At 32.4% G+C, this 144179-nt stretch overlaps 1 long non-coding RNA gene across 1 annotated transcript; it reads left to right on the forward strand.

Moving 5' to 3' along the window:
• Window positions 1-4575: 4575 nt before the first annotated feature.
• Window positions 4576-110118, forward strand: LOC145297077 (uncharacterized). The gene is made up of 2 exons (XR_013870102.1): window positions 4576-4635; window positions 109472-110118. It is a non-coding gene; the product is annotated as an uncharacterized LOC145297077 (long non-coding RNA).
• The last annotated feature ends 34061 nt before the right edge of the window (window positions 110119-144179 follow it).

Genomic DNA, 144179 nt, shown 5'->3' on the forward strand with positions numbered 1-144179 from the left:
TTGTACCCGTCTTCCAATAAATCAGGATTGTCACAAGGAATTTTACTTGTAAGTTTGCAATATTTCGATTGTGTAATGTGTAGTATACTTTATTCTCTCTATTTTATAGTGTAAAAAACAGACTTAAAATTATCATATGCTTATGTGGATGATCATTTCTTCTATTTAGAGACAGTGTTTAGCATAGACGACACGCGGATAGCATTCAGGACAAGCTTTTTGAACGTTAGTATTATGTCTTGTTATGTTATTATTTTATTTTGGAAACAAATCTATATACTGTAGAATGATGACAAACATTACAAGTAAACACTATATTGGATAACAATTGATATTCAATATTAATTGGAGTATTCGTTCGTCTTGTTCTAAAGATATGGTATGGAATATTATATTAAATATATTTGCCTGTCTCAACTATTAACGCAGACTTCTGATAATTACATTTCTGTGTTGGTGATTCTTCTATATAAATAGCCGTGGTTTTCATATTGTACGCAGTCAACTCGTTGTTTACGCTTGTATGAGGATAACAGAGTTGGTTGGTCTAGCCGAGACAAATGTAAAGTATTAGTTACTTGTTGAGAAGTTCATGATCGATCCTGTCATCAATTTTATCAATTTGAAAGTTATCCTTTTATTTCTATCTGACATGATGCCATTTTCAATGTCTGCTTATGATTGCAAGAATCTCAGGAATCTCGAGAATGTACACTTTATCTTTGCAATTGTCAGTTTTGATGAATATATTATAAGAACGAATAGAATGCAGACAATTAAAGTGAAAAGTATATTTATTATTATTATTATTATTATTATTATTATTTTTATTATTATTATTATTATTACTATTGTTATTATTATTATTATTATTATAAATAATTATAATAATATTATTAATAATATTAATAGTAATACACAGGAATACACTAAAACACATACACATACACAAATACGGACACAGAGACACAAACACCCATATGTGGGTATGTGGGTGTGCATGTGTGTGTGACAAACGTAAAGAACATTTACAAGTAAAATGCTTAAATTCAACGGTATTTCTCACAGTTAATGTTAGCCGATTGGACATGGTATTTGCTAATCGAGCAAACGATGGCTCATGTGGCGGGTTCGAATCTGTCGACCGTGGTTAAATTTGAGACTGCCCTACGGATTCCCGAAAGGATGAAACCCTAGAATATATATGTATTTAATTAATTATTTAATTATAAGAGTAAAAATAGTAATTATATATATATATATGTATATATATATATTTATATATATATATATATATATATATATATATATATATATGTAGGAATATATTTGCTTTATTACATACCAATCCTTATAAAAGAAGCGCAATGTAATTACAGAACAATATATGACATAACAAAAAATTATGTTGACCATCTTATAATTTATCCCTTTAAATAAAGAATTGTATAAATCAACAGATTTAAAGGAATACATTATAAGATGGTCAACATCATGAATTTTGGAATATAAATTTTTGTCATTATATATATAAACTACATAAAATATTTGTATTTTTCACAAAAAAAACCTTTGCTCATAAAACTCAGTGTCACGTTTGATTGTCAGGATTAGTTTAAATTTAGTATAATTCGATTATTTTCGAGGAACAAAACAACAAAAATATGTTTACTCTTGACTTAGAAATGAGCATAATATATGTAGCGGAATTGTGTTAATAAACATAACTGAGCCTTCGCACAGTTCAGAAAATCTACCTTTTTTACTCTCTATCTTTTTCAGTACATACAATTTAAATAGTATTACAACGTGTTGTTTAATAGGATATAAATCGTATGAGACATTTGAAGTATTAAATTAGTAATTTCTTCACCCAATTCATCCAATATCCAACAATATTTTATACTATTGAAGTATTATTTTCCCATACTTCAACAAGCCTATTTTTTCGATTCGATCAATCCTTCCAACACTTATATATAAATATATATATATATATATATATATATATATATATATATATATATATATATATATATACATATAGTAATTTATAAAATATATATGGCGATTAAGCTACACTGAAGATTCTGCGTTTCATCCACTATAGGATTCGTCAGGCTTATGCGCGAATTCTGTGGTTGTTTCTTGTTTTATATATGTTGAGGATTTTAGTTAGCCAATCAGATTTCTAGTATCCACCGCACCCCTTCCTATCAGCCAATGGGCATGCATTTTATCGGACAAAGGATCTGTTTTAGAACTATGTTAGTGGTTTAAGGTAGACGTTTTCCTTTATATATATATATATATATATATATATATATATATATATATATATATATATATATAGTAATGTATAAAATATATATGGCGATTAAGCTACACTGAATATTCTGCGTTTCATCCACTATAGGATTTGTCAGGCTTATGCGCGAATTCTGTGGTGGTTTCTTGTTTTATATATGTTGAGGATTTTAGTTAGCCAATCAGATTTCTAGTATCCACCGCGCCCCTTCCTATCAGCCAATGGACATGCATTTTATCGGACAAAGGATCTGTTTTAGAACTAGTTTAGTGGTTTAAGGTAGACGTTTTTATATATATATATATATATATATATATATATATATATATATATATACCTATGTGCACACACATACATGCACATATATATACATATATACATATACGTGTGATCATTTATGTATATTCATGTTTATTTAATTTATTTATTTGTTTGTTTTCTATTGTTATTGTTAGTTTTAAAGCTATTTTGTATCGCTATCCTAGAGTAAGTTTTATTTTGTAAACACAGTGTTTTGCTATTTCTCGTCTACAGTTTAATAGATTTTGGGGTTCTTTAAAGTACAGGATAGAAAATTTTTCATGGACGCATAATTTACATGAGTCGTCTAAATGTCTGCACGTGGTAGCTTGTCTCATTATTTTCCATTCGACTACCGGCGAATGTCCGCTTTCTTTGAGTCCCCAGTATTTATTCGTTAGTGTTGCTTTTATACGGTGTTTTTTATTTTTGAATGTACTTTTGTGGTCATAGTATTGGGTTTTGAAATCTAAGGAAGTCATGCCTATGTAATATTTCTTGTTATTCGGGTTTTCTTTCGCAAATATTGTTGCTTGATAAACTACGCTTTTTGTTAGACATTTATTTTGTAGCTTAATCGCCATATATATTTTATAAATCACTAACTAGCTCTACCTACGTATTGAGCACTTTTGAAGTAAATACTTAAAGTTTACACATAAATCTATACTTTCGTATATTAAATTTATGTGAGTAAATGAAGTAGTTATATATATATATATGTATGTATATATACGCATATATTTTCGTATATTAAATTTATGTGAGTAAATGAAGTAGTTATATATATATATATGTATGTATATATATATATATACACACATATATATGTGTGTATATATGTGTGGCAAAATAGAATACAGCAGGAGTGCAAACAGAAAGAGTAACACACCTAACTGTGCAATATCGTACAACATGGCAACGAGAGCAAGAAAGAAATCGGAAATTAATAAAGGTTACATTAATAAGGATCAAGGGAATGGAGACGGGGAGAATAATAATAGCAGTGAAACATATCATGACGAGGTGGCTACTATAAGTAAGAGACACATACGCAAGAAACATGTTTTGTTAAATCCGCCGTTCAGTGAGCATATCAAACACAATATACATAGGGAATTTTACGGAATAATTGATAAAAAATTTCCACCGGAGAATATATTAAGCAAAATAATTTATAGAAACTCGGTAACACTATTTTTTCTCCACCTCAGGCAACTTAGATACCACTATAATAATGTCTAATAACAGGAAAATAAGCAAAAAAAAGGAATAATTATAGGGCAGCATCGGATGAACGTGTTTCAGAGAGAAAATGTAACTGCAATTACCTGGCAATTATCCTTTGCGTGGTAAATACTTAACCTCAGAAATAGTGTACAAATGTGGGGTTAAGGCCGATAATGTAAAGAAGGTATACCTTGGGGCAACATATTGCGCTTTTTAGGAAAGATACAGAAATGAGGTAGAGTAGATGAATGATCCAATAGCAAGCACCTCTGATTCTAATATTCTACACTAGAAACAATTTTTTGGAAATAAGACCATGTATTACTGAATAAGAAAATTAGATTTATAATAAAGATTAAAAAGATTTTCAATATTGTTCTAAAACGGGGACACTGTCTTAGTCGAATAGATGGTTAAATAGTTATTACCGTTTCCAGATAAAAAATAGCTAAATAATGAATTATCAATTTAGAAAATAATAATTAGTAATTAAAGAATGGGGATTAATTGATACTGTTTTCAGACAAGTAAAACTTGAACAATCATAGCTTTTTACACATTGCTCTGTTTCTAAACGATTAAATAAAAAGAAACAAGGTGACCCCCAACTTTTATTGTAGTAAAACGTACATAAGGCTAAAGCCTACTTTTATTATTAGAATACTAATTAATGAGATACATTCTTATTTGTTAATTATGTAAGAAGATAATTCATGAATCGTTATTTTGGTGTTGCAGCCATGAATAATCCCAGCAAATTATGGATGGATGGATGGCTGACGCAGGCTCACTCCATGGTAAGACAATTAGCTTCAGGGTCAAGATATGCTTTAAAAACTTATATTTTGAATAAGTTAGCCTTGTTTTAATTGGATCTGTTTTATTGATAAATAAATTATAAATGCATATTAGGGATGCACCAAACTAGAAACATCGAACGGCCCTGGGTACCACCCTTTCACCGTTAAGAGTACTTACTCTGATTTTACTATCTTATAATTTCATCTAAACCTTTTAAATTCCTAACTAATGCAGGTATACCCCTTCAACACCAAAAATATCCGATAATCGTTAATCCTTAGAGGAGAGTACAAAAGAAAATACGGAAATAAAAAATAAAAATAAAAAATAGACTTGGATTCTTAATTCTAAATGAAGAATAAGTACGAAATAAGTATAAAGAAATGCAAAACTTTAGTTCATTATTAAATAAGTTATAAACAGACACTTTTCTTGAATCACAGAAATATAGCCGATAATTTTGTGTATAAACAAAACATATTGCTTGATACTAAACTAACATAGAATCGAAACGATTTAACTTTGTTGATATGGCCAGATTATTAAAAAAAATAAAACAGAAAAATAAGTTAACTGAAAAAAAGATATATAGACATCTATTTTAAGAAATCAGCGAATGTTATTAATAAAACATGTTAAATGGTTATAGGTAATTAGTTGTGAAATCGTATGATATTTTTTAAATACTGATACGAACATAGGTGGATATATGAATATATAAAAAAATACTTTGCAAGGATGCGACAGAGGTAAAATAGTTTCGCTTTTTTCTTTTCATTTTAAGGTAAATGTTTTCCGTAATGTTCTATTGTTAAAGTGTTTTTTATTCAATAAGCCTGAAGAACGGCTGTTCATTTTAAAATTTGGAAACGCCATAATAGTAGAATTTGTGCAAATGGTCTTGAAACAATTGTAACTAACAATGAAAACACTTTTTCTTAATACCAATCTATTCTTTAAAGTATTGTTTTTTTGTTAAAACAGTGTATATATATACATTTATGATATGCGTACTGAAAGTGTAGAGCCAGCTTCGTTCATTTGTCCTGGTAAGGTGCTTGTGTAGCTTCCATTATGTTGTAGAGATAACTTTGTTTCATGCATCTTATGTTGTTTTTTTTTTAGAAATGATAATATCGTATATGTGTTGTTGTCATGTGGCCATGCACACATATATCAATAGCAGATTTTTGGGAATGGCTGAATAGCCTTATTCGTTTGTATGCAAAAAAAACATACTCCTTTATTTCTCAAGTGTTTATCTGTTACGTCTTGTATATAATATGTTGACATGAGACGATGCATTTAAGGATATTCTCCTCTCGGGTAGGTTTCATGTTTTAACAAGCCTTTGGTTCTGACATTTTCTCATGATTTGAAATGCAACATGCACACCACATCCGTTGAAAAACTCGCTAGAAAAATAGCTATGTTATTTTACAACTCCAATAGATATCCAACTGACAGTGCAATAATCATCAAACAAAAGAGCCAAGTACGTCCTAGGGCAGAGTACTGCTGCAACATCTTAGTAGAAGCTGGTAAAAACATCTTACATTTTGACAGAGTTCAAAATAGGCGTCATAGCTTAGTACGAGATTATCTTCTTCTCTTCCCTGCAACCACAGTCACACAAAAGAGACGGTGCAAGTCCATAGTTTTTTTCATGGCATGTGATTGCATTATCTCAAATCTTCGCACTCCCGTCTCTCGTGTCAAACCTTTAAGGGAAAACTTGTCTAGCTGAAAGCATTATCAATGACTCTACCCCGTTAGTTGTGTGTGCACCTAAACGTAGATTCTATTAATAACTTTTTTTTTTTTTAGAACTGTACGCCTGCCCAAATCTCTGCTTTTATCCTGTTTTCCAGTTGACAACAATATTGTCGTCTTCAAGTTCAACATACACGTGTTTTTGATGAGCACTCTCCTCAATAATTCACATCACCAAATGTCCATTACTTACGATTTTTACGTTATTATATCCATTGACCACAGTATATTCATAAAGTCTTATCCTCTAGTGGTGACTCCTTTGTAAACAAAAAATCACTTGCAACTGTTTTAAAAGAGAATGGCATAGACTAATTTTTAATTTGTTAGCTGACCATTGTATTAATCATAATCGATTCTTTGTTGGCAATACATGTAACGCAGAATCAGTTCCGTTGCTATGACAACATCTTTCTGTTAGTTACCAACACTTACTATTTCGAGAAGTGAATTATGTAGATTCAGATTTGGTTCATTGAGATTTTCCTCCTAGGCATTATCTCTATCTTTACCTTTTAGTAATAATAGTGCAGTATTTGTTCCGTGTTCATGAACCCATAGCAGATTATTTCTAGGGATAGAATGCAGTGTTCGTTTTGTTGTAATTAGCCCATCCTCCAACTCATCTCCTAGTTTTTAGTAGAAATAATGTTGTATATGTTGATAGAAATGAAACTAGTCTACCAGGGATTGCGGTCACATTTTTGTAGTAGTGATAATGCAATCTCTGTTTTGATGTAAGTATACTTTACTCCCTCGGATTAGTAAAAATATATTATGTTTGGACTGGTGTGTTGCTAGATCTCTTTCTTTTATCTTGATCCACATTCGAGAAATAATCATCACCTTTATTTTTGATATTATTGATTATGTAGTATCGTTTTCTGATTATGAGCTCATCATTCCAAGAACGATATCTTTATTTTATAATTGGGGCGTAGTGTCCGTTCTATTTTATTGACGTCTGGTATTAGGGCATTTATTATCCTTTTATGTGGCAATGGTGTTATTCATAGTTCATTTTTAGGAGACTTTTCTACAAGACATCATTTACTTCGTTATTTTTAAAACAAGTGATAATACAGAATTTTGTCTGTGCTTAATCGATTACAATCCTAGTGATTAGTATCACCTATATTTTGGGAAAGTATTATTGTGATGTATGTTTTGGTGTGAACTAATTGTCCTTCCAGGTTTAAGGTTATTATTTATGTCCTTAAAAATTATATAAATAATATAAACACTAAAATGTAATAAAATTACCATATATTTAACATTATATACAGTATAGCCCAGGTGTCCGACGTTGCCCGGGTGTTTGGAGGTGTCTATTAAGCAAAGAAAGAGTGGTAGTAGGCAGGCAGGCTCGAACCCATACCGCGAAGGAGGAAAAGGATGTGAAACAAACGTGGCGTATTTGCCGTTGCGTCCATCGCAAACCGGAAGTAGCGAAGGTTGAAATTAAGGATTGCCAATCGAAAAGAGGGGATGATTTTTAAACTATCGGAAAAAAAGAGGCCCCCATTGTACAAAACTGGACAGTTGAAGGTGAGAAATGTAATGTTTTTAGCCAAATTTTCGATATTTGCCCTCCAACGAGTTGCACTTCAAAACGATAACGATCTCGTAAAAACCTGTCCCATTCGTCAAAAGTTACATTCATACATTTAAACAGAAAAGTATGATTTATATTATGGAAAACTATTTAAACGCGTCGATTTATTGCTCAGATATTTTTATGATATACATCGGCTAAAACTTTCCTGTCATCGAAGCGTTTCCATTCTCTGTTTCTCGTAAACTTTGCATTTATAACAAACATCTATTTATTTTCCATTACTTTTTCTTACTTATAAAAGTTAAACTTAACTGGTTTATATTTTAAACATTAGTCTTTATTCATAAAAAAAATTGCCTGCGAGCTAAACGCTTCTGTTCACCATAAGTTGACGTTTTCGATCATCACGAGTATATTTCGAATTGTTTTTAAAGTAGACTTGACTATTAAAAATCCAACTCAAATAATTATTATGATTTCTTTATATTTTTATAATAAATGCCCTAAGGCGGCGTTTTATATTATAGTTGGTGTTAAGAAACCCGTTTACTGGCTAATATCGGAATTAAAGTAATTATTATTTTAGATCCATGGATTCATTTCAAATGTTATCAAATGTATTAAATATTTAAAAAAAAATGTGGGAAGTATGCATTTATGTTACAGTGTTGAAATAATAACAACATTATTAAGAAACTTATTTTTATCATCTAAAGGAGAGTGGGTGCTGTAAATATTCTGTACTTCCATCTTACAATCTAATAAAATGTATTTTACACCTTGAATTTAATTTGAAAATACTACTAAAATACCATTGTAATCTAAGTGCATAAACAGCAAAAATAGTTGTGTTATTTATATCTGGAAAGTAATTTTGTTGTCTTTTATTAAATATATTAACAAAAAACAAGAAAAAAACTCTCAGAATTTAATGTCTACCTGAAAGAACGCCTGCAATTTCAACTTGCAGCATAAATATAATTACATTTTCAGGTCGATATTCACTATTAAATAAGGCATTGCACTTAGGTTAAAAAGCTATGGTCCTTCTTATACGAGTGATATTATTATTGATAACTGTAAATGTGGCAGGACAAGTAAAAATAACTTCCCGATAAAAAAACATGATGAAATTGTGGAAATCTTAGATGTACTGGAGTTAATAAAAGAATTGATAACTACACATTGCTTCATAAGGAAATTATGGAGGATAATGAACAGGAAACTATGAAAAAATAAGGGACCTGAACACTATTAAACTTTTACAAAAGAAAAACCGCATGATATAATGTCCTGGGACACAGAGTTCTTGTTGCGGTGCTGTTCATATAGACGACTTTGTGGATGTTTTGTATTAACTTTACAGTGAGTACACTGCCAGGGGTATCCTTGTTGCCAAAACTAATGCAAACACAGGTTGGGAAAGTTTAAGGTTTGCAATATAAGAAAAAATATTTAAAACACTACACACATTTGATGGGATATTTGCACTGCAATAAACTACCTTTCGAAACCCTCCAAAAAAGGATGGTTGCGCAAAAGCTTGTGCAACATCCAATGCCTCCAGGGGAAATTATACTCAAACGATTGCTATGATAAACCTCAAATATAATTTTCAACTATTAGCAGTCCTCTTGAATCAATACAAAATGGATATTTCTAAAGGCAAGGTTATACATCCTGAGGAATCATCCTTTCAACTAAGCAATGCTGTAAAATTTGCATATCAGCTTCATGCGTTTGTGGACTCATGGTGCATACTCACAAAGGGTTACAACAAAACATAATTTAATAACTTTTCTTATAATTGTGTATGCTATTTTTTTATTTGAAATTTAAAGAACTAATTAATTTCACACTCAACAATTGCAGTTTTTTAATATGCTCCAGAAGATTAAGGAGCAGTACATGAAATTGAATAGATCATATTAAGAATTATACAAGTTTATAAGGGAAAAAGACTTAAAAGGAGTATTAGCAATTATGTAATTAAATATATATTGATAACCCAATTTTTAATTTCAATTTATAGATTTTTTTTTTACAGATTTTTACAAAATGTCACTATAATTATTATAACAGATTGATTTTTTTTTAATAATTCATGTAATTAATTTTTATATATATATTCTTGAGTAGGGAGTATACCATGAAAATATGTAAAAATAATACTACCTATTAATTTTGGTTCTACGCATTGGACACAATATATGTAACATTATGCGCCATTTTTGAACCATTAATGTCAGAAGATTTTTTCTTAATCTGAACTTAGAAAGTCATTGACAAATCGAACCAAGCGTGACTGAAAAGATTTTTCCTCAATTTTTCAGTCCGTGGAAATGGTAGCGAAGTTAATGGCGGAAGCTTCCAAAATTGTGTATGATTTACGAGCAAGGCATCATTATATTAGAGCCAAAATTTGGAATCAGAAATTGAAACGTTCATACGTAGAACAATCTGACTCTCTAGACTACATACTCATAACATTAATTACTTATACAAACGCAAATTTGACAGCAATTGGTTAATTTTATGCGTACGAAATTCACCAGAAATTATATAAGTCATACTTTCGAGTAAAACAAACTTTTGTATTCATACTGTACTTCTCTGCTCAGGCTTCAGTCCCATGTTGATCTATATCGTTTGCATGTTTTCGGGCATTAAAATGTAACAATACCAATCGAGGCGTTAATATCGAATCAGATGATTCTGGTAAATAATAAAGGCCTCTGTCGGTGATTTTAGGATTTTTTTCGGACGCCAGTAAATAAATACTCTCAAACGTTGCAAAATATCTTAAACATGATGTTTCTCCCTTTTGCAAATAATTGGCATCATGCATGCTGGAAGTTCTGTTTATATTGACATGTATAATCAATCAATGTCTTTTTTCTCTTTTTTTTATATCCAAAACGCTATTACACACACGCACACACACACACACACACACACACACACATATATATATATATATGTGTGTGTGTGTGTATCTACGTATGTATGTATGTATGTATGTATCAATCTATCAATCTGTTTTCTTTTTTTATTTACATTTTCCCCCCAAACAAGTCACATTGCCACATTGATGTAGAGGCTACTATTATTAGGGTCACAGACTACAGGAGTATTAGGTGGGGAGTTAGGCCGCAAGATGTCAGTTAACGTTACATTTGAAGACTGCATATCAGTACAGTTGGGGAAGCAGGCACCTGGAAGGGAATTCCAAAGTCTAGCTGTTCTGGTGAAGTAACTATTGGAGTAGAAGGCTCTCTTACATCTAGGGATATGTACTGTGACGAGGTGGAATTTTACTGCTTGTCGGGTTTGTCGGGGGTATTTACGTAGAGGGGGTACACGTAGAGCATTTCGTCGGAACATTAACCCTTTAAGTACTTGCTTGTAGAACAGGTAGAGGGATGCTACACATCGTCGAGGGGACAGAGGCTGAAGCTTGGATGACAGTTCAGGACCTATTAGGTTAGCGACTCTCTTTTGAACCTTGTCTAAGAGTGAAAGACTAGTAGCAGATCCACCGGCCCAAATAGGACAACAATACTCCATACATGAGCGACTAGTGGCCTTATAGATGTACAGGATACTTTTGGGCGATAGTAGCTTTCTAGCACGGTAGAGAGAACCAACCTTTTTCGCAGCGGTCGTGGCAATACTCTTAATGTAATTGCTCCAACTCATGTTTCCTGTGAACTTTAGGCCGAGGAGTTTAAAATATGTGTTTTCAGATAAAGAGTCTTTGCCATTACTATTGGTGGTAGAGAAGGTTTATTGTAGTCATTGGAGGAAACTAGTTTAGTCTTCTCCGATTTATAGTGAAAAAAGAAAAAACAATTTCGTTCAGTAAAATATGTGATGAATTTATTGGTGTTCAAATCATAAAACTTGGTGAGGAGGTAAGAAAAGTTTTTCATGACTGGTTTCCATGGCAACAACATCGCTTCAGAAAGTAGTGTTGCTACTAATTCACTGTTAATCTGGAAAAGTGAAGTTACAGGTTAAACAGAGGTAATGAAAGCAGACGAGTACCATATATATTTCACAGATGTGTATGTTATGTTTTCGAGGAGCAAAAAATAAAACTGGAATTAAACAAAGTACAAGTGAATTTACTAGAAGCTTGAACAAATCATCGAGTACAATAGAAATATGCGAACATTAAAAGTAATACGGTAAAGCTCAATCATGGAAAATTAAGGGACAAGGTGTTCTAGTAAAAATACAATGAATTTGTAACTTAAAATCTTGAAGCATTAAGATTGTTTTCAAGGCAATTTAACATTATTTTTTGTCAAGGTAATTTAACATTATATAATCAATTCTTAATGCTGCAATATTTTACGTTATAAATTTATGATATATTTTACAAGAATGTCTTCTCATTTTCTGTTCCTTGGTTAAGCTTAACCATATTTCCTTTCAAGCTAACATTTTTCGATTGTAATATATATATATATATATATATATATATATATATATATATATATATATATGTATATATATATAATATATATAGATAGATATAGATAAATGACCAAAATTTATATTCCAAAATTCATGATGCCTCGCATCTTATAATTTATTACTTTAAATCTGTTGATTTATACAATTATTGACAGTATCTGTTTGGTAGCGCAAAATCAATCATTTAATTATTGAATTCAATATGGCGTAATGGCGAAATGAAAAAAATATAAAGGTAGCTGCAGCTTCACTTCAAATTTTCGGATTTCCCCATGTCAAAAACATTTCAATTCATTTTGACGGATTGATTATTGCTATTTCTTGTGATGAGTTAAGGGCATAATATATTCACTAATTGGTATAATAATTAAGTGATTGATTTTGTGCTACGAAACAGATACTGTCATGACTAGTATAAATCAACTGATTTAAAGGAATACATTCTAAGATGGTGAACATCATGAATTTTGGAATATAAATTTTTGTCATTTATTCTATATATTGCTCTATAATTACATTGAGCTTCTTATATGAGGAGTGATATATAATAAGAAACTATATTTCTACCGAAATATATATATACATATATATATATATATTCATATATATACACGTATATATATATATATATATATATATATATATATATATATATATATATATATATATATACGTATTATTATTCTCTGGGCGAAGCGTGCATATAAAATGTGACATTATTTTGTTGGAGTACCATAAATATCGGTTTGAACATATTGCCTAATATGTTCAATGTAATAATGATATTGATTGTATCAACAATGCAACTGCTCTTTTTCCATAAAGTATGAGTTGACTCTTGAGGTAATCATATTAATGTATATTCAAGACATTTGCTGTAATAAATTTTTCCTATAGTTTTAAAACATTCGTGTATTAATAAAACATGATTAGCGTTTGTTCTGTTATGAGAGAAATATTAAAAATTATACAATAAAATATAAACTAGATTTTATACATCAGAAAATAACAAGTATTTAATTAAAATGGTAGAATTGGCCAAGGTTACTTGTAAACAGATTTTAATTTATTTCCAAATGTAATTTATGCAAGAATTATTATTGAAGAGATGATACATAGAAGTGATACACTTTATATTCATATTAATGAACAATAGTTGAAAGAGAAAATATATAAATTCTTAATGTATGCCTTTACTATTCATGCGTACACTGAGCATAATACACTGCTTTGAGTTAGAATACAACTTACGTAATCGTTGGAACAATGATCAATTCTACTGATGAATTTTATTGGATCACAACATTCTATTCACACAATCTTCTTTTTTCTCACTGGATTGTTTTTATTTATGTATTTTTTGCATACTACCTCTTTTCGTGGTGTTCCATTTCGAGTGCAGCACTTCTGAATATGTGATATGCAAGTAGTTTAACTTTCCAATAGTTACTCATTTTGGAGCCTTGCAAAGGTTATAATTTTATTATTTGCTGCAATTCGAGTCAGAAAACTTGTGGGACAGTGTAGCAGGGAGAAAGCAATAGGAAAAAGGAGTAAGGAAAGGGTGATAAGGTGGTTTTAGTATTTGTTCTTAAGCTTTGCAGAACATGGTTGAGTTGTCCAAAAGAGAAGGTGAACAGGATAGCATTTATATGCGGTGCATTTACGTCATGAATCACATTTTTTCATACAGCCTGATTTGGTAGCAGTATATTATTGGTTTCATCCGTGTCTGTGTTTCTTACGAGTTCCTAGTAAACAAAATACGTGGCATTGTAAGATTTTTATATTTTGGTTGGGGAGCTTTTTGTTCGCTTATGATTAGAGTCACCATTTTATTTATTAGGCACACTGGTTTACAATTATATATTTATAGAATTCTGTCTATCTACGCCTCATCCTGTTGTTGTGCAGATTGATTTATTTCACATCACTTCAAGGAGAATTCTGTCTTTTACGATCGTAATATGGATATAACTTTTGTGTTGAATTCACGCAGAAAAATATGAAAGCTGATTATTCTCTTCACACTCATAGCATTAAACCTCTTTTTTAGTATCCAATCGAGTGTAGACTTTTTCTCGGTAGTAATCTGCCTAGTGTGCCTTGTGTTATGTATTTATTAAAACATTATTTTATTTCTTATGCGCATTCTCAATAACACAGTCTTTTCTCCCGTATTTCCATTTATATATGAATTTGTTTAGTATCCCATTGGATATTCTGTCCCATAAATATTTACCAGGGATATTGACCGGAATTTGTATAATCTGTATGGGTGAAATAAAATCCTCATTCGAGTTTCTTATATATCTAAGTTCCTGGCATAGTATAAAGTAATTATACATTATACGCCCTGCTGGTTTTCGTTCAATAGCTATTTGTACAATTATCAATATTACTATTATTTTGAAATAAATTAGAACTGTGGTAATTCAAATATTTTAAGCATTCACTTATTCATCTTTTGTGAATTGAGTCGTGTGTATCTTGTTATAGTCCAGCATCTGTTATCTTCGTATAATCTAAACAGAAAAAGAGATTGAAACACTCCCTTGTTCGGTGTTACCATCATTTTTATTAATTCCGACGTCAATGTAAAACAGTCAGCTCTTTCTTCTATATAATTCATCTATTTGATCACGGCCATTCCTCTGATATGCACAGTATATTTTAAAACACTCGGTCCCATGAGCTTTAAATACAATTTCATATAATGTAGATGCCATATCTTATATAGACGTAAAGTAATTTCCCTTAGTAAATGGCCAGACTAGGTAAGCCTTTACTGCTCTGCCAGTCTAGACTAGCTATTGCTACTCAGCCAGATTAAACTAACCTAACAGACACGACTAGACTAAACTATCCTAACATACACAACCATACAAAACTAACCGAACATACACGACCAGACTAAACTAGCCTTTGATATACGGCAAAACTGTACTAGCCGTATATACAGGGTCGGACTTTACGGCTAGCGATAGACATAAAACTTAATGATCCTCGACACAGGTTCAGAAAAATCTAGCTTTCCATTCACAACTAGTGAGAACTTGCCTTCTATTACGTGTTGTCTTTCAAATAGACACAAACCATAAAGTAAATAAAGTGAAAATGTGTAACTGTCGAATTTCTATTCAAATCCCTCCATAACATTACGCCATTGCTCCAAACGTCTCATTCGTAATTCTAACTTACACATTGTGATAACTTGACGGCACAATTTTTCAAATTTTACCTGTACCATTTGACTAGTGTATTGCACATGAAAGCATTAGCTGTTGTGTATTCTAAAGTTACATCCGTTGTCTCTCGTTACATAATATTAATTTAGCTTATAACCGAATGTAACGTAAACTTTACTTTAGCTGATAAGATTGAGGAAATCAAAACCTTTACTCTAATGGAAGTGTCTTATTTTGCCGTCATCGTCTGTTTTACTTTAATTTCAGCAAATGTATTCAATATAGTATGATGCAAATTATGTTACGATTTAAATATCTTAGTGAGGTCGTGGGAGTGTATTTTGGATGTTCCATTACAAGAGTGGAGTGTATCATGCTTTTTTTTACTTATGTGTATATATGTGATTTTTTTTAATATCAGATATTAGGGGATACAATATTTGAAAGAAGCCGACCGAGTCTTACATATACTTAATCACAGTAGAACGTGTCGATAAAATATATATTTCTGTTTACTGTGCAGTTTGTAATTTAAATTCATCGGATTTTACGACCTAATCGTATTTCAATAAATTCTTGCCACAAAGACAATACGCAACATTTTAGAAGCGAGAGATTAAACCGGTAAAGCGATTTAAACTTTATTTACATAAATCATTAAAAAATATTAAGGTTAATCTCAAAAGCAACATTGTATTTCATCTCAGATACCATTGATTCATGAGATTAGAAATTAAAAAATCTAATCGAGGCAAAAAACATCAAAAAATAATAATATTGTTTTCAATAAAAACATAATTTAACTGTAGCTATATATTTGATGACTTTTGTAACACTTAGAAGAATCTTGTAAATCAATAACTTTTATTTGTGATAGTTTGTATTAAATGTTACCATAGTTATTTATATTAGACCGTAAATTTACAGTTAATTTTAATTTAGCTATTTACATTTGGTTTGGCGCTGTTTCATCTTTTGGGGCGCGAATACATTCCGCTAATAAATATTTTCTATTGTGTTGTACAGTTGTTTTATTCAGGCTATAATTTTTATTTATATTAACAGAAAAAAATTGAATAACTTTTTTTTTAAATAAAAAGAAACTAATAACTAATTAGAACGCAGTGTATTTTCCCCAATTTTCTCTAGGCTTTAATTTTGTTCCATAGGCATTTGTTTTGCTTTTCCTATCTTGTGTTTTTTCAAAGTAATGCATGCTTCGAGGTGTGAATCTATTTAACAGAACAACTAAGCACGCCATGTCAAAGAAAGATTTTTTTTAATTAGGTTTAGATAATTAATTAAAACTTTGATTAATTTGATTTTCATGTTATAGTTTCCAATAAAATAGTTGTTAATTTTTGTAAAAGAATAATTATATGTCAGCGTATAGCTAAAGGCTGAGTTACAAGGACTAAATTGATTTTTTTATATCCTACTAATTTTGTATTACGTTAAATTTTCATTAGGTCTGCTGCTGCTGTTATTTCCTTGTCAGTAGCTAGCCATTCTAAACGGAATGCCATTTTACCGATTCAGTACACATTTCAATTAGAACCATTTCGACGAAATATAAATTTAATTTCAAATATATATATATATGTATGAAAATATATATATATATATTTTCACATATTTTATATATATATATTTTATACATATATATATATATATATATATATATATATATATATATATATATATATATATATATATATATATATATATATATATATAATTCAGTAAAGAGTACCGCAACCGGTATTTATTTAATATTCGGAGCGAACATTTTCATAGAGTCAGTTAAACTAAATTTATTTTTCACAAACAAATTATTATATTTCAAGATTTGAGAAATTACATTTTTATGTAATATAAAGAAATCTAATCGATTTTAGATACTTACTTCAAAAAAGAAGTATTATTTATTCTGTAGCGTAAATGTCGTTAGACTTATTACATTCTATAGTCTTTAAAAGCAGAATAATTGCCGTTTCCCAGTCATGATTTTCTTGCAAAAACACAGCAAGGCAATCTTGGAATTATTGCAATGGCATGAGAATTAAACAGGGAATGTTGTTTGTTTAATTGTAAAACAATCACATCGTAATTCGTAAAAAAAACAAAAAAACTTCGTGCCTACGTTTTCCTAATAAGACATTGGAATTATTTGTGCGATACTTCCAATAAACAAATATATTCATTGATTTGTTCATTTTTTATCTAAGAACGTATATGAATCGCAGAGGGGTATTTAGCTTCCTCCCGCCCTCAGGATGTAACAAATATATTTTTACACTTAAATTAAAATCAGCGTAACCTGGGCAGTAATAGTAATGATTTTAAACATATGCGAACATAATTCTTTAATTAATTTGGCCTTTTAATCGAAGTATTCCAGTTACCTCAATGTTAAAAGTAAAAATATTATTGTCATTCGAAATGGGTGTACGTGAGTGACACTCTCTCTACACACACCTAGGTGTAGCGATACTGGCCTAGTAAGGAAAACAAGTAAAAACAATATATATATATATATATATATATATATATATATATATATATATATATATATGTGTGTGTGGGGGGGGGTGTTTTGAAAAAAGAAAAACCGAATGAATTTATAAAATGGTGATCAAAGTTTCGTCCCCATTACAGAGAACATTTTCAGGATATGAAAAGGAAAAATTCTTGAAAAGGAAACAGTGTAAAAATCCTAACCATAGCGGGAAGGAACTTATAAATGCGTGTATGGGAAGGTTTGGTTATCCAATATATATATATATATATATATATATATATATATATATATATATATATATATATATATATATATATATATATATATATATATATACTTTTAAAAACACGTTAATAAAAAAACACTATGTACAAGATTTTTTTCCTATTCTTCTTTTTTTTTGTTAAATTCCATGGCAGGTGCTCATCTGCACTCCAATCTCTGGTCCCCCCTCGCCAATCTTTCACGAAAAACATCCGTCTAGCTGAATCCACTGTGAAAAATTTCCCCCACTCTCTATCTGTGCCTAAATCAAAACGCGGATTCCATGAACAAAGCTTCTTTCTTAGAACTGCACGCCTGTGGAACTCATTTCCGTCTGTCTGCTTCCCTCCGGACTACAACTTGGATGTCTTCAAGTCCAATGTTAACAAATTCCTAATGAAGCGCCCCCTTCAGTAAACACTTCATCAAATCTCCACACTCACGTAATGTACTTGCAATAACCCTTATCCCTGAGTGGCTTCCGGGTCTTGATAAGTGGTGATCACTGTGTAAAAAAATATATATATATTTAAGGAAAAACTTTTTGGGGCAATAGTATGAATTAACCCGGATCTCTCTTTATATTTTGTTCTTTGATTATTATGTTCCCTATACTAGGGACTAAATAGTAGAAACCCTTTCTTTGCGTAATAGCATGAGTGTTTAATATCAGTGCTGACTCTAATATTCTCTTTTGGCTCGATCCATCACGAATTTTATCATTTTCGCATGAACTTAGTCAAAGGAATGATCGTGTTCAGCACAATGGCAAAGGAGTGCATTTAGGGCGTTACCATTGTTATATCTCCTCTTTGTTCGTAAAGTCTTAGTTTCAATTTACGCTGTCTCACCTATGTATGCTTGTAAGCAATCGGTACATGGGATTGAATATACACAGGCGTTGGATGAAAGCGGTTTGGGGGAGTGCTTGGTATTTTATAATATCTGTTTTATTGTTGTGGAAGTTGTTTGTATCAAATGAAATATGTATATATATATATATATATATATATATACATATATATGTATGCATATATATACATATATATATATATATGTATGTATGTATATATATATTTAAAACTCTGAAAACCCTACAATTTTGGATGGCTACATTCTGTTAAATATACATTTTTTCTGACGTTGAAACTACACAACAATCATTATATATATATATATATATATATATATATATATATATATATATATATATATATATATATATATATCCTTTGATTTGCTGTTCATTAATATGCCACTATTGCTACACCATCTTGATAATCTTTCAGTACCCTGGTTATAGATATTTATCGACTTAATCAGATGTTACTTTTTTTCGAAAAGTTACGCCCTTTATAGCATATGCCAGAACATTAACAGAAGTTCTGTTCCGAAGAGAAGGCACCTGATATTAAAATGAAAATAAAATAAAATAAAGATAGCGACGTTTAATGAGTTAACATTAAAAAGAATATATATACAATACAACGAGAGGAAAAAATTTAAATATAAATCACTTAAAAAACGAAACAATCTACAGTATGTGACATAAACAGAAGTTTGGTGCAGAATAAAAAGAAACTAGAGAGAGAGAAACTGAATGTTAAATGCAAAAAAGAGAGATAAAAGCTTCAGAAAAATGTATCCAAGCAGAAGTTTAAATGGGAATTATCATGTGCATTAAATATATCCAGCAGACCGAAGAAACTCCAACAGTTAAGAGTCAGTAGAAGTAATTTATTCATTTCCTTATTCATTTATAATTTTATTGAATTGTTTAGCGTGCTGGACTTTTATTTCTGCACCGGAAGTGCATTCATATGAAGTTGCATATTTTGGGGGAATGGAAATATAATAATTTAAAAATTGAAATGTCATGTAGGAATTCTTTATGCATCGTATAATTAAAAAAATATCAAGTGGATAGCATTCGATTCACTTACTTTTATAATATCTTACTATTTTTCTTATTTGAAAGCTTGTTTGCGTATTTATATATTATTATTCGAGACATTCAATAGAAGAGTACGAATATATACGGATATATATTATGATACTGATGTTAGCCTATGTAAAGATGATGCATTGAGGATCATAATTGAACCTGATGGATTTAAGTACATAAATTTAATAAAATTTTGCATATTTTAAAATAAAAATGTTACTGTTGAGGAGTCAATATTTATCTAAAGTAAACTTACAATCTTTAAAGAATTGATCATCCATATACATAAAAATAAATAACGCATATTTAAGAGTTAAAGTAAACCTTATATAAAATAATCATATAACACCATCATATATTTATCTTTTAAACGAATATAGGCTAACTGAGAAGTGTAATAACTAGAAAGTATCCAAAATGCAACTAATATTCGGAACCCTGCGATATAATAATAGTTTGTATGAGAATACTAAGATACAATGACACTTTGATGTAATGGGCTACTGTTTTGGACACAATATTCAGTGATACTATGAAGAGAGTATAGTAGCACAATGCCCGTTCAAATTATACTCTACGTTCTGCATGTAAAAACAGTCAGGAAAAAAAACGACTCCGAACACACTCTGAGGACATAAACTATTTCATTATAATCCTTTCCGGTATGTGTATGTTTCTACAGTAAGGGTAAGATTATGTTGCTTATCATAAGGGCTATAATAACAACATATTCTTTTTATTGTCTTTTCTGTCGAGTATATATTCGACACAATTAGACACAGTTAATCAAACGAGGACCACATCACTACATAAAAATATGATACCAATGGATATATATCTGAGAATCAAAATTATTACAGATTTAAGGTTTTACTCGGAGATTTCTATCCATTGCCTTGGATATATGCTCGTTCATTTTTCTCTTGTGTCTATTATATTTTGTGTTGTTATCAGACATTTTATGAGGGAAGAAATCTCTAAGTATCAGGAATATGTAAAGCCGAAGGATCCACTTTTATGGCACAACGACATTTTGACTATGTTGATTTGACGTATGACAATCAAAAACAACCTGAATTTCCCCTCTTGTCTAATAAGAATTTGATTAAGTAATGTTACTCGTTAATTTTTTTAGATATATTTGAATTCTCATGAAAAATCCCGCAAAGTCATATCCCGTTAAAAGACTTAGATGTATGTATGGGTACTCCTCTAACGTACCATCTCTTATCATGTGCACTGTATATGCGTTCAATGTTCACAGTAACCATATTTCTAGTAGAACGGGCTTGCCTTAATCTACACTCTCGGTCTAGAAGCAGAATAATACTTCTGAGGTAGTTGATTTATTTAGCCCACGAAGATTTTGGAGAAGACCGTGAAGAAAGCTAATGGGTGCTAATTTTGGGGGAAGTACTTTTGCAAAAATACGTGCAAAATTTTACCACAGTAGCAATTTTCCAGTCGTCAATAAAGCAACATTCTTTCAGAAATCTGCTGATGTGTTTGAGAATTGGAACAACTTTAGCTGCGCATTTTTAATAGTATAGCAGTTATAAGGTCAAGCAACATTATTTCCAGGTGTCTAGGTTTTATATATCACCTACTGGGAAAGGGTTTGTTCGGATCATCGTGTGTGGCTTCTGTCAACAAAGAGCAATTTAAGAGCGAGTAGTTTCCTGAACAAAAGAAGAGTTAGGGAAAACTGTCGGACATTCAGGTAACTTTCCCGGTCTCCATACACATAACCTTGGATTTAGAGGATCGGTGAGTGCCCTTTATTTGCTAAAATGTTATTAATTTTTCAGAAATTTTGAGTTTCTTTTTTCTGTGATAACATGTCCTGTTGTGATTACTTAGCGACGACCTCTTTCCTCTTCCAGTGAGTCTAACTTTTATATACTTTTATCCATTTGCACTCAACCTATGATTATATGTCTACGGAAGGCATGTTACCAGTGATCAATGACAGATGCACATGTAAAAGTAAACTATTGAAAAGAGTGGCGTTTGCTATAAAATACCGTGTGTACACACACGGTTCAGTTTCTTTTTAGACCGTTTATTTCCACCATAGTTACTCTTAACCATTTGTATAAGCAGAGTTTCAAAAGAAAAAAGAAAATGTACTCCTTGACTGATTCCTGATGGATTGCCACTCAATTTTATTGAAGTAAATTATTTTAAGAAATAGCTTTTCAAGTTCATGAGGTGCCTTAAGGACTGCAACATGATTAGCATTCAAGGATAGGCTCTCGATAATCCTGTGAACATGTAATCAGAATACGATTATAATTGAGTCTTTCTGATCTAATTGTGAAGGTGACATTATATGTCAGGAAATTTGATAGAAACACTCTCGTGCGATACGTGAGGTTGTGCCAGTCTAGCTGAAGAAACCAAGATAATCACTAGACTTAACATTAAAGTCACCAATTGCACAAACTCGGGCGTAAATATACAAACAAGACTGTTGCATTGACTTTGTAAAAACATAGTTGATTGATCTACAGTCATGGGTTGAGGAACAATGGTTGAAAAAATGTAACTTATATTTCACGTTTAGTCAAAGGAATACTAGGGTTTGGTTGTCTAATTTTATTTTTGCGTTGTCTCGTCAAGCAGAGTGTGTTTCGAATATAGAATACCCTTTAAATTGAGTCTTGCTAATCAAATCGTAAAATTGACATTATGGCTTTAAATTGAAATATTCCAGTGTCCGCGTCAATTTAAAAAATAAATTAAGAATTGAGGAGACAAAAAGAAAATCTGAAGCAACAAATTCGCTTAAAACCAGCTTTAATTATCGCCCCTTAATCAGTTAAAAATATCTAACAAGTCTACACAGAATCTTTAATCGTAATTGTTGTTGTTCCAAGTTATACAACGTGGCATTTAGTCAATATGCAACGACTTCCGCTTGGTTATCATCAGGAGCCCATTAATCTCCACCTTTCTGGATTATCCAATCAAAATATTGGCGGCAGATTGACATATGATAAGAAAACGGTACGAAAGACTGTGGAAAAACACCAAAACATCGGCAGTGTTCGTGATACCCCTACATCTCTTCGTACTAGAGTTATTTCTAACAGGGAAGACAATGCTATTGAACTGCCCAGCCTAAGACACAGATTTGACACGGCTTTTCAAATCCAACAACAGTGCAATCTTGTTAAAAAGTGCGCTATTTTTTCTGTCAAGAACAGAGTAAAGGACTTTAATTTGCGAGGATATGTTGCAAGACGCAAGTCATGGATATCCGTAAAGAACAGACAGCGCTGTCTGGACTTCGTCAGATGCAATAAAGATCATTACTCTTCATATTGGTCAAAAGTGTTTTATAGCGACGACAAAAAGTTCAATAGGCTAGGCAGTGATGGTAAACAGTACGCCCGTCGAAGGAAAGCCGACGAATTTAATCCTAGGTGTTCAGTTTCAACGCTGCCAGATAGTGGAGGTTCAGGTGTTGTTGTGGGACATTATTAGAAACAATGGTCCAGGGAATATAGTTCGCTTGCAAGGTCGCATTAATTCGAATAAGTATATTAATGTGTTGACTGAGCATTTTCTACCCTATTTTGGTCAGAATTTAGATGATAATCCCTTCCTCATGATGGATAAGTCGCCCATTATTACAGCTGGCAATGTCAAGAGGTTCCTGGAAGAGCATGACATTCCATGTTTGGATTAGCCTACAAACTCTTCAGTCCTCAATCGTGTCAAAAACGTATGACATTACATCAAGCATCAGCTACGCAATCATAAAATGTTTAATTTGAAAGAACTTTGGACATCAATTAAAGAAAAATACGATGTCCGCGACCCGGAGTATTGCTGCAATCTCATTCAAGGAATTCCCAAAAGATTACTGGCTGTCAAATGGCAGAAGAGCTATGTTAATAAATATTAATTAGTTCATTGTGTTCCTGTTGTATTTGTGTTGGATTAATGTCCTACGGTTACATTTAAATAACAATTTTCCATGCTGCGTACCTTTTTTTTGCCTCCTCAATGTGAAGATATATATTTTTTTTAAATTAACGTGAAAACTAGGCTATTTTAATAAAAAATCAAATATGAAAAGGTAAAACTATAGAATAATAACAGGCCAATAAATGAGGTATAGTTTGTTTAAACATTTACCTGGAATTTAGCTTAAATGTTCAGTATTTGAAAATATTACAAGTGCGGACTTTCTATTTGCCGCCTGTACATATATATATATATATATATATATATATATGTGTGTGTGTGTGTGTGGGTGTGTGTGTGCGGGTGTGTGTGTGAGTGGGTGTGTGTGGAGGTGTGTGTACGCTTGTGTATGTGAATGTAATTTTTTATCGTAGATACTTTATAACACAACTATAAAAACAACTTTATGTATATATATATATATATATATATATATATATATATATATATATATACATGCATAGTAGGTAAATATAGGTACAAGTTGACTGATGCATTCCTCTGTCTGTTTGGCATAAGACTTGCTTTTTGACAACTGCAACTATTACGTATAAAAAAAGTAAACCTGTACCATTAAAATGTCATGGAATTCGATATCTTTTAATATTGGATTCGACACACTTAACCTCGAATTATTTATTCGGTTTTGTTTTTCTTTCATTCTGTTTTCACAACCGACTGAACAGTTCAATTGACAGGCAGGTTCAGCTGAGGTGTAGGAGAAGTGTAGCATATATTAGAACAGTGATACCCCCTTTCCTCTTTACAACAATCAGACACTGGTAGCAGCAATAGTTCTTGTTATATGTTTGTTACAACATGCATTTTAAGTTTATTGTTTAATTAACCGTGCGTGTAAAATCTAGGTCATATTACCTGCTAGACACACTGACTTAATGTGTGCAAAAACTCAGACTTCTGTTCGACTTGATATTTCCTTTTCTTCACGTCATTTTTAATTAGATATTTAAAAGGGATCTGAACATATATAGTATTTTTAAGTAAGAGGTGTGTAAATCTGAAGTGATCCTTATATTGATATAGATTTTTGTGCTTTACTGATTACAAAAGTATAATAAGTGATCAGCCCATAATGTTTGTTCAATTGTTTGCCAAAATGTTATAAATAACAAGAAGGACCCCGTAGCCGGCGTTGCCTGATAGAAGCCTGACAGCCTAAGAACAGAATTCTTAAAGGATCCTCTTGAAAACAAATTAAACTGCAGTTGTTATTGGTGGCCAGTTCTTTCACCAAAATATAGCAGGCACTAGGCGCCGTGGTCTTAATTAAATAATATAGCTTTCACTGTCGAGCAATGTTACCTAGTAGCAGTTTGTGAAAGTCAATGCCTATTATTGTCAGCACCGTTGGTTTCTGGTTATTAGTGTTTGTTGGGGCGATAGCCTGCAGGTACTGACTAATTCTAAAAAAATTACATTGATTAACTCTTTAGATTTAGTGCTAACAGAGGTAAACCACTTCCTTCTACAGATTACAGTATCTTTCAAGTCGGTATTCGTTTTTCCCGTCGATATACTGCACGATTTTTTAAAAGTAGCTCATGCTCTTCTTCTAAATTATAAAATACTCCACAGAAAGTAAAATGACCACAATACAAATATATAACCAAGTATTTCTGTAGCAAAAAAATACACGTGGTAACTTACCTACATAATAGTTTTTGTTTTAACTCATAAGATGCGTTTACTCAATTCTTAAAAGAAAGTGTCGATATGATAAGTCATAGCTTTGAAGCTTAGTTAATCGGTCAAGAATATAAAATAGCATTTAATCGTCAACAGGAATAAAATATGAAAGTAAAAAAAAGAACAATATATCATCATTAAAGCCATCATAGCCAATAACAGAAACGTATATCTTTTTACCGGTAAAATAATTTTGAAGTTCGTTTTCTTGCCGGGATTCGTGGCGTGTCAGTATGTTGGGCATATTAACAATCCCAATTAAATGATGTGTTTATATTTTGAGAGTGTTTCGTCCAAGCAAACAAAGAGCATTATGTGTTTGATTACATCTCGTGTTAGTTTCGTGTGCGAATAATGCTCAGACCACTTTTATTCGCGTACAAGCGATCAATAAATCACGCCGTCGGTCTGTCAGTCCGTCAGTCGGTCTGCCGGTCTGTCCGTAACACTTTTGTGCTTGGCATTTTTGGTTAAGATCAAAGGTATGTTGTTAATAGACACTGTTCTTAACTTTTTAAGCTTTTCTTGGCCTTTTATCCAAGATCAATGTGCAGTATCTGTTCCGGCAGATACTGCAAGCAAATATCATATGTAGGGGCGACTCTTCATACCAATTCTCATTATCAAGCTCCCCTACTCCCCGGGGAGCTGGCCATCATTTCCCTTCACTCCTCACATTAAAAATCGCGAACTGAATGTGTTGTAAAGCAACTTCTAAATGGTAAGGTTCCGGGTGATGACAGCAGTATACACAGGTGGGAGCCAACTGCTAATCAGAAAACTATGTGCCCTGTTTTCATTTATATGGAAACTTTGAATCGTGCCACAAGACTTCAACGACGTGTCAATTATTCACGTCTTTAAGCACAACGAAAATAAGTGTGAATGTTATAACAATATGGAATTGCTCATGTATCTGTTCCTGTAAGATTCTAACTCGTGTAATCCTACACACACCGAATGGCTCAACCTGTAAAACTGTGTTCCCAGAAGTCCAGTGCCATTTTAGGACAGCGAAAGTAAAAAGCGAGTGAGCAGCGTAAGGATTTGTTTATTACATTCGCTGACCTCAAAAGGCATTTGACACCGTCTCTATTGATGCCCTGTGGACTGTTTTGAGGAGTTTCTGTATTTCAGACAGGATGTTGAATGCGAGTGTCTTCTTTCTCTCGTAGATGCTGGTGACAGTACAATCTGATAAAAATAAAAAAAATAGTCGCCCTAAAGAAAACAACACTACAGCTGTATTTTGAAACTTCTATTGAAAAAAAATAATTCAGGTAACTTAATTATGTAGTAGAACTGACACCTGATTAATGGAGCCGCCTTCAGCCTCAATCGCCGCTTCGATACGGGCCAGGAACTGAGAGCATGCCTATTTTCACAAGCGCCGGCGAATAATCAGCGAATACTCGGCGGATGAATGCGATCAGGCTGGCTTTGGTGCCGTAGGAGGTCATGTCGGTGATGTTCTCAACGGATGACCAATCCAAGTAGTGTGGCGGGTTCAGGTTGGGGAAAGGATGCCAGTGAAAAAAAGGTACAAAGTCGTAACATTTCTTTTGAAGCCCGGGTCTCAAATAGAACTAAGCAAGAGTGTGTGCTTGCACATATCTTATTTGCTCTTTTTTCGGTGATGCTTGACACAGCTTTCAAGAAACCTCACGAAATGTAGGTGATGAGTACTCATCAAGTGGGGGATTATTCATACATGCGGAAGATTAAGGCCAAAACAAAGACTTATATGCAGATTTTTCCTGATCTCTGTGGAGAACATTGTGGGAGTGCAGGCTTACCTTTTGAACGAACTCGGCGTGCGCTTTGCCGACGTACTGCCATGATGCTGAAAAGGGCCAAGATGGCGCCTTCGACCTTATATAACAATGCAATCTCGCAGAATCTCGTGTGCTCTCGCGCACATATGCAAATATGCAAATTTGGAGGACTGTGTCTTTTATAAAAAAAATAGGTCACTGGAGCAGATGGGACATACGTGAAAACGAATCTACGGAAAGTACCGACGGACGGCGCTGCTGGAGTGAGCTGCGGTTTGGTGTACTTGTTTTCCCTTTGCAACATCAAGTAATCTCGGCGTACATTTTTTTACCTAGAACTCAATGAACACGTTGACGCACACACACGGCGGGGGCTGACGTCTGAGCAGATAAACTGAGGGAGTGGCGGCAGCAGGGGGGGCGTACCCAGCAATCCTGGACCTGCGGAGATGTGCAGATACGCGTCGGGAGATCACTGTGGCCGTTACAGACCGTCGAGATCAAAGGGGCTCGCTATTGTTTTAGAAGGCTAAGGTTCGGCCTGGACGTGGGCCTGAACATTTTGACAGCGATTATGCAGACAATCCGGCGTAAGAATGAAGCCGTGCAACAGGCGAGGTCGTGGTATATTGACGACATTTTTGTGAACGAGAGCCTCTTGTCTGCCCAGGCGGTGAAATAACAGAGTTTCGGGCTGTCGGTCAAGGAGACAGATCGCCTGCAAGATAGAGCGAAAGTTCTTGGCTTGCATGTAAGCGACAGCTCACACGGACTCCGCTGGGGAAGAGGCGGTGATATCCCGGAAGTTCGATCCAGCATCACGCGACGAAGCGTTTTTTTCCGTCTGCGGAAAACTGGCGGAAAACTGGGGGGCCACTTTCCCGTGTGTAGGTTGCTCCGAGTGGCGGTTTTTCCATAAAGCGACCTGCAACTGCCATGTCAACGGGATGGGACGATTAGGGGCGCGATCCCGCCCTGCTAAGCATGCTGATGGAAGCTGTGGCCAGATTGAATGAGAACGACCCCGTGTGAGGGAGCTGGTGCTTTGACTGGATCGAGTTTACAGTTTGGGTGGACGCCAGCTAACTCGCCCATGTCGTTACTCTGGCGGTCGACGGATTTACCGTAGAACATGCCTGTTGGCTTCGGCTAGAAAATGACGCCGGGTAAATAAACCTAGCTGAGCTTCATGCTACACTCAAAGGGGTAAATCTGGCGCATCACTGAAAGGTCAGAGTGTTTCACATTGTCACAGACTCTACGTGCGTGCATCGGTGGATAACCGATGACTTGAGTGGGAAAGCACGGTTTACAGTGAAGGAATCAGCCGAAAAGCTAATACGTAGCCGACTTCCTCCCTTGACCAAGATCATCAAGGAATTCGAACTGGCCGTAGATGTGACAGTGGTGCAGTCCTATCAGAATCGCGCGGTTCGCCTGACCAGAGTGCCACGCCGTTGCCTGGACCTGCACGAAAGTGGGCGAACCGGCACCTGTGAATATATATATATATATATATATATATATATATATATATATATATATATATATATATATATATATATATATATATATATGTATATGAAATAAAATGGAGGTGGAAGGACCTGAATACTCAACGTTTCGCCCGATTTATGCGGGCTTCTTCAAGTGGGAGTGTCATTGACGAGAGAGTCGGAGGATTGGGGCTATATATAATGATGGGTGAGAGCAGCGTATTTTCCTTATATAAATTAGATATCATATACACATGTATATACAATTGATGACAGAAAATAAATTATAATAAACTAGGGTGGTGGATTACGTCTAAAAGTTAAAATATCGTAAAGATTTTAAAAAATTGTGTCTGGAAATATAGCGGTGATAGATTATGTAAATAAAATGACACGAGATTACGAAAGAAGTTTTTTTTTAATTAGAGATAATTGAATTGGGATAAAATAGCATAGTAACTTAAAGGATGGTGTCTAAAAATAAGAATAGGAGGTGATAAAGTGGAGTCTAAAAATAGATAATGATAAAATTAAAATAATAAAATTAAGTTAAATTACGAATAATTTTTGTGTATGTATATATATATATATCTATAAATATATATATATATATATATATATATATATATATATATATATATATATATATGTGTGTGTTTTGAGAAAAATATAAACACCGAATGAAATTATTAAAATAATCAACGTTTCGTCCTTATTTAAGAGGACATCTTCAGGATATTGAAGTAAAAATGCAAGAAAAGAAAAAGGCATCGATCGTACGAAAAAGAGAACAGTTGTTGAATCCTACCCATGTCGGGAAGGAACAAACATGTGTGCGTATATATATATATATATATATATATATATATATATATATATATATATATATATATATAAATATATATATATATATATATGTCGCGTTTATCTGGTGTCTAAGTTGTTCTCTTTAATAAACAAAAAAAAACGTAATTTCACTTAATTTTATTATTTTTATTTTACTTATTACAAATTAATTCACTAATTTTTCCAATTAAATATATTTATATTACGGATGATTTCATTCGATAATCATGAGTTAGAAAGTTATACTTCATATTCGCTAATGTTTAATTGCAAATTAATAAGTTACTTCTATTTACTTTAATTTTAAATTTATTTATTAATATATTTATTCATATTATTGCCAATATCAGTATCATCGTTATCATTTATATTGAAAATAATATGTTTGTATTTTTACATTTTACTAACAACTCAATTCTACTTTCGACACTCTAGTTCTAATATACATTTATGAACTTGTTCCTAATTTAAGCATACTGTTTGTTATCATTGTATATATCCTATTTCTATTAAAATTATGTTTCAGAATTTCAACCTCCGATAACATGTTATTGCAATCATAATTAAATTAATGTATATTAAATTTTAAAGTAATTCTAATATCAATACAAGTAAATAAGATTTGTAAATAGTGTTTAGACTGAAACATGATAGACCATATCCAACCCAGGTTTCCTTATACTTTAACCCCATTTCCTTAATTTCTTAATTAAATCGTTTGTTTTAAATTTTTTTATTTCTTTTTTTAAAGTTGTAAATTTATTTTTGTATTTAATTTTTAAATTAAATGTAACTAAGAAATCCAAAATGAATTTAAAGACGTTAATTTCATGAGTATATATATTAAAAAGATATAGTTAATCATAGGAGATTTATAATATATATATATATATATATATATATATATATATATATATATATATAAGTTATTATAACTATAACTTTGATTCATACATTCGTTCTAACAATTTACCATTTTGCTAATATATTTGAAACCACTTATCAATCAATTAATGATCACTTGTTGCATCATATAAATTTTATATTTGGATAAATATTTGGAGGCTGATTACGATAAATACATATTTACTATTATGATTATTACAATTTCTTTATTTGCTGTATTTAGTAATAAAATTTAGTCTGTGTTGTTTTGGGAGATTTCTTTTAAAACAAGTTTTAGACCATGTCTTGTTAATGTTGTTCTCAATACGAGCAGCAGTGATATTATGCAAATTACCTACCTTTTATCACCTTATTAAAACCCACAAAAATAGCACACACACACAGATCAGACCCATTGTTTCAAGCGTTAACGGTCCCCTTTATAAAATCTCTTGGTTAATATCCCGCCTACTTAAACCTCTACTCTCTACCTTCCCAGCCCATGTTAGTAGTTCCAACCAAGTAATTAACAGACTCAACGATCTACCACACCATCTACTCAAACTATACAGATACCCATTTAGCCTAGACGTCGTTTCTTTATACACCTCCATTCCTGCACATCCAGCCATTAATCTCATGGCAGACATTATAGCATCTAAAAACCCACAATGCTTCGGAATTACTCCAGGAGATCTCTTACAACTCCTCCGTATTATAGTAGACAACACTTACTTTACTTTCCTACAAAACACGTTCAAACAAGTATCTGGACTACCCATGGGCTCCAGTCTATCCGGTATTCTTGCCATTGCTTATATGGACAAACTCGAAAGACACACCCTTAGTACCTGCTATTCTTATCTCCTTTTTACTAGATATATCGATGACATTTTAATTATCACATACTCCCGCGAAGAAGCTATTAACATTTTCCACAAATTCAATAACGCCGACCCAAACTTAAAATTTACTATAGAACACCCAGACTCTTCGGAATCTCTTTCTCTACTTGATTTTAAAATACAAATAAAAAAAATATGGTGCCATATGCACTGAATTCTACAGAAAACCCGCCAGCAAACGCCTCTTCGTACATTTCAAATCTGCGCTACCTCTCAAGGACAAACTAAACTACGCACATGCCGAAATCTCACGCATACAAAACAAATGCACTAACATCTCCGACAAACATACACACACTAACAATTTCCTACATACCCTCTTACTAAACGGCTACCCTAATACGATCCTATCCTCACTTAAAAAGAAAAAACGCAACACCCGACCCTTCTCTAACAATTGTTTTCTAAAACTACCCTTCCTCAGTGACAACATCTCATCTTCAATCCGAAAAGCCATCCGCAGCGAGGGGCTCAACATTCAACTCATCCACACTGGATCTACTTTAAGACAACAGCTCAACCGAAAACATCCATCGCATACACCTTCCCCTTGTTCACTCTCTAATTGCCCAATATCACACACAGGTTTATGCTTTAAGAACCACGTTGTTTACGACCTACAATGCGCTAAATGCAGTGCATCTTACATCGGAAGCACTACCAGATTGCTTCATCACCGCATTAAAGAGCACTTAACCACTACTGCTTCGTCGTTCTATAAACATATTCGCACTTGCATTAATTCAGAACCAGATTTTCACATCAACATTCTTGCTTCTTCAAGAAACGTAGGTCAAATTCGTATCCTCGAATCTTTAATTATTTCAAAAAATACTCCCACACTAAACAATAGACTGGAGTTGAGCTCCGCTTTTATAATATAAGTTTAAAACATAAGAAAAACAATAATTAAAAAAAAATAAAAAAACCTTGCTTGAATAGTCATCTCCCTTGATTCACAAACGCAACAAGTATTTCAAACATCAACTGATTTATTTTAACGTTCTCCTAACGTCATTTTTTGTTCTATATTTCGCGGTATCACGTGGCAAACTCTGCGGCTACTTTTCCAATTTTGAACACTCTTCCGCTGTCTTCTCTTGAAAATGGACTAATAAGTCTGAAATATATTGAGATTTATATCACCATAGAATACAACAGAAAAAAAAATACTGTTGTTTAGAGTTAAAATTTGTGTGAAAAAGAAAAAACAAACAACAAAAAAAGAACTTTATTTCTTTTGTTTGCATTTAATTTTACTCTGTATAAAAAAAACATCTCGCATTGTTCTTGGCTTTTAATTTTACCTTATATATATATATATATATATATATATATATATATATATATATATATATATATATTTACAAATCTATTTTTCAAATAATTTTTTATTTAAGTACATAGCTTACTTATTACACCAAATCAAACCACTTATAAATTACTTTTACAGAATTTTATACTATTTATATTATATCCTAACATGATAATTGAATATGATACTAAATAGTAGAACCTAAACATACATACTCCTCCTCTCTTTTTTTATTTAATTATCCTTAACATAATTGCTATATTTTATTTATATTTAATTGTTTACCTTACCTTTATAATTACGTTAAATTTATTATTCTCTTTTTTTCTCAACTTTATTTATTTACATTTTGTCTCAATAAATAAAAATGTGCTAAGTACGTTAATTCAATTTAAATTTTATAATTTTACTAATCAGGTTTTTATCGTGATCATGCATATTTTGATTTATGTAAACAATTCTGATGTTGGTTCAGAAAGTTTTTTTTAGATATTATATGATACGATTCGAGATTACGAAGGTTATATCTGCCCGACTTATTTGGTGGAAATTGACTTGACCGACCCAATAATGATCATTTCAATTTGTATTCAATTGTGTTTTTCCTTAATTCCCTAATCCAACATGCTAATTATGTTATTTTCTTCTCATTGCGTACATGTAGTATTTTGAAAGATGTTAAACAATGCTTAAATCTACCTATAAAGCTACAACCTGTTACTCCAATATATTTTCTAATTCTGTAATTATCTGGTACACCACATTGTTATACTACATTAGCAATGAGACAAGTGCATATTGACTTCACTTAAATGATTTGATTATTTAATTATCGTCGTTTGTCTCTTTGTTTATTTTTGCATTGTGAGAAATTTTAACTAAATTAGTCGACATCGAAAATATAATTTAACATTATTCCAGTTTATAATTTTACTAAGACTATATCCAGTAGGGGCATTTTTATCGATAATGTTGAAAAAATATTTTGGTGAATTATTTTGTGTACACTGAAAGGAGGCCTCAACCAAACTTAATTTCTACGTCTATTTTTCTTTTTACTGGTATTAGTGTTGCTTATTTTGGTCTTAGTGATATTGTCTATAACATTATTTTTATTACCATTAATATTTTTTCTACTATCATTTTTATATCATTGGATTTACCCATTGCCATATTGTATGAAATAACATGTGACGGTGTAGGTGTTGATATTTGATGTTTTATTTAAATTGTTAATATATTCTATATCGCCTTTATATCCAGATCTCTGGCTAGTGCCTCGTTATAATATTCTTTCTTGCAGTTAAAATATCCTTATATTTGCATAATTGTGAAAATATTTTTGATATACTAGGTATAATTGCTTTTTCATTGATATTGGGTGGTTTGATTTTTAATCAATATAGTATAAAGTGTGATTAGATTTATGATAAGGTTCATACGTGTTGTTGATAAGATGCAGGGTAACAGAAAAACTACCTACTTTATGATTGTATCTATTGTTATCGTTAAGTCAATATCTTTAAAGACAGTATATATCCTTTGACTCACCCTTCCTAAATTTCTACTTCCAGAATTAATGAAAAATAATGTATCAGCTGTATACAAACCTCCCTTTATATTTGGTTCCTTTTTCTACAACTCCTTCAAAGTATAAAAGCCAACCAGATTAGTGACCCGTGCAGAGTCCCGGGTGGACGCATCGTTACATCAAGATAGATTCTCTATTTTTCTTGTCCAATATTAATTATTATATTAAATTAAAGATTTTCTGGCAAATATTCCTATGTCAATTTGCAATTTAGTAATGCTTGTTTCAGGAAGTAACTAATTGATTTAAATTTAAACATTAGCAGATACGAAGTATAACATTAATAACTTAATTACTAATGGTTATCGATTGAAATAATCTAAATTACTAACATTTGTATTGGAAAAATTATTGAATTAATGTATAATATAAATCGATTCAATTTTTTGCAAAATAATATTGAGTGAAAGATATTAAAACTATATTAGATTAAAAATTAATTATTAGTAAAATTTGGAAGTCAATACATAAAAATAAATGTATATAATCAAACTTATTTTTGTTAGATTTGTTCTAAGGGGAGTAACTCTGTCCAACTTATTAAGTTAATTTAATTATTTTCAATTGCAATATAAAAAAAGTTCAGCTTATTTTTAAACTTAACAAAACGTAAGTATAGTTTTTGAATTGTATGATTTAAAAATTACAATTGTAACGATTGATGTGTTTGATTGTAATAGTCAATAGATTTGAATTATATATATATATTTTTTTTCAGAATGTGAGTGATTGTATATATAATAAATTCCACAGCCAAACAACGTCGCAGCCCACAAGAGCCATGACAGTCAAAGAACCGGAAGTCCAATACTATATACTCCAAGTCTTGGACTTCCGGTTCTTTGACTGTCATGGCTCTTGTGGGCTGCGACGTTGTTTGGCTGTGGAATTTATTATATATATATATATATATATATATATATATATATATATATATAGTGTTTAGTCATGATAACTGATTGTAATGATCAATCGTTGTTTTAGCTTAGTTTAGTTTCGAATATACAAACATGTACAATAGTTTATAAGTTATTGATATTATTTTCATAAGTATGCATACATAACTTAGAAGTAATAAATTCACTAATTATTAAATAGAACATTTTGGTAGAAGATTCATGATATAATATTTTTTTTTAGGACGAATAGTTGGGTTTAATGATTTTACTTGATAAAAATTCAATATGGCGAAATCGAAAAATGAAGAGGTATTTAAAGTTTCCCTTCCAATTTTTGGATTTTTAAATCACATTTCAATTCATTTTTACAAATTGATCGTTGCTATTTTTTATGATGATTTAAGGACATATTAAATTAACTGATTTTCCAATAACCCTTATCCCTGAGTGGCTTCCGGGCCTTGAAAAGTGGTGATCACTGTGTAAAAAAAAAAACTGATTGATATACTAATTAAGTGGTGTATTTTGCGCTACGAACAGATACTATTAAGAATTACATAAGTAAACTGAATTAAAGGAATACATAATAAGATGGACAACATCATGAATTTTGGAATATAACCTTTTGCCATTTATTCTCTATATGTCTCTGTAATTACATTGAGCTTCTCATATAAGTATTTATATATATAATAATTACATATATTTTTACCGAAATATACATATATATATATAAATCTCTCTCTCTATCTCTATCTCTCTCTCTCTCTCTCTCTATATATATATATATATATATATATATATATATATATATATATATATATATATATATACTTCGGAATAGTTTTTATTTAACAATCAGTGGTTATGTAAACGTGAGATTGTTGGTTTACAAAATATTACTGGCAGTAATATTCTATAAGTTATCCCATCTAAACAAGAATTGTTCGATATGCAAGATAGAGCAAATAAATTAAATTGTAAATCGATGAATTTCAAAAAAACTCTCATTGAAATTAAATGAAGTGGTTGAGTTTCATATCAAAGAATTTTTATTATTCTAAGCAAGACAAAGAATGTTTTAGAAAGTTTATCTCCTTAACCTATAGGGTTTCGATGTCTACCATCTCATCAGAGGAGTGAAAATATTAGCAAATAGTTATAAAGGTATACACCCTATTTGCTAAAGTATGTGAGACATGGAAAGTCAAAGTGAAAATAATAATACATTTATCAGAAGTCCTGTAGCAGGAGTATTTGTAGAAAAAGGATATGAATGTTTTTGTTGATCCAACTTGTTTGGTAAAATCCATATTATACGTTCTTTACATCCGTTTGGTAATAGTTTCCAAGTTATATCCTGGGTAATCCGCATAGCTGTGTACATATCCCAATCGGGCAAGTGCTTGTTTAAATTTGTTTTGGGTCCAGCCGATAATAATTTCAAAGTCTGGTGGAAGCCTTTTCATTAGAAGCTTATATTATTTTTAATGGGGCGAAGTGTTAGGGAGAGTAGGTAACGGTAAGTGGTAGGAGGTGGGGTGAGACATTTGTGCATATTCATCCTAATATACACATGAACACACATATACAAACTCAACACTTACACACAATATACATATGTTATATACATACAGACACACATACACACATACATATATATACATATATACACACATATATATATATAAACATACATATACATATACATATATACACACGCTTAAACATGCAGACATCTCTATAAAAATAAAGGTAGATATCTCTTCAAGTAGAATCTAAGAATCATAAAGTTTGACCGGTCGCTTAATTGAGGTTAGGTCCTGTACAAGATATAGGGGCTTGGTTCGGGGGGGGGAAGGAAAGAAAGGAGGAGGAATAAGAATAATATGGATATAACAACAAACACCAAAATAAACTAAAATAAAGAGAAGGGCCAAATACGTAAATTGAATAATTATTTTTTCCTGATTTTTCCTAGTTTAACCTCAAACCTCATTTTCAATTTAAATCGTATTTGTTCTGTCAACTCAAGTTATATGTACTGCCCATGAGGTGCTTATTATTATTAATTTTATACGTATCTATATTACCCTTAGGAAGAGGATTGACATAAAGTTTAGAATATACTAATGTTTATTAGCTAATTGTGAAAGTAATTCTAATATTATTGATGGAACGTTTTATCTTTATGTTATGGTCCTTACGGTAATAGTTCAATGCTAAGTAAGTTAAAACAATGGTAATAAAGTAATTATAATACCTTACTGAGTAAATACTAGTAGACGGAAATATGCTCATGACTGTGTAGCAATAAACTACTGCTTATGTAAAGACAAATTTAATATATATATATATATATATGTATATACATTTTTGGTACAGCAGAATGGAAGGAGAAATTTCAGAGGAAACATAATTTAATTTAAATACCAAAAAAAAACAAAACAAGAAATGGGCAGGTGAAATTAAAATTTTTCCCTAAGGCCTTAAATTTAATAATAATAAATAATTTAATTTCACCTGCCCATTTCTTGTTTTTTTTGGTATTTAAATTAAATTATGTTTCCTCTGATATATGTATATATATATTGACTCTTTATGCGTGTATATATATATATATGAGTATATATATATATTGACTCTTTATGTGTATATATACATATATATATATATATATATATATATATATATATATATATATATGAGTATATATCACTTGATAATATAATTTACATCTCCATGCACTTTTTATTATTAAATAATTGTTTAAATATCTACCTGAATCCAGTATAAGATTACTTGAATACACTACAATATTGTATATATAATCTTAGTATATTCGACTGTCAATCAATTTTCAACAGTGACATCGAATTTATATTAATTATAATAGCGGCGATTAAATTGGGATTACGGCTCATTAAACATTTTTTTCATTAAATTGCTAACAATTTCAGATGCTACAATTATACATTCATATATTATTCAGACATTAGATTGAGAATTTCTATCTGCGATGATTAATAATTTATTACGATAAGAGTAATTCCATCGTTAAATGTTGATACATATTTTTATTGTAATAATAAAAGCTTGGATGATTATCACTATTAGAAAAAAAATGAATATTTATACGAACTGGTAAATTGTGGTTTAAGTAAATAATGCAGATGTTAGATTTTGGCTATAACTTCCAGAAAGAAAATTTATAAGTTGAATACATCAAGTCCAGAATTGAATATATCTGTAAGTCTAAAAGTTAAACCCCAGTTAAAAAGTCAGTTTTTGTGACCATCTCGACTAGCATTGATTATCACGAGAATTAAGGGAAAGGTAACACATATAAATGTCACATGTTATCGTAAGTGTGTATTAGATAGAGAATTATGTAACTCTAGGATGTCGCGAATATTGCATATTGCTTTTATATTAATTTCCCAGATAGCGTTCAATCTTTATATTCTTAATAATGGTCTCAAATAATATTTTATTAATTATTTCCATACATATATTACTGCTGCTCCATGATTTCGCAACCATTTATGCAACACATGATAGTCGCTACTGATTAAGTGTTTCGAACTCAATTTAAACCAATATTTGACACTTTTAACTATGCCTATACGAGGTGCCTTAAATAAGTCTCCATACTTTTTCCAGGCATTTAACATTTATGTACCCCATTATAAGACTACTGACTATTTTTTATTATATCAAACTCAAAGATACAGGTATATCAGAAAATGAAATACCTCATACAAAAGCCTTATTGTCACAGATAGTGAATTTACAACAATGCGATCAATCCGTGAGGATATTTTAGGAGAACGATATGCAATATTATTCTGCTTAAAACTTTTAAAATGCATCGGAACTATGGAATGTTTCAGACTGAGTTTGGACGCTTTACTCTTAATCAGGCATGCCCATTGCTTGGCTAAAGAGAGTCAACGAAGTTCTGGAGTAGTAAGGAAATCAAAACACCAGATTTGATTATGCGAATAGAGGGTTGCATGGGCAAAGACGGTTGCGTATCTATATACACAAAAAATAGGCAGGTTGTTGTCATTCTGGAAACTATAAACACAATTGATTTCGATGCGGAACATAGCTGCGAAGTTTGTTCCAAGGCGTTCTAGTGAGGATCAGAAAGAAAGGTGTTGTTATCTCAGCAGAGATCACCGAACTGACAAATTTAGATCCCACAGTCCTTTATGCCATATGAAATTGCTACGAACGTTGTTTATACTGCCATGTTTATGTATACTGTTTATGCCATATGGAATTGCTACGAACGTTGTTTATACTGCTATGACTAAAGAGTTCCCAGAGGAGGAAGTCTGGCTCTCCCAGACCGAAAATTGTAAGATAGGGCAAATCCACTAAGAGATTCTGATGATCCTCGATTTGGATTCAGTGGTAGTATGTGTATGTCCTGGGTCCTCACTAGACAATTAGCCAACAAGGATGACTATGTTCAGGCTTTACTGATATTCAAGAAGGGTTTCCGTCGGAAGAGGCAACCACTCTTCAATCTTGCCAGTAGCATCTTCAGCTGAGCAAAGTGCTCGTCCACAATTACATCCTTGTCGCAGACTATTTGTGTAAGATGGGCATTAAGATTGTTTCTCACCCTCATAATTGTCAAAACAATGTTCAAGGTGACTTTCTACTATTTCCTAAGCTCAAGGGAAGTATTAGAAGTTGTTGTTATGGAGCAATTAAAGAGATAGAATACACTGTGACGAGGGCCCTGGAAACACTCACACAAAAGTACTTTCATGGGACCTTCCAGAAGTTGTTGCAATGTTACAACAGGTGCCTGCAGCTAGCGGTCATCCATTTGAAGGGAACACGAGATTCATGCGTCCACTATCAAGCAAATTCTGGAAAATAATAGAATGCAGCCTGTATGATGAGTTTAATGTGTATTCTTACACCATTTTTTTCCGTTTCCGGATACTTACCGTATGTTTTTAAGTGCATTTGTATTAGAGTACACCTCCTTTTTATGCATCCTATTAATATTTATTACGTTTAAACTCTAAACATAGTCTAAAACTTTTCAGCAACTGATATAGGATGCAGATCTTTCTCCACATTATGGCAAAAGGCATGAAACTTGAAATTATAAAATTTCAAAAATTAGCATATACCGCATCGCCTTATATTTATGTATTTCTACTGTTATCATAATACAAAATGTTAGTTCAAACATCTTGACTTATAACAAGATTTTAAATGTTGTCGAACATAGTATGACCTGCACAATTATTATTATTATTATTATTATTATTATTATTATTATTATTATAAAACATCAATGCACAAGCTTTAAACACGAATAAGAAATATGTCAACTTCGTTGAATTTAATATAATCTAGACAATACCAATCCCTTTTCAGTATTTGTTGATCAGTAAAATAATATCCCTAAGTTATGTTACTATAGAAACTAAGAAAATGTTAAAAGATACCATTGAAAGCAAATCTTAAATCAGCTTTGATGAACGCAAATTATCTGAAATCACTATTAGAAGTACATTTTTTATTGAAAAAAAACATTTATTGAGTAATTCTTTTTGAGAAATAACATCAGAACCTTATTGCAAACTACTCGTAGATAATGCTACTTTAACATGGTTATTGCAAATACTCGAATAAACACCAATAATAGAAATGCATTCATTTGATGTGTTTCTGTTATATAAAACTCAAGTCATGAATATTTTATATAAGCCGATCAAACATTGCATAATGAAATAAAGGAAAACGGATTTGTAATATCATGCCGGAAGAACAAAATTCCAATAGCAATAAGAATATCCAGAATAACCGCGTGACAATTCTTCTTGGTGCAAACCTCCTTTCAAGGCCTGATTTAAAATTCCTTACATCAATGTATATAAATATTTTGGTGACAATATATATATATATATATATATATATATATATATATATATATATATATATATATATATATATATAGTTTTGGAAGATATTTTTACCTTTAAAACTATATATAAAACAGTTTTAAACGTTTATATTTGTTATCATTCGTTAGAAAACAATTTAGATATGTCATTTAATCACCTGCAATCAATGTATCTAATGTTCCCCCAAGTTAACTATATGTTTATTAAAGAGAGCATCAGTTGTTTACATGAACCAGTAGTTCAAGGATTTAGAAACAAAACAGTATATTAAACCATGACCCTCTAGTAGTGTTTATAACCCCGTCCTTAATATCAAAAACAAAAAATGTTACATATATCAGATATAGTCTCCTATTCTGGATTTATTTGGCTAGCCTATTCATGTTATAAATGTTTTCCTTAACTGTGAGATTCGTCTGTTTCCAAATTCAAAATGGATGTAGTTTGTAATTAAGCCGTGTTGTATTTATACGAGTAATATTAATCCGTTTACCCTTTGCTTACCACCTAATACGATTAATACTTTGTATATTTACATTCGTAAATTCGATTTAAAATTAATATATAGGTATATATATATATATATATATATATATATATATATATATATATATATATATATATATATATATATATATATATATACCCTAAAAATATTTATATAGATATACACTTTTTTGGATAATACATTTCATATATTGCTAATATAAATTTGCATTTCCTTTCTTAATATTTCTTGGTTAAATATACGATTCAAAAGCACCAAAATAATAAACACATGTTTTAAAACAGTTAAATAACTGTTTACATTCATAGTTTATTCGCCAGCTTGTTTTATCATCTTTATTACTAAACGAGGAATTATTGGTATAAACTCTATTAATTGTAAGGTAGCGGGTGCTATGCTAAAAAAAAACTTGGAGATAATGATTCCATAAAACATAAAAACAGGGCAGATACAACATTTATGTGGCATACGAACTATTAGAAAAGGGGAAATCATTTCTTTTATCAAATATTTTATTATAAAAATTCACTCCTCCATTTTTATATCTAAATCCATATATGTAGACTGTTCACAATTAAATTATCACTCCTTTGGATGCATAACCTGTTTATTTTTCTTCAAATTAATCATTATCACTTATACATATAAGACCTACCCTAATCTCTGTTTTAGATGTATCATTTTTTATTTTGATGGCATATCTCTATACTCGAATCTATGTTACTACAGATTTGCCCAAAATGGTGCAGGACCTTATCCCATTAGGATACTTATAGTTTGAAGTAATATTTTATTTCCTATTTGAAAATAACATTCTAAAATATGATGAATTATAAGTACTTTTAAAATACCTTTGGAAACACTAGTTGTACTGTTTTTATTTTTACACCAGAAATATTCAGAGTTTGAAAGGTATATATATTTACGTTTACCACCAGTAAAGGTATATACGCTATTGTTTTATTCTTTTATAAGTTTTTCATGTACAAGTGTTAGTTTATAGCGTACTAAAATCATTAATCTAATGTTATCTAATTTTTTTTCGCTTTTATTCTAATGTTATCTTATCTATTTTCACTTTTATTATTTTACTGGTATTGAATTATTTATAACTCAAAATAGAGTTATATAACTATGGGATTTTCATTTCTGGTGGAAATTATTTATTTGACTTATAATCACTTTAAACACTTCAGATATAGATTTACTTAAAGGTTTTGTAATACCCGTCTTTGGGGCTACGATAAATTTAGCGCTAACTGGGGTCTTGTGCATTTTAGACATCCAATACATGCACAGAATGTTTTTTATTCTTACGTTAAGCCTACTTTTTCAGTAATAATGCTATTATTCCGAAAATACTATCTAAATTTTCTACTTACTTTTTATGTATCTGAAGCTTTAGCTAAAATTCCTACTTTTAACAATGAACTTTATATACAATATTTTTTACATATAAAAGCTATATTGTTTGCCGCTTATCAATAGGAACTATTACAAACTAATCTTGAATTATTTTAAATTCGTTAAGTATTTCTGAATTTTAAAGTAGAGGATTAGTTTTTTAGCGTGTTTAACTTTTTATGCCTCCAACTTTTTTATTTATGCATTCCGGTATATTATTTTTCCAGTCATGAAACCTAGACTGTAATAATTTATATTTGTTTACAATAAACATAATAACACAATCAAGTGATTTACTTACTTCTTTAACGAATTTATTGTAAATAACGCGTTTAGGTTCTCTATAGTTTGAATTTGCTAAGGAGTTTTATTAATTAATAATTTTTACTATCTTCAGATTACCTGTAATTACATTTTTTATCTCATTATTACAGGAAAAAAAGGGATTACATAATGGAAGATTTATAATATGTTTATTTATATAAATATGTTCTATCTTTTTACAATAATTGAAAACCTTACAACGTATGGTTGGCCCCTAGTTTATAGGTAATTATTCGTTTTTGATATTTTGTCAGTAGCTTATTTGGTAGTAATCGCATTGACCCATGATTATTTTATATATTACGTAAATTTATATTATCAAAAGCTCTTTTTCATTAAAAACTACACAGGTATTTCTAGGCTTATTTTTTAATCTTCCACATGAGGCTTAGATAATTTAGTGTCGATAATATCCACATTATATTCGCACCATTGAATGAAATAGTCATACATCGTATCCGGTTGTAATAATATTTTCGATGTTATTTTCTTCAAAACCGTTTTTTTTTCCTTGATTAAGCAGTTTTCTAATATACTTGAAAGACTCAGAAATGTGGGTAAATAAAAATATATTTAGTTTTATTAAAGAAGTCATCGCAATAATAGCCGATTCTCTATTGTTTCTATTAACAACAGTTCTATCTTTAATACCTTACCGAGGCAAAGCTGGATATAATAGACCTCCATTTTCGTCATTTTCTAGGTTATTTTTTAAAACTTTATTATTTAAACCATGTGGAGCAATTACTCGAATTTTCTTAATTATGTCGTCTTTCTCATTTTGACGCACCTTTCTGATACCCATTACTTAATTTTTTAAAATTATTTGTACAAAAGGACGATTGACTACATGTTTCTTTAAAATGTTTAACAACATGGATACATCCCTTAGAATAAGTACTATGCAAATTGATACGTTTATTCAGAGGCATTACAGTTTGCTTTACGTATTGTAGATTATAATTTTGACAGGACAAAAATCGATTCAATTTTGTGACATATGTAACAACTTTATTTTAAGAATGCTAAAGTACAGGATAGTTATCATTGATTTATATACTTTAGACGGTTAAGAATATCACAGGGTTTGAATAATGAAGCTCTACAAGAGCAACATTAAAATTATGTTCGGGCGAACAAGTCCAATTTTACACTTCGCAAGAAAGAGTTCCTTCTGTATTACTAATGACAACGGCTTGATATGTGTATATATGTATATATATATGTATATATATATATATATATATATATATATATATATATATAAAATGTGTGTGTGTCTAGTCAGGAATAGGTTCCTATATGGGTGACTATTATAGAAAACTAATAACGTATAATGATAGCACATGAATCTAGACACAGGAATGGGTATGTTTGATCTGGCATAATGATGATTCATTAAAATTGTGAGGTCTGCGTAAGTTTAACAAGTTTTTATTTTTAAATATAGATCCACAGAATATTGTGATGAGTGTTTCAGTGTAAACAGGTATGGTATAATAAATTAAGGGGGTTATCTATTTTATTTTTACTTTCATCATATTTTGCTTTAGTTTTGATACCCCCAAATTCAACCCAAAGTTGCAACCCTTCCTTTTCATAACCTATCATACTTTCATAAATCAGAGCCCATTTTCTGTAGACTGTTTTTTTTAACATAGTAAACGATGGGTGCAAAAATAGATAAACCCCATAGTTTATTATACCATACCTGTTAACACTGAAACACTTATCACAATATTCTGTTGATCTATATTAAAAAAACCTTGTTAAACTTTGTGACATATTTCCATTCTATGGAGGTCAGGTGCGAACGAACACCCCATAATTCTATTATACCATATATCTTCAAACTGAAACATAATTATCAAAATATACTTAAGCAGATAGATATGAAAAGTCTTTATTAAAGTTGTGCCTATTTCCATTCTATGGAGTACAGGCGCGAACGCAGACCGTACAATTTTATTATACCATCCCTATTTCAGTTAAAACATACTAATCAAAGTATTCTTTTGGACATTTATATCAAAAACACTTGGAAACGTTGTTTTTTTTTAATTTTGAAATTGTTTTTCCATATTTTGTAGACAAGGCGCGAACGCACACCCCACAATTTTAATGAACCACCGTTCTGCCAGAGTAAACATACCCATTTCACTGTCTTGATATACCTTCTACTATTATATGGAATCTATTTTTTAAAATAGTCATCCATATAGAAGCCTATTCGTGACCAGACGCGCACATTCAGTTTATATATATATATATATATATATATATATATATATATATATATATATATATATATATATATATATACACATATATAAATATATATATATATATATATATATATATATATATATATATATATATATATATATATATATATGATTACATTTTCACCCCAAACAAGACATATTGCCACTTTGATGTAGGGGGTAATATCGGGGGCATTAGTTCCAAGGGTACTCTGTAGGTAGTTTAGCAGCAAGATGTATGTTCACATGGCACGTTAAATTCTGCATGTAAGTACAGTTGGGGAAGCAGGAAGCCAGAAGAGAATTTCAAAGTCCTGCCATTCGGTGGAAGAAGCTATTAGGGTAAAAGGCTTTCTTACATCTAGGGATCTCAACCGTGTAGAGATGGGGCTTCGCTACTTGTCGGGTTTGTCGGAGGTATTTTCGTTGAGGGTTGCAAGTGCTTGTAGTTCGTCAGATACTCCACAATTAAAATACTTGTAAAACAGGCAGAGGGATACACTATTAACTAGGTGGGACAGGGACTGAAGTTTTAATTACAATTCAGTACCTATTAGGTGGGCGACTCTCATTTGGACTATGTCAAGGAGTGAAAAAGTAGATGCACAAGCCTAAATGTGAAAGCAGTACTCCATACATGGGCGAATGGTTGCTTTGTGGTGGTACAGGATACATTCAGGCGTAAGTAACTGTCTAGCACGATAGAAATAGCCTATCTTCTTTGCAGCATCCTTAGCTATCATCTCAATATATCAATTCCAACTCACTTTCCTACGAACGTTAAGCCAAGGAGCTTGAACGAAGTGTTCTTAGGAAAAATATCTCTAGACATGGCTATTTATGGTTGGTAAGGTTTTATGTAATTATTAATGACAACTAGTTTGGCATGGCAGCATTGAACGTTACGATACGCATGTATGATCCCATTCCACAACAGACTGAAGGTCTTTCTCTAGGGTCTCGGCCATTAACTTAAATATGTGCTCATTATATTTCTCCACTTGCCCGCTATAGAGTGTTGTTGTTTCGGCAAATATACCCATATCAGAGACAATTTTATCAGGTAAATCTTTTATGAATATCATAAATAACAAATGTCCAAGAATCGATCCCTGTGGCACATCCGCATTTATGTAAAACTTTATGGACATGCGCCCATCGAGGACAATCTGGATGTTTCTCTCATAAAGGACGATCTAATGGTGCTAAGCACTCGTCCGGTAATATTATAGGATTTTATTTTCATCAGAAGACTATCGTGACATACCCCGTCAAAATCCCAAGATATATCTAGCGCTATTGCCCTCCCCCCTGCCTTATCTAGAGCGTGGTATAAACATTCAGAGATTACAGTTAGAATATATGTTGTAGAACGGGCTGGCCTAAATCAATATTGGTGGTCTGACAGAATTGTAGATGCTGTAACTTGGAGGACTAAGGCTGCATTATTTAAGGACTAACATAGTTTGGCGAAAAGAGGGAGGAGGCTAATTGAGCGATAATTTAATGGGTCAGTTCTTTCGCGTGAATTTTTGTAAATTTGTACCACGGACACAGATTACCAGCAGCCAGGAAAGCAAGATTCGTTAAAGCATTTGTTAAAGAGTTTAGAAAGAACACAAGCGACCTCAGCGGAGAATTTGTTAATAGCACAGCTGGGATGAGGTAAGGTCCAAATGTTCTTGAGGTGTCTAGATATTTTATAATATCATGTACTGGGGAGGGCGTGATCTTTCTGCAGAGGAAAATCAGGGAGGGAATTGCTTGCTGGTTGCAATGTAGAGTTTGAGGCAAACTGGTGGGCAAGCATGTTAGCTTCCTCCGTTTATTTGCATATATGATTGTTTGATAGTGGGGGGGATTGTTGTGTGCCTATTATTTAATCCACTGTTGTAGATTTTCCAGAAATCACGAGTTACTAATTGTTGCGGCTCAATGCGTTTCCTGGTGGTTTCAGTGTGTTTACTCTTAGTTGTTGCTTCTTCTTTCTTGCAAATATTTTTAGCTACTATATAATTTTATCTGTTTGTACGGTATGCAGGTTTCCTCTGACAATGCCAGCTGCGCATGTAGAAGTAAACCATTGGGGAGAGTGGGGTTTACTATAGTACTTTCGTGTAGGAACATATACTTCAATTGCTGTTTTGAACCATTCAATAGTCTCATTTGCCAACTGGTCTGGTAGAAGAGAACAGACATTTCCCCATGGGGTGGCCTTAATGTGACCTCTAATGGATTCCCAGTAAGACTTATTGTCGTATCTTGTTGTTTGGAGCAATGGTTCCTCTCTTTGCAGGTGACAGTTTAAAGTAATGTATATCATTATTAGAGAGTGATCAGGTTCCTGAGTTGGCAGAAAAAGATGCAGAAATGAGGCTTGCAGGCCCTGGCGATCTGGGAGACGGGTCTCGAATGTTACTGTGTGTGTCAAGGAATGGGATATAGCAACGCTATGGATGACGCTACCAGCTGTGTCACTGTAGTACGAGAAGTCAAGACAATTTCTGTGGTTAGCATTAAAGTCACCAAATACATGTATTAGGGGGCTAGTGTCAAGGGAGAGTGCTACATCTATGCTATCAAAGGCATTGTTGATTATAGTACAGTCCTAGGTTGATGGAGAGCGATAAAGAAAATAAAAGTAGCTACTGCTATGTTGTAAAATGAGTTTAAAGTACATGAAGGTCTGGCCACCTGATTCTAGTTGAGATTCCCTGACATGGGGAGGGTGTTACGAATATAGATTCCAATTCCGTACATGCGTCTGTCAGAGTCCGTACGGCAAAGTGGAAGATAACCAGACATGTTAAAGATGTTAGATATGATGAAGGAGTGCAAATGAGTTTCACTTAGTCCTAATATATCCGGGGAGTTTGCGTGGAGTAATGGTCCTACATCATCTAAGTTAGTTCTAAGGCATGGAATATTTATAAATAAATTTATAAATGCAAGCTTCAAGGAGGACAGCAAATTGTTTTAGTGTTTCTGGTGTTAACATTTTCTTGGAAGTGAGCTGCCATTTCATTTTATTTAATAGTTTGTCAGATCTCGGGTGAGGTGTAAGACAATACGGATGTGTATAGCCATCATCACGTGACACGAGTAGACCATCACCCGTTTGTGGCCCCGGGAACGCCCACTAGAGGTGAGTCCAGGGTACCTTTCCATGTGTGACAGGGCACTACAACCATCCTAATATTAGACAACTGATGATAGAGCAGCTGCTCTAAGCTCTACCAAAGAGTTAGGAGGTCTGTACTGTCAGTCGGAAATAGCAACCAGAAGCTTTCAAACCGGTACCCTGAAACCTGTCAGACAGGAGTGGCCCAGTTCAATCATGTAAGCAGGTATGGTAAACAAGCACCCCAAGATGCCGAGGTTTAGGGGAAGGGAATGATTCAAATTTGGGGGACGGCATTCATTGTCATATCTAGGCAAATGTGGGGGGCCGCATTCGTTGCCCTCTCTAGGAAACAAGGCTAAGAATTGGGCGTCTCTAATGAGTCTCTCCAACCGCACTTCTGTTTCTGGCTAATAGACAAATAAGGAGCATGAAAACCGGGTGATAGGCAGATAAGCAGTTTAGTTTTGCAAACTGGTGATTTGATTAAGTCACCAGCTCCAGTGAGGTTGTCGTCTAGAACTAAGGAGGAATATCTCCACCGTTTTGTGCCAAGTATGAGGTCCGTGACATAGGTTTACAAATCGGAGTTGTCTTTCTCATAGATGGATGACATGATCTGATCTACGGGTTCATAAGTACCGAGAGGGATTTCCCCGCGCCTAGTTTCAAGGTCAGATATTTCTTTGCCCCCGTATGGATAGGTAGTATTAATAGAGTTATTATCAAAGAATTAGTATCTGCTTTTAAGTTACACTCCTCCGAATTGTGATATATATATATATATATATATATATATATATATATATATATATATATATAAGCAAAAGAACCCGTCATTGACTGGGTTCAAAAAATCCGACAGAAAATGGACTCTGATTTATCGGTTCGACTTTGGGGGTATCAAAATCCTACAGAAAATGGACTTTGATGATATCGGTTCGACTTTGGGGGTATCAAAACCAAAGCAAAATATGATGAAAGTAAAAATAGAATAGATAAACCCCATAATTTATTATGCCATACCTGTTCACACTGAACCACTTATCACAATATTCTGTGGATCTATATTAAAATACCTTGTTAAACTGTGTTACATATTTTCATTCTATGTAGTTTAGGCGTGAACAAACACCCCATAATTTTATTATACAATATTGGTTCAAACTGAAACATAATTCTCAAAGTATACTTACGAAGATTGATATAAAGTCTTTATTAAAGTCCGTGCCTATTTCCATTCAATGGAGGTCACCCACGAACGCAGCCCATACAATTTTATTATACCATCCCTATTTAATTTAAAACATACTTATAAAAATATTATTATATACATCTATATCAAAAACACTTGTAAACGCTTTTTTTTTAATTTTTTTATTTTTATTTCCATACTTTGTGGACCAGGAACGTTCGCAGACCCAGCAATTTTAATGAATCAGCATTATGTCAGATAATACATACCCATTCCTGTGTCTCAATACATCTTTTATCATTATATGTGATCAGTTTTCTATAATAGTCAACCATATAGGAGCCTGTTCGGGATCAAACAACCCACACAGACGTTCAGCTTAATATTATAGATATAGTGTAAAATTTTGTGTGAAAATTCAAAAACTCCCATTTTCTTTTTTATAACCTTCGTTTATTTCATGGATTCTTTCGATTACAGATGTTTCCTTAGTTGGTAGGCAATTTTATGATTTATGTTTCCATAAAAAAATATCCTATCCCCACCAACATCTTCAGATGTTTATTAGATTTTTACAACAAAAGGTATATTTTTACACGCTAAACATCCTATTCGGGTAAAAAGATTTCCAAAGCCATATGCCTCCTCTCTTCCTCCATTATTTTGTGTTATGTGAATATAGTTTTCCGTTTTAACCCGTAGTTTCGTATGTTTATTTTTATTTATTGATTATTTATTTTTGTTTTAATTTCCCTTTTTTCTATTTGTTTTTTTTCCAATTATCATATAATTGTATATAAACTTATTTCTACATTTATGCGTGTTTATTTTAATATTTCTGTTTTTCATGGTGTATAAATTCGTATTATTACTCGATCCTTCTGTTTAAAGGGGGTCCCTGTAATTGAATCATTCTTTATATCTAGGATTACACCCCTTGCATCTTTTATCTTTCCTTATATTATACGTTTCATTTTGACTTTTTTTCCTAATCTTCTCTAGTGCGTGATATCAAATATCTGTTTCTGTGCACACATCCATGGATTACATCTAGTCGTGTGTTACTTTTTTCTTTTGATAGTAGTATATGGTATGATTCTAACATACATAGGTTACATTTGTTCGATATGCGAGGTTTATATTTTTCCCCTTTATCAATTTTGACCATCTTAATTTATATTCAGTTTTATTTTTCTTTATTTCCTTACTTCATACTGCTAAGGTGGATGAGTTTTTCATTGTTTTCCGGTTGTTTTGTTAATACTATTGATTCTGTTTCAATTTCCGTTATAGTAGGTGTAGTTCTCTCTATTGTTGGTTGCATTTTATCCACATTATTACTGTTTTCGTTATTCGTGGTGTTATTTTCTTTCTCAGTTTAATATTTAAACGATGCTAGGTGATAACGATATCTGCCCATAAAGCAATTTCTGATGCTCTCCAGATATACTTTAGTTTAATTATTTGCCAATTAGTCTATATTTTACGTTAACAAACGTTGAAGGACAATTTTAAAGTGTGCTTGTTTATTATCTTACTTAGTTTAGTAATTTGTGGGAAATTTTTGTCTATAATTTAATAAAATTCCCTTGGGATGTTATTTTTCATGCGGTGGCTGAACGGTGGATTACGCTATCTGGCTCTTCCTTCTATTTTTCTTTTTAACTTCACATTCAGATTCATTATGGTCTATCTTTTCATTCTTATTTTTTGTATGTATTGTATGTTTTATTTTTTCATTTGTTTTTGTTCTTTTTTTGACTTTTTTATATTTTCTCATCGACATGTTGTACGTCATTACATTTGCATTGTTTATTGTTCTGAGTTTCCTTAACAAATTTAATTTGTTCTTTATATCCTGATCTACATAAGTCTTGGTCATAATATTCCTTGTTTTTAATGAATAACTCTTCACTTTATGATATTTTTGGATATTCTTTTAGAGATGATAGATATAAGTGCTTTTTTCATACTATTCGGATGGTTGGACTTGTGATCTATGTAGAATAGCGTTCGGTTGGGTTTATAGTATGGTTCATAGGAGTAGTTGTCTAGATTCAGTGTAATATGTAAGAAGTTTTAAGATTTATGGTTTGAGTCTATTGTTATATCTAGGTTCATTTTACTGAAGAATTGTTTTTTTTTCAAATAACTTATTTGTTGAGTTCATGTTAAATAATGCATAATCCTGATTATAGTCCTCTTATTAGTCCTAGAATCATTTTATATAGTTCATTTAGTATATAAATTTCTACATGTACTAGGCGCACTCATGTAATAGCCTACTAGAAAATCAATAACTAATTAACCCAAGAGATTATTAACATTTCCTAAAAATATTACACTATATATGCTCTTCACCTAGTAAATAGATGCATATAGCTTAACTCCAAATTAACGATGACTGGCTTAAAAATAACAATCTAGAACCGTTAAACGAAAACGGTATGCATTAAAAGTAACGATATTTCAAAAACAAACTTAATATATATATATATATATATATATATATATATATATATATATATATATATATATATATTACACTTTCAAAAATATTCTGCCATTGTTCTTCAAGTAGTTGTTCAAGGTTTGTAAAAGAAAAGAAATACGGTCATATTTTATGCCGTTCAAAAATTTCGGGGGTGGGCTGATTAGGCAATCAACCCCCATATATATATATATATATATATATATATATATATATATATATATATATGTATATATATGTATATATTTTTTTTTTCGACACATAGAAACAAAAACATATCAAACATCCTTATATTCTTTCTAAAGCCAAGTAGGTCCAAGGATGGAATACTGTTGCCATATCTGGGCAGGAGCTGCTAAAAACAGCCTATCCTGCCTTGACAGAGTACAAAATAGGCTTCGTGGCTTAGTGGGGGATGCCCTTTTCTCTACCCTGCAACCTCTCTCCCACAGAAGAGACGTTGCGAGCCTGTCCTTTTTTATCATTATTTCTATGGCAGATGCTCGTCTGAACTCCAATCTCTGGTCCCCCTCGCCAATTTTTCACGAAAAACACCCGTCTAGCTGAATCCACTGTGAAAAATTTCCCCCACTTTATATCTGTGCCTAAATCAAAACGCGGATTCCATGAACAAAGCTTCTTTCTTAGAACTGCACGCATGTGGAACTCTGTTCCGTCTGCCTGCTTTAACTTGGATGTCTTCAAGTCCAATGTTAACAAATTCCTAATCAACCGCCCCCTTAAGTAAACACTTCAGCAAATCTCCTCACTAACGTAATGCACTTGCAATACCCCTTATCCCTGAGTGGCTTCCGGGCCTTGATAAGTGGTGATCACTGTGTAAAAAAAACAAAAAAAAAAAACAAAAGGGTTCATATATGAGATTTAAATTAATTAGCTAAGTGAATGCTTACATTTCCTAGTAACCGCAAGTATTGTGAAAAAAACATACAATGATCAACTGTTATCTACTACAATACGCATTTGAGAGAGAAAATACAACTCTGCTTCAAGCACACACCTCCAATGTAATTATCCTCAGCTATAACCACCAAGCTGATCGAGATAACCCGAATCCTATCTGTGCACGATATTTTCAGTTATGTACTAGACGAACTCATGTAATAGTCTACTAGAAAATCAATAACTAATGAACCCAAGCGATTATTGAACAGTTAAAAAACTTACTAAAATACGATAATTCACTGCATATTCAAAAAGGGGTAGAATTTCAAAACAATATTCAATCTAGAACCTTTTGTTTCATATTTGTGAATGCTTCAAAATAAGAAATAACTATGAAGAATATAATATATATTTATTGAGTTTGAAAATTCATAAACGGTAACATACTGCTATGATCATCTGGTATATGAAACAAAATAACTCGTTATTATTATTATTATTATTATTATTATTATTATTATTGTTGTTGTTGGCGTTGTTGTTGTTGTTGTTGTTGTTAATGTTGTCGCCGTTGTTACTGATTACTACTTCTAAAATAAACCACATAAGTGTTTATTAATGAAAAAATAGTTGGTGTTTCCTGTCGTCTGTAAAATATCAAGTCTACCAAGATTTTTTTAGTAATGTTTACCTCTTTTGAAAACCTTTTTAAATAAGTTTATCTTATTGCTGCAGATGCGTGTAATTTATTTCCCTGGAATTCAGGTGACAACAAATCTCCCTCAAATCCTACTTTTTTTCGCACTCAACAATTGCATGAATGGTTGGTGCTTTCTCTTCTTGATCTGTCCATACTTCTCGACTATTTTCTATTGTGCCAGTCGATGCCAAATTGGAAATATATACTAAATAAAACCTGAAATTTTCTAAATTTTATTCTTAAAATAGTGATTTTTGAGTATGTTGCCATTGCAATTTACAAAGAATATATAATTAAAATTAAACGTAGCTTGAAAATCATATCGAGTAAAATATTAAGGTTGGTAAATTATCGAAGTAAAAGAACATGGTTACGTATGTACATTACGAGGTATATGGAACTCGATCGTTATTTATTGTTTTTATCTCATACTGCATGTAAGGAAGTTGTAAATTTTATTCGAAATAAAATGCAATTTATATGTGTTTTATTTATGAAAAGGATACATGTAGGGAGAAAATGGATACCATCTTTAGATTGTGTTTCTAAATAACAAGGCTAAGTTTTGCGTACGGAGTGTAAACTGCAGAATTACAGTTTACGCGTCTACATTAGAAGGTAAATCGGGGCTGTATTTTTATTTTATTATTCTTACAAAATGATATATATGGTTTCTGTATTTATATAGTGCTTAAAATAACGTTTCTTGTTTAAACACACATCAACTTAACTGCTGATCGCTCTCATTTATCACCGTACTTATCTAAAGATACGTAAAATAAAATATAATTAAATAACGATATATTAATAATACTGGGCGCAGTACCATTATTATCAAAAATGAAACAAAAAGGGAAGTAAATAAGGAGTATCAACCCCACTCTTTTATTGCATTTTTTGCCAGACACTTTTCAACAGAACGTCGCCAACAGAAGCGGGTCAACATCGTTTAAAAATGCCAGCAAAAGACCAAAAAGGTATTTATTTTGATTTGAAATGGGCAGATCTGTAACAAGCTTTAGTATAAGAATCAAAGATGTATTACGTATTAGATACGAACTTAAACATATTCCATATTAGCAACCATTTTCTAGTCGATAACTGACGCATTGAAAATAATAGTACTAACGTTTTAGTTAATGTTGTTCGTAACTCGTATAACATATATCGAGGTAAACACAACTTAATAATTCTAAAAAAAAAAAAAATAATGTTATTTACGTGTTTATTATGTATCTGATTTGCTTGTAACCCACACACAGACACACCCACACACACACACACACACACACACAGTATGTAAAGTACACCGATACACAATATATTATATTTGGATATACTATTGTATGTGAACGCACAAATAATAAATGAGTATATATATATATATATATATATATATATATATATATATATATATATATATATATTATATATTATATATATATATATATATATATATATATATATATACATATATATGTATATATAATATCGGATGTTATTATTGTCTGGCGTAAAGAAACAAGTGAAGTATTACGAGATTAATACAAGACGGCTAAACACCGAAGTCGAAAGATATACTTTGTTTTCGTATAAGTTGTACCACTTGAAGAGGACTCTAGTTAGTAATGACTAGCTGCCCGAAACATGCCTATGACTGTGTAGCAATATATTATGGTTTATTTAAAAACGAAGAATAAGTGTGTATATATATATATTTATATATATATATATATAAATATATATATATATATATATACACGCACACATATATAAATGTTAGGGTGGTTACATTATAAAGTTCTATAAAATGGAATGTTTCTGAAAGCACAGCTCACATGGTTTGAACTCAACTGAAACAACATTTTTTACTGTTACACATTTCTATCCTTCTGTCTTTTGCAGTTAGCTCAATGTTGTTATATTCAATATTTAGAACCTGAAAATTAGACTTTATTTTGTCTTTTTAACGCAACCATGGTCGTCCCACGTTTCGACGACCTCTGTCTAATTGGCCATACAGGAGTTGCTTCGGTATCCTATCATTATCCATTCGCATCACATGACCCGCCCATAAATATATATATATATATATATATATATATATATATATATATATATATATATATATGTATATATATGTGTATATATGTGTATATATATGTATAAGTATATATATATATATATATATATATATATATATATATATATATATATATATATATATATATATAATTGGAAAGTTTACGATTAAGCACGTAAAATTACAATAGAAATTATTGTTTGACAAAAGGAGTACAGAACATTATTTTTTTCCATAAAAAATGGATTTTTCATATATGTTTTATCTGATCAGAGGAGATATTGTTAATCAAATATTACATCAAATATATATGGGCAACTATGAATTTTATATATCAGCACATTTATTGTTAATTTACATGCGGGTTTATATGTACAAAATAATCCCCAAATTTTAAATAAGGAATATACTAAAACGCTTTTAAAATCTAATGAATAGCGGTGTATTCCATATTAAATTGTGAGTCTGTTATTAACATACTCCAGGCTATATATATATATATATATATATATATATATATATATATATATATATATATATATATATATATATATATATATATACATTGTAATCAATTGCTTCCGAATTGGAAGAATCATTTTTTTAACATCTTTTAAATGATCTTATATCAGTGCAAGTAAAGCTTGAAATAGATTTTAACAAACATATATTTTTATAAAGGAAACTTCTTACCTTATTGTAACACTAAAGAGAGGCCACATCAGACCTGTAGGGTTGATGTGACGTTTCTTTTAGTTGAAAGTAATTTTTTTCCCGGACGATGACCGAGTTGAAAGAATAAAAATTATTATTAATTTTTATTTGTGAATACATTCTGAGCTAAGTCTGTTGATTAAATGGCGGCGGCGGAAGTGCCTTTGTGGCGAAAAGTTGAATCAAATTCTAGACTTTAAAAGCGAAAAAGAATGCATAAAATATGTTAGCCAAAATACACAGGCGTTTGATCTCCAATGGCCGAAATCATAGTGTACAGTAGCCGGAGGGGTGGGGATTTCACACCCGCAATTGGAAAAAATTATGAGCCAAAAGTTGACCTGGGAATTTGACAAGTTGAAAAGTCGGGTTGTTTTTTAAACACACGCAGTGACTCGGCATTGTGTTTAGAACAAAGAAGAGGAAAACAATGAATTGTCCGAAATTTCAAAACAATAAAATAACGTATCGGGAATTGTCATTTGGTGAATCAGGTCGAACGAAAAAAGGGAATTTATGAAATGTTTTTGCTCGGATGGGAAATGTCCGAGAAGTTCTAAGCGACTAATGCATTCTTGGTCTTTTGACGTAAACAAAATGTCTGATATAATAAAATGGCCGACAACCAGAACTTAATTCAAAGATAAACTAAAATCCCTTTGAATTATCAAAGCGAAAGGTGAGATCAATAGATAATTTCGAGACAAATAAAATCGCGTGATTTGCTTTAATTCAAAGGAAAAATAATTTTATTGGATAGGGGGAAATTCCATTAGTAAGCCAGGGAGGAGTTAATTAATACAACGTGTAAGTTGGGCGTTAATTAAGGAAGGAGTCAAACTAATTTTGGAAATGGACCAATGAAAAAGGGCCCTGTCGAAGTATAATCAACCAATGAGAAAAGGCCCCGTCGAATTATAATCAATCAATTTGATTGGTCGATGACGAACATGGGTGTCGTCATCATTCCATAATTGTATTATAAAAGAAGTGAAAAATCAAAGATTAAGTGAGTAGATTAGTCAGGGAAGAAAATAACAGAGTCAAAGAGATATAAGTCTCGGCAGAATCACCCCTCTCTCTCTCTCCCCCTCGCTTGTTGCCTGATAACTCAACGTTTATAACGAGTAGATTACTTAATGAGAATTACGCAATACCGACCAGGTATTTCAACAACAGAAGCTCAGTTGTAAAACTAACTGCTTGCTTGAATTAATTGTCAACTCTATGTATATGCTGTAAATACTTCTTTTATGAATTTCCGAAATATATATTATATTAACTAACCTCCGGAGTTTTGTTGCTGATGTGCGTTGATCCGTATATATGAACATTCTTTATTTGCCAAATGTGACCACGGTTAAAGTCACACGTGCAAGGTCACATCTGTGGATATTTCGTTATTTGCCATTTGTGACACCGTATCCGTCAACGAACACCCAGGATAACTAGACGATCCACGGAGAACAGGCCTTGAGGACCAAGCATCCGAGAAGAATCCCCAACGCCTTAACGAAGAACTCACTGGGTGACGCGACGTACTAACGGTTGGCAGATCTGGTTGCCCAGTCGGCATACCATAACTGCACCGACCAGAGTGCAGATCATAGCTGGGCCGCGATTAGAGGGTCAAGGACGTGTAAAGGCACACGGTCTAAAGGTCACATTATAAGTGATATACACAAGCAAATACAATAATTATTACACATATACTAAATCTAAAGAAATAAAGCTTTATAAAGTTTCTCTGGAATATGCGCTTTGCCGAAAGATAGATCCGTATAATACACCAATAAGTAATAGTGAGCACACACATATTGATATTACACATTAGCAGGTAAATCGGCCTTGTATTTATTATTTTATTATACTTACAAAACTGACGTTTCTGTATTTATATAGTATTGAAAATAACGTTTCTATTTTATAACACATCAATGAGCTGTTAACTGATGATCACTCTCATTTGGGAATGTACTGAACTAAAGATACCTACAAATGAAATATTACTAAATAACAATGTTTAATAAATAATGGGCGCATGCTCATTATTTATTAAAAATTAAAGACAGAACACAAATAATTTAAAGGACCGTGTGTAACACCCTCTTGCAAGCTAATGTAAAAAAATATGTTTGGAAGTGAATTCCTGCACGCCATCAATAAAGTATTCCAACCATCATAGCATATAAAATATTTAATAAGACACATCGAAATTAAACAATAACTGCGGCAGTTATATTGTCAAAATTATTAAAACACAGAATTATAAAATAATGAATATTAAGATCACCACCACAGACATCAATAATAATAGAGAGGATGTTAACCACAATTATTGAAAAGAAAAGAGTAATATCATTACAGAAAAAATATGTGATTTCCTCAGCAATATACCGTTCCCAAATATGTACACCCGAATACATAGAAAAGGAAGGAATACACATGCAAATACATATAAAGATAGCTATTTCGGAAATGGACTAATTTAAGCAGAGGCATTTATTAAGTATACTTTGCAATCGCTGCATCGCTAAAATTCAACAAGGATACAACAATAATGTTAGAAGGAGCGATAATTTTAATCAGTAGACTCGAAGATTAAGAATACATATGTTTATGAGTATTTCTAACACATTGTGTTTACCGATATTTAGGGACTATCTGAAAATACAATAACACGTGTTCTATATAATCTGATTTTCCGGAGCTAATAAAATATTTGTCACATACAAGACGAGTAGTCGCAGAGAGTGGGGTTATACTATTACCAATATGTGTCTATTAGAATATGGGAAATATTAACAAGAGAGTTCTCCCATCACCTTGTTCATAATTGTTGTCCATTTTCTGTGAGTGGTGCAGGACAGTGAAAGGTTGAATATATGTGATGACCTCGATTAACAACAGGGAATAGATAGTGAAGCGAGTCCATACCATGGGAACCCTTTAGTACCCAGATATTTTTTTACAAGCGGTATGTTTAATATATTCATCGAAGGATTATTAATACTTTATTGTTCAAGCGAGTGATATCATACAATACAAAACATTTGAAGACTCTAGCGAGATACATGAGTATATCAGTATAGGTTAAGCCTAAAGCAGAATGTAAGTTAAGCATCAAAATTCACAGAAGATTAACGCAAGAGTGAGTAAGAGCTGATGATTAGCTTATATCTAATGGAGACATTTCGTGAAGATACATTTCCTGTTACTCAGTTTAAGTGAAATTGAAGGTAAGTGCGGTTCCATCGGATCGGTGAGCAGAGACGTATGATAATATTTGAACTTTGAGATCAGGTGCCGGGCACGCTGAAAAAAGTGGACACTCCTGACCTTGCCGAATAAACAAGATTAGAGCAGTATGAGCGCTTATGTAAAAGTAAAACACTTCTGGTAAAAGTAACCCAGAAGAAGTGAAAACGAGCAATGGATCCAACAAAAAAGTGAAAATAGGATTAATAAGCTATTATTAACTTGCTAAGCAAGGGGAAAACGAAAAACATATCACCAAGTAACGGAACCCCGTAACGATCCTTCAAGTAACGGATAGATAGATGTGAGAACCCCTCGTAAAATCTTTAGTAGAATAACATGACACTGTCTTTGAAGGAACTATCATCGACGTTACAAAGTCTGAGAATTATTCTGTTTGATGTTCGAGAGACAATACAAACAGAATTTATATAATCAACAGAAATACATTGAAAGCAGCTTGCGAAATCATCGTTGCTATCTTAATGCGTGTGGATATCCTATGCATGTCACATTAGTGGTTTCTCTGCTGTTCGCCTCACTGTGATTAATTGTAACGCTCGCAAGGTTTGATGCGGCTAATATAATGTCAGTGCCAGTCATATTAGATATAACCGTCAATCTTTTGTTTATTACATAGAAACGTGTGATTAAACAAATTATTGAGAAAAAGAAAATGGTATAAACTTGATTCATCTACGTAAATGACACAGGCCTTTTAATAGACCAGGATAGTAGAAGTCTGAAGTTGTTTATGTTCTAGGCGAATACATTTTGAAGGTAATTGTACTATGTGAGAAAAAAAAAACTATAAACCAGGATGCATATCCATTATAGAAGTTTGTCTAACAGAATTATCAGTTATCCAACGTGTTCCGTTAGGACCACCGAACTAACCATGCTGATGGTGCATGTTGTAGTAAGGACATTGCCCGGACGTAGTAATTCGGTAATAACCGATAACAATACTCTATGACATTATGGCCTTAAGACATGAGAGGAAAATAATGTATTCCCCTGTGGTTTCTGATATTGCTCGAGTAGAACATACTGATATTGTTCGCGAGTGTATATCCATAGGAAAATACATCGCGTTTGAAATCAATCAGGCCATACATTTACGCATCTGTCACAGTCAAGCTGGTTCTAAATGCATATAAATGTTCAAAGGAGCCTTCCTTCCGTAGAGGGACCTAATCCGCCATTTTTGCTCAACCTATACTAAGAATTCCAGACTTGAATAAACGGTAATGACCGGGGTAATGTCCTGACCATATACTGTTGTCTTTCATAGTGAATGCTGCTGGATTTAGGTGGTGTGCTCTTCTACTACAAAATACAATTAACCCAAGTGTATGAAGAGTTTACAATCAAGTATATAAGGAAACACACACATGTTAATAATTGCAGAATGTTTAATAAGATGTGCACCATTTTGTGTCACAATATGCTAAGTTATTTATTGATGAGTTATGATTTCCGAAGAAGGCCGGTTTTAACTTTAACATGAAGGTAGTCCATAAGATAACGTGGAGAGTTGTCTACTTAATTTTTGATGTTGTATTGTAATGTACTAAAATGTTAGAGCATTGTTTTTATTTATCTGAAGACTTAACGCATCAATCTAGTGAACTGAGAAGGTGGAGTTCTTTATGAGTTATTCAGTTTGCAGAGGTGTTAAAAAGGTGTAGGCAGGCAGGCTCGAACACGTAACGGAAAGGAAAAAAAAGAAGGTTAGACATTACGTAAATTCTTAGCCGATATTTCCATGACAAAGCTAGACGTCGCGAACGTTGAAATTAAATCTAGTCAATCGAAAGAATACGATGACTTGTGAAAATATTGGCGAAAAAAACGATCCCCCATTCTAGTAAACTGGCTAGTTGAGGGTAAAGGAGTTACTGTTTTTAGACAATTCTTCGATATGAGATGGAGGTTAAAAACGATCTAGGTTTTGTAACGTCTCGATGCGTTTGTCGGAAGTTTTTCGAAACATACAAAAACATATATTTTACATATTCGAAACATATATATATATATATCTATATATATATATATCTATATATCTATATATATATATATATATATATATATATATATATATATATATATATATATATATATATATCCACTAGGGGGTAGCCGGCGCTGCCCGCAACATAAGTTTAAATAGGAAGGTAGTATTGGACCCCGAAGCCTTGACGCTAAGGTGGAAACGAAAGGGAAACAATCCAGAAACATAACTGTCTCGTGCACGAGGGAAAGGAACTAGTAAGGGCGTTAACTGAATGTTTATGAAGCGAACTAAACAGGTGGGTGGATGTGGCGTGGTGTCTAACCTAGTTTTGCGCTTCAAGCCAGATCATTCGCTTTTCGAAGTGGCGAGCTGGACAAATCCGGGCAAACTAAATACACACGCACCCCCCGTTGTAAAATCGTAGTAATTATGATTTAGATACGATTTAAAAATGTTTTCGAATGAGCGAGCCGACCGCGAATCACGGCAAAAAGCGAACATACATACATACACACACATGTTGCCTTTTATATACATAGACATACTAGCGATAGTGCCCCCGCCCGGTTGTTTTGGAAGTGTAAAAGAAAATAAGTTTTTTTTTTTAGGGAGGTAGACTCGAACACGAATCCTTGACGCAATGGTTGAAAAGAAAGGGGAAAAACCTGCCCTCTTACCTTCTCGGCCACGATATGAAAGGAAGTAAAAACTGTTTTAATTTACTGATTAAAAACCAAATAACAGGTGCGTGAACTGAATGACGTACAAACATTACGCGACTTTGCTTCGGTTTTGCAAGCCAGTTTTTGCGTATCTGTTTGTTTTCCCCGCAAAGATGAGAGGGGAAACAGCTCCCCTAAAAAGTGGAGTGTTCAAATATATAGCAATCGTCTGACATGACGGGTTTTCCCCAGAATTGATCAAGCCTTTTTGCTTTCTAGATGACTCGACGCGAACGGCCGAGAACAAATTTCGATGGCACAGTTTCGCTTTTTTTTATACTGAAACTTAAAAAAAACACGTGTCAAGTAATAAACATCGCGAAAATAGCGTGTGAAAAGCCGCCGAAATTTAAGATACACGTGAGTACGCTTCGTAAATCATGGATATTATAATCTACGGAGAATATAACAAGTGTTAAGAATGAGTTACTCCACCGAGATTCCCTCTGAAAAAAGCCTTTGAAGAACATATACAAAAAATGCACATACACACACTAACATATTTTGCTTTTTCTATATAGATAGATACAAGCGTTGTTCGGGTGTAAAAGAAAAAAAAATAATAAACAAATTGTTAGGGAGGTAGACTCGTGCTTTAAGCTTCGAGGAGAAAGGCCTGACAACTAACCACGACGCTCCGCGGTCAGAAAAGTGAAGGGTGAAATTAAACATTTAAAAAATCAGTTGCTTAAACGAATGTCAACGTGTTGTTTTAAATGAGCACAATATAGGATGAGTAGTAGTAGTAATAGTAGTAGAAAAAATGAAATCACAGCGCGAATTTTGTAACAAAAACAGACGACCTTCTTTCGTTAATCGGAAATATAATAATCCAGGGAATATATAAAAAAGTTTATAAAACAGTGACACCCCCTCCGAGCGACCCCCCCCAAAGACTTTGGCGGACATACGATAAAATACACACACACAAAAACGAACACACATGTTCACTTATATATTATAGACAGATGGATTTGCTTTTTATTCATGCGTAGTTTTATAGTTTATATTTTAGTACGTCGAAACAATACATGTGAATGATACTTTGTTGTAATAGTATAATTTCATAAGTTACAATAATGTAAAATAATACATTTTTTGTTATTCATGATATTTTATTTTAGCTTTCTTTTTACTATTCCCAGAATATTATTAAAATAAAACGCTTATATGTTTGATATTTAATTAAAAAGAAAAATATTGATGTCATTTTGTAGGCTTATTTAAAAAAAAATCAATATCCTCTTTATTATCTTTATACATATTCAAAAGATTATATTAACGCAATACTTTTAATTATTACTTTGCATTCATGTAAAACATAGTCAATGTTTTTTTTTCACAATCTCTGGTACTTAATGCTGTAGGATCGGTTTCAATATTGGTTAGCAAGAATAAAAACTACGCGTGCTAAACTGATCTCCTACGATATTGTTTTCTATAATAGATATAGCATTTCAACAATAAACAATCACTAAATTAGTGATACCTTTCTTAAGATAAAAACATCACCGTACGAAATATCATGTTCCTCTGTCTAGTTGTTTTTCTTTCGTTATTCAATTAGACTCAAAGGACAGTTACTGTATAAATACATTTGACTAAAATCTTTTTTATATTTTGTTTTTTTTCTGGTCGATTATCTGTTACCTGATACTGACACCTTGCCATATCTTAGTGGTAAATTCGATTAGCTATCTGACTGATGTAAAGCCAACGTTGTTTCTCATCATATTACACTTTGTTATATAAAGCTGATTATTAAATTATTGTAACCGACGAACAATGCGAAAGATGACAATGGAATGATCGCAAATATACGATAAACTATAATACTATATAGTAAATTATATATGAGTAAACAACTTATATAATATGTTTTCACAGATTGTATTAATCGGTTTACCTATTGAATAAAATAAATCAATAACAGTTTTGCATACATTTAATACGAAAGAAATCAATAATTTAAATTTTAAGCAAAATTGAATTCACAATATTGAAGTAATTTCAATATTAACAAAACTGCATTGAACGGGCCTTCCTTGGAATGACTGGTCAAAATAATTGTGTAAAATTTAACTAGATCCCTGAGTGGATTCCGGGGCTTGTTAAGTGGTAGTTACAATATAAAAATCTACAAATGTATGTAATTATTGGTTTCATGACTAGACTCAGGCTATTTGTTATAAAACTTTGAATTGCTGATAACATAATAGAGCCCCCTATATGAATTCGGGTAACGTTTTTATTTTGGGAAATTAGCGATTATCGTTTGCCTTTATATATATATATATATATATATATATATATATATATATATATATATATATATATATATATATATATCCGACATTTTATAATTATTCCAAATATATTTCCAATGGGTATATTCAACATAGCTTATATATACATTCAGTTTCTTCTTAAATTTCTAACCTCTTCACCCTTAACCTCTGTGTTTCTAAAAAAAGCTACTGCTTTTATAATTTAAGGATGGCTTCAATTATTTGATGATTACGGTAGCACTTGCTACTTCACTTAAATAGACTATTTCGCCGCTTACAATGCCATGTCACTTAATTAATAAGTCAATGCTATAGTAAAGACAAACTCGGTAAAAAAAGAAATTATGCTAAGTTATTTAGAGGACATGAAAACCTTATTTAAATATCATTTCCACCGTGTTATAAATCTAGACTTATTGCATGTTCAATTATTGCATATATTAAAAAAAAACCTATAAATAATTAGATTTATTGAATTAAACCTAAAACTCTATGATTCTCAATTTATTGTTGGTTTTCCTTCACGACGGTTAAAACTTATTTCAACGAATCCTTACGCACCGTAAGTTTATTATTTAAATTATTTCCTAAAGCTGTACTTTTCAACTGCACATTTCCTTTTCAGTTTTTTCCGCTTTTCACCTTGTACGTTACTTATGCCATTACTTTTACGTTATATCTATTAATATTTTATTTCCATCATATTTGTTTGAAACGCGTATTCAATTGTTAACATTAATACCCCTAAAAACGATACACATGTAAAGAAATATGTCGCGCCGCCAACTGGAACACTTTTCACTAAGTGACCCCCCTCCCTCTAAATCAGCCCACACCGTCTCCCTAATTAGATAGCATCTTGGTACCACAAGTGCCATTTGACCGTATGAGGCCAAGTGAAACAAACGACCACCATGCTTTTTAGCCTCGAGTATCCAAGAAAAAAAAACCAAAGCTAAGTAAAAATTCCTAACTGTTCGCATATAATTTAAAGCTAATATTCTTTCCATTTTCAGGCATATTGTAACCGATAACTTTTCTTCACTTAAATAGACTATTTCGCCGCTTACAATGCCATGTCACTTAATTAATAAGTCAATGCTATAGTAAAGACAAACTCGGTAAAAAAAGAAATTATGCTAAGTTATTTAGAGGACATGAAAACTTTATTTAAGTACGATACTTAATATAATCAGCCATCGAAAAAAAAAATAAAATAAAATTTTTTTTTTTTTTTTTTTTTTTTTTTTTTTTTTAAGAAAAAAAAATAAAAAGTTATAAACATCAGTGACCCCCCCCTTGCTTGTACACGTCCATTTCCTTTCCGGATCCCTGCTCCGAACTTATGCTCGTGATCCATCATCTCATCTGAAGATGAGGGGCTCTTATGCCTTACACAACAATTTATCAGTCTATACTATTGTCTATAAACTGATATCACCAACAATTAGATAAGCTGTTTTTAAATTTCCCCTCTTGACAAAATTGCAAACCGGAATGCAAACGGATTTTCCTTTGCGTTAGAGGATTGAACTGAAGCAGTATACTTAATATGTACAATACGTGCGTACTAAACTAAACCACCTTTGTTACCTATATACAATCGCCTATACTGAATCCTCATCGGCTCAAAGCTCTCTGTATCCCCAGACTCTTAATTTCTCAAATCTTATATCACCAAGACATCCTTCTTAATTGATACAAGAATCCTCCTGAGCAGTTCAACATCCAGTGATCATATATCCAATCCTCATGAAACTGCTTATATCACCCTGAATATTACCTTAAATCTTTATTCTATCCCTAAGCAAAGTAGAACACCAAATAAAACTCTAGTCAACTACTTTTAAAATTAGAAAAACCCAGTTTCAATATTAGAAGTACATCGTCCCTCACCTTGACTACGGACTTTTGCAATAAGTCATGAAACTATTGTACCTAAAATTCCTCTCCAAACTACAAAATACTGCTGCTTGTATACTAAGCAAGTACCTCCTATAGATACTTTACCTCCAAGATGACTGCCTTGTCTGTTTTGCATGACAAACCTTATTATTTTTTACTTAAATTCTCTTTCTCCTGATCACTAACAAATCAAATCTGCTCTACTTCCTAAGTTGACACTAAACAAATCCGTCTCACGTAACTTAGATGGGTCCTTGCTCTCCGCCCTTGACCTTAACAAACTCGCAAATCGATACCCATTAACACCTAAAATTTCCTAGGCATGCTCCCGATTATAACTCCCAACCCATAACCAAGCTTCTAAGTAAATACTTACTAGCCTTAGTCCAATACATTGACTTAAAGTAATCTATAATGAACAGTAACCGTTAATATCTCTTTATTAAGAGATAGTATTGCAATAATTATTACACAAACTAAACCGGTACTCATTGAAATAAAAACTTCCGGATATTAAGAGAAAGGCGAAGTCATTCTCCTTAGTTGTAGTCTAAAGGCAACTTACTCAAATTGTCTAAAATTCCATGCATTCGTATACAATACTACTTATCCATCCATCTATACTTTTACTATACTTACAGAATATGCAATAACCTATATCTATCAGGTATAACTGTACTCCATATCAAATGTTCTCTTGTCTCTATACTGAACATATCTAATCTTTCAGTCTTACTAAATGTCCGGTTTGGGCACCAAATCAGAATTTCTAATAGAAAGTAGATCATACTCTAGCACTTTATCCTAATTCCTAAACCTACTAAACCATATCTAACCATACATTCCTAAACCTACTAAACCATATCTAACCATACATTGCTAAACTTACAAAACTATATCTAACCATACATCAACTCGACTCTCTCGATCCAATACTGTAGCAAATTTAACTGCTTCCACTGCATGAATTTTTACGTATGCCCTCTCTCAGTATAAATGAAAATGGACAGCATAATAATGCCCTTTTTAAACCACACTTGAGGAGTGAAAATCTTCTGTAGAAGCTAACCTAAATGCCCGATTTTCCAGGAGATATTAACCTAAATAACCAATAAATATTAACTACCCATGCGGGGTCGCAGAAATACCTGGATTAGGACCCAGGCGCGGGGCGAACCCCCTCGGAGCTGATGGACCCGTAGGTCTTCCCAGGCCATCCGTCTAGGAGAAGGAAAACTCTGAAACTAAACCTAGGGGAGGGAGGCCTCTTCAGTCCTGGACGACAACCTTCCTAGAGCTGGTGACTCAAACAAATCACCGGTTGGCAAACCTAAACTGCTTAAGGAGGAGATAGACTCTGTCTATCGCTCGGCTTTCATACTCCTTCTTTGCCTATTGGCCAGGCGTAGAGGTACTATCACAGGGACTCGCTTGAATCACCCAGTGGTTGACCTTGTTTCCTGACTAGGGTAATGAACGCCGCTTTTCCCCACTCCTGCCACATCCCATCCCCCTAAACTGGACACAGTGGGGTGCTTCAGTGCCATATATGTCAGTGCAGTTGGACTGGGCTGGCTTTGCCTAATGGATTGAGGGTACCGGATTGACAGTTCCTGGCTGCTGTTTCCGACTGATAGTACAGGAGCCCTAACTCTTTGGTAGCGCTTAGAGCGGCTGCTCCATCAACAGTTGTAAAATATCGGGATGTTTGTAGTGCCATGTCGCGCATGGAAAGGGACCATGCACTCATCCCCGGTGGGCTTTCCCGAGGCCACAATCCTGTGGGTGAGGACAGCTGATGGTCTACTTGTATTGCATGTCTGGTATTCTGCACAACTACTTGTCCAGCACCCCCTCACTCATCCACCCTAACTGAAACTTTTAAATAAAATAAAATGAAATGACAGCTCAAGCAAAAGTTACGTTTAAACCAGGACCAAACTCAAAGAAAACAAACCTGCCTCCTCCCTTGAGGCTTGCATTTACTAATATCCGCGGGCTTAGAACTAACTTAGATGATGTTGAGTCATTTCTCCTTGTAAACACCCCGGATATCTTAGCATTAAGTGAAACTAACCTTCACTCCTCCATACCCTCTAACCACTTTAACATGCCTGGTTATCTCCCACTCTACCGTAAGGACTCGGACAGACATATGCATGGACTTGGAGTCTATATTCGAAACACCCTCCCCCTAACTAGAGAAATAAAACTAGAATCAGAGGGCCAGGCCTTTATGTGCTTCAGACTAAATATGCAACACAATATTAGCTACTTATATTTTCTCTACCGCTCTCCCTCAAACCAAGACTGTACCCTAATAAACAAAGTCTCAGACAGCATAGATATAGCACTCTCCCTCGATACTAGCGCACAAATACATGTATTTGGTGACTTCAATGTCCACCACAGTAACTGGCTAGGATTCTCAAATCACACAGACGTAGCTGGTAGCGCCACATATAGCTTCTCTATATCTCATTCCCTATCTCAGATGGTTACATTTCCGACACGTTTCCCAGACCAGCACGATCAACATGCCTCACTTCTAGATCTCTTTCTGACAACAGTTCCCAATGACTGTACAACAAATGCCCATAGCCCACTCGGGAATGCTGATCACGCTGTGATAATGGTAGAAATCAGCCTAAATTCTCGCCCTAAAACTGAAGACCCACTACTCAAAACAACGAGGTATTACAAAAAGGCTGATTGGGAAGCCATCAGGGAGCTCATCAGAGATGCCCCATGGCAAAATATCTTTACTCTTCCAGCGGAACAGTGTGCAAATGAGACAACTGAATGGTTCAAAACTGCTATTGAAGCACATGTTCCCGCACGGAAATACTATAGCAAGCCCCACTCCCCCCAATGGTTTACTTCTGCTTGTGCAGCTGCCATTTGTCAAAGGCAGCATGCGTTCCGCAGATTCAACCGACATAAGTCCAGCTCAAATAAACAGAAGTTTATAGAAGCTAGAAATAATTGTAAGAGAGTGATAGACACAGCTAAGTCAGATTACTCTGAAACCACCAGAAAGCGCATCGAAGCACAGAAATTAGGAACCCGGGATTTTTGGAAAATCTACAACAGCGTAGTTAATAATGGACAGTCGATTATTCCCCCACTAACAAACAATCATGAGGTTGCTTGCACGGCAACTGACAAGGCTAATCTGCTTGCCAGTCGGTTTGCCTCAAACTCCACACTGAACTCGGTACACCACTCACTCCCTGATTTTCCTCTGCGAACAGACGCCACACTTGACGACTTGAAAATCACCCCTTCTCAGGTACATGCTATTATAAAAAACCTAGACACCTCTAAAGCATGTGGACCAGATCTCATCCCGGCTGTGCTATTAAAAAAATGCTCTGCCGAGGTTGCTCCAGTTCTGTCCAAACTTTACAATAAATGCCTTAACGAATCTTGTTTTCCCGACTGCTGGAAAACCGCCTCTGTGGTACCAGTCTTCAAGAATTCTGGTGAAAGAACTGACCCACTAAATTATCGCCCCATTAGCCTCCTCCCGCTTTTCGCCAAAATATTTGAGTCCTTAGTTAATAAAGCCCTAGTCCAGCACCTAACAGCTGCTAAACTCTTGACTGACAAACAATATGGATTCAGGCAAGCCCGTTCAACAGCAGATATCTTAACTGTAGTTTCTGAACGTATATACCGTTCATTGGATAAAACAGGGGAGGTTAGAGCGGTGGCCCTTGATATATCTAAGGCTTTTGACAGGGTATGGCACGATGGTCTTCTAAGGAAAATTAGATCATATGGAATCACTGGAAGAATTCATAACGTAATTAAATCCTTCTTAAGTAATAGAAAAATCAAAGTTGTCCTCGACGGACGTACATCCAAACAATATGACATAAATGCGGGAGTGCCTCAGGGGTCTATCCTTGGACCTCTATTGTTCCTGATATTCATAAACGACCTCCCTGATAATATTGTTTCGGAGATGGGTATATTTGCCGATGACACCACTCTCTATAACAGATATGAGGGGAAAACAAATGAACACATATCCAAGAAAATGGCAGAAACACTAGAGGATGACCTCCAATCCGTAGTGGAATGGGGACAAAAATGGTTGGTCTCATTCAATGCTGCTAAGACTAAGCTTGTTTCCTTCAATAACTACAAGAAACCTTCTCTACCACCAATAGCAATGGCCAAGAACACATTGCCTGAAAGTACTTCTTTTAAACTCCTCGGCCTAACGTTTACAGGGAATATGAACTGGAATAGATACATTGAGAGCATTGCCAAGGCTGCTGCAAGGAAGGTTGGCTCCCTCTACCGTGCTAGAAAACTACTTACGCCTGCCAGTATCCTATACCTCTATAAGGCAACCATTCGCCCATGTATGGAGTACTGTTGTCACATCTGGGCTGGTGCATCTGCTGCTTGTCTCTCGCTCCTGGACAGGGTTCAAAAAAGAGTCGCAAACCTGATAGGTCCTGAACTGTCATCTGGGCTTCAACCTCTGTCCCATCGACGAGATGTTGCATCCCTCTGCCTGTTCTACAAATACTTTAATGGTGAATGCTCTGACGAACTGCAAACACTTGTACCTCCCCGACGTAACTACCCCCGACAAACCCGACAAGCTACTAAGTCTCATCCCTTTACAGTGGAGATCCCTAGGTGCAAGAAAGCCTTTTACTCCAATAGTTTCTTCCCCAGAACTGCGGGTCTTTGGAACTCCCTTCCGGGATTCTGCTTTCCCAACTGCAATGATATGCAGAAGTTCAAGTGTAATGTTAACAAACATCTTTCTACTCTTCTCCCTTCATAATGACCCCGCTAATTAATTCCCTAATAGTAGCCCCCTGCTTCAAAGTGGCACTGTGCCTTGTTTGGGGTGAAAATTGAATAAAAAAAAAAAAAAAAAAAAAAAAATTAGGTGTGCTTAGGCTACAATATAAAGGAAAATCAAAGCTGTTCTTACTATAACACATTTAAATATTTAGCATATGCCGAGATCTTTATTTCATCACTATTTTTACTTAAAAATTACTCCTAGCTGTCATAAGATGAACACTCAAGTCTCTACTGATTTTTCTATTACATTCTAACACTATAAAAGGTGCAGTGAAACTTTCACGTATTTGGCTACTATCAGGCTCATGAGTTTAAGAAATACTATATAAAGAAGTGCTTATTCACATTACACTTAACTTTCTGATTGTCAGTACTGTTGAGTAAGAAAGAAGCTGTAAGGGAATTCCAAAGTCTAATAGTTCTGGGGAAGAGAATATTCGAGTAGAAGGCTTTCTCACATCTAGGTATCTCTACTGGGTAGGGTAGGACTCGGGTTTGTCGGGGTATTTGCATAGATAGGGTACAAGGCTCGTAGTTCGTGGAAGCATCCACCATTAGAATACTTGTAACACAGGCAGAGGGATGCAACATCTCGTCGATGGGACATAGACTAAAGCTAAGATGACATATATGGACGAATGGGTGCCTTGTAGAGGTACAAGATATTCTCAGGCGTAAGTAAACCCCAAGTACGAAAGAGGGGGCCTTGCCAATGCTCTCGGTTTATTTGTGTTAAATCATGTTCCCTGTGAACGTTAAGAGTTTGTACCAAGTACTTTCCGCTAATGTAGATTTAGCCAGAGCTATTGGTGATTGAGATTTTTTTAAAGTATTAAAGGGAACGAGCTTAGTGGTGCCATCATTGACTGTCACTATCTACTTTTGACCCCATTCCACGACAGACTGCAGTTCTTCCTCTAGGTATCACGCAATTGCCTTGACTATATATGGAATTCTTTTCCTCTTGCTCCTGATATAAAGTGTGGCATCGTTAGCAAATATACCCATCTCAAAGACTATTTGATCAGGAAGGTTATGTGTGAATATCAGGAACAGTCAATATTTTAAAAACGAGGCCTGGGTGGCACCTGCTTTTTTTATCATATGGTTTAGACGTACGACCATCGTGGACAAATTGCATTCTCTTACTTAAAAGAATTTTATTATGTTAAGTATTTATCAAGTAATATCATAGGATCTGATTTTCATGAGAAGACCGTTCCATACCCTGTCAAAAGCTTAAGATATATCTTGAGTTATTGCCCTCTCCTCCTCTTACTTATCCAGTGCATGACATATAAGTTCAGAGATTACAGTTGGAATATCTTTAGTAGAACGGACTTCTCTAAATCAGTACTGATCGCCAGACAGAAGGTTAGCAACTGTAAGGTGATGGGCTAGAGATTGATTAATTATGGACTGAACTATTTTATTGAACGGAAGGTTGAGGATAATGGAGCGATAATTTAATGATCAGATTTTTTACCAGAATTCTTGTGAGCTGGTACTACAAAAGCAGTTTTCCAGCGGCAAGGAATGCGTGATTCGTTATAGCATTTGTGGATGAGTTTAAACAGAACTGGAGCAACTTCAGCGGATAAATTTTTAAATAGTAAAGCCTGGATGAAATAAAGACCATATGCTTTAGAGGTATCTAGGATTTTTTATGATACTATCTAATTGAGACGTGTGGTTTGTGTCCGCAAAAAATATCAGGGAGGGAATGCTTACCAGAGTCCGAAGTAGACTTGAGGTAAACTGACGAACAAACATATTAGCTGTATCCGTTGCCATACAAAAAACACTCATTATTCTGGATATTGGAGGAATAGTTGATGGCTCATTATTTATTGCACTGTTTTAGATTTTACAAAAATCACGAGTTCTTTATCTCTGCGTTTCGATGTGTTTTTGGACTTCGTTATATTCTCTCTTTGCTGTCGCTACTTCTCTCTTACAATTACTTCTAGTTTCTATAAACTTTTGTCTGTTTGTACTAAACATATGCAGGAAAAATCAGCAGTATGCGAGTTGCCTCTGAGCAATGGCAGCTGCGCAAGAGAAGTAAAAATTAGGGAGATTGGGAATTGCTATATAATTTCCTTGTTGGAACAGGTGCTTCTATAGCAGTCTGTAACTATTATGTGGTCTTACAGCCATATTATTATCCAGATATAGAAATACCATATTAGAGATCATTCTATTGACTTATACTTATGAAGACGTACAATTTTTTTACAAAACAGTTGAGATATTTTTTTAATAATCACCGAAAATTCCAGAATATATACAAACTTTATATAAGAGTAAAATTTTATTGACTCCTAATGGGGCTATGAGACGAATGGATTCGCCAATCATTTTTATAACCACCGGCTGTGAGAAACAAACAATGAAAACCTTTTTAAAATTTCTATAAAATTGTCGAACTTTGGATTCAATCAGTTCGCCGTTAACTACGCCACGGACCGCATTGATTCATGCCCGCCGTCTTGGTTCATGCCAATTACTGAACTGAACTACACCGCCATCTTTGTTCAACATAATATCTCAGTACTTAACAGGTTAGTGGCCCAGCCACATCTGTTCTTTGACAGATCCGAATCTAAAATTCGAATTGTGGTTGGTAAAATTGCTGGGATATCTAAGGATTCGAAAACTACACCAACTGATACAATCTCAAACAGAAAATCCTAACGACCCCGAATTTTTCGAAAAGAACGCGGCTGTGTTTGCAGAACTGATTAAATGCTTAGACGATAAAAGTATGTCACTGATTATAAGAGACGCATTGAATGACGGACGGAAAACATTGAACATTTTAAGAGAACATTATTTATTAATAGGGAAACCGGAAATTATATCACTATATACAGAACTAACATCTCTGAAACGTAACGATGACGAACCTACTACCGACTACGTTATAAGGGCAGAAACAACTGCCAATGCCTTAAAACTCTCATGTGAAATGATAAGCGATAGCTTGTTTATATCAATGCTCCTCAAGGGACTTCCAGCTGATTTTAAGCAATTTACAATTGTTATAACTCAGAAAGACAACAGCATACATTTACAGAGAATTTAAAGTTGCATTGCGCAGTTACGAAGATACTAATTGTATGCTCGTGGACAATAATAACTCCAGCAATATTATGAAGTTCAAAAATGTTTCTCGAAAGCTGACACCACCAAATTACGCACTCTACCGCAATGTGTTCCCCAAAAGTAATTTTCACAAGAAAAAGATAAACTTACCTAGTATAATTGTATACGAATCAACCGCAAGAGTTTCCAATGTCGATATAAACGCTCTAAAATGGGTTCCGTAAAAATGTTGAGAACTTTGAGGAAGAACACACATTTCTATTCACATGTAACTGTGACAATACCACAAACGATAAAACTCTCCTTTTAGATGTAGTGCTACAGCACACATTATCACCAAGGAATCTGATTTTATTACTTTTGATTCAAACTTTAATCCACAACGTCATTTGTAGGGTTTGTCGACGGTAGTCAAGTAAATGATATAGTATTGAAAAGAGGCGATGCTAAAATATCCCTAAAAATAATAAAGGCGAAATCTGTAACTTTATTCTAAAAAATGCTCTGTTCATACCTACATTTAAGCAAGATATATTTTCCGTGCAGGCTGCAATTAAACAAGGCGCGAATATAAAGTTTGGCAAAAACAAGTCAAAATTGATATACCGCAAACGTACTGTATTTGACATTAAAGAAAATGGACTACTATATCTACGAACATTCTCTAACTTGTGAATTGAAAAATGCTGATGCCTCTCACTGTATGTCTTCATGTCGAAAATGAAGTTCACATACATAAAGACATAATTGAAAAGAAAAAAAACGTACCATGTTTTACTTAATACAAAAAAAGAAGAAAACTACATAACAAACACGATACCATAAAAACATGAGGTAAATGTGCAGAATTACTCCACCCTCGAAATATCCTTCTAAATTACCACTTTTATAAGTTTTCGTGAGTGCTGAAAACGAAAATAACGTTTAAAATTACGGCAAACTAGTAGTGTCCAAGATATAAAGAGATGTTAGTTACAAAGGGGGGGTTATTTTACCTAAAAGGACCACCCACTTTATGGCCATTTTTTTACATGGGAAACGAGCAATGTTAATAAAAAATTACATTTTCGCCAGAAACAAGGCGACGGGCCTCTTTGATGTAGAAATGAATACACCTAAACGTAAAATGAGTACTTACAGTTTACCCCCTATCCCCGACAAAAATTATGTTTAGACTTTTTGAACGAGGGTGCTCATTTTACGTTAAACTGTGTTCAGTGTACGTTGACTCCCAACCCCCAACATAAAGGTGCCCATACTCATTTTTCTTCGCTTTTATTTGTTAAAAACAAAGCGCTCTACATAAAACCGATGGCCATGAAGTGGGTGACCATTTCACATTAAATTCTTATGGAAAGGTGATCTCCCATTTTTTTACAACGAACAGTTCTTCATATTCTTGGAAACTGCTCGTTTGCCGTAATTTTAAACGTTATTTTCCTTTAAAGCGCCACTAACAGTATCATAATTTTGGGGGAATTGTTGACAACCCTTACAACATATATAACATATATAGATCTCGTAATTTCTCCATTTAAAGTGGGTTGCTAATTTTCTTTATGGAATATACTTAAAAAATAAACTATTAAAATTGTTTATTGTCGGCATTTTGTAAACACTTTTTTAAATTAAAAATAATATTTCTATTATTTTCTTAAACAATTTTAATAGTTTATTTTGGAAGTATATTCACCAAAATTTTGATACCTACAGGGCCACGAAATTTACACAAATAATTATTAATAAGTTGTTGGGATAACAAAAACGGTCATAAACTTTTTAACTTAAGTTTAATCTATTTCACGCTGATATAAATATTGCACAGTAAAATAGTTGAACCAAAAAGACAAATGTTTTTTCTCATTTAGAATTATTTAAACAAGGAGTTCCGTTTTTTTACGATATCGCTTTTATTAAATTGTTAGGTGAAAGTACATACTATTTTCACCATACTCCCAATTTCAAATACGTTTCTACGTAATAATTAATTATTTAAGCACATAACTTAAATTACATGTAGAATTCATTTTTATATACGTACTTTCATTTTTATGTTAAAATACGTTCTAAAAATAAATAAATAAAAATAAAAAAGGCGGGTTTTTTTTATATCTCAGACATTTAAACACTTACTCTGCTATATTTAGATGGAGTAAAATCCTTTCTTTTTATTGCATTGATCACTGATAAAGTATTTCCTTTTTTTTTTGGTAAATGAAAACACGGTAACTTTTGGTCCATTTTCGTAGTTACCTCGGCATTTTGGAACCATACATCTTGACCACATGTTTAAATTTATTTAACCCTCCAAAATTTAAACCACCTTCCGGTTTAGTCATGAGACACGTGACCAAATTTCAACAAGCCGATGTTCATGACGTCACCAAACTAAACTAAAGTCGTCGCTAGGCCATCATATTACGGTAGCCATGATTAAACACGAGAAATCTGTGCCGTATGCCCCCTTTCAAAATGGCACCGCACAAAGGACATGGCGAACCGTTTTTGAGATGACAAGATGCCTACTTTCCAAATCGAAATAAGCGCATAATTTATGGACGTACGCTTTATTGGCAGCAGCATATATCAGAAATAGAACGTTCAAAAAGCGACTAGGAAAAACACCGTATAAAGTGTTTTGCAGTGTAAAACCTAAAATAAACAGAATGCATATATTTGGTACTTATGGTTTTGCATTTATAGAAAACACCAGTAAATTAAATTATAAAAGAAAGGAAAAAAAGATATTTTCGTAGGTTACGATAAAAACAGTCCGGCATATTTAATATACATCCCAACCCATAATACCATAAAAGGGGTTAGATGTGTAAAATTCAATGATACCTTAAATAAAAAAAAATGGCGATACAGTCGATGAAAAACGTGAAATATTACCTAGCATCTTAATTGATTACAAAGAAAATATTAATAACGACAACAACTACAGTAGAACTTCTGACGAAAATATTAACCAGACACGTCGATACCCACTAAGGGAACGACAAAAACCAGACCTCTTACAAATTTAAAAGATACAAGATTACGCTGTGGATTACTGTTATTCGTTGGACAGCACACCGGAAAGTTATACTGAGGCGATTAATTCAGAAAATCACCAAGAATGGGGACACGCTATGATATGCGAATTTAAAGCTTTATCTGAAAATAATACATGAGAAATACTGAAAACCAACAGATAAAAATATAATTTCTTCACGCTGGGTTATTTTTTTAAAGCACAGCTTCTGGCAGTGAAACTTTTAAAGCAAGAGTTGTTGCAAAAGATTTTTCACAAATGTCGGAAGTGGAATATTTTGCAACATTTTCACCAACTACAAATTTAAGGACTATTAGAATTTTATTAGAACTTGCCGCTCAATAAAAATAAAATATACACCAGATAGATGGAAAAAATGCTTATTTAAATGCTACGATTGACTGTGAAATCTACATTTACCCTTCAGAGGGATTTAAAATGAAAAATAAAAATTGGGTGTGGAAATAAAATAAATCGTTATATGGGCAAACACAAAGTGCACACAATTTGAATTTAAAACTCCATAATTATTTAAAAGAACAGGAATTTAAGCAATGTCCCGAATACGTGTGCATGTATACCAAAAATGTAGGTAATAAATTGTTGAATTTGTTTTTTTTGGGGTGGGTTGACGATATATTACTCGCCTCAAAGTTGGACAACATTTTAAAAGATGTTAAAAAAAAATTAAATAAATAAATAACAATGGCCGATCTTGGGCGACTGCCATTATTCCTCGGTGTAACATTAACCTGTGAAAATGGAACTATAACTATGAACCAATCACGATGCATTGAAAGAATTCTGCTCAATTTATGAATGCAATATGTCAAACGGCGTTTATGGACATAAAAAAATATACGGACCGAAACAAAATCCATGGATAATCGAATACACAGGGAAATGGTAGGGAGCCTCATCTACTGGATGACTGCAACTAAGCCTGACATATCGTACACTGTAACAAAGTTATCTAAAAACTTATCGAAACCGAAAATTAAGGACCTTAATCGTGCAAAACCAATCCTTCTTTACCTTAAAGGAACCAAAGAACAATATTTAATATTTAAGAAGTCTCTATATCCTCTAAATTTAGGAGGATTTTCAGATTAAGATTAGGGGAACTCTAAGGATAGAAAAAGTATAACGGGACATTGTTTTAGATTGTCAAAGACTGGCCCTATGAGCTCTTGGAAAAGTAAAACACAACAAATTGTTGTATTTCTACTTGTGAGGCAAAATATGCGCCGCTTACTCATTCCGCGCAAGAGGGAATTTTTCTGAAAATCCCTTCTAAAATCTACTTTGAAACCAGCTCTATGTTAACAAATCCTATAGTAATTCATTGTGATAATCATAGCAGTATCTTATTAGCAAATAAGTCTCTGATTCATCAAATGTCAAAGCATATTGATATCAGATAACATTTTATAAGGGATGAAATAAGTAAAAATCTCTTACTCTTACTTATGTGACGTCTGAAAACAATATAGCCAACATTTTCACTAAACCTATAAAAAGAATAAAAATAAGACATTTTATAACTGAACTTTTTGGAATCTAATTATGAATAAATCTCTTTTCAGAAACCCAAAAAGAGAAGCATGAACAGTCAAAATCACACATAACCATGTAAGTTGTCCCGGGCAAGACATTACACTGCAGCAATTTCTACCTTACTGACCATATTAACCAACTAATACCTAGACTAATTGAAATATATTATCCAACTAATACCTATATTATTTGAAATCTAGAATATACATATATATATATATATATATATATGTGTGTGTGTGTGTATATATATATATATATATATATGTTTGTGCGTATGGATGTATGCATATATATACATATAAAATTATAAAAATAAATATATGAATGAATATGTATATACAAATATTTATGTATTTATAAATATATACATATATATATAAATATGTATATAAATATGCATATCTATAAATACATACATATATAGAGAGAGAGAGAAAGAAAGAAATAAAGAAAGAAAGAGAGAGAAAGAGAGAATGAGCGAGAGCTTAATGTTTTCAACAGTTGTCCGTAATATACTACGTAAAGTACCACCATTAAAACGACTTAAATATCGTGTGATGAATTCGTGCATCTATCTATATATCATTTGTACACGCTGATCACGATTTTAAATGCGAATGAAATCGGTCTCGTGTCTTCGTCAACACACGATCTTAGATTCTAATGAGAATTCAAACCTCTTAATGTCACCTTGAAGGTTGGCTCATTTTTTAAGCATCCATTTTAATATCAATCCAAAATCTCTAAGTATAAGGTCTTCATGATTATTTCTAATAGTAGTTTTCTCCCAAATTATTCGTAAAAATCAGGTTAATAAATTTTAATCCGGCAGCCAACCGTTTAATTAATTTTATAAGTGGTATCTTATATTTATAGTGTAGCATTCCTTCTCATTAAACCATCACTATTTTAATTTTATCGCAGTAGGTGCGTTTTTTGTATATATACCATTATTGAGTAATGCCTCTGTAGATAATGTACATAAATAGTAATTATTATTTAGTTTTAGATTATTATTTTTCCGTTCTATCATTAAAGCGTATTGTTCTCCAGATGTACACTTTATGTAGGCATCGACTTAAGGATTTCCAGAGCATTTTCCGAAGATATACAATTTGTTTGCACTTATTTTGATTTCTAATTTACACTCAGATTGATGTATATCTTCAAAAACTAACTAGACAAATTTTTACTTTACACATTTTTCTTATTTGATCTGCACACTAAGACGTGAAACTTCAACTTTATTTGGCAAGGTTCATCTTTATATTTAGCTTATTAGGAGAATTAAGTTTCTGGTAAGATCATTATTATTTGTCTGCGAACGCTTAAGTTTTGGAATGATATTATATATCACATCATCTATGATCACATACACATCTCATATATATAATATTTATATAGGACTTTTACTCACAGTATAAAACTGTTTCTTTAACAACCATTGCATCATTCTGCTCCAATAATGAAAAGAGTTTATAGATGCTGAACAGCGCACGCTTTAATCGTAGACAGAAATTCAATTAAAGTTTACAAAATATGAAAGAAAATGTAAAGAAAATGCGTCAATTTCGGCAACTATAGGAACATATAGAGGAAATATTTTTCGTGATAGAAACTTAAAATCCTTTTGCAATCATGAAAAACTTGTTGCTAACGAGAAAATGTTATCTCTATATGAATAAACTGAATTCGTTTTTCCACCTTGAGTTTGATCTTAATAGGATTAACACTCAAGACATGTCATGAAAATATAATGAGCACAAATTGCAGCACATTCTCTCACGTGTGCTATAGGATTATTGTCCTTACACTTCCTTGATAACCGTACATTCCTATATTTTTTTCTGGTGAGAGTTCACTGCAAAAGGCTGTAAGAATCAATGGAAGTAGTAAACGCATTTCTCTCTATTAGATTCATACTCCTCACGCGACCACTTAAGACCGTTGCGTATACATCCACAGGGGAATTTTGGGAGGAAAACCCGGTTTGAGTTATTAGTTGATTAAAATAAATGGAACGACATTTTACCTCGGGTGAAACGCAACTTTCGATTACATCTATTACGTGGGCTACTTTTACCATTTCTTATATTTCTTCTTCTTTAATTTTCCTTTTTGTTCTTTTTTTGTCATTTGTTTATTTTGTTTAATTTTTTGGGGAAGCGTGTGCGATTCGAACGGTTACTTACACGAAACGAACTAACCTTTGAGTCAAGGTTTTACAACAAACTATAACAATCAGCTGCTAGCGTTCTTCAAATGTTCAAACAATTACTCGATTTATATATTTTATTTACTGTATTTTTCTTCTATTATATTTTCAGCGATTTTATACGTGATACTAGGGGGAAACATGCCTTTTTATTTTCGGATTAGTTACTCACTCATTATTTATTTTTATACATTGAATGTATGGTAGTTTAGTAAGACTAATTAGTGTTACGCTATCGATATGGAACATGACGACATTCCAATTGGTAAAAAGCGACAACAAAAACAATACAAAAAAGAAAACCATACAAAACATAAACACCGTTATACTTATACCTTACAATTATACGGTTTTAACAAAAAAATATGATTAAATCTATAGACATTTATTCGTTATACATGGTTTTATTTATTTCTTCTTTTTCCCCATTTATAATTGTTTCCTGTTTGTTTCTTTTCTTTGATTTGATTGCAGAAAATAAACCTAAACAAATAAAAAAAATAAAATAAAATAAACATAATTGCATTTTACACCGTAAGTTTTCTGGGAGTTATTTTTTCCATTTGTATTCATTTCAGTTAGTCTTTTTCCTTGGTTTGTTTGTTTGTTTGTTTGTTTGCTTGTTTTTGTTTTTCCTGTACTCTGCAGCTGCCACCGATGACTGCCGCTCTCGCCCGATTAATGATTGACGGGAATTCACGAGAATTAGGTTTAAATATGCAGGACTAACTTGATTTATTTCATTTTTTTTCACGTTTTCTTGCGCCCTAAACACCTACAAATGATTTGGTAACATACGTTCTTACATTTTTCCACCAGTTTTTGGCATTACTTCTTTCAATTAGTCGCGCATAAAACATATAAAAATAAGATTATACATATGTGTATTCTTCTGTTTACTAGGGGGGCAAATACAGTTTTATTTCTTCGCCAGATTGGACACAAGCATAACTACTTCAACATAAACCATTACGTGTTTATTTCGTTTACAAAAGAAAACCCGCTGTTTGCATTTACAGAAAACTTTCTCACGTCATATATTAGCTAAACTAGGGGGAATCCATGAATATAAAAGCGAAAATGTGGGTGTGCGGTCGCTTCTTCTTATGTATGTTTTGCTTTGGCTTGCAGCGCAATACTAGGGCAGCTTTACTCTCACATGTACATTTCGCTTAATAAACCTTCATATAACGGTCTTCTCAGTTCATCTCCATCGTGGCACAGATGGAAAGGTGAATGCCTTTTTTCCTTTCATTTCCATCTTCGCGTTAAGGATTCGGGGTTCAATCCGACCTTCTGACCAACACCTTTTTTTCTTTTACACCTCTTCTTAACACACATACATCCAAACCCTGGGACTACGCAAGGTACCCTCGCTAGTATAATATATTAAAATCCGCGAGAAGATTGTTTACTTGCTGCAGATAAAATTGGGGGCAATATGTATACTTGCGAAAAATTTAAATTTGACCCTTTTAAAGTGTTTTTCCTAAATTGTGACTTAAATTTAAAATTTTGTCTTTTTTGACGTTTTTTCGAATGTGATTGGGCTTCCAACAATTATTACTGTCGGCAAAATGGGTCAGCATTGTTTAACCATGATAAATGACTTGGAACGATTGTTAAGTTTATTAATTTGGAAGAAAAAAATAAACGCTTCTAGGTTTTGTTAAAGAAATTGTGAGAACATTCATTTTTCTTTTCTGTTTTAGTGTTTTTTCCATATTTAAAAGTTTGAATAAAATAGTAAACTTGCCACTTTGTCTGGCATTTTATTCCTGGAAAAAGTTTGGAGTGTTATTTACTAATTAAGACCCGAGATGAATAAATACCTGTGTTAAAGTTAGAAAATACATAAAAAAATAAAACGAAATTCGAAAAAGCATTTAGAAAGCAATGTTTAAGACGTGTATAAATGTGATATCGGAAACTATTTTTATAACAGTTTAATAGTAAATAGAAATCCGTAGGTAATAAACATAACGTAAAATTCCCTCATAAAAATGAAGTTTAAAACAGAAAATAACTTAGAAATATGCACAGTCCACGTTTAATAACCAACAAAAACATATTCTGGTGCCAAAATTGAAACCTAAACTTCCAGAACATTCCGATCACCCCAAAGCCAACTTGCCACGTCTTTAAACAGTTTTTTTAAAACCTACATATTATTAACCTGAGGAATAATTATTATACAATGTTTACGAATATAAGAATGTCAATAATTTGCATAGTTTAGGGGGGGATTTTCGTTTTTAGAGAAGAATGTTATGTTTAGATATCATTGTATATAATTTGCTTATTTAATTTTTGTATGGATATATGCGAAAACGTCCGTCACTATAGTACACATTTATTAGTAACAACGTGCCTGAATACCTATATTCCCTTCTAGTTTTGTTTAGCCCAATTAGCACTGGTTAATCGGTTTCTCACTCGAAGTATTGTAATTATAACAATGTAATAGGGTATATTTAACTGATGTTGTTAGTTGTTTTATACTAATCTATACAGTCCTTTATGATCATTAGTCGTATTACACCTTCCTTATTTTGAACAAGCACAATAATAATAATAATAATAATAATAACAATAATAATAATAACAATAATAATAATAACAATAATAATAATAATAATAATAATAATAATAATAATAATAAACAAATAACTGAATAGATAAATATTATTAGTATTTTTAATGTTCTATCTCTGATATAATCTCGTGGGAACCTTTAACTCTTCCAGATGTTTATCGATGCACGATGATCGAAAACGTTTTCCTGTTTCAGCTGCAAGTTTTTTCGCTTAGTAATTCCGTTTGAACGCATGCAATCTCGATACATTTAACACGCTGTAATCGACATTCAACGCAACACATAACGCAACAATTCCAACCACTTTAACAGCAAGTGGTTCCTGTTTGAATTACGGACAATGCACGATAACATTAATTATACAAAACCATCCGTTTATCCTTCGGATATAAACGGTGATACCTGTCGACTTGCCGGCAAATCCTCTTAATTGCAGCACAATAAATATATAGCATTGTTAATTATTAAGATTGAAATATGCAAAAAATGCAACACTTCACACTTCATATACATATATATATATACATGTATATAGATATACACATATATATGTATATATATATATATATATATATATATATATATATATATATATTAAATAGATAAAGAAACATATGATTATATGAATGCGCCCATTTGACTATGTTGGGCACATCATTTTGATTTGATATCAAACGATCATACGAATGAAACTTTTGCGCTTTAATTCACTATTATATAAAGAATGCATTGCACACATCTGGTTTAATAAATCGTTTTTGTGTGTTGAGAAGGAACACGACTTAAGAATAATTTATTTTTCGCAAAAAATCAAAAACATTGAATAATTATCTGCATTAAGATAAAGATAAAATTACAGATGAATATTAAGTTGAAAACTCCATTTCAGTATAGTACCACCGTTTCTATTTCTTAACTATAATCATTAATTTGTCTATACATATATGTATATATATATATATATATATATGCGTATACATATATGTTATATATATATATATAGTTCATTATTATTATTATGATTATTCTTTTCTTGTTGTTGTTAGGTCTTATTTATAGTGAGAATCTTAGAGTCTTAGAGAGAGATGATGTTGTTGAGGGATTGTTCGTGTTATAAAGCGATTCATATATATATAAAATGTTCATACTTAGAGGTGTAGAACCTCTTAGAGTGAAGATACAGTCTTAGTGTTCACATTGTAGATATGACATGTGTATGTAAAGACATTTTAAACCACATGATACACAAGACATATAATGACAATTTACACTTTACATTTTTGGTAGAATTACAACACAAATACGACGTTCATAAAAACACATGATGGATTTATTTCCATGGACCTGCCGGTGGCTTTGCTTTCAGGAATTCAAAGTTTAACATTCTAAGTTTCAAAGGTGACCGTCTCGCTTCTAGACGTTAGAATCCCATGTCTGGACTGACGTCTGTCTTCCTCAGACTCTCTCTCAGACTCTCCCTCAGTTTCTCTAAAGTTTCTAACTATATCGAGAACTTCCCATTTTCCATGACTTCATACACATGTTAAAACATGTCTTCCTTCACGTGTTCTGGAAATGCGTGTCCAAAACTTTTCCTTTGTTTACAAAAGGAATTTTAACCTATATTCCGAGCAAGGATCTTCCACTTTCTGGCAGAATCGCGGTAGTTTTAGAAAGAGCATCCAAATACCACCACCGCTATTCGATCTAGGCCATTGATTTGTCTTTTATTACCGTGGTCATTTATAATTTATGTGAAGGGTGTAGTGCTGACTTCAATACCTTAGCTCGTTTTTTAGACTCAATGTTAAGAGATATCTTTGTTGCTGGCACTGTTATACTGTAAATCTCTGGTAAAATGATTGGGACCGCTACACTTCTGACACTGCACTGGTATTGCGTCATACTGGTGTAAGTTGTGCAAGGAATAATACTGCATCTCATGAATCTGCCAGCAATAAGCTCACCCAAAAATACCTCCTTTGTCCTTAAAGCTCCTATTATGAAATCCTTTGTTCAAAGTTCAGGCTTTCCGCCTTAAGGTTTTACATAATCCTTTTAAAACTGAAAAAAGGAGTTCTGGCAGGATATTAAAACTGAGTTAACAGTAAACGAATGTTTGCATTTGATTTTATTTGTCCTGTAGATCACTTACGTATTGATTTACGATTTCCCTGAGGTAGAATAAACGATGACCAACTAACTAATAAAGTGCAGCAAAAACATTAAGGGCAAATGCCACAATGATGACTTGTTTTACTTACTTTAAAGTCCTCATTTTATCACTGGATAACAGTCTGTGTACAGACAGAGCACAAGCTCTAACACCGAGTTGTAAAACACAATCGACGTTGCCAACTCGAATAATTTTGAACACATGCCACAATGACCTTAACATTATGTTGTCGGGTAAGAAACTATGCAATTTGGGAATCAGCCAGATGCGAAACGTTTTGCCTGCCATTTATATTTAGTTAATTCTTAGCTTGTTCTGTAGAGTTTGGCAAGTAGTGGCTCACAGCATGAGAACTCTTTGCATATTGAGTATTCTGACTTCATTGACAACGGTATTATTCCATATACGTACGGATATGTTTATTATTAAGCGTAAGCAAGATAATGGGACCTTCTCTTAGAGTTAGTCTACTTTCCCTATATCACGTGACACCATGAAACACATTCACCTCTTGCGTCTTCTTATCATTTCCCTTTTTAAATCTGAGACTGCTCCTACTGCAGTTCGAAACTATTTACTTTTGTTAATGAATTTTTGAGGCTAGTTTATTTGCTTTTTATATGTATGTATATGCAATCCCAACACAAGCCAGCTCATAAACTTCAAAAACAATTCAACACAGCCTAGGCATAGTAAACATCTATACTTCAATTTCAATTAATGAAATACTCCACACAGGTATCCACAAATACACGCACCATACATACCCCCCAAAAAAAAACAGAATATTAAAGCAATACACAGCAAACATGAAAAATAAGTTTGAAAGACTTTAAAGTGTATATACTATTTGATGTATCGATTTTCAATATTTACTGCAAGAGAATAAAGTTAAGTTGTAAGTTACAAAAAACTATTCATAGCACTTAAGTTACACTGTATATCTTAATATTTATACATATATATTATAAGTTAACTATATATACGCCTATAAATATGCACATAAAGAGAGTGGTATATAGAAATTTTGAGACAGAACAGTGACAAAACAGACATATAGAGAGAAGAAGAGAGGAAGAGAGAGATTAGTAAAATATAAAATGGGGCATGCAGGGAGACATAAAAATGGGAAGCAAGAAAATCTAATTGCAAACTGGCGGGTATTCGTACATTACTTACTCTTTTGGGCGAAACTTTTTTTTTATATAATTTGTCGGTTTTTTCATATCACTGTGTATTTCTGTCCGTACTAGAATATTCTTAGTACAATACAATTACTGACACTTATTTTACAATACAGGCACATAATTTATTTTTTAAATATACTCCGATGCACCCGTGGCCTTGTTTTCCATCTATTTCTATTTTTTCGATAATTCCCCGATTTAGAAAATATCAAGAAGAAGACTAAGCTGCACTGACGTAAAATTAACAATTAATTTCATGAATATATATATATATATATATATATATATATATATATATTTGTGTGTGTTTGTGTGTGTGTGCGTGTGTTTACGTGGGTGTATGTTTTTTGTGTGTGTATACATATATATTTGTACCCACTAATTTTCATAAAAATTAGTAATATATAAAGTTGTTAAGTTGAATCAGATTTCTATATCGGTACTTTTTTTACACAGGCATCACCACATTATCAAGGTCAAGAGACCACTCGAGGATAAGGGTTAAATAGTTTACAGTAGAAATGGGACAATAAAGTAATCAATTCGGTAAATTTGATAACTTATATGGAACGGCTCATCAAGAACGTGTTTACGTTAGACTTGAAGACAACCATATTGTAGTCAACCGGAAAGCAGGAAAACGGAAGACAATTCCACAGGCGTGCAGTTCTAAGAAAGAAGCTTTGTTCATGGAATCTTCGTTTAGGTTTAGACACAGAAAAAGAATGGGGGAAATTATTGATAGTGTTTTCAGCAAGACGAGTGTTTCTTGTGAAACTTTGCCGAGGTGGGCTATAGAGTGAAGCTTAATCGAACACTTTCAATGAAAATAACGATACATCAGGGACAAACTCGCAACATCTCTTCTGTGAGATAGAGGTTGCAGTGAAGAGAAAAGGGCATCTCCTACGAGGCTACGAAATCTATTTTGAACTCTATCAAGGCAGGACAAGTCCTTTCTAGCAGCTCCTGCCCAGATGTGGCAACAGTATTCCATCCTTGGACGTACCTGGCTTATATATAGACAGAGAATTGCATCGGCAGTGAGATATCTACTGGATCGATAGAAAGATCCCACAATTTTTTTCCAGCGGTCTTGACAACAGATCTGATGTACGTGTTCCATTTAAGATCAGGAGTAAAGGTCAAGCGCAGAAGCTTGCCTAATCTTGAGGCCTCCTGAAGCCGAGAGTCAGATGGGTATCAGAGTGTTGATGATGAAAAGAGAGAATATTGGTTTTAGATGCATTAAAAGTAAGCAACCATTCCTTTACCCATTGTAACACGTGCTCAAGATCAGAGGAGAGAGAATCAGAGAGAACTTGCTCGTTTACTGTCTTAGATGTGCTACCATAAATCTTAGTGTCATCAGCATAGATGTCTACAAATGATGTCAGGAACATTTGGAAGATTAGTAATGCAGAGCAGGAATAGGTTTGGGCACAGGATGGACCCCTGAGCGACTCCAGCATTAATACTGTGAGCTTCTGATTTTTGCCCCTCAACTACTGCTCTTATTAACCTATCAGAGAGAAATGATTTAATAATTGAGAAGACATTTCCAACTAAACCCTACCTAGATATCTTGTGAAGTAAACCTTTTTGCCATACCCTATTAAATGATTTTGATATGTCAAGAGCAATTGCCCGAGAAAGGTTGTCTCCGTCGAGAGATTTGCTAATCATATGAGGTATAACTGTAAGCACAACTGCTGTAGATCTAGCAGAACGGAAACCTTATTGAGTGTCACTAAGCAGGTTATTTTTTGCTAAGATGGTTGATTACTTCTGTATTTAACACAGATTCCAGCAACTTACTCATGAGGCACAGAAGACTTATTGGCCTGTACTGAGAGGGTGATAAGCGACCACCTGGATTCTTAAATGCAGGGCATACTAATGATATTTTCCATGGTGATGGGAAGCAATTTTCCTTAAGACAACGTTTAAACAGTTTTGTAAGTATGACCACTACTTCTGGTTGAAGCTTTTTGAGTACTATAGTTGGAATACCGTCAGGGCCTGTTGTTTACTGGAATCAAGGTTTTTGATTAGCTTGGCAACATCACGTACAGATATGTGTATACCACATAGCGTGTTTTCTGATACAGAAGAAAATATTGTGGGTTGGCGGCCTTGGTCGCAAAGGGTAGAATAAGCTGCAAAGTTATTAGCAAAGAGTTTGGATTTGTCTGATGCTGACGAGATTGGCTCAGGTCAAGTCATAATAGTTGGGATAGAGCACACGCTTCTGTTCAGAATTATGTTTGCTATTTGTCAAATCTGGTGGGGACCAAGCCGCTGCTCAGCTACTTTGGACTTTAGCGGTTGAGCATACAGCACTCTTGCGTTCTTTATTACTGTCTTACAATGGTTGCCGGCAGTCCTAAACCCGGCTTTAGTGTCCATACATCTATTACGTTGGAAGCAGTGGAAAAAGTGATTTCTGTGTGCAACGGCAGAACCATGGCTGGCTGTTATGTTTTTGCTGGAACTTTTTCGAGTGTATGAAACGGCATATACCTACAATTAACCATTCCGTCAGGTCAGATACTATAGAGTGCACATCCATTTTAAATATGGAATGCAGAGGTAGATCCCATATAAATGTACGGAAACTATCCCAGTCAGCCTTAGTGTATCGATATACTGTACGATGGAGTGCCACGTCTCGGACTTCTTATATTTCATTTTTATCTTAATTGTTAACAACAGAGTGGTCGGAAGATCGAGGAGCAGACAAACAGAAATTGAACTTAAGAAAAAGGCCTAGTAGACTCGCATAGTGGCCGTCATTAGCGGGCACACGGGTGGGTTCGTGCACAAACTGAGTGAGGTCATAAGCAATGGAGAAATCATGACAGAACCTCCCCTCATCATCGGTTTTGTTTGAGTGGGGCAACCATTTCACGTTGTGAACATTGAACGCTCCACATACGTGAATGTTAGCTAAAGGATAAGCAGATAGGACTTAGACAATTTTCTCGGATATGCTTTTAAAGATAGTAACTCCGCTGTTGTGGGGACGATAGAGAGTAAATATAAATGCAGTAGTGTGAGCTAATGCAACCCGGAAGCACACATAGGGTAAGTTAGGATCTTCTCTGGAGATGTCCCATACCACATGGAAAGCCATCTTTCAAATAGGCACACATTTCATGCCCATGGCGATCTTGGGGGTCAGGTTTAGAAGTTAAGTTAGAGTATCCTTTAATTGCAAACTATTCTAGGGAAATAGCTTGTCCAATGCCAGTTTCACTTCAAAATAAAATACTTGATTCTGACTCGCTCACTGTTTTCTCATTTCTATTTATAATTGTTACTTTTATATATTTAAATTACCCAAATAAAAATATGAATTTAAACATTTTATAAAATAGATCTGATGTTTTCCCACGTATTTCTGATAGTGATTAATACAATTTTATACAGTAATTATTTACCAGAACGCTTCAAATTTATGTTTCAGTTTAATATCGAATAATATGTGTTCTCATATTATTCGGACCATTAAATAATGCTAGTATAATCTATTTTAAAATAAAATATGACCCTTTTATGTTGGCTCTAATCTGAATTTTTCGATAGGCAGTGAAAAGTCACTTTACATTTTGTTTTTAGCTTTCCACACTTAGTGTAAACAGGTAACTCCGACTATTTTCCAACTGTTTGTTTGTTCTGATTTCTTTCTCAAATCATTGCGTAGGTTAATGATTATATGGTTCATCCAGATTATTGTAAGATCTATAGTTTATCCTTACTTAAATACAATTGTTCTTTACCTTTTGCGTTTGCATATATGGTTAATTTTTTACATGAACTCCTCTTAGTCTCATTGAGGTAACATTTTATAAATATTGTATTTAAAACATTGAATACGGCTGATAAAATTAAATTTTAGCTAATATTACTTTCGTTTTGACAAACAGCTATTTAAGCTACTGAGTTTATTGTGTATCATTATATTTTACGGTAAGATTATATAATATAAGTCTTCAATGAACCTGGATCACGGTAATAGACATTTTATTCATGAAAAAATGGTTAAAGACAAAATGACATAGTTTTCCAGTTTTCAATCAAAATGCGTTACTGTGAGTTTTAAATTAGAAAAAAATACAATGCCTGCCAAGCTTTTGCCAAATATAATAATACATATATGCATTTTCACTTATGTTAGATTTTACGAATCATGAAACCGTGTCTACCATCAACAAGTATTTTATACATTGTAACCATCTACGGACACAGACGATATACTTTCTGAATAAATTCTTAATATGACAAACCGTTGATATGTGCGCCACTAAAACGAAAAGCAATTTAAATATTCTTTTAAGAACTAACTATGGTGTGACTATAAATATATAAACTGGCCTCTGTTTTTCTCTATATGTAATGACTGAGTCTCTGACAATGGAATATTCATTGTTTTGACTATCAAGTGTATATCCGACAGAGTTAGACACAGTTAATCCGACAAGAACCACACCACTATATAACAGCATATCCGATAGCAACTGATACACACTCGAAAGTTAAAACAATGAAAGGAATATGCTTTTGTCTTGACCCTAATCATAAAACTATCGAGCTTTGTAAAATGTTCTTATATTTTAAACACGGCACTTCATTAAAATTCATGTTTTTTTTTTAAATTCTATTAAGATATTCGAAATAAATTTGAGTTTTACCGATTTTTCATTTGTATGAAATTATACTTACACAGCAGATACGTAAATAATGTATAATAACAGTAATTGTATGCGACAACATGTTTTAATGTAGATAAACACTTGTATCATCAGGAAAAAAGCATGTAATCTGATGAATGGTCATTCCTTTCTTTCATGATAATATCCATCTATCTAATATATTTCCTCTCACTAATACAAATTTGCCGCAAATGCTTAATTATATTAATTATCCAGTTTCCATCGCGTATGTTTCACTTCCGAATATTAAACTTTCAACTATAAATAAAATTATTCATTGCATACTGTACATTGTTTTGTTTTTTACAAGGAAGTTACCACGTATAAAGCCCCTGAGGCCACTCGGGCATAAGAGTTATTGTCTGTACAGCAATCAATATGATAATATCGTAGTAATTGCTAGTAATGGAGATCTACTTAAGGAGACGGTTCATCAGGTACTTGTTCATGTTGGACTTGAAGACATCCAACTTGTAGTCAGGTGGGAAACCGGCAAACGGAATAGAGTTCCACATGCATACACTTTTAAGAAGGAACCCTGTGATTTAACTATGTCATTTTGAATGGGGCGCCGGTGTTTATAATATTCGAATTTGATATCACATGTATTCCAAATAATTACAATATGTTTGTTGTCATTAAAATATGACCTCATATGAATCGCTGAAGATTATACTAAAATGTTTTATGCATTTCAGTATTTAATAATACGTCATTTTTCTAGTATCTTCTTGTTTCGTCTAGTTAGTAACACTTGTCTGCTTATAATGTCTTCGGCTCGTCTTGTATAAATTTTTTCCCAATGAATACACCGCTTATATTGCTCCGACGTTAGTTGAATAGGTGTGTTAAAGAATGGACGGTAGTCATTAAATAATAGTGTAATACTCCTTTATGGTAGAAATAGGGAAATTTGATTATTTAAAGTGACGGATCTACAAGGCCATGTTTACATCCGTGGTGGTATAACACACAACCAGAACATATTCGCTGAAAAATTAAACTACGATGGTCATTTCTAAAAAATAACGTGTGGTGGAGACTTTGATATAAAATCAATAATCTGGTTTCTGTTCTCAGTCATTGTCTGGCAGTGTCAGCTAGCGGAAGCCACTGGTTGCTATTGTCAACTGAGGGCGTTACTGGCGATTTGTGTTGGTTTTCGGAAAGTGCTTGCGAGTAATGCTGGTCATTGGTTGGGTTCAGGACTTGCAGTCACAAGCAGCATGACCAGTGTCGGCTTCCACAGGTATGGATCAGAATGTGCTTTATAGTCACAGGTGGTTATACGTTTTTATAGATGGATACATGCATGTATTCTTAGGAACTAGCTGCCGCAAGACAAGTCCGTCTCGGTTCCCAGCGTTTCGTGTTTGCTTCGGCCAGAATCAGCTTACATTTTACTGATTTGCTTTTTAGTAGTTTCTCTTCAATTACAAGAACTGTTTAGAATTGTAGGGTGTCGTTCGAATTTGTTAATTCCCGTTCACTATCCATCTCGAACTGTGTAAAGCGCATTTGATTGCTAAAAATTGCAATGGGTTTTCTACATATTCGTGTATTGCTGTCTATTTTATGACGTTCTCATCTATTTGCGATCAATTCTTGTTACAGTCGGGCATTTAGGTTGTTGACAGTGATTTTAAGTGTGTTAATTTCACGTCTAATCAGGGGCGAAGAGATTTTAGCAAAACTGCTACCAAGAAAACTGTTGTGCTAAATGATGATAAGTAAAAGATAAGCGGAAAAACTGAAACAGGCAGGCTTATAATATTGTATCCAAGCAAGTTAGCTGTTATTGTTGCAACATCCGTTGTTTAAGAAAAAACGCGTCCAGAAATATTGCTTGCATCGGATAAACGATCCTCTATGTAGTATGCCGTAGAGCTATTATTGCGACTCAATAGCTTGCAGTTACGGTGCAATGCATAGATTATGGTTCTTGATTGTTAGTGTGTCAATCATGCACTTTGCAGTGTTATTACCAAAGGTACAGCGTTTGAAATGAACGCGGCATGTTCACTTGCTCCAGATGTACTAGACGGTGAGATATGCAAATTTTTAGAGAAAACAAAAGTGGGCATTGGCATTGTACCATTGGATGGAATAGAAGAGGTTCCTGCTTTCTATGATTGCAGTCATCACGTTAGGGAAGCACCTCATCTATGGTATAATACGATAAAAAGCGTCCGACTAAAATGTGTTTAAATGGCAAGGATCGACATCGTAGATTATCACTTTCCAAAGCATGCCAATTATTGCTTAGAATTTATGTAAATCCTACACAGAATGTATGTATATGAGCACACATTGGACATTTTTGTGAAATTGTCTTTTCATTGCCACAAAAAAACGCTCAATTTGCAAGGCATGACACACCTGGTTTATAGAGAGATCACTATTTGGGAAACTAGTCAGAACAATTTCTTTCAATGATCGATATGGACCCAAAATATTAAAAAATTCTATTTTAATTACATATTCAGTCTATCGTCAAAAAAAAAAAAACAAAACAAAAAACATATCGACTATCATAAATTTGAAGCAGAAAATTGTGATGTTATTCAAACAGACTGACGTTCACAACGACAAAACTTATTAAGGAAGTCACTGTTATTGTTTTCGTGTTGCTTCATGCATATGTTTCCAAATGTATTTAACTCTATTTCAGCTCCGACAAAGTGAACTCCAATATCTGTAAAATCAAGATGCTCAAACATGCTTCCTGAATCAGTTCGCAATTAGCCATTTTTTCTGTATGATTTTTAAATGATATAATTCGGAATGTTAGGGATTGAAATGGAACCCGTGTTCCAGCGCATAATAAACATCGAAAACACAGTGAAAGTCTTTACTACCACCTCCTACCCAAAGGAAACACGGAATGTTGAGGAAACCAATCACTCTAAAGCAATCATCGCACTGTTGAATGCAGATCAGCATAATTCACTGACGTCTATTAGATAAAATATGCTATTCAAGTAAGTTGAAAGGGAAATAATGTTTTACCACCAGAAAGATTCACACCAACCGCTTCTGTTTGTGGATGTAACTCTAACAGGAATCACTACCAGATAATTGCGTGGCTGTGATGTATAATGAAATGAAACCATCTAAGTGAGATTAAAGGTAGAAGCAAAACAACTTGTTCCAATGATTAGAGCGTAACTTGTTCTGATGATACTTTGCAACTGTGTGAAGGTTGCAATGCCCTAATTTCTTCGTGAAGAAGGTATGGGATCGAATGTCTCAGTGTATGTTGATATTGCAAAAATCAAAACTGTGACGATATTAGACATACTCCAGTCATATATTTTTAAATACGATGTTTGATGTAATAAAATGTATAATATCCAAAATAACATTTAAAAATAATATTAACAATATCGTTGAAAATACGAAATAGGGAAGTATAGAACTGAAGAACGAGAGTAAGACTAAAATAAAAGATTAAAATATAATGTCATATAGCCTAAATATATTTAAAATATATGATGTAATTCATATTTTTCGGGGAACAAATATTTAAGCTATAATATAAAAAATGTGTGTATTATTATTATTTCTGTTAAGCATCCATATAATATTTACACTATATTACGCTTTTGTTCATATACGTTATAAAAAAATATATTTCTCTCTTTAATAACGCTTCGCGCCCCCATTTTTTTTAATTTTAATCGAGTTTTTCCGTTTTTGAAATGGAACATCTAATACATCTCATTGCATCAAAAAGTATGTTTTTAATATGTGCACTGGTGTTTTGTTTTTCTAATTTCATTCAACCAGAGGAAGTCTCGCAGTATCTAATATATAAAAACCTATATATATATATATATATATATATATATATATATATATATATATACATATATATATATATATATATATATATATATATATATACTTCGGAATAGTTTTTATTTAACAATCAGTGGTTATGTAAACGTGAGATTGTTGGTTTACAAAATATTACTGGCAGTAATATTCTATAAGTTATCCCATCTAAACACGAATTGCTCGATATACAAGATAGAGCAAATAAATAAAATTGTAATTCAATGAATTTCAAAAAACTCTCATTGAAATGAAATGAAGTGGTTGAGTTTCATATCAAAGAATTTTTATTATTCTAAGCAAGACAAAGAATGTTTTAGAAAGTTTATCTCCTTAACCTATAGGGTTTCGATGTCTACCATCTCATCAGAGGAGTGAAAATATTAGCAAATAGTTATAAAGGTATGCACCCTATTTGCTAAAGTCAGTGAGACATTGAAAGTCAAATTGAAAATAATACATTTATCAGAAGCCCTGTAGCAGGAGTATTTGTAGAAAAAGAATATGAATGTTTTTGTTGATCCAACTTGTTTGGTAAAATCCATATTATACGTTCTTTACATCCGTTTGGTAATAGTTTCCAAGTTATATCCTGGGTAATCCGCATAGCTGTGTATATATACGAATCGGGCAAGTGCTTGTTTTAATTTGTTTTGGGTCCAGCCGATAATAATTTCAAAGCCTGGTGGAAGCCTTTTCATTAGAAGCTTATAATATTTTTAGTAGGGGCGAAGTGTTACGGAGAGTAGGTAATGGTAAGTGGTAGGAGGTGAGACATTTGTGCATATTCATCCTAATATACACATGAACACACATATACAAACTTAACACTTACACACAATATACACATTTTATATACATACAGATACACATACACACATACATATATATATACATATATACATATATATATAAACAGATATATACATATATACACACACTTAAACATACAGACATCTCTATAAAAATAAAAATAGATATCTCTTCAAGTAGAATCTAAGAATCATAAAGTTTGACCGGTCGCTTAATTGAGGTTAGGTCGTGTACAAGATATAGGGACTTGGTTCGGGGGGGGGGGAAGAAAGGAGGAGGAATAAGAATAATATGGATATAACAACAAAAACCAAAATAATTTAAAATAAAGAGATGGGCCGAATACGTAAATTGAATAATTCTTTTTTTCCTGATTTTTCCTAGTTTAACCTCAAACCTCATTGTCAATTTAAATCCTATTTGTTCTGTCAACTCAAGTTATGTGTACTGCCCATGAGGTGCTAATTATTATTAATTTTATACGTATCTATATTACCCTATGAATGAGGATTGACATAAAGTTTAGAATATACTAATGTTTATTAGCTAATTGTGAAATTAATTCTAATATTATTGATGGAACGTTTTATCTTTATTTTATGGTCCTTACGGTAATACTTCAATGCTAAGTAAGTTAAAACAAAGGTAATAAAGTAATGATAATACCTTACTAAAAAAAACGTTTAAAATCAGTATATCCATAACCTTATGCTATTTAATCATATTTAACCGGGGAAAGTTTCTATAACTGCCTTTTCTATAAGCCTGACGAATCCTACAGTGGATGAAACGCAGAATATTCAGTGTAGCTTGTCGCCATATATATTTTATAAATGATTATATATATATATATATATATATATATATAGTAATTTATAAAATATATATGGCCACAAGCTACACTGATTATTCTGCGTTTCATCCACTGTAGGATTCGTCAGGCTTATGCGCATAAGCCTGACGAATCCTACAGTGGATGAAACGCAGAATATTCAGTGTAGCTTAGTCGCCATGTATATGTTATAAATTACTAACTAGCTCTACCGACGTATTAAGCACTTTTGTAGTAAATACTTAAAGTTTACGCATAAATCTATACTGTCGTATATTAAATTTATGTGAGTAAATGAAGTAGTTATATATATATACATATATACATATATATGCATATACATATATATACATATATACATATATATACATATATATATGCATATGTATACATATATATACATATATACATGTATATATACATATATATATGTGTGTGTGTGTGTGCGTGTGCGTGTGTGCTGTTTTGGGGGAAAGAATATATATATATATTATATACAAAGTGCTCGATTACAAAGAAAAACGTTTTGTATATAAGACCTTAATATTTATTTATTTAATTGTACAGAAGTTAAGAAAAAAACATTGGGACCGTCGGTTTCGAGCCCAACATATAGGGGACTAGTTAATGGTAAAACGTAAATGATGTTAGGCCCTCGTCAGCCATGTTGTTTCTCTTTATGTTGGGCTTGAAACCGACGGTATCAATGTTTTTCTGAACGTCTGTACAATGACTTTTGTTTATATATATGTGTTATATATATATATATATATATATATATATATATATATATATATATATATGTTGTCTTTCTGTCCATCCTTCTCTATGCCTGTCTGTTTTCGTAGTTTAAAAATCTGCCACTTCCGAGACAAAAAGCCGAAGAGCTGTGTCAGGCATCTCAAAAGATTTGATATTATATGGGCTGGACTGTTATAGGTGTTAACCGATAAAATATGTTTAGGTGGCAAAACTGTTTAAAAACTGAATTAAATATTTATACATTTTGTACATTCATCTTGATTTATTTATAATTTTTAATTTTTAATCAATTCATATGCGTGTTGCATTTGACAATTGTAAAGGAACAAGCGTTATAAGTTTTGCTTACAGTTTCGAACTATTGCTGATTGCGCCCCAATACTTTTTCTTTACTATTAAAATCACGGCACTATATTAATATATTGTAAATCTGGAAAAATTACAATATCATATTTAGCGTACCTTCAAACCAGACAAAGCCAGGCACCCTCCTTCGCTATTATCTATCTATATATCTATCTATCTATCTATATATCTATCTATATATCTATCTATCTATCTATCTATCTATCTATCTATCTCTCTCTCTCTCTCTCTCTCTCTATATATATATATATATATATATATATATATATATATATATATATATATATATATATATATATATACATAAAGGTTATGAGGGTTTTTTGAAGCATGAAAAACGATGTTACTTTTTGTAATATTTTTATTGTTATTTTTTTTGTATTTAAAGCGGATCTCCGCTCTTGGTCGCAAAAAAGTACCGAAATGAAAAACAAAAAGAAAACCGTTTAAGGAAATGAAGATTTTAAGCGTGGACAGCGTTCATTCCTAGCAATCATGTTCGAAAAATGTTCACGTGAATCATGTTATCCATTTCTGGAAGAGGATTGCGTTTTTTTTTAATATATATTTTTTTTAATGTCGCAACGTAAAGCGTTTTATTCAAACGGCAAAAATAAGACGCAATTGATTCCAATATGTATAATGAAATAAAAATGAAATTGTTAAACGGTAAAAATAATGTAATTATTAGTTATGAATAATAATAATAAACTACTGAAGAGGGCAGAGTTAGAGACAATGTCGGCTTCTTTAATGGTTAGAAAGATATAAAATCAATAATAATAATGAAATAATAATAATAATAATAATAATAATAATGATAAAAATAAAAATAATAATAATAATAATAATAATAATAATAATAAAAATAATAATAAAATCAATAAAATTAATATTAGTTAATAATTAAATGACACTACAAATTATCTCGGTCCTGAAGGAAAATTGTCTCAGTTCTGAAGGAATTATCATACGCAGACCGGATAATATCAGAGCAGATACTTAAATGTATGTTCTTTTGGCTCGAAAGTCATTCTGTGTGTATTGATAATAGAGACAATATTAATAAAATATTAATAATAATAATAATAATAAGAAGAAGAAGAATAGTATAAATAATAATATTCATATTTAAACCATAGACCTATAGTAGCTTTTACATAAAAAAACATGCGCATAAGGGTATATATATAAATAAATATATATATATATATATATATATATATATGCATGCACCATAAAAACCCATATATACGCATACATATTCAACGACCAGATGTATATAATATATGCACCCCCACACATATAATGCATATATACATAATTATATGCACAAACAAAAATGCATGCATGCACACACACATGCGCATATATATCCATACACATGTATATGCATACAATGACATGTACAGATCCAAGCATGCATACGTGCACACATATGCATACGTGCATGCATACACACATACCCATATGTGCACATGCACACACACCATATATACACATAAGCACGTACACCTAAATATATATATATATATATATATATACATATATATAGAATATACAAATACACATGAATGCACATACATTCCTATACAAATATATAAGCATGAAACAAAATACAAGAGCATGCAAGGCAGCACAAATATGCATTACATGGACAGGACCGTACATACACACACACACACACACACACACACACATATATATATATATATATATATATATACACATACATATAAAATATAAAACCATATATGTACAGATATATGTATACCCATCCCCATATAAACACACTCACACACACACACACACACACACACACACACACACATATATATATATATATATATATATATATATATATGTGTGTGTGTGTGTGTGTGTGTGTATTAGGAGTGAGCTTCCGTTATTTTAGTGTCTTAAAATACGCTTCAATATGCCAATTGATTTCTGCCGATTTCATATATATATTTATAGAGTTACTTCCTTTTCGAGTAGTTTCTATTATAATTTATCAATCTATAATAGTAAGGTCAATCGTAATTAAAAAACGGTCCATAAAAAAACAAATAGTTTTGCACCCGGCGAATGCAGTTAACCGACATTTTGTTTTAGAGAAAATACAATTTAAAGGTTGGAAAAGCAAAGACGTGTTTTTATAATATTAGATACGATTATTAGATTTTATTTTATATTACTGGCTTTAGAAAACAGTTTGCAACAAAATCAATGCTAGACTTAAATTTTAAAGAGTATTAATGAATTATAGAAGAAGCAGTGATATATGTACCCGCCAAATACAACAATGACATAATTAAAAAATGAGCGACATTAATCACGTTGTGTTTTTACTAAAACAATTATTTCTCACCAGGAAGCCAGATATGAGCGTCTTTATCTATCATAGCTAGTAAAACTATGTATATGGCAACAAAAATAGACTTGCCGCGGCGATATTAAAAAAAAAAAAAATCTTTCAGAAATATTAGTACTATATTTTGGTATATATAGGTACTCATCTGAACTCCTATCTTTGGTCCCCCCTCGCCAATCTTTCACGAAAAACACCCGTCCAACTGCATCCACTGTGAAAAAATTTCCCCCACTCTATATCTGTGCCTAAATCAAAACGCGGATTCCATGAACAAAGCTTATTTCTTAGAACTGCACGCCTGTGCAACTCTGTTCCGTATGCCTGCTTCCCACCGGACTACAACTTGGATGTCTTCAAGTCCAATGTTAACAAATTCCTAATGAACCGCCCCCTTAATTAAAGACTTCATCAAATCTCCACACTAACGTAATGTACTTGCAATAACTCTTATCCCTGAGGGGCTTACGGGCCTTGATAACTGGTGATAACTTTGTAAAAAAATATATCACTTTTATCACTTTCACCTTACAAGAAAATTGAAAATTACTTCAAAAGCAATATTAATAAAATATTAAACCAGCGTCGTTTTAAAGTGGAAAAAAGATGAATAGAAAGTATAATTAACATTTTAACAAAACTCGTTTCAGTACACAAACAAACTTCATTACAAGGGGATAAAGCCAATGTTGCAATATTAAAATTAAGTTGAATTATTTACATATACGAAATAGAATATCTCGCACTAATCTGTTTAATGCAATAGAATGAATTAAAGCAATGTATTTGTAAAATACCCGAGGGAAATAAAATAAATAATGTAATATTTTGAATTGGATCACTGTACATTCTAACCTTATATTTTATAATAAGATCAAATATGATCAAGAAGACTTTTAATTTTTTTAATGTATATCCAGGGCAGAAATTGCATTTTGTTAAACATGATTTGTTTTATCATTTCTCTGATTTCGTCTATTATATTATAATTCTATAATACTTATGCATGAAAGTCTCCTTCAATATATAAAGACGGATAGTTTGCAATCCAGAAGAATAATCACATACACGTGACTGAGTAATACACAAGAAAAGGAAAAACGAAACAAGATCGATAAATGCATATGCATATCTGATGCTGTTACTTTTTTTATCATAAAACATTGATGCACACATAAGTCGCATACTGGTTCTGTATTTCAAGGTTTCAGCTTTTTATTTCATCACATGAACTATTTTCTTTCATCCAAATTTGTTCTACATGCTCCTATAATGACTCTTCAACCTAATAAATGTTTCAACGGAAAGCATGTCAGAATACATATCCGTGTTGCTTGCAGATTTTTTATTCTCATGAAATTGCCTTTTATGTATGCATATGTGTCTTCTAGAAATGGCGTGTATGTCTTCGTAAATCTGGCCATTCTCTGAAGAACTTTTAATGGTAGATTACGATTTGAAACATTGTTCGATTTTCAGTTCATTCCAAAAACACATGCGTACTATCAGGACATACATTTTCTTCTGTTATATATGGATCTTTTAGAGTAAGTTGAACGGCCATAATGTGGTCAGATAAAATATGCTTTAATTGAGATCAACCCTACTGGAAAAGAAACAAATAAATTAAATAGGTTGCATATTCCTTTTATTATTTTATTCTAATACAAAAAATATGTGAAAGCAAAAAAAAAAATAAAAGATTATAATAATATTCGGCCTAAATACTTTGATTCTGAAATGACTTATTGGTCATAAAATTTCACAGAAAGAGTGTAAGCATTTCCCTGTGCTAGGCATTGCTATGGGAATACCAGGACAACATGTGACTTAATATTACGCATATATACTCCCAGGTTGATTTATAAATATATATATATATATATATATATATATATATATATATATATATATATATATATACATACAACTAATCGCGCGAATAAGAAAACACACACACACACACACACATATATATATATATATATATATATATATATATATATATATATATATAATAGTAGCTTAAAAGGCACGCTATAAGGTTCCTCTAAACGATGAGCGAAGTATTTTTGCGTAGGTGTCCATATAAGAGAGATAGATAGATATATAGATAGAGAGAGAGAGAGAGAGAGAATAGAGAAGGGAGAGGTGAGATTTATACATTTATACACTTCTGTTTCACAGCGGGGGAGAGGAGTTATTTTAACAAATATTCAGAGAGGAAGGGTATCAGTTTTTATAACACACTATAGGACAGTCATTACTTAAGATAGAGAGAGGGACACATTACTTAGATATGGTTTATACAAAATGTTCATTGTAACGATGAGGGAGACAAAGCTCAGTAGATGAGTGGACGCAATGTTCATATAAAGGATGTTTCACATTACCTTTAATTGTGTAAGAATGACACAACACGAATACGCAGTTACAAAGTATTATGTGTTCTTTTATTTCATTCTGCCGGTTGCAATTATGATGACATCCAGGAATCCAAAAGTCGACTACGTGATTAAAACTTTCTAATCCTTCGCTTCCAAAGGGGGTCTCTCCTCTGATTCGGTCCGGACTCAATTGCCTCCTGTCTCCAACTGTGTCCCCTTCTTCTTCGACTCTAGCTCCTATATTGAGAATTCATTTCTGTCATGACGTCATAAGTATGTCCAAAACGTGATGGACCTCGTGGAGAACTCACATGACCTAAACACACAATGTTTGGCACGTTTCCAAACCACTTTTGCAGACAATGAATGTTCTCTAAACTATTTTCCGACGTAACTTATTTTTCAACATATTAACATTTGCTATAGTTCGTTCTTTAACTTACCTTATTTTAATTCAGTTTTCATAAAAATGAATTGAATAATTACATTCTTTTTCAAACAACATATCTAAACTATTTTTTGTGAAAACTGAACAATGCGAAAATTTTATTTCTGACCCTATTCCTGAACCTTGCTTACGAGGTTCGAATCTCGGTCTATCTAATCTTATTTTTACTTATCTAATGTTTTTCTTACTTACAAGAAAAGGGAGACCTTTGTTGTACAAGTATTAGTCTGACCACCATATTCTGGATCCAATAAAACAAGCAGTTCGGCCTTAGTATGAGTGTAGAACAACGTTGTATGCGGAAAATATAACTGATCGAGATGGAATATGATTATTATGGTTCATTCAAGATGTAAGACAAGAGTTATGGACGACGAAGGACAAAATAAATATAAGGATTTACATTCTTTGAAAATTTTATATTATTAATAGTAAATACGAATAATTTGGTTTAACAGATAAAAACCTTTTAAATCTGAAAAGTTTTATTCAGTTGAACACAGCGGCATGCATTGCATGTTTCTGCTATGAACTGAAACTGTTACTCAATTCCCTGCCGAATGTACACACAGATAACGAAATTAAATTCATAACGTGCTTAATTATATATTATTATACATATTCTTATGTACTTTTAAACTATTGGAATCGTTTAATGACATATCATTTTTATTTATGATATGATTTGGAATGCAAAATTCATTAAATGGTCTTGCTCGTCATGAATGTCTAATCAGACATTTTTTCTGTTTATCGCATATCTAGCATTTGTTATGTTTTCTATACATACATTTTTATAATCATAATTCCGTAACTCTGATTTACTATTAGAATATCATAATTGGCTAATCAATAGATTTAATGTTATAGACAAAACTATGTTTTAATGCATTGCTATACAATTGCAAACGAAGATATCTACATAATATCGATAGACGAAGAATAATGTCGACAATAATATCCAGCAAAACATGTTGCTTGCGTTTTCTCCTAGCATTTTCATAAACATTTTATCAGAGTGACTTATCAATTTACAATTATAATATAAATATCGATTTTTACGATGACTGTCTTCCATAATTTCCAACTTTGATTATTTTAAATAGTTTACTGACTCTTAATATTCTATGCTAATACTCTATTAAATAACGTTTATTTAGATTAATGTCTATCGTTTAATGAAATTGTGTTACTGAGTATGACGCAGTGAAATTCATTTTTATTTAAATAGTCGTGCATCACACTACGACTAATCGTAAACTTATATTGCATCTATTCAGAATAATTAAGTCACTAAAAGAACGATATATATATATATATATAGATACACGTATCTATATAAAATCACACACACACAAACACACACACACACACACACACACACACATATATATATATATATATATATATATATATATATATATATATATATATATATATATATACTGTTTTAACAAAATTAAGACATCAAGGATTGATGCAACAAACATGTACTTCATCGTTAGTTACAATTGTTTAAGACTATCCGGACAAGTTCAAACCTCATGTCGTTTAAAAATGCTCACCATTGCAACCTTTTCATTAAATGTATTGAATAAAAACACTTTAACAATGCACAGTAGTGAATCCATTTTTTTATAGGGAAAACCATTTTAAAATATTTTACCTACATCTAATCCTACGGCAAGATCGTTTACTTTATTAGATGACTACTAATTTATTTGCGGACTGTTATCCACATCTTAATAATTGTTGCTGTTTAACCAGATTTCGGCTTTACTCACTCTCTGACTTTCTTTAGGTGATAAGCAGCGACGGGATAGCAATGTTGAGGATTTTACTTGTATCCCTAGCAATTATTGCCTTCTAAAGTTTTTGTTATCTAAACTAATTTTGGCTAACGAACCCGCTGACCTGCTCTCGGTAGAATTGAAATTCTAAGATAATTTTCACCCCTTGGCGTTGTGGATAAAGGCGTTTAAACTATAACTGCAATAGAAAATTGTCTTCAGACAAAGGTGTCCTTCGTGCACAAACCATGCCCCCACTTCCCCCATTTCCCTCCCAATGTAAACCGAATTAAACAGAAAATACATCGTTTGTTTTTCTACTCGATGTATGTCTACGCGGCGGAAAACGATAAATTAAACTTCAGAAGTACCAGTTTAAAACTATCCAATACTCTGAATACTTACCCACAACAAAAAGGAACAAAAAACAATACCGTGAAAAGTTAATGACATTATTTTTACTATTAAATGAGATGAACCCATTTTTTATTTCATGCAAACTATGTCATCTAATTACTTATAAATGAGATGAAAACTATATTTCATGAAAAATATTTCCTGTCATTTTAAATGCCTGCCATGTATTCATGCGCATTCTGAAAAGTCACAAGACTACGCGTGTTTGCGCAGGCACATACTTTCCATAAGATCTTTTTACCCTTAGAGATAATGAATATGGTGCTATGTCTCAAAATATTGCGAGAGTCCAAGGGTTTATACCATGCAAACTGTAAATTTACGACGATTCGGAATATTAAATTCTTTGGCAGCGACACCGAAAACATTTACAAAAAAGTGTATTGGTCGGCTTTCTGTTGTAGTTTAAGTAAATGTTTACGGGAATTTGTTTTTATGGAAGTTTAATGTTAATATATAGGTTAGATTTGTGCCTAATATAAAAAAAAAACTGGTAATTTAGTTCTCTTATTTTTAAAGTACATTTTACATGGGATAAACTGTTATTTAGCACTATAATATTAGAAAAGTTTATGTATTTTTAACAAGTCTTATATACTTAAACTTACAACATCAGATTCATACACGTTTCAGATGGTCTATACTTATGATAATCAAATGTAGATACATGGAAAAATAATAAACATCTCAATTAGTATTTGATTATCGGTATAATCAAGGATAACAATTAAAAGATGGGTTCACCTCAATGTATATCCCATCGAACATTGAATGATAAAAGGATCTGAATGATACTAATATGCACAGCTTAAGTGTAATAAACAACATATATAGAATAAAATCTAAATGTTTATCAGTTAGCTAAATGTTTATGAGTTAGTTGAGTTGGCTAGGCAGCTTACACTTAATGACTTTATCATATAAACATGTCAATTTCGTCAGCAAAATGTTTAAATGACTGAACGCTCTTCATGTTATAAAATTCCTTAAGCACACCCACGTAAAATAACATAACTATCCGATGTTTCCGTCGTCTTACTCATTGACATTAACTTCGGTATTGTGGGAATAATAAATTGCAATGTTTTAAAACCCGACATCAACAAGGACACAATAAAATAGAAAACTGTCAATTTTAAGCCTTTAATTAGTATTGTCCTCACTCGATCACATATACTGCCATAGAAAATGCATACATTCTATGCCAACAGCGGGACAGGTTCGAACAATATTAAAACATTTTTTTTCATTTCTTAAAAGCATTATTGATTAATAACCGTGATACGCATGTAAAAAACAGGTTCTGTCTCCTGCAAGAAGATTTGACCTCTGAAAAGTTAGGATCACTTTAGCTAAATTGTATGGAATCTTACTTATGAACGCGTAATGGATTATACTCTTATCATTATAATAAAACCCGTTTTTATTTACTGGCGAATTACCACAACATAATTCGTGATTACATACGGTGTAACTATCAGTAGGCAAATGCCGACGATTTTTTGTGTATTTATTCATTTTGTAATATGTATTATTTTCTAACCAACTCCAACAAATAACGCCGTATTTGAAAGACCCACTTCAAGAACATCAGGCTTATAATTAATTACTCGAGCAAGAAAGGTAGTATTCTAAACGCACCAACAACATATCCTTTAGAGTGTCCTTTCCATAAAACCGTACGACTAAAAGTTTTCAGAACAGGGATTAATGTTATACAGAAAAACAGCGGGATTAGTTGTAATTTATCTGTCTATCGATCTTTGTATTTGTTTATTCACCTGTCGATCTATGTATCTTTCTATTAAACTTTAAATAAGCAAGAGAAGTGGAACTATGTTTTCATATGTCAAAATACATCAAACTCTGCGACTGATAAAATTAAACCGGAAGATATTTGAAAAACTAATCGAAAGTGAGGTTTCGCTTATAACATGTTCTGGTTAGCTGGAAATATAGTTAAGTTAGATTGAGCATGTCGACAGAAGAAGATATTTGGAGGAGGGAGAATAAGTCGTGTAAGAGACGTGTAAAAACTAACCACCCAAGCAATATGGTGGATGCTTGTTTAGACTACATGAGAGAAATTTAAAAAAATTACAGCGTTTCATTCTATCTGTGAAATATCTGTGTTTACACACGTCTTCCAGAGAAACGACTGTAGAAAATCGGATACATCCTCAAAAGTATATTTGTGTAATCATGTCTGACACACATGCACATATATCAACAACTTGACAAAATTATCACTCACCGTTAAATAGAAAGTCATGCATATATAAACAGTTACGGACATATGGTTCAGATCTTAATGTAGCCCACTATATACATTAGTAAAACGTCACACACGTAACGTAGGGATAACTGAATGAGGACAAGGTTTTCTAACATTATCATTATTCCTTTTCTTTCCAGATAGTCCGTTGCCTAAACACCGAGCAAAAGCAATATGTAGTAACAGCAGTGCAGGACAATCTGAGAGAAACCCTCCACCGAAACAACTCCAAGGAGTATGTAATCAGCTACAAGAAATCAGGACCAGACACAAAAGGATACCAATCGAAACCTCAACACATTTTGTATACTATGTATGAAGTGCTTGTCTTAAAAAAAACATCAACGAATATGTAATCCATATGACATCAGGACAGTGTGCATGAGTGATTGAATTCTTCAGAAACAGCTTGTGAGAGCCCCCTACAGACAAAACATCATGACTAAGAACTGATTATATGAAATGCTGTGTAAATGTAGAAAACTATACAAAGGTTAAATGTGTCTTCTACTGAAAATACGGTTAGAAAAAAACATCGGGAAGCCGTAGCGCAGGGAGGAGACTAGAAAAGACAGGTATAGCTGACCATATCTGGAAGGAAAAGGGAAACCATCTTGCATGAAACGAAGAAAAATTATAGACAGAGAAGAATGATGGAGCATAGGACGACTGAAACTAGCAGCACATGTGCTGGGAAATAACCAACTATTAAGTGGACTCAGTATAGAATTTAACACGATTTGGGAACCAGTAATAAAAAAAAACAATATATAATACACGTACAATTAATAAGTATAATAATTATATATATATTTATATATATATATATATATATATATATATATATATATATACATATATATATATATATATATATAAATATATATATATATATATATATATATATATACATATATATATATATACTAGCTGTACCGTGCCACGCGTTGCAGTGTCTCTATTTGGTGTAATGGTAAAATTTATTAAAAGAGAAAATGCATGTTTCTTATATTAGTACAGCAATCCACTGCAAAAAGTGAAAAAGGCGAAACTGAAAAAAATGGTACGCTTGCAGAATTTGATCTTGATCCTCGAGAGTTTCTGTCAATCATTCATGTTTTGGACTTGACCAACAATCAGTCGATGAAGCCGAACGTAGCAAAAATGCTGAAACGCTAAATGCTTTTTTTGTTGTTGTTGTTTTAAAAATGTGAGTTAGTAATTAATATTTGGTTGATAATGGGGGGAGGGGGTTACTATACACAGATTCGAAAAAGTCGTCTCAAAACAAATAAATGAAAGCAAAGGTAAGGCACTTTACGTTTCTACCTAATTGGATAATTGTTTAGTGTGTTTATCTAATGTGAAATGTTTAATTGGCTCAAAAAACAGAAATGGTCGCGAATTCTGTTGAATACGTTAAGTTTGGGAAAGTAAGTTGAAAACTAAAAACTATACAAAACAGTGTCTGAAACTCACTGAACATATGTTACCATGACATAGGCTGGCATAATCGGTAGGTTTCTGACAGTATTTTTATAGTTTTTTTAGTTTTAACTCACTTTCTCTAACTTAAAGTAATCAACAGTGTCCACCACCATTTGTAGCTTTCAAATACACCAATAAACACTGTTTTTCGAGCCGACTAAACGTTACATTAAATGAAAAGGGTTTATATTACTAAACACAGATACAAAGAAGTTGTCAAAAACTAAATATATAACAAATAAATGTTATCAAAGGCAAGAAAAGTAAGTGTTCTACCTAACTGGATAAGATTTTAGTGTTTTTTATGTAACGTATAATCGGTTCAAAAACATTCAATGTTTATCGGTATATCTAAAAAATACAAATGGCGGCAGACTTTATCGAACACGTTAAGTTTGGGGAAATTTTGGGAAAATGAGTTTAAACTAACAAACTATACAAAATACTGTTAGGAACTCACTCAATATATGTTACCATGATGTAGGCTGGCATATAATCGGTGGTTTCAACTTTTGCTCGATACAGGTGACGACTTTTACAAATCCCTTTTAGTGATTACCTGGTTTGAGGATATTTGTACAACTAAACGGCAAATCTGCTCAAAAAAATCCGGTATTATTTTACTTTAAGGCCCGTTTCACGTTCATATATAACGAAATATTTTATTGTAGATTTCGGCGTGCTAAAAACGAATCTGCAAACCGTTTACGTAGCAAAAAAAAAGTTTTCATGACATTCATGAAATTACTTTTTCGAAAAGTGGGTGATCACTTTTCACTGTAAATTTTACTTAGAATGAGCACCCAGTTTCTGGCCACCTGAGAGAGGGGCATTTTTCTGTTTATTGGCTAAAAAGTTTTTTGTTTGATTTCTTTTGCATGGTAATAACCCCTGAACTCTGGGACTATTTTCCATTTAACAGCCGTAGCCTTCGTTTACGCTATACGTAAGCATAAACGAAAGCTGTTTAGCCAATAAACATGGGAAAAAATCCCCCCTCTCTCATGTGGCTAGAAAGTGGGTGCTCATTTTAAATTAAATTTACATGGAAAAGTGATCGCCACTTTTTCGAAAAAGTAATTTCTTCATATCATAAAAACTAATTTTTTTGGTACGGAAACGGTTTGCAGATTCGTTTTTATCACACCAAAATCTACAAAAAAAAAATTGTTATTTACGAACGTGACACGCACAGCCCTTAATGGAAAATTATATTAAAAATCCGGGGGAAAATAGTTTTCAATAAAAACAGCAAATGATTTCGATAGAAAAAAAATGGATGCTATTTTTTCTTTCTGTGTGTTTCTTGGCTAAAAAGCCTTTTTGTTTGATTTTTTTGGTATTAACCCCTGAACTCTGGGATTTTTTCCATTTCACAGACGTAGCCTTTGTTTATGCTATGCGTGAGCATAAACGAAAACTGTTAAATATGCATTCGCGTACCAAACTGCCTTGTAGAAAAAACCTTTAAGCCAATAAACACGAAAATAAATGCCCCTTCCTCAGGTAGGCAGAAAGTGGGTGCTCATATTAAGTTTAATTTAGATGGAAAAGTGATCATCCACTTTTCGAAAAAAAATTTCCTCAGATCATGAAAACTATTTTGGTACTCCTTGGGCGTTGAGTTCCATGGCGACCCGCAGAATTATTGAATGGTCGTTCCCTTAGTACCCCCCTAGTCAAGGCTTACGCATGCGCACGTAACATTTTTATTTATTTACTTACGTGGTGGAGTTTCTACACTGATAGGTTTTTTGAAATTTTTTCACTGGATTATTATTGATTGAACACTAACCAGATGATGAAAAAAAATTGAAAAACAAATCATTTCAACATTTGAAAGCGGTACTCACTTTTTAGTTACCACGTTCTGGTAAATCGGTCACTTTTTATTTATTTTTTTTTCTAAATACGGAAGTGTCTTCGGGAGATATAAAATGGTCGCATGTTGACGAAGCAATGTATCGGGAGGCGTACGGGATTAAAAATTATTGGTAAATTATTAGATTAGGTCCACCTCCACGTCGTCAATTTTCTTTTAAATGACGACTTGAAATGTGTTTCGACTATGCTGAATACGAAAATCGCATCGAAATTTTGCAGAAATAAGTAGTTATCAAGATATAAAAAGTTGATGCATTGTAATCTTTGGCGGCCATCTTTTTACGTGTGTGTATTTGTTTATGGCGCGTGTGCACGTAAAAAGATGGCCGCCGAAGAATACAATGCATAATACAACTATTTATTTCCGCAAAATTGCAATGCAATTTGCGTGTTCAGCATACTCGGAAACCTATAAATGTCGTCATTGAAAGGAAAATTGTGGAGGTGGACCTAATCTAAAAAAATACCAAATTATTAAACATTTCTCCAGCATGTTAGTGAAATTTATAATACTTTAAAAAAACTAAAAAGAAACAAAACAAAAGTTTTGAAACAAAACTCACCTTTCAAAAAAAACCATTTAAAAAAAACACAAACTGACTAAATAAGTAAAAAAAAAATAATTAAAAATCTCGAAACTTTATTTTCATGAAAACAATAAAAAAAAGTCCTGTTCTCTCTATTTTTTTTCTTTGAGAAACAAATATATTTCTGATTTACAAATGCGGTAGAGACTCATTATTTTTACTTTCTATGGTTTTGGTATACCGCGTTTTTATTGCTTACAAAATAGGTGACTGATTTATCAGAACGTTGTAACCAAAAGTGAGCACCACTTTCAAATGTCGAAATAATGATTTCTTTTTTACATTTTTTATATGTTTAATTAGTGTCCAATCAAAAATAATCCAGTGAAAAAAAAATCCAAAAACCTATAAGTATAGAACTTAAGCATGGGAGTAATGTTTGTACAACAACGTCGCCTTTCGCACTTTTCAAACATTTTTTAAAAAAAGTAACTAAACCATTTATTGATAATTTGTACCGTGTACAAACATTTATTTATTTACGTAGGCTTAACTCCTTTCATGAATAAGAAAAGTTTTACTCTTTTAGAATAATAAAAGGAAAAAGTTACTGAAAATTTATAAAAGGACTTCTTTTCATGAAGGCCAGAGGAATAGTTGGCCGAAAATTCGTGAAACAACAACTAATAAAGATGAGAATAATAGTCCGCAATATATAAAAATGGTGCTAATGCAGAGAGCGATCCGCGCCAATTTTTTAAATCATATTTCCACGTTTAAATAACGTTTTATGATGTGTTTTTTTTTATTTATTCAATTGTAAGGTTAAAGTACAGAATAGGTAAAAAAACATCCTTACCTTCCCATGTTAAGAATGACTTTTAAAATAATAACATTATTTCAGCACGGATCACTCACTCTCTGCATGAGTAATCTTATATAGAAAAACAAAAAAAAAAAACTCAAAAGCAAGCAACAAACTTTTTTTTGGCCTTATATAATAAAGAAAAGATGTGTAAATTAAAAAAATTGGAAGATAAACAAATGAAATATGTTTGTTTGTTTTTTTACTTATCGAGTTAACAGAAAATGAAACCTTTCGTCAATTCGTGGCTGTGAAATGAATCGAACCGGAAGTTCAGTTTTATCAACAGAACAGATTCGCAGAAACGATTAAATAAATATATTTATTTTATTTAATATTGTAATTTTAATTAGGTAAATTTATTTTAATAACATAAAAAACATACCTCGACTCTAAAAATGGGTTGTCTGAAAATTTCAAATAAATTGGTAACGCATAAACATGGTTTTATTTGTTTAGAACGAACCAACTTTACATTTATATATATATATATATATATATATATATATATATATATATATATATATATACTAGCACAGGGGGCCGGCGTTGTCCGGGTGCTTGAAGATCCAGGCTGAGCAAAAAAAAAGGTCAATTTTTTTTTTAAATTTGACCCCTATTATGACCCCTTAAAATGTATTCTTTTGGGCTCAAATCAAGTTATTAAGTTAGATCCATGTCCAAGTAATCTATATCTATAATTTCAAGTGTTTAGACCCAAAGTTGTCGGAGGAGATTTGTAGAGTTCTCAAAGGTCAAATCATTGACCTTTGGCCGCTTAACAGGCCAATTACTGGCCGAAACTCGGTCATAGATTTTCCCCATTTATCAGTATTCTGTAGATCAAATTTCGAGTCTCTAGACTAAAAATTGACAGAGTTATTGCGTAGGGAAATGTACACAGACAGACAAACATACAGACAATCAGACACGTTAACCATTATATATATATATATATATATATATATATATATATATATATATATACACACACAGACAGGCACACAGCCACGCTCACTGTTATATATATATATATATACATATATAAATATATATATACATATATATATATATAAAGAGAGAGAGAGAGGGGGAGTGATAGTTACTGAATATATCGTAATAATTAGCTATAAATAGTGGTATTTATAACTAGAAATAAAAATAGTTTTAATGCTCCTGAGATCAGTACTAGAATCGTCTACAAGGTCCTGTGCGCAGTGTTTAGAGTACTTGGAACAAAAACACTTGTAAATAGTAATATTCTCATGAAGGTTCAACACTCAGCTTGGCTGACCGAAAAGCGCAATTGCGAATGACTTAAGACGGCTGACGGAACAAGAGCTCGCTACCTCCGTGATGTAAATATATAGTTCCGCTCAAAATTTCATCCAAATTCCCGAGATCGACAGAAACCTTCCCGAGTTTTACAAGATCTACCTGAATAAGGTCGGAGTTTACATCGACTGAATAACACTCAAGGTAAGAAAAGTAGTCCGACGAATCTAAATAATACGAACCATTTTCTTTTTATTAAATTTCTTTGTACAATAAATTCTTCTCTAAAAAAAACCGTTGTCCGATTTTCGCTTTATGAACCTTTTTTCAGGCTAAAACACTACCGGTGGAAAAAGACATGCTAACTAGCCAAAATCTATAGTATAACATTAGTCCATGTTTTACTATATGGCTATTTTTACTGCAATTTAAAATGTGTAATAGATGACAAGACACGAGGTGCAAGTAGTTTGATTTTTTTATTAATTGCAAAAATATCTTAACAGTTACTATTGACACGACATCGGTAAAACCTACTGGAATAACTGAATTAACTTTCTTGCATGATTTAAAGATCAAGTAAAACATTTATCTAGAGAATATAAAATAGAAACAAAGCAAAAAAAACAACTTCCGAAAATACTTACAACTCTGTTATATACAACCCAATTTGCAACCAGAGAAGCAGGCATGCGTAAAAAGTAATTGATATAAAACATTAAGAAGCAAGCTCTAATAAGGTATATGTGAAAATACTGTCAGATTGTATTTTCTACTTAATAGTTTTAAATATAGATAAACATGTGTCCAAATTTTCTTTTTCTACTATTAAGTAATCCCAATGAAAGCATACTGTCACTTGGGTATAAGGGTCTAGTATTTAAAACCACGTCTTAAAAGTCATTCTTTTGTTGGATTGATCGGCGAGATTTCTATTTACATTACAATTGAAGTCGAGCATTTCCATACAGTCAGAGAAGCATGCATTTTGGAAAGGAATTACCAAGTCTTAGAATTCCATGTAAAAATATTTAAGATTAGAAGCCTTTCTGCCATCGAGATACATTAACACTCTAGGGGTTGGATTTCGCTGTACCACGAGTTAGCTGAAAGTGTGCAACTACCTTGCGTTCCTAGGCGCATATTCCGATGTCGACCTTATTTACAGAGCGAGAGATAGACTAGCCCAGATGCTGCAACAATGCTTAGTGCATAGTAGAAGCCTGTTTTTGAAGAGCTATAAGGTACTCTCTTATGTGATTATCTTGCTAAAACGAGGTAGAGAACCTACAGTTTTTTAATAGCAAGATTAGCAACGTCCTCACAATTTTCTTTTCAAGACGCATATTGTTAGGCATTATAATCAATAGGGTAGAGTATGTCTCGTATTTGTAAGCAGAAGGTAGCCTGACTCTTTCAGCATGGCATGCTACTATTCGTTTTCGCCCCAACTCTACTGCATAGAGGGTGTTTCTATCTATAGTTTCATCCATTGCCTAAGATATATGTTATGCCTTCTCATTCTCTGGTTTGTTATACTGCATCGTGATATCACCATGTATAAACACTTCATAGACGATTTTAACATAAAGGTAATTTATAATTATCAGCAATTATAGAGATGTAATGATCGACTTTTATGGCACATCGTCATTCATATCATGTTGTTTTGACGTAAGATCACACAGTGCAACCTCAATTTTGTCTTGTTTTAATATGCGTCCAGTAATAACGTATGGTTTGATTTTATATCAAAAAATAACATGCTAGACCATACCCGAGTTATCTGGCTTTATCCCGTGTGGATTTTACTCAAATATCTGCAGTTAAATTAGCTTACGCAAATACATATTGTTATTTCCACAATGCCCACAATATCCATGCAGTAGTGTATAATAGATTAAGACCGCAATGAGTTTAGCAAGGAAAGGAAGGAGCGTAATAAGGCAACAACTATATAAGTGATTCATCACACCCGAATACTTCAAACTGGTATCACAGAGGCAAATTTCCAGCAGATATAAAAGCAAGGTTTAGAAAGAAATCGCTTGGAAATTTGATGTGTCTAGGTTTAGTTATGATATCACGAATATTAAAAAAAGAGAGATGTTCATATAATCAAGTAGAGGGGGTCAGAAATGGCGATAGCCGGAATAAGCGTTGCAAATTTTCCAAGATAGGAAAAACATCCTGGAATAAAAAGGTGCCAAAAATAAAATTAGAGGATCTGCCATTTTATTGGAAGAAATTTCCATTTCAAACAAGACCAATGATTGACCAGGTATGTTCCCGTTGTAACAGATTTTGCAACACTCAAAAAAGTGTTATTATTCTTTTGTGTCGTGAAGGCATTTTTGTGTCCTTCTCAGGGCATACACTGTAATTAAATGTACATATTCACAGCGATATCTAAATAAGACTATCACAACGCTAGACTATGATCAACGAACATATATATATATATATATATATATATATATTCACACACATACATATCATTCCGCTGTCAAAGTATTTAATTCAAAATTTAAGGATATATATTTCACCCGTTTAATTCAGATTTAAACACTACTTTGCTGTTGGAATGTAATAGTTAAAATGTGATACTGTTTCTGTGCCTGCTGTTGAATAACCATGTGATAGAAACCCCATATGCTCTTGCTGTAAATATATCCACGTGATATTATTATTTTATGGCGTACTAACCGTACAACCAGTGATACAAACTTACCATTCAAGTAGTTTTATATATATGTATATATATATATATATATATAATGTAAAGAGTTTATTGCCATAAGACTTCATTCCATATTGATGTTGCATTTTATTGCAATATATGCTGTTTAAACAGTATGTTTATGTCCTCCTAAATAATGGATAGTTTCATGTGAGAAATGATGCTTTTACGTAAGCTGTCGTTGTGAATACGATTAAAAATGTATATTCATGAAAGTAACTGTGGAAAAGTAAGAGCTCCTATATTTAAAGCACCATTACCGAAAACACATCTCGAAAGATTATTATTTTCATTGGTCAGAAAACGTTCGCTATTATATCGATGTGTAGCATCCCAGTGGTACTATTGATATATAATACATGTGACTTGTATTAAGCTCAACAGATTAGAATCCGCTAAAAAGAGCTTAATATAGGGATCTAAAATGGTTCCCTATCATCCTGTTTGAAACCAACGGTACCAATGACTTATCTCACCTAACCTTGGTGAAAATAAAAATATAAAGAGTACGCTCTCATTATAAGGAATTTTCCTTATAATGCAACATTACACTGGGCTCTTCTTTCCCATATGTCAGCGGGGGTGGGGCCCCAGGCGTGTCTCTTACAAATAGAAAACCTGTGCACACTCCCACCGTTTTATTCACAATCGTAGACTTACAAAATATACTAGAATACCCCACTATAGGGTGGAAAGTGGTTGCGATAGGTTACACCGCTAACTCTCACACACGTGGTGGGAGCCCTAGGGTTTCTAGTTATAAAGGGGAACCATATGCACGCTCACCCCGTTTAATGTAACGCTATAGACTTGCCATGATTTCCAGTGTAGAAAAGGGGATGTCTTTCCAGGTTAAATCACTTACACAAAGTACGGTGGCCCCCATCGGAGTCACTTATAATGAAGAAACCTAATTGGTGTTCGTACATTTGCGTCAATATAAATCCCCACTATTTCCCCATCATTTTCATTTGACGGGGCTGCTCTGGTTTTGATACTTCAAATTTTGGAGTTCACGTGGATGTAGCGGTTGATACACAGAAATCAGAAGATCTTTTTTTGAAGTCACTCTCTTTTAGCACCGCCAACGACGGGTCATTCTACTAGTGTATATATATATATATATATATATATATATATATATATATATATATATATATATATATATATATATATATAAATGAGACATGTCACAGATTAGAGACCAAGTGAATTTTCCTTTCAGATATTGCAGTGAGGTAATACTTTCAGGAAACTATTGAACTCATTCTGATATTGGGCTGTCCAGTTGTAGCATATACTTTTTCTATGATTCTTAAGCACCATCTAAATAGCTTTTAAATACAATTTTTAATATACCTGCTGAAAAGCAAAATGTGTTTTTATTAATAGCTGAAAATTTTGCTAATTACATTTCATTTCCTCTGATGATTCAAAACTCATGGATTAAGGAAATAAATATTATTTATCTCCATATATTCCTTGTTTCCAACAATAAATTCTTAATTCAAATATATTTGTATATATTTTATTCTACGTAATTTTACTTATAAAACTTGCCTGTCCAGTACCATAATAGTAACCATTTCGAATGATTCTGTGCTTTAGGTACAGCACTGACTTGTAACTAATTCTTACTTTGTATCTGAGGGCGCATTTACTTCACTTTGGAATGCATCCTCTATAAAGTGTTTTGCCTTGTAGGTTAAAGGCGGCACATTACATAATAAGTGCCGGTACCTGACTGAGGGATGTCTCCCTTAACCTGTATCTCAATTACCTGTTTGCAGCAGCGGATGCAGATATCTGAAGTGTGTGCGACACGAAAACGTGTCTCGTGGATCACCTAAATTATATGGAAGCACAACCGTGCTTAATCCAGATATATACTTGTATGTGGTAGTGAAAATTCATAACGAGAGTCCTATCTGAATATTGTGTATACAGGGTAAACTTGAGATGCACTGTTATCTGTAACTTTTTTTTTTGATTTAGTTTTTATCCTTTAAACAAAGATTTAAATTTAAAAGATAAAAAAGTTTACTTTAGCAGAAGTAAACCGACTACATAATATACATGGGTACACATCTATTTTAGATACACTTCTCTTAGCTTACTCTTTTTTATCTGACGGTAACAACGGAAGCTGGGGGCGTTAAATAACGGCTAAGGTGAAGCCAGTGAATACTTTGGTTTAGGTACTTGTTGATGACACATAATTCAGCCTTTTATCTTTTTAAAACATTTGAATATATAATGGGTTGCAAATATTAATCAATAAAGCCAGGATGAACTGCTGGTAATAATAATAAACTGGTATTAGAATAAGATCACAAAAGTCACCTTAAATAAATAGTTTATCGACAATGGATTATAGAAGTGTGGGATAAATTTAGTAGCTACCTTAAAACGGAACAAAAAAATCCCAGTCAAACGAAACTTATCATAAGGTGTGGTCGATTTTCAAATCTAAAACTGATAAAACACAAAGAAATGTAAATACAGGAAGAGCTTAATAAACCTTTTCATGGGAACATCATACATAATGTTTCCACATGTATATAGTCAGTAAAGCAAAAACCCGGTAGATATTGAGACCGTAATATATGACACAACTAAATTAAACAGGAATAAAGTATAGGCACGACCAAAACGTAAGGAAGTACTACCAAAACTCAAGTAATTTTAGAATCAATACGAAGTTTTCACCGATTGTTAAGTGAAAAACAAATGTTATAATTATTTTGTTTCTTGTATATATATATATATATATATATATATATATATATACATATATATATATATATAAATATGTATGTATATATAAATATGTATATATATATATATATATATATATATATATATATATATATATATATTGGCGTACAATCCCTCTTTACCTTAACTGCTTTTGTTTGTAGGTATAAATATGCTTAAAGCAATCAACTAAAACTGAGAGAAATATATTGTAATTTGGAGAGGGTCAGGAATTTTTAAAACAAACAAACAAAAAAACTATGCTCTAAGTGTATCAGAATTTTTGTAGGAATTTTTGACACCCCTAACACGAATCTTCGAATAAAACATTAAAAAAAAAACTCTTAATTTTTCTTTTTAAAGTGGATTGTTTATTTTCTTTATGGATTATACTTATAAAATAAACTATTAAAGTTGTATAAAAAGTAATAGAAATATTACTTTTTTATTTTTTAAAAACAGTAATGACATTAATTGAATTTTACGAGTTCAGTATTTTTGAATTTTTAAACTATAAAAATCTATCAAATTTTTTTCTATTGATTCTATTTTTTCGATATTTTCAGGGTCAATATGAAATTTCATGATCTTTCCAATAAACTGAACATGATATTTGAGACAAACGTGTTTTTAATTCACCCCACCATTTTGAAATGTCTATTAAAAAGTAAACAATTAATTTACTCACCAATGTTTTATATATCACAAATTGAAGATAACAGGTCAATAAATAATATATTCAAATTTAAAATAAAAAAAATACTGCTTGTTAGAAATTTACCTGTAAAGTCCGAAGTTAAAAACATTTTTTTTTCAAACCAAGTTGTTTTTTTTTTAATGAAACCTTTATCCTTGCACCTTAAATTGAAAAAAACAAACATTAGGGGTTGAATCACACTTTTCGAGTAGTTATAAGCTTGGAAAAAAACAATATATTTCACAAAGTTTCTGACACACACAATTTTAAAGTACAAAATCCGAATTTTCAATATGCTAATAATTATTGTTATTTTTCAGATTAGAAATAATAGTTATTTTTACGGAAAACAGTACTTTTACATTTCTTTAAAAATAAATAAATTAGCTTGGTTAGCTCAATATTGCTGATATGCCATTAAATAAGAAGTGTTTTGAATTCTTGACACAAGAAAATAATTTCACATTTCGTTAAATATACGATAATTTATTTCGGCAATCTGTTGTTACTTGATATGAATCCACCTATTGTTGACTATACGCGCTAATATAGTTGTACTGTGTCTACAAACAGTAGTTACTTCCTCCTTCTCCCAAAAGTACGAATTATGTCTTATAAAGCTTTCCAACCTTGCTCCAGAAAGAACCGTTACATTTTGGGTTTTGAATTTCGACATGGGAGTACTACATATTGAGAGAAAATATTAAATCTTTGCACCTTCAGGTACTAATGTTACAATATTTTTACATATTCTTACAGAAAAGCAGCTTAAATTTCTTTGAGACGAAAATATATTTAAATATCTCAGCGATTAAGACAAAAACGGCTTTGAAGTGTGTGGTTTTGAAAATTTTAAATTCTAGTAAAAAATAGTAGAATTTATTTCATATTATTCTACTTTAGATTTCATAACATTTAGACTTTTTTACTTTCTGGAAAAAATTGCATAAGAATAATGGATTTTAGTAGACTTGTGTTCCTTTGAAATACAACTACTTGTTTATTTGTCAATTTTTGGCCGTGTCTAATAAAGTACTTATAGTAGAAAAAAGTATGCACCTTATAAACGAAGAATAAATAAATGTGCCTCTCGAAAAAGAGCAAGGCTGTTAGACATTCAAACCTAACACAATTAAAGGCAACATACTTCTACTATAAATCGAAACAGATATCATATACTTAATCAATTTAATTTATGCAAGTGCCACGTCAGTAAGGATGACGTTTAAATTAAAAAAAAAAAAAACTACCAAAGACAAATTAATCGACAAAACATGGATGGAAACTCAAGCTAAAAATAACGACCAAGAAACTTAAAAAAATCAAATCCATCAACAAAGATTAAAGCGTATGTGAGAAGCTAGGAAGTTAAAACTTGGTCTAGCAGGGATATCGAAACAAGCTCAGGTAAAATGCCGGAACAAAAAACATGCAGTGAACAAAGAGAGATTAAGAAAGTACATATGCAAATCGAAGCAGTGACAGCAAAGCAGGCTTTTGAAACCAATGAAAGTCAATTCCATCAAAATGTAAACGGTGAATCCAAAACAGTCGGAATAGACAAAAGCAAACGCTGCTGGAGTAAATCATAGAAGAACGGAAAGATGAAATTTAAAAAAAAAACAGTGGCTGTAAAATATGAAATAAGAGTTACATTAGATCGGAGAATGGATAGTAAATTAATTTGCTAAAAAAACATCAAGTCCTATGGCAATTACAAACTGGGAAGAATAATGTCACGAGTGCGACACGCATACAAGGTAAAATATTGACAACACTACATTAAAGGCTAAATCAAAACCTGAATAAATGTATTCATGCAGCACTAGTGTCAGTGTTATGTAGTTATAGAACATAATATATTATTTGTTATTTATGTGTCAATCGATCTATCTATATATCTATGTGTATTATTGTTCTATCTATATGTTCATCTATCTACTTATGTATCTATTTATATAGTGATGTTAACATAATTCATATTGGAAGTTATTATTTTTTATAGATATTTGATAAACTTGTCAAAACTAGAGAAGGGACAAGTTGCAGTGGAACAGTGTCTGATAGCTGGCCCGAATGACCTGGTTGCCACATGATCAAATTAACTGGAAAAATAGATGAGTTGGATTAAGGACGTCGGCAGAAGAAGATGAGCTGAAAAGAGTCTCCTCTCAAAGCGGAGTACGTGGCAGACGTTATACGTATACGAACTAGCTATTCAAGTAAAGATCGGCGATCGCTCCTCTACTAGACGGAATGTCTGGTAGCGAATAAGCAACTATAAAAAAATAACTCATCGCCTTCAGTGAATCGTATGCGTTGTCTTGTCAAGAGAATCAACTCCCTGAAGATGATCGAAGAACCTCCCGAAGAGACATCAGCAGAAAATCAGGTAAATGTGTTATGTGAAATGTCGACACAAGCACACACTTAAAGAGACATCCTCACCCACGATCACTCAACGAGACACGATCCCTCAAAGAGAATGACGATCACGGCAGAGTTACAGAAAAGAGTTAATTATATACTAAGAAAATGTTAAGAACGCACACATTGACGGCAACACGATAAGTTAGGGCGCAATTACTGAAGAACAATCATGAGCATTTATTGACAGCTAGGTGCATTCAGATAAACCCTTGGTCACATGGATAGGTACGTATGCCCATTCAGTGTATTTACAACAATCGCATGTTGGTACCCCTCGCACTATAACAGCAGTATGAATTACCAAAGAGAGGGACCCACTAATACTAAAGATACAGTAAATGAAACTTTCCCCAGGCATTACCTAATACGTAGGCAATTGCTGAAATGGAACTAGAAATGTATAGCTTTGCTATAGGCACTGACTAAGAAGAGAAAGGATGTTAAAATGATAGAGAGGGTCACTACTATACGTAGAACAAATATTCTTAAAGTGACTAAATTTTAAAAAAAAAAATGTAACCATGTAGTGTATTTACTACAGGGACGTGCAGAACATTATCTTACAAGCAGAGATAATAATATACGTCAGCACGCATAAACAACAAGCAAAGCATGTATAAAATACTAGGCAATATTATAATTTGGATTGAAAGTGCAATATAAATATGGTGACTTGAACGGAAAACTGATAATACATAAGTAATATTTGCATGCAAATAGGTATTTTCAAAAGAGCTTCATATTGCTAGTACAATTCATCCTAGCCATGACCCCCATCATCAATATACAAAAAATAATGAGCCGGGTACAATTCAGTAATAAAATGATAGCATGAACAACGTCATGTACATAAACGGTCTGAAATATTTTGCAAGAACCAACACGGAACTAGAGACGTAATCAGAATATTCAGCCAGGAAAAACAAACGGAATATGTTATGGAAAAGTGCGCATTTTCTCTTATTAGAATGGGTAAAATATAAACATCAAAAACCATTTAAGTGTCCATTAAATCGGAGATGATGACACGTAAAAAGAATTGAGAGTAATAGAAGCAGACACAATCAAATCATCAGTAAGAAAACAGACAACTGAGAAGCAATGACTCAAACAAGAACACTTTTTATCAAATAAAATAACTAGTAGAAACCTAGTAAAAATTAAAAAGACATGAGCAATGCCACAATTTTTAGGGGACACTAAAAAAACAAGCCATCTCTCTTAAATTACCAGAAAATCTATTACGATGCTCACCATGCACTACAGGAAAAAAAGAGAATGATGAGAGACACTAGGTGAACAGGAAACAGAGAGAAGTAGACAGCTATTTTAGTATATACGACTGCGTGTATGACACTAAAAATGGAATAATGAAGAACACCGAAAGGATAATTACCGCAGCAAAAGGTATGCAAACAAATTGATAAGAATGAAAACAAAAAGACAATTTTCAGATTAAAAATACAATCTGGAAAGGATTACAGCTACACGGTGCTTCTTTAATATGACAAAAAGTTAGGCCGACCAAAACACGTCGACAATAGGAAACCTTATTAAAGAAACTTAATTTCAAGTAACAGCTGCAAAAAGGTAACGCGACTACAACCAACATATTCAAGAAAAAGCACGATAAGACGAAGGCGAATTCAGATTCCCTGGGGGGAAGACAAACCAATGAACATCAACATAAACGAATGTAATTAAGTAGTTTAAAGTGTTATTAGAATAAATACAATAGCACAAAGACGTAAACCACTAAGAATTATGGAGACACATGTACGTTGAACACCCAGAAAATGTCAGACTCACTAATCGGCAGAACTATTTAAAAACGGAAATAACAATTTTTTCTTGACAGGTATATTTAAACATATACACCCACTAAAGGAAGACTATTTAAAATGTATTAGTTAATAGAAAAGAGAGGTTCTGGAATATCATAATTTGCACAGTTCTAGAAGATAACATATGCATATCAAAGAAAAGGGAGATTCAGATAAAATACACAGAAATAGACGGAGCGCTGAAGGAAATATGGAAAATAATGAAAGTCCAGATAACGAAAATAAAATGGGCGGCATAAAAAGAAACAATCCCGAATAACATTAAAGAAGGAATGGAAGAAATTAGAATCAAAGAAATGGCTGATAATTTTTACCAGAATACAATAATGAAAACTGGCGAAATATTACGAAACATCATAAAATGCAACAACTAATATACCTTATCCAGAGAAACTAGCCTGATATGTAAAAATCCTATAGACATAATAAAGACCGCCAGATGATAACCAACAAAACTAACAATGCATAATCATAAGACCCTCTACCAAAATGCTTCGGTATAAACTGATACACCACCAAATAGTTGAAGAAAACCAAGACGGAAATACCGAAACACACTAATCATGATTCCTCTGGATAAATGCGAGGAAAACTGGGACCTGGGAAATTTGCCACCCAAATTCCAATGAAGTTATATAGTTGTAACTAACGATTAATCACTAAAATTCCGCTGCTTAGATAACTTATAAAAATTTGAATGAAAAAGATATTGAAAAAGTTAATACGGGGGACGACTTATTGTCACTCACACTTTTGGAAACAGCAAATGTAGTTTTCTAAATATATATTTTCATGGCCCGTCTGAGGACTCATAGCGAGTTGATAATAATAATAATGATAATAATAATAATAATAATAATAATAATAATAATAATAATAATAATAATAATAATAATAATATTAATAATAGTTTTAGAAACGAAACATCTTAAAAACTAAATAGCTTTGCGTAAATAATAACGCATAATGCATTATAGCAACAATTAAACCTACAACATTTACCCATCGAATGACTATTATAATTCTACTCATGCAATTTGTCTAAAAAAATACAACGTATAATGGGAATGTGAGAAAGAATTGACTAAAATCATTTTCGCTTCCATTTTAATGATTAACATGTAATTTACTTTATTTACACTCAAACAAAAATGTTTTTTTAGACTTAGACCTTTGTAAGGTAATTGTGAATTAATAAAAAATCTATACACAGAGTGGACGACGAAAGTGTTGCCATTGACAAGACGATTAAAACCGGTCTTATTCTTTGGTTGCACACTATCTATTTTTTGACAAGATGTATAAAAATCACAAAAGCGGCAGAAGCCTTCTATCATGTTAGAAAGTGAGACAGTGTTAAACGAGCGGGGTCGGAGATTCGTCGCTCTACAGCTCATGCTCTATACCGATCCAAGTTGTTACAACAGGACAATTGCAACCGCCCTTGAAATGCATTGCTAGATTTCCGCGAATAATATGGACGTTCTTATGGTGATGAAAATAAAGTTTCTGGCGACGGTTTAGTCTTTGGTTGGATTCAATGAGGGCCACATCATTCTACCTCACATTTTCGAATATTCAACAACCAACTGTACCTTGATATGTTAAAGTGTACCTTGATGTCTGATCCCCTGCTGCAGACCAGTGACCCCTAGCAGCCACTTGGTGTGGCGGCAGAACTAAGGCCGACTCTTAAGTTCAAAGAGATTCAGGGTTGGCCTCAGAAGGAGTGCTCCGATTGTACCTTCCTCTCACGAGACGCCTATTCCGTCGACCTGAACCCGCTGAAATAATTCCTTTAGGCAAACATCCTTACACAACACAAGATCTTACACAATACCAAAGCCGGCTGCTAACTGATATTCGTCGACTATTCGCTGATCCCTCTCTGGCGTTTGTGGAAAATATATTCGCCCATTTCCGGACCTTTGTCGAGGCGGTGATTAAGACTGAAGTCAGCTCTAATAATAATTCAATTCCCTGAATTGATGGTTTCAATAAAAGTTTTAAATAAAGCTGTAGCGTTACTTATCTTTCGAGCGACAACTTAATCGTTCCGCCATGTATGTTCCGTAAATTATAACCCAACATGCAACTAGACAATCAAATATGCTTATTATGTTTCTACCAGAACTAGTATTGATATTATTTTACGGGGGCATCTTTATTTTCGCATTATAGTTCCCTATAAGCAAGCGGCATCAGACAGAGAAATCTGTTCGCATGATTTTTAAATATTTTCTACTACGAACAATTAAAGAGTATTTAAAAAATCCAAAAAACCTGTCACGTATAGAATAGAAGTGTTATTTTTCTCGCTACACTTTTTAATTAAATGGCCGCATATAAAAATATACGTGTTGTTTTTTCTACGTTGCAGTTACACTGTGTGCGAAGATCGATCAAAAATAATTAGGCTAATTCTAGACAAAGCTAACAGTGCTTTTGCTTATCCAAGAAAAAAACTGTCTCAAACAATATGCATACACAGACACATATATTAATACATTTACATGCACACATATGTAAATAAGAATGCCTTTGCATGATTCTATATGTCTACCCATATATAGAGTATATGTATTTATGTGTGTATACAAATTCGTGTGCATGGATTTATTCAATGATTTTTTATATGCACGCTACCTGAAAGAACAGGTCAACGCGTACGTAATTGTAAAGAATCGAATCAGAGTATCGATCTCTTCATTTGTGTGATCCAAAAATTAACTACAGTAGAAATCAGCTTGATTTTTCTTATTATTGAGCGTCTAAAATGACAATGGCAACTCAATTTATATTTCCAGTAGAAGACGTGAAATTCATAAGTATAAACTCAACTTTATTACTTTCTTAGCCAATCATTTATAATACTAAATACTACGACTTATATATAATTGGTTCGTTGAAAAAATATATTTGCCTGTAGAGAATACGAAGCACCTCGTCAGAAATAACGTAAACACTATACCTTCTGTCATTTTACAACAGAACAGGTAGTTTGATATATGAAATACCTCAAATAATCATTCGAATTCATTAGGGCCAAATAATTAAACACAGAAAACTGTTTTTAATGGAGTTGAATGCACTAGAAACTTAAACTTTCCTGGGTTATAATACCATGAGATTATCTTCATGTCGTAGTGTGGTTAACAGAGACAGATTAATTCAAGGCAAAGTATATAATTTAAACGAGGAAAGAAGTAACAATTCAAAATAGGGAAAACAATGCTAGATTCAAATTTTAGGTTTCAGTAAATTTTTGAACATATTTTGAGAAAAAGCCAGCCTGCTATTAAAAAAAATGGGCAGTTCATGAAAATACCATATCAACAGAAAATACCGAATGTACATATTTATTTATGGCCTCTGGGGGAAATATGAAAAATGATAATTGTTATCATTGTTTCTTATTTACAACTATATGAGTGAATTATTTTTAAGACGACTGGTGACCGATATATATATATATATATATATATATATATATATATATATATATATATATATATATATATATAATATCGTTAAGCATTACTATAGCTGAATTAGATCAATTTACAAAAAGTTGCGCCAGAATTTTCTCATAGATAAAGGCGGAAAATATATATAATACGCTTCAAAATACACTTTTGTACACCAGGTATTCATTTAAGTCTACTGAATATTATTGCCTTCTACTATTGATAGAAATATATTGAAAATGTAAATTAGACAATTTTTGAAATCGATTAAGTTAGCATTATTAATACATGAAATTAATCACTAATGCCAAGCAATTTTCCCGAATATTGGAAGGCTGACCACTTTGTAGATATTTATTTATGAGACAGATTAAAGTAAAATATAACAACATTGTAATGGCGGTTATTTTCGCATATAATATTCTGAAATTTAATTCAGTGAATTAATACGATGTGAAATAAGAATAGACGAATGTAAAAAGGCATAATCTAATTGACACACCGGTTCCCGTAATATAACTCGTATTATATTGGCGTAGACACAAAACTAGCAAAGATTTATGAAAACGCACTATAACATTTAAGTTGGCTTGCCGAATTTTTTTATAGATTTAAATTTCTAATCGATGATTACTAAACATATATATTGTCATTTCCGTAAGAATATATATATATATATATATATATATATATATTAAGTAATGTGATTTATAATTTAAAAGTTTTAAAATTTTTAAAATTTAAAAATCAAAATTTAATTAAATTAAAAATCAGTTTCATAAGAAGGAACAACAACAAAGTCAATTATCTGTACGATCGTTTCGGAAATCCGTGCTTTTTATTTGTGGTATACATGAAGTCACGTAGAATAATTATACATAGTTTTTTTGGTAAGCACGGTCTCCTCATCAGCAAATTTAGGAGGATTTCTATTGAATTGAAAAGACACCAAAAATAAACCTAGCATTAAAAGTAAGGCAGATGAATCTGAAAAATTGAAGTAAAAGGTTTGGATATAAAATTTATAAGAAAATTAATAAGGAAATTGGTATAGGTTAGAGATAGAAATGAGTAGAAAAAATATATATATTTTTGAATTTACATAATAAATTTGATTTAAAAATATATAGATATATAATTACCTTTTGGTTTTTCTTTTTTTGAAATCAGGAACTGTATTTAAAGTAGTCATTTAGATGTTTGCTATAGCTTTTTATTTTATTGAATGATGAATTTTAAAAGGGTGACGCTCGTGCAGTAAATTGTTTCCGTTAGCGTATTTTGATTTAGAGACGCTACAGTTAATATCTATAGAGAGAGAGTTTTTTTTTTTTTTTTTTTTTTTTTTTGCAAGTTTTTAAGGGGAGATAATTGTCATGGCTTTATTTATTATTTGATTTACGAGTCTAAGGGCGGTAATTGGTTTAACTTAATTTATTAAAAAAAAAAAAAAAAAAAATCTATTTTTACTAATGACTAATTTTTAATGATTTAAGGTGGTTTATATTTATTAAATTTAAACCAACGTTTATGATTACACGATAGAAGCTCGTGTCTTGAATTTACTAGTTTGGTTGTGCTTTTTATATCTTCATATTTTAAAATTTTTAGGGTTTCTTTTGTACATAATGTACAAAATTTATCTCCTGGTTTATATGATTTGCAAGTCTCAATTATTTGCCATTTTAAGTTGAAAGAAATATTGCTATTTTTTAGTTGCCAAATATAGTTGGATAGAGTAGTTTGGTTTGATAGAGAGTTATTTTTAAAAGAATGTTTGTGCGTTGAAATTCTATGTTTTATTGGGCCAGATGTGGAACCAATATATATTACCTCTTGATTATTATGATTATTTTCCGTTAGGTCTATTGTTGGATTATAATAAACATATTAGATAGAATTATCCCCAAAATTAAATCCATAATAAAATACCCACTATGGCAATCTTCAAACCAAGTAATCGACTGGTTTTCTAATATTCAAAATAAAAATAATATTAAATTTCTTTCTTTTGACATTGAATCATATTACCAATCTATATCACCTATCCTACTTAATAAATCTCTATTAATGGCACGAAAATTAACTAATATAACTCAAGACGAAACTAAACTAATACTTATAGCTAGACAGTCTTTAATAACATTTGATAATAAATATTGGACCAGGAAAAATACCCCTAACCACTTCAACATTTTAATGGGATCGACGGACTCGACTCAGGTCACTGATCTAGTTGGCCTTTTCCTTTTAAATGAAATACATTGTATACTCCATAAACAATTCAAACTTGAAGGAGGGCTATATAGAGATGATGCACTTTTCATAACGAATTCTACTAATAAAAATTATGAAAATGCAATTAAAGCTCTACATAAATTATTTAAAAATTATGGATTTAGTATAAAAATCGACCCTAATAAAAAAATTGTTAATTTCTTAGACATAACCTTAAATCTTGAAAATTCTACCTTTGAACCATACCATAAACCTAACCAATCACTTCTATATGTCCACAATCAATCAAACCACCCTAAATCAATATTAAAATCAATAGTTCCCAATATCGCTCTAAGAATTTCTAGACTGTCTTCTACTAAATCAATATTTACCAAAAATGAAAAATACTATAATGAAGCCCTTAAAAACTCTGGATATAATTCACAAATTAAATTCATAAATGAAAATGATAGAAACATAAACTGCATTAAAAATAAACCTATTAAGAGCGTAATAACATATAATATGGCAATGTCTTCCCGTATACGAGTTAAGAAAAATAACCAGGAGACAAAAAAAGATAAAACCAAACTACAAATATTAGATAATAATATAAATAAACAACAAACTAAAACCCGCAAACGTAAGAATAGACACAAGGAGATCCTATGGTTCAACCCCCCGTATTCCAAAAACCTAGAAAAAAACATAGCTGGAGAATTTTTTAAAATATTAGATAAGAACTTTAAAGCCCCCCATAGATATAATAAGATTTTCAATAAGAACACAATTAAAGTCTCTTACTCTACTATGCCTAACCTTCATCAGAAAATAATTAGCTCTAATAATAATAAAATTAATAAACTACAAAATGCAACTATACAAAATACATCGGACTGTAACTGTAGAAGAAAAAATAAATGTCCCCTACAAGGGTCATGTAAAATTAAAAATGTTATCTATAGCTGCACAGTATCAAAAACTCCAAATATACAAGAACCTATCAACAGCCATAACTCAACTACCGAATTAAATAATAACACCAACTTAAATCAATCTACCGATCAATTATTAACCAACCCACCACATTATAATCCAACAATAGACCTAACGGAAAATAATCATAATAATCAAGAGGTAATATATATTGGTTCCACATCTGGCCCAATAAAACATAGAATTTCAACGCACAAACATTCTTTTAAAAATAACTCTCTATCAAACCAAACTACTCTATCCAACTATATTTGGCAACTAAAAAATAGCAATATTTCTTTCAACTTAAAATGGCAAATAATTGAGACTTGCAAATCATATAAACCAGGAGATAAATTTTGTACATTATGTACAAAAGAAACCCTAAAAATTTTAAAATATGAAGATATAAAAAGCACAACCAAACTAGTAAATTCAAGACACGAGCTTCTATCGTGTAATCATAAACGTTGGTTTAAATTTAATAAATATAAACCACCTTAAATCATTAAAAATTAGTCATTAGTAAAAATAGATTTTTTTTTTTTTTTTTTTAATAAATTAAGTTAAACCAATTACCGCCCTTAGACTCGTAAATCAAATAATAAATAAAGCCATGACAATTATCTCCCCTTAAAAACTTGCAAAAAAAAAAAAAAAAAAAAAACTCTCTCTCTATAGATATTAACTGTAGCGTCTCTAAATCAAAATACGCTAACGGAAACAATTTACTGCACGAGCGTCACCCTTTTAAAATTCATCATTCAATAAAATAAAAAGCTATAGCAAACATCTAAATGACTACTTTAAATACAGTTCCTGATTTCAAAAAAAGAAAAACCAAAAGGTAATTATATATCTATATATTTTTAAATCAAATTTATTATGTAAATTCAAAAATATATATATTTTTTCTACTCATTTCTATCTCTAACCTATACCAATTTCCTTATTAATTTTCTTATAAATTTTATATCCAAACCTTTTACTTCAATTTTTCAGATTCATCTGCCTTACTTTTAATGCTAGGTTTATTTTTGGTGTCTTTTCAATTCAATAGAAATCCTCCTAAATTTGCTGATGAGGAGACCGTGCTTACCAAAAAAACTATGTATAATTATTCTACGTGACTTCATGTATACCACAAATAAAAAGCACGGATTTCCGAAACGATCGTACAGATAATTGACTTTGTTGTTGTTCCTTCTTATGAAACTGATTTTTAATTTAATTAAATTTTGATTTTTAAATTTTAAAAATTTTAAAACTTTTAAATTATAAATCACATTACTTAATATTGAATTAGCTCTAGGACATTTAACTATCGAGCTTATTATATATCTAAATTACAACGAGCATTTCCTGTATTTTAATTAAACTAGTAATTTCACTATTACATTAAAATACACTTAGCTCTTTAGACTATTATTCTAATCTCCTTTAAATTTATATATATATATATATATATATATATACATATATATATATGCGTGAGTGTGTATGCATATATATATATATATATATATATATATATATATATATATATATATATATATATATATATATAATTTCAGCCTGGCGTTGCCCGGGTGTTTGGATGGGTATGTTAAGCAAAAGAAGAAAGTGGTATTAGGAAGTAAGGCCCGAACCCGTACCGCGAATGAGAAGAAGAACGGGAAAAAAACCTGACTGCTTTGTTGTTACGACCATCGCCATCCCGGAAGCGGCTTATGTTTAAATTAAGGCTAGACAATCGAAATGAGAGGATGGCTTTCAAAAATATCGGCGAAAAAAGCGACCACCCTGTAGAAAATGCCCAGTTGAAGGTGGACATAATAATGTTGTTAACCAATTTTTCGATATTTTTTGTCTGAAAGTTCGAACTTCAAAACGATACTGATCTTGCTGAAATCCGTCATCTCTGTCGAAAGTTCAGGCAGACATGCAAAAATACAAACATACACACATTTATATATTGGTAACATTTTTGACCCAAATCGATTTAAACGCTCGCCCTATCTCTGAATACCCATTATTTAAAATTTCAAATGTTTAGACCCAAAATTGTCTGAGTAATTTGGTAGAGACCGCAGATGTCATTTTTTTCATTTGATCCCTATTATGAACCCTTACCTAAATGTTTTTTGGCTTGAATCAAGTTATTAAGTTAGATCCATGTCCACGGAACCTATATCTAAAATGTCAAGTGTTTAGATACAAAATTGGCGGATTAGTTTTATAGAGTCCTCAAAGGCTATTTTTTTTAACATTGACGCCTTAACAGCCAAATCTCTGGCCGAAAATCGACCACAAAGAGTTTTCCAAATCTCAGTACCCTGTATACCAAATTTCGAGTCTCTAGTGTAAACATTTACAGAGTTATTGCGCAGGGAAATTAACATAGACACACCAACAGACACACAGACATACGTACAGACACACAGACACGTTCACTTTAACACACACACACAACACACACGCACACATACATATATATATATATATATAAATATATATTCTCAATGAGCCATCGCCTGAAGTAATTCAATTCGCCAGAATTCTACTACTAATGAATACTACGACATTTACCCATTGACTATTCTACACTCATAAAGCTTATCCTCAACTAACCTTTGAGGCAGGTGAAGTACTGACCATTTTATGTACAAAATTACAAAGGATGATCTGGAATTTCCCCGAAATTTTTTATGCTACTATTTAAAGTTATTTTCTTTTTTAATATATCATCTATAGACGGCTATGATATATATATATATATATATATATATATATATATATATATATATATATATATATATATATATATATGTGTGTGTGTGTGTGTGTTTACTGTGTTTTGGGGAAAGAACTCTGACAAAGTTCTCGATTACAAAGAAAACCGTTTTCGATAATATTTATTTATTTAACTGTACAGAAGTTCGGAAAACATTCGTTTCGTCGGTTTCAAGCCCAACATAAGGATGTAGTTAATGGTAAATCGTACATAATGTTAGGCTCTCAGCAGCCATGTTGTTCCTGTCTGAGGAAGAAACAGGACCGCATTTATTTTTTATAATGATATTAATTTTTATTTAACTATAACTTATGCCTATCTCTGTATATTTTGTCGTATTCTTATATGAGCTTTCTAATTGTGTTCATTTATTTAATGCATCCTTAGTAAATATGCGCTGCCGTGTTTTTGTTTCCAATCCGTATGGTTTAATTACCTCCCTTGGACCAACTGAAACATTTATCACTTCCCCTTAACTAAACCAAGGAAAGAAGAAAAATTAATAAGATAAATTAATTACCTCCCTTGGACCAGCTAACATCAACTAAAGGCAGACCGGAAACTAAACGAACCGGAAACAACAAAACAGTACATATTTACTAAAACTGCATTTAATAAATTACAAAATGAGAAAATTGATATTAGAATGTGAAAAAATATACAGAGATAGACATAAGCTATAGTTCAATAAAAAATTAACATCATTATACACAATAAATACGGGCCTGATTTTTCCTCAAGCAGAAAAAAAGCATGGCTTACGAGATCCTTACATTATGTACGATTAACCATTAACTGCCACTTTATGTTGGCGTTAAAACTGACGGCGCCAATATTTTTTTTAACTTCTGTACAATTAAATAAATATAAAAATATATACACACACATATATATATATACACATATATATGTGTATATATACATATATACATATATATATATATATATATATATATATATATATATATATATATATATATATGCTTCATTGCTCTTTTATGCCATGTACTGATATATGTTGATCCAGCCAAAGCAAAAAGATTTCAAATTTATTTTAAACAATATCAGATAAATCCTAGTCTATATTTTAGGTATATATGAAGTAGTATGGTTTTTATTTTACTTATACTCTTCCATCGTCTGGTAAAATTATGTAATCACTGATGAAAATATTTACATTATATAACATAAGTCTTTATCTATCATTTCATTTATATAGCGATTATATTGTTTTTCATTTGTCTGAGAAATACTATATATATACATGTATATATATTGATATATGTATATACATGTGTATATATTTCTATACATATAAATGGGTGTGTATATATATAATTATTTTTTACTATATATATATATATATATATATATATATATATATATATATACACACATTTTTCCATTTTTACGCTGCAAATGTTCTGATCCATATTTTAATTTTCGAATTTCTCGATTGATTTCGCGTCATTTTACGATTGAGTAAATGTAAATATTCGAATATTACATATGAAATTACATCTTAAAGTACAAAACTTTAACACTAACATCAATACATGTATGTTTAATAAGTCTATAAAGGTACCGTGCTATACGTTATTGCAAATATTATTGAAGAGAGCTTATTACCCGTGAATATCCGACCGAATAACAGCTTTTATATTAAAAACTTAATCAGTTATAATTTATACCGTGAACGTTGAATACATTGTTAAATTCATAAATGAAAACACAAACAATCGTTTTATTTTAAGAAAAACACCTCTACTAGAAAAAATGTAAAAAGTTTATGCAATAACGAGTAGTAACAGGTGTGTTGTTTTAAACAGGTTAAAAATTAGAGAGGATTTTGTTAGAAAACTGACCCTTGCCTATAATGAATAGTTTATTCCTTGATTCCTGTTACGTTATAACTATAAGTATGTTAGAATTTTCATTTGAAATATATTTTTGAGTCTGACGCTGTTAAATTAATTCAAGCGTGAACTCATGTTTTCTTCATGTCTGTAATATATTCGTGCACCTATATTATAAGCTATTTAATATAACCTTTCAAGCGACACGCGATCCTCTGTGTGTTTCTTTGTTTTTATATAAGCACCTTCAATAGTCCAATGAAAGAAAGCAATTGCTTTCAGACGTCGCCAATGATTTCCTGCTACTATCTAACATTTCCGATTTTTAGATAACTTTTTTCCTTAGCTTGAAAGCATCTTTTCGTATCTTGAATTAAATCAGTTTCGTTTTCATTATAGTTTTCCTCGTTTTCTTTTTCGCCTTCGTCTGTTATTACGTGCAAATGTATCGCTAGCAATTTCGCTTATGTTCACTTAACGTTTTACGTTTCAACATAAAAAGCCTCTTCACTTTTCCATATAACCTTAGTATTATGATATGAAACGATCTCGTTTTTAATAAAAGAGTTAAAAGTAATGAAAGCATGACATGCCTGGAGGTGCTGACCATTTATTCGTTTATTAATTATACGGTTTGTGAGAAAATATTGTCTCAAGCAAATGGTTTAAGTAAAGACTGCCCAAAAGCAATTGTATCTTATAAACAAATATACACTTAAATCCTTAAAAAATCAATACATCTCACTTCAACTTTAGGTCGTTGCTTAAAGTGTTTACGTTACAACATCAAGGAGTATTAAATAGTTTGCTAAAAAAGTTATATTTGTCTTATTTTATTGTTTTCATTTTATTATTAAAATATTTTTATCAACAAAACCTATGGGCCAACAGAAATATTATGAATATTTGCTGGATATTCATAAATCATCTTAGAATCAATCATACAAGATCTATTATGTTTAGATTAGTAAAACACACCCCTACACTGTGAGCCATTAATTCTAGTATTTGTGTACAATTTATTTAGTATAATTAAAAATTTGAGGATTCAATCTAATTTCACATTTTTCACAACTTGTTCGCACGATGAAATAGAATTTATTCAACACAAAGGTCCCCTTCTCTGGTGTTTCCCGGTGAAACTCTGGCAGAAAACCTAATTCAAAATCCATTCAACATTCAGTGAGTGCCCGATAAAAACGCCTGATCTGTTAGACCGTCGCCAGCGGTCACTGGCCCTAGCTGGCACTGCATGATACTAGAGCATTTGCTAGGCGCTGGCTGGGCTGGCTAGCTGGACATGGTGGATGCTTGCCGGAAAAACCTATTTTAATGATGTAATCTATATATCTATAAAAGTGAAAGTGTATGTCTGTGTGTATGTCTGTCTATATACAATTTCCTACACAATAACGCTGTCAATTTTCAGTCTACATACTCGAAAATTTATATACAGGCTATTGAGATTAAAAAAATAATCTTTGGAATTCATTTTCGTTAGAAATTTGGTTGGGAAGGGGTCAAATGTCAACGATTTCTAACTTTGAGAACTCTACCAATCTCCTCCGCCAATTTGGGGTATAAACAATTGAAATTTTAGATGTAGGTTCCTTGGGCATGAATCTAACTAAATATATTGATTTGAGCTCAAAATAATAAATATTAAACGGTCATAATAGGTGTCAAAGTTTTGAAAAAGTGACGTCTGCAGTCTCTACTTAATTACTCAGAGAATTTGTAGTTTAAACATTTGACATTTTTCATAAAGTGTAGTCAGAGATCGGGGCAAACTTTTTAATCGTTTGGGTCGAAAATTTGAGCTATCAATATATAAATTTATGTATGTATGTTTGCATGTCTGCCTAAAATTTCAACAGATGCATCGGATTTTCACAAGATCAGTGTCTGTTTAAAGCTCGACCCATTATACGACAAATACCGAAAAAATGTCTAAAAACATTAATTTAATCACCCTCAACTGGGCACCTTTCTACAGGGAGGGATCCCTTTTTTTGCCGATATTTTCGACAATGTCCCCCTTTTTTCGATTGTCTAACCTTAATTTTTACCTACGTCACTTCCGGTTTGGCGGTAATCTATTAAAGCAAAGACGTTAGGTCTTTCCGTTCTTTACCTTTTTTTTTACACAGTGATCACCACTTATCAAAGCCCGGAAGCCACTCAAGGATAAGGGTTATTGCAAGTACATTACGTTAGTGTGGAGATTTGCTGAAGTGCTTACTTAAGGGGGCGGTTCATTAGGAATTTGTTAACATTGGACTTGAACACATCCAAGTTGTAGTCCGGTGGGAAGCAGGCAGACGGAACAGAGTTCCACAGGAGTGCAGTTCTAAGAAAGAAGCTCTGATCATGGAATCCGCGTTTTGATTTAGGCACAAATAAAGAGTGGGGGAAATTTTTCACAGTGGATTCAGCTAGACGGGTGTTTTCCTAGAAGATTGGCGAGGGGGGACCAGAGATTGGAGTTCAGACGACCACCTGCCATGGAAATAACGATAAAACAAGGATAAGCTCGCAACGTCTCTTCTGTGGGAGGTAGGTTGCAGGGTAGAGAAAAGGGCATTCCCACTAAGTCTCGAAGTCTATTTTGTACTCTGTCAAGGCAGGATAGGCTGGTTTTAGCAGCTCCTGCCCAGATATGGCAGCAGTATTTCATCCTTGGACGTACTTGGCTTTTATATAGATAGAGAATTGCATCAGTAGTGAGATATCTTCTGGAGCGGTAGAAGGATCCCACCATCTTTCCAGCGACCTTGGCAACAGACTTGATGTACGTGTTCCATTTCAGATCAGGAGTAAAGGTCAAACCCAGAAGCTTTTCAAAACACGGGGCCTCACCCAGACGAGAGCTATCCATCACAATTGATAGCAGATGCGTATCAGGGCGTTGATGATGTAAGGATAGGAGTTTGGTCTTGGATGCATTAAAGGTAACCAACCACATCTTCCCCCATTGAACCTTCTTCGCGTTACGGATTTGAGAATGCCTTCCTACTACCAATTCTTTTTGTTTGTTTGCTCAACAGACACATCCCAGGCAACGCCCAGGCAACGCCCAGGCAACGCTCAGGCAACGCCGGCCACCCATGCTTGTTTAAATAATAAAGTTTAGTTTGTAAACAAAAGAGGATATTTATTTTTTTATCAATGATTTAGTTATCCAAAAGAATTAATCGATGTTTACGCAAAAAAAAAATTAAAAACTTGACAATTGAATAAATATATATTATTATTATGATTATCAAAAATGTGACTCCTATTATTACTACCAGCAATAATAATAATAATAATAATAATAATAATAATAATAATAATAATAATAATAATTACTAATACCTAGTTGATTAATTAATTAGTTAATATGCTATGAGACCTGGCAACTGTCTATCATACAACAGGACAACCGATAGGGGACGAAGCAAGAATGATACTCAAGAGTGGTTGGCTCTCAAAAATGGAATTAACGGAAATACAGCGGAAAATAAACAATGAGCATGATCATGAAGCACTTCCCACTTGAATCACAAGGAGTAACAGCACAAGCGGTTGATTACAAATACTAGACGCTACAATGAAATTGAGAACAATGAAACGACGATAACAGAGGGCGAAGCAGAAGAAATAGAAAAAAGAGACAGTTTATAAACGAGGAGAAAAAATGTTCCAATCATTAGGGAGCCAATTGTAGAAGAAATTAAAAAAGAAAACAGAAAATTTAAAACGCTCCTTCCACACATCACAAAATATAAAATCATTGCCCTAAACAATTTAATCTAGGCAGGCGACAAAATGGTAAGTATCAAGTTAAAAAACAGAAAAACATACAGGGAATAATGGATCGACACAACCTTTATATTAAATATAGCAAGAAACCCAAATCAACGAACATAAAAATAGAGGGCAAAACGATAAACAGGAAGAAAGCGACGCGGAGAAAATGGAAAATTGGTACTATTGACCAGCAGGGGCAGGCTTAGTTAGAAACAGGAATATCTTAACCAAAAATAGCAGCAAAAGAAGTGAGACTGACGCGATATAGATGCAAATCTGATCAAAGCAACAAAATAGGACATTTGAAAACAATAAAAACTAATTCTATCAAAAAGTGAACTGAAGAAAAAAAAAACAGAAACAAAACAAAACAGAAACAAAACTTAATTGGAGTCAGATATGGGGAGAACGACAGGAGCATAACAGAAATGCCAAATGGCTGAAAGTCATGAAAGAAGTACTACAAGAAATTGAATAAGGGACAGTAGATGAAATCTGCAGGACACCCTAAAAAAACCTTATTGGGAAAATGGCAACCTCGGGAGAACTATTATAAATAATCGTGTACTGCTCCCCGAGGAACAGTAAATATGCAAGAAAGGAAAGAGAGGAACACAAGGGCAGATATACATAGATAAATATATCCTATAACGCTGAACAATACACTGGGAAAGTGCCACGCTTGATACAATTCTCTAATGCAGAATACAAAATGAACCACCTTATGTACAAGGACGGCCTTAAATCTTTTTGCAAGGACCGAAAAAAAAACTAGAAATACTATAAAACACAACCAATATCTTCAGTAAGCTTATCCAAATGAAGAGGAGAACCACTAGTTATAAGAAAGGGAAAACAGAAGGCATCAGAAGGGGGACTGAGGAGAACACGACGCCTATAAATACATTAGAGCTCCGGAAAAAGACACCCAAACGCCACAAAAATGACAGAGGAAATTAGAATAATAATACCCCAGGAAAGCAAGAACACTTCTAGAAAGTAAATGATATAACATAAGTTTTATAAAGTATATAAATACATGGGCAGTATCAAAATAGGAAACTCATGGCCGTTCATAGGATGGACCAAACAAGAACTTAGACACATCGTCAGACGACCAGGAAACCCTTGACCATTCACAATGCACTACACCCTAAGGACGATGTTCACCAGCTTATCGTGAAAAGAAAAGAGGGCGGGAGACGACTAATTTGTATAGAATACTGTGTGCATGCCAGAAAATAAGAACTTGAAAAATACATAACGCAAAACACGGAAAGAATAATCATGGAAGCGAGAAGCGCTGAGAAAATCGAAAAACAGAAAACAGAGAGATAAAAGATTAGACGAAAAAGAAGTGGGCAGAAAAACAACTACATGGAAGATTCATAAGGATGGCAAAAGCTGAGAATAAGCAAAACACTTGGAAATGGATGCGATAATGGCAGAAACCGGGAAACAGTATCCCTCATAAACGCAAAACAAGATAACTCGATAAGAGCCAACGACATCAACGCAAAGATCAATACAACACATGAAAACAGTACATGCAGATACTGTAGACAATGAGAGGAAACGATAACCCATGTATGTGAATGCAGCAAACTAGCACAAAATGAATACCAGAGCAGACACGGCCAAGTGGAAAGAGAAATCGATTGGGAATTATACGAAGGCGCAGACAAGAGTTACAAACATAAGCCGAGAACAGTACTTGAAAACGAGAATCACAAAATCCTAGGGGGCATGGATATATAAACTGATAATTTTATCTAAGAAAATATACCAGCTGTCGTAATAATTAACAAGAAAGGAAAAAATCATATCAAATCGTAGACTTTGCTGTTCTAGCTGACTACAGCGTGAATACAAAAGAGAAAGAGACACGGAGTAAATACGTAAAGCTAGTCAGCTTGCTGAAAGGGGTATGGACAATGATGAAAATGAAAATGAAAATGACACCTATAATAGTAGGAGCACTCGGAGCAATCCCGAAAATCTTTGAACGGAATGGGAGAAATTTAAATCAGAGGAATAACTGGAAAAATACAACGAACACCAATAATGAAAAGAACTGAACTATTCAGGAAACTCCTTGAATGCGGAGACTAACACACACACCACAAGAAGAGACATACCCACTTCTACATAAAACATGAAGACCTCCATGGAACCAAGCACATTAAAAATACATACCTATATGTTCTCTAACCCCATCCTAATTCCACCTCCTGCCCTCACCCCAAAAAGAGAGACTGAACTGCCAAGTAGTCAAGGAGGAAGGAAAGACCGATGATTGCGCGCTGAATAGACATCCACTGTATAAGTCTGAAAGGAATTGTGGCCTTAGAGAGACATATTACCACTTAAAGTCCAGTAAGACAAATGACCACTCCCAACGCGGAATTAATGGCAAGCAGCTGTTTCGATAAGGCAAATTCATTTGCAAATGTTATCGGAAGATGTGGAGAGTACTGGAAAATCTGGAAATACTTGTTGTTACTCAGCTTCCCAGAGAACCCCACAGGCTTTTTCAATGATATATGTGGTGATCTGTAGGAAAACTCCTTGTACGCTAATGAAAATTCAAATAATAATAATAATAATAATAATAATAATAATAATGATGATGATGATGATGATGATGATGATGATGATGTTGATGTTGATGGTGATGGTGATGGCGGTGATGATGATGATGATGATGATGATGATGATGATGATGATGATAAAAAAGTAGGTAAAGTTGTAATCTACATAATTAGAAAAGTAAAATGCCCTTGTAACGGGTGTTATAACCAACCATCCGGTTCACGATTCCGGTTGCGCATGCGTACATAAACAAATAATCAACGTGACAATAAACACATTGTTTTAATGTGTACATCTTTCTAAAAAAACATTCATATATTTTCTTCCACACTACCAACATAAATAACTCTAAAAACATGATTTTCTTTTAATTTGCGTTATATATAAATAATAAACTCGACAATAGAACGTATTATTTTGCTGTGTACGCTTACAGCGTCCTAATTGTTTTTTTTTTCGCGTTTAAATTAAAAGATATATCAAAATTTGAATTTAACTTAAAGGATTATGGTATCTGTTCAGTGCACATTTACCCATACGTATGGAAAACCACTTAAAATTCAATGGTTATAAGTTTTTTTTTCTTTTAATAACTATTTATAAACAGAACGACTCATAGAAATCTATTTATATTTGTTTTTCATT

This window comes from Euprymna scolopes, chromosome 17 (assembly GCF_053919585.1).
Source record: "Euprymna scolopes isolate OS-2025 chromosome 17, ASM5391958v1, whole genome shotgun sequence".
NCBI classification, from domain to species: Eukaryota; Metazoa; Mollusca; class Cephalopoda; order Sepiida; family Sepiolidae; genus Euprymna; species Euprymna scolopes.